This window comes from Mytilus trossulus, chromosome 4, assembly GCF_036588685.1.
Source record: "Mytilus trossulus isolate FHL-02 chromosome 4, PNRI_Mtr1.1.1.hap1, whole genome shotgun sequence".
Classification (NCBI taxonomy): domain Eukaryota; kingdom Metazoa; phylum Mollusca; class Bivalvia; order Mytilida; family Mytilidae; genus Mytilus; species Mytilus trossulus.
In genome coordinates, this window is record NC_086376.1 from 72,733,987 (window position 1) to 72,857,836 (window position 123,850).

At 31.1% G+C, this 123,850-nt stretch overlaps 6 protein-coding genes across 9 annotated transcripts in view; 4 read left to right on the forward strand and 2 right to left on the reverse strand.

Moving 5' to 3' along the window:
- Positions 1–4,200, forward strand: part of LOC134714160 (ventral anterior homeobox 2-like) — a 9,228-nt gene extending 5,028 nt beyond the window's left edge. Inside the window, exon 3 of the mRNA XM_063575398.1 lies at positions 2,194–4,200. Within this exon, the coding sequence (XP_063431468.1) occupies positions 2,194–2,397 (204 nt within the window). The 3' untranslated portion in view covers positions 2,398–4,200. The remainder of the gene's footprint in view (positions 1–2,193) is intronic.
- Positions 4,201–12,786: 8,586 nt separating this feature from the next.
- On the forward strand, positions 12,787–16,960 carry LOC134714161 (uncharacterized). Its single transcript, XM_063575400.1, has 2 exons — positions 12,787–12,863; positions 14,984–16,960. The coding sequence occupies exon 2, from the start codon at positions 14,990–14,992 to the stop codon at positions 16,682–16,684; it is 1,695 nt and encodes a 564-aa protein (XP_063431470.1). The 5' UTR covers positions 12,787–12,863; positions 14,984–14,989; the 3' UTR covers positions 16,685–16,960.
- A 7,763-nt stretch (positions 16,961–24,723) lies between these two features.
- On the reverse strand, positions 24,724–34,457 carry LOC134715916 (uncharacterized). The gene is made up of 5 exons (XM_063578471.1): positions 34,349–34,457; positions 30,910–31,132; positions 29,859–29,991; positions 28,769–28,923; positions 24,724–28,344 (listed from the first exon to the last, which is right to left on the reverse strand). Exons 1-5 carry the CDS (start codon positions 34,405–34,407, stop codon positions 27,970–27,972), a joined length of 945 nt encoding a protein of 314 aa, XP_063434541.1. The 5' UTR covers positions 34,408–34,457; the 3' UTR covers positions 24,724–27,969.
- A 170-nt stretch (positions 34,458–34,627) lies between these two features.
- On the forward strand, positions 34,628–40,826 carry LOC134715917 (3'-5' exoribonuclease 1-like). Of its 2 annotated transcripts, none has more exons than XM_063578473.1 (6): positions 34,628–34,685; positions 36,463–36,700; positions 37,624–37,834; positions 38,499–38,582; positions 39,543–39,652; positions 39,900–40,826. In XM_063578473.1, the coding sequence occupies exons 2-6, from the start codon at positions 36,483–36,485 to the stop codon at positions 40,351–40,353; spliced, it is 1,077 nt and encodes a 358-aa protein (XP_063434543.1). In that variant the 5' UTR covers positions 34,628–34,685; positions 36,463–36,482; the 3' UTR covers positions 40,354–40,826. The 2 variants fall into 2 exon arrangements, with proteins under 2 accessions (XP_063434543.1, XP_063434544.1); XM_063578474.1 differs by having other exon boundaries at positions 34,657–34,779.
- Positions 40,827–46,260: 5,434 nt separating this feature from the next.
- Positions 46,261–72,633, forward strand: LOC134715918 (small ribosomal subunit protein mS39-like). Of its 2 annotated transcripts, none has more exons than XM_063578476.1 (25): positions 46,261–46,374; positions 47,595–47,644; positions 49,076–49,130; positions 50,054–50,099; positions 50,702–50,770; positions 51,367–51,486; positions 52,116–52,239; positions 53,076–53,214; positions 53,587–53,674; positions 56,778–56,844; positions 57,782–57,864; positions 58,298–58,445; positions 59,116–59,175; positions 59,796–59,873; positions 61,616–61,644; positions 62,232–62,341; positions 63,204–63,282; positions 65,253–65,343; positions 65,784–65,878; positions 66,592–66,671; positions 67,986–68,057; positions 69,026–69,079; positions 70,720–70,783; positions 71,377–71,467; positions 72,481–72,633. In XM_063578476.1, exons 1-25 carry the CDS (start codon positions 46,304–46,306, stop codon positions 72,495–72,497), a joined length of 1,980 nt encoding a protein of 659 aa, XP_063434546.1. In that variant the 5' UTR covers positions 46,261–46,303; the 3' UTR covers positions 72,498–72,633. The 2 variants fall into 2 exon arrangements, with proteins under 2 accessions (XP_063434546.1, XP_063434545.1); XM_063578475.1 differs by having other exon boundaries at positions 46,266–46,407.
- A 4,793-nt stretch (positions 72,634–77,426) lies between these two features.
- On the reverse strand, positions 77,427–111,931 carry LOC134715919 (ankyrin repeat domain-containing protein 55-like). 2 transcript variants are annotated; one of them, XM_063578477.1, is made up of 12 exons: positions 111,836–111,931; positions 105,655–105,786; positions 103,076–103,206; positions 102,101–102,210; positions 99,390–99,450; positions 96,817–96,945; positions 95,393–95,577; positions 94,169–94,305; positions 91,192–91,496; positions 90,510–90,684; positions 80,867–80,969; positions 77,427–79,373 (listed from the first exon to the last, which is right to left on the reverse strand). In XM_063578477.1, exons 1-12 carry the CDS (start codon positions 111,870–111,872, stop codon positions 79,139–79,141), a joined length of 1,740 nt encoding a protein of 579 aa, XP_063434547.1. In that variant the 5' UTR covers positions 111,873–111,931; the 3' UTR covers positions 77,427–79,138. The 2 variants fall into 2 exon arrangements, with proteins under 2 accessions (XP_063434547.1, XP_063434548.1); XM_063578478.1 differs by lacking the exon at positions 111,836–111,931 and adding an exon at positions 105,974–106,049.
- Positions 111,932–123,850: the final 11,919 nt, after the last annotated feature.

Consider the following 123,850-nt stretch of genomic DNA (forward strand, 5'->3'; position numbering starts at 1 on the left):
AAGGGAATTGCTAGAAATACATTTATTTCAGGTTAATAGTATTATGCCATACTCAAGTTATAAAATAGACTCTTGTAGTCAACTTTTGCAATCAGCTTCTATGTTTCAATAATGCACCGTTCATCTTTTTTGGGCTTCGACATTTTCCACTGGACAAACAATTTTGTTTTCGACTATTTTAAACTTTGAAGATGCATTTTTTTTTTCAAAATCATAAAGTACGCATTTTTTGCTCCTGTCCCTAGTAGAGAGACTCTGGCCTTTGATAGTCTTGTATGTTTACTAATTTTTGTTCATGTAAATATTTGCAATGTTAAGGAGTTTTAAAAGTGTGAAGTACATTTTCACTGAACTAGTACACTTTTTATAACAGTGTTTCGATATCGCTCGGGCAAAAATAATCACGAATAAAATGCATACCCATGTTAAAACTACAATAAAGTATAGTTTGCATCAATTATTTCTTGAACCATATTTTTGTCTGTGTTGGGTTTGTGTGGCATTAAAAAATACAAGAGTATAAACTACACAGTGCAACTTCCAACAAGGATTCAAGATTTATTGATTTTAAAAATGCGACCAAATGTAAAAATTTGCTCGCAGCGGAAAATTTCAACAGTTTGATTTTCAATTGAAATAATGATTTACACACCGTTACTTTTTCCAATATAAATATTCGAACTATATTTTGTTTGTTGTTTCCTTTATAAATTTACATCATTATTATAAAGACCACTTTGTGACTTCGATATTTAGTAGACTATGAAAGCGATGTTCATTATCTTTCTTCTGATTTAAGTTTAATTTAGTTATTTTGTGTCATGAATGCCATCTCGTATGTTTTAAATTTGAATAAAGGGGAGTCAGTTTGTCTTATACGTCAATGATACACATAAAAAAATGACAAAGAATAAAACAATGTGCAACATTCATTCTCAATCAAAGGAATACATCACATGAATGTAATTTTTGTAAGAAAAAATACCAATTTCGTGAGAAGTTGTGTGTTAGACGTGAAGAGCCAAGGCAAACTGACAAATATCTGGATGAACGAATCGATTTATGGTATAAAACAAACAAAAAAATGTTGGGTTTTTTTAAATGATTTTTTTTGTTATCCGGAACTCTACAGAAGCAAAGCCCACATGGTTAGCATTGACTAAATAGTAGGCCACTCTTAAATGGTCACAACGTAGAAGTTTTTGTTCTCTTAATCAATAAGATATTTTGTGAAATAACGCGGGTCTTCATTAACTTAAAATTTTGGTTGTTTTTTGGTTTTTTTTTACAATGAATCAACTTATTTTTTTTTATCATTTATTGATATCAGCTCTGAACATTATTATTTTAAAAAGTGAAACTGTTGTAAAAGAGGGACGAAAGATACCAAAGGGACAGTCAAACTATAAAATTATTTAAAAGAAATTCCTTAAATGATTTGTGAAAAAGAAAGTTTCATTTTGTGTATCAAATTTGAAACAAGTGATTATTTAAATTCCCACTTGAAGGCCTCCGATAGACTGAGTGAGCATAAAATCATCGCCAACGACAAACAAGATACAGGTAAATTTTTCAGTACAATTACTAACAAACGTTTTACCATCGACCACACTGTTATGCATTTGATTCTATGTACGTGGAAATAGTTAAAATCCGATTTTGTATTAATATTTTCGCGGCTATTTATATGATTTTGGATACCTCATACACAAGGCTTAGTTTTTAGATATATTTATATTTGCATATGACATATCAACCAAAAATTATAGATACAAATGTTCGGGATATCTGATCGTAATTCTCTTAGTCACTGCATATTACAGCATTCAGACAATCAAGTTATGTGTTGTAATGTTATTTGTCATAAATACTTTGCTATCTAGTTATATTCTTGTCACTTATGAATAAATGTAACATTGCAGTATTTGTTTGGGTAATCATTTATTTGTTGGTTATCATCATTTTTTGTACTTTAATGTTAAGCTCAAGGTCGACACATGTTTTTATAGAATGAAACCAAATGAAAATGTTTTAAAATATGATTAAAATTTCAAGTACATTTTTTTTGAAAATTTAAGAAATAAATGATGAAAATAAATAAAATTTAGTAGTTTTTGAACGGCTTGCAAAAAAAGACGTAAGGAATCTTTAACAATTAAACTGGTTGTGAATTAGTGTTTTATTCTATTTCAGGTAAAAGTATGGTTCCAAAATAGACGAACGAAATATAAACGAGATGTATCACGAGAAGCGGAAGTTAAAGATGCGCGCTCAGAGAGTATGGCAGCATGTAATATAATGAAACTTTTACAACCTCCACTAAACCAAGTTCAGTTGACACTACCGCCTTATATGCTACCTTATCCGACATTTGCTCATGGCCATGCGGGCACGTAGAACAACTTAGTTAATTGAGTAAAAACGAGTTTGTAAGACGGAGCATATTCATTATTGTTACAAAGGTATTGGGAAATTGGAATACCAATTCACATTACTTGCTTATCATTTATAAGCTCGTGCTGTTAGAGATTCCATGTACAAAAGACTTTGAAAAAATTTTGCGGATCTTTATCTGTACTGAGCATGAAAACCATATATTGCAGAATACTATATATGGACTTGTGTTCTTGAGTAACTTGTGACGTCTACGCACTGCAGAAGAAATTATTTAATTTATTGGTTTCTATCATTCTGATATGAATAAATACATGTATATATATATTGTAAATACCAAATATCTTATACTGCATAAATAATGTTTCTGTCAATTCATAGAGAGAAGCTATCGTTCATATCAACATAGTATTCAAAGCATGATGCGAAGAAAACAGTACTGCAGATACTATTTTATCTGTGAAGTTAGATATATACATGTTTATTCATTTTAAGCAAATGTTAATTTTACAGCAATTGATTAGTTTTTTAAGTCATGAAAAGCCTAGGTGTATGTCCTTGTCTCATTTCTACATAAAGAGGGGACAACTGCTTAGTAAAATAACGTTTTGAAATATGATTTAGAATGGTTTAAATTTAAATTTATAATGAGTCTTCGGAATGATGTATGAATCGTTCATTTGGAAATTATTTCCTTTATCTGGTATCGATCGCTTATGTTTCTTATATTATATTTTTGTTCTGGCATAACTTGCGTCGGAATTAAACATCCATCAAAAGCATAGCAAATGCTGTATAACTCCAATAAGCCAGATTTGTTTTTTTCATAAAAACTTGCAACAATAAATGTTTGGGACTTTAATTTTTGTGATTAAAGCGTATACAATTAACTCCTATAACTTTGAAAATCCAAGATAGATGGAAATATATTTGAGTTAAGGGTTAATTTGGCACAAACCCTATGAGTATTATAATTATTTATCAAAAATAACATTCTTCCCAAAAACCAATAAAATTCTATTAGAAGTAATTTTATGTATTGTTAGCAAGAAGCAAAATAATTCACACTCGTCTGGTAACAATGTTAATAATAAGCTTGTGCTGTTATAGATCCCAAGTACACTTTAGTAGACTTTGAGGGATCTCTATCTATAGCATGAAAACTATTATCAGCAGAATACTATATATGGACTTGTGTTCTTGAGTTGATTGTCTACGCACTACCAAGGAATTGTATATTTAAATATACAATTCCTTGGCACTACAGAGGAACACGATTCGTACAACATTCCAAAGACTCATTTTAGATTTAAACCTTTCTAAATCATATTTCAAAATGTTATTTCACTAAGCAGTTTTCCCCTCTTTAATGTTATAATGTTTGTCTAGAGATGAAGTAATCAAACTCTATGAAAAGGGTCAGTTTGTCAAAATTTTGATAAAAAAGAAAATGTGAAATTTTACATATGTCAGCAAAATTGGAAAGTTCTATATAAGTATAACCGAAAAAGACCTAGACAAATCTTTGCATGAGGGAGTTGTACCCTTAGTAAATGAGTGTCTTTATAATTTAAAAAATAAGCAGACATTTTATGATTGGTTTGTTTTAAATTATGTCATTACCAAAGTTCTGAATATTGAGCCGATGGCACCCTTGGGGTTGATAGTCCACTATATATAGTAGAGGTATAAACCCCGTGCTCTAAGAAAATGCATATAACACGTTAGAAGTATTGAGAGTCCTAGCACTTTTCGGAATTGATTGTATTGACCTTCACCTTAAACTCTCACAACCGAATATTTCAATGCCAGGGTATAAGAACTGAAAAACTTGAAAAGTAATATGACCAAAAAGGACATAAACATGTTTTTTAAACTGCTAGTAGTTTGTTATTATTTATGTATTATTGTCATTTTGTTTGTTTTCTTTGGTAACATCTTCTGACATCAGACTCAGACTTCTCTTGAATTGAATTTTAAATGTACGTATTGTTATGCATTTACTTTTCTACATTGGCTAGAGGTATAGGGGGAGGGTTGAGATCTCATAAACATGTTTAACCCCGCCGCATTTTTGCGCCTGTCCCAAGTCAGGAGCCTCTGGCCTTTGTTAGTCTTGTATTTTTCAAATTTTAGTTTCTTGTGTACAATTTGGAAATTAGTATGGCGTTCATTATCACTGAACTAATATATATTTGTTATGGGGCCAGCTGAAGGACGCCTCCGGGTGCGGGAATTTCTCGCTACATTGAAGACCTGTTGGTGACCTTCTGCTGTTGTTTTTTCTATGGTCGGGTTGGTGTCTCTTTGACACATTCCCCATTTCCATTCTCAATTTTATTTTCCAGAACTTGACCCCTTTTTGAAAAAAATGGGTGAAGTTTGCCCTTCTCCTTTACTGATAACTTTTGAGCATGATACGTGAAGGAGCTTGTTTCATTATTTGTATTGAGTAGTGTTATACCTGTATAACACTGAACTATTTTTTGACTAGAAGACAATACAATCCTATGAATCTAAGACATTGTATACTTTTATACACTATTGCATGTAATGGATACGCAATAATTAAAGTACAATATGATTATCAAATGATAATTTTGTACATATCAGTTTGATAAAAATTGCTACTTAATTTATGTTTACAAATATATAGACGATCAACTTAACGAAGATTGTGACAAAGTGGGTTCATGGAAACAAATAAATCTGGTATACTGATTTTTTTTTATACCACATAGAAACCAGAATTTATCTATTTCATTCTACGTTCTATAGTATAAATTAGTTAAGCAATAAAACTTAACTATCAACACTGCATGAATCAAAGTATTGTTTTGACTTCAGTTCCAGGCTATCATCCACAGCAAGATAGTATAGAACGCCTGCTGGGAAAATCTAACACTTGATACACGTTTACCACTTATTCATATATTAAATTTAAGATAGAAATGTCAGTCGTATCAAAAACAAAGTGACTGTTTTATCTTGATTTTTGAAGGAATTTAATCAGACTTTTCTTATGAAGATCAATACAGCTTTAAAAGTGGTTAATTTTCTCTTTGTATGACACGTAGGTTTTTGCCGTGGCATTGTAAGTTAGTTTTCGGCTAACGAAGTTGTTTATCGCTTTAGTATCTTTTGCCTGTCTTGTTTTGTGTTACATTAAGGAATAAACGGTAAATCCAAAGACTCGCGTTGGAAAAATTCCCTTGGAAGAGTCCGTAACTGCCATTTCTCATGGAAATGTTTTTCGACCTATCCAGGTACTAACTTTTCCTGTAGAGAATCTACTTTCCGTCGATTATTCAGAGCGATCTATTCTATGGTAGTTGTATATACAAGGCTTTTCAATAACAATAAATATTTCATATAAACAGCAATGCATAGCACTGAAAGTCCTTTTGTGATAAGCAATATTTAAACTTTTCTTAAAATGTAGCATGGAATAAAGTAAGAATCAATTATTGAAGTGTGAGAGAAACATGGGGAGATAGTTCTTTTGGTATTTTGAATGGATAGACAATTGTTGGAAATCCCTTATTTTCAAAATATTTCAATGTCATCCCGTGAGTTAAATCAAATTTCTGAACTTCGTCACATTATTGAACAAATCGAGGAGAGGTTGACACAATCGTTGGCTTTTAAAGATAACCTGACAAGTTGTGATCATAGTGCGTTAAGGAGAGCGTTTCTTTATTTGTGTCCGTAAAGAGCAGTTTTATTAACCTTTTCTTACATCAAAATATTTCTGCGACATCATATGAACATTTTATTATTGTAAACGCTATTTTTTCAAGTTATACTTAAAATTACAAGAAGTAAACTAAGATTATGAAATGACAATTTTGTACATATTATTTAAATAAATATCTCTACTTGTATGATTACAAATAGCTTGGATTTCCAATTATGAAAGGTGTAACAAATTGGGTTCATTGAAATCAATAAATCTAAAGAAACTTTCATACCACAGAGAAAGATAGGCAAAACCATAATCTAAAAAATCATCGTAAAGACTAGAAAACAGTTGAAAAAAAAATCCAATTACAGATCGAGCTTCAAGAACCGCACAAAGATGCAGAAGAATTCATGGTATATGGAAGGGTTAAATGCTCCCCATAAAGTATTTTGTTAAATAATCAAACTAAACTCCGAACACAGCATGCAATTTTATATTGGTGTTCATCGTCCAAATCAATATAGTATTGAGGGCCTATTGTGAAAATCTAACTCTTGATATCATTTTGCATCTATTGATATGTAACGATAGATATGTCAGTTGTATAGCAAACAAAATGTTTGTGTTTCGACAATCTCATCTTAATTTTCAAGTCATTTAACAGACTTTTCTCGTATAGATCATAATAATTTTAATACAAATGGTTACTTTGCCATAGCATTTCAAACTAATGAGTTTAATTTTCCCTTTGGTATTTGTCGTCTCTCTTGTATTGTTTCAAATTTTAACCCTTTTGCATGGCAAATTGTTGGCACCTGTCCAGATACTTGCTTTTCCTTTCATAGTCAACATTTCATCCTTTTATTCCGAACGACCAACATAGTCTACCTATAAGTCTGCAGCTATCAATATGACGGCAACATCGCAGTTATAGCAGTTACATTATTAAAGTAAGGGTTAAGATTGGAAAACAACAGGAGCATGTGGCAACGGTACTCTCTGGGCAATTATATAAGTCAGAAAATACAAGAAGAATAACACCAATCATCTGGGACATTCAATTTCATGGCAGTTTTCAGTAAACATGTATATAAGTGAGAAAGATATAAAAGAAAGGGAATTTCAGCAAGTCTATTATTTGTCGCAAAATGTATTCATGAAACCAATTTCAAAATGTGTGGTTGGAGACCTTTCTATCTTCTAAAGATGTGGTGATTCATTCGACTATTTTAGTGTAATCTCTAACATATCTCTTATCTCTTTTCTTTTTGCTATGATATGGACAACTCCAACACATAGATCGGAACTATAGCTTCAAAATAAATATGGATCTCATTGAGGACTATGCCAGAGCATGCATGGGCTAAACGAGAAAAGTGAAACTGGACATACTGGGCCAAAACAACTATGTCTCTGATAGAACGTCGAATTTAGAAGTTGAAAATTGTGTGAATGATCGACCAAAGTCCGTTACGATTTTCAGAGAAAAAGAATCTGTGAAATGTCTATCTTCTCAAACTCTTCGCGATATGTATGGTGTAGGTCCAAAAGCTTTAAAAAATATTGTTTTATTGTGAAAATCGTACTGGTCAATATGAGTGTCTTGTAATGCATTAGAATAAATGACATTAAGGTACATACAAATACTCATCATTTGACAATTATTAGATTTTAGTAAAACATAAGTCATTTATGGCTTCAATGAACATTACACTGAACAGCAAATCGGAGGACTTAACTTGTTAGTGTTGGCTACCTTACCTTCACAAATATCCGTACAAACAACGGTAAATTGCCGGCTCATCTGAATTTTCTACAAATGCAATGTTGATTAAATTGTCAATAGTTCTGGCTGCCGTGAAAAAGGGTCTTCAGAAATACTATGAAACTAGTTAGCTACGTAGCATTATTAGCCACATGTGAATCTGAAAAACTCAAAAAAAAATATTGGTTATTTTTTTAATCTCGATCTTTTTCTGGTATAAAGTCAAGCAAAGCTTTAGATTTTTTAACCCTGTTTACCACCATTCCCCATGTGAAATTGAAAAATCGTCTGAAAGAAATAATCCACAATGCTTTTCCATATAAAATGACAGTATATGCTATACAAAATTGAAAACAACACGTTTAATAATGCAATGCGTCCAAAGCGCTTACCTGGATTTATCTTCACCAGGAACGCTCAAAGCCAAATATTTGAAATCCGACGATGTATAAGTACCGAAACAGTTGAAGAGCTATATGGCAAAAAAAACACCTAAAAATAGCCAAATCAATCTAAGATCAACTTTTCCTGAGGGAGTTGAAACCTTAGTTTTCCAAAAAAACAATATAAACGGAAAAAGTTAGAGAGGTTTGTTAAAAATCATGTCAGTACCAAATTTCTGAATAATACATTGCTTAAGTATAGCATATGGCGTATTTTGTTTATAATGAACAAAAGGATAAAACATGCTACACAGAGGAACAAGGGGTCAGAATCCCGGAGTGTCATATTTAATAGCAAAATATTTGTTGAATTCTGAAATAGAGTTTTAAACATGTTGTCGACATTCCTATTTGAAAGTGCTATGCGTGTTTTCTTGCCGACTTCTTCTTATTTATAAATGAGTTGACACTGCCAAAAGCATTAAAAATCAAAGAAGCCCTACCATTTAATTTCATATTCAGATATAATAGTTATCAAAGGTACCAGGATTATAATTTAGTACGCCAGACGCGCGTTTCGTCTACATAAGACTCATCAGTGACGCTCATATCAAAATATTATAAAGTCAAACAAGTACAAAGTTGAAGAGCATTGAGGATCCAAAATTCCAAAAAGTTGTGCCAAATACGGCTAAGGTTATCTATGCCTGGGATAAGAAAATCCTTAGTTTTTCGAAAAATTCAAAGTTTTGTAAACAGGAAATTTATAAAAATGACCACATTATTGATATTCATGTCAACACCGAAGTGTTGACTACTGGGCTGGTGATACCCTCGGGGACGAAACGTCCACCAGCAGTGGCATCGACCCAGTGGTGTAAATAGTTATCAAAGGTACCAGGATTATAATTTAGTACGCCAGACGCGCGTTTCGTCTACATAAGACTCATCAGTGACGCTCATATCAAAATATTATAAAGTCAAACAAGTACAAAGTTGAAGAGCATTGAGGATCCAAAATTCCAAAAAGTTGTGCCAAATACGGCTAAGGTTATCTATGCCTGGGATAAGAAAATCCTTAGTTTTTCGAAAAATTCAAAGTTTTGTAAACAGGAAATTTATAAAAATGACCACATTATTGATATTCATGTCAACACCGAAGTGTTGACTACTGGGCTGGTGATACCCTCGGGGACGAAACGTCCACCAGCAGTGTATACTGATGTTCTTTCTATTACCAATTTTTCTGATTCGTATCCATTAATATATCATCCAGAGCTAGATAATATAGAAACAATAGACACGGCTTCCTCTGCCTAAATTTTAGACTTCATTTACCTGTAATTTGACATATGCAATAATTTTAAATTGACTTGACTGTAAGTGCTCTCCAACTATTGCAACTCATTCAAAATTTTGACCAAATTGCAATTTGCTTTATTAAACCAAATTGAACATTTGAACAAATTGTTGAATCCAAATGTGAAAGTGCAAGGTGATAAATTAAAACATACTTACAATCCTAACTGATTTTTGTCCACTTTAATGTTGTTGTGACAAAATCTGTCTATCAGTTTGTCTAGGAATATTATAGTCATTACCATACTGAAGTTGAACTGTTATTATTTTGAATTGCTATAAATTTGATACCAACTTAAGAAAAATGGTTTAAACTAGTAAAGTAATTAAACTTACATTTTTACACCGCACGAAGTAAAATATTGTAACGACTTCAGTTGAAGGCTATTATACATAACAACATAACAAGATAGTATAGAAAGCCTACAAGCAAAGCTAACACTTGATAATTATTCATATATATAAAGATGGATATATCAGTCAAATAGAAAACGGACTGATTGTGGGTTTTTTTACAATTTTATCTGATTTATTTCAAGGAATTTATTAAATTTTTCTGAAAGAGTTCATGACAGCTTTCATATAGTGGTTCATATTTGTCATGTGTAACAACCAATAAAATCCAATTTGTTAAAATACTTCAGCACTAGAAACACAAACAATATTACTGTTCTATCATATAAGATTAATCAAACAATCAGTAGAATCTTTTACACAACTGAATTCCAAAAAAATATTTTAAGAAACATACAGAGAGCAGGAGGGAAACAAAACCAAATCAAACGACTGTTTGTCAATTGAAAAAGATCAACATCGTGTAGCACTTAACATATCACAAAAAAATAATTAATGACAAAAAATACCGAACTCCGAGGAAAATTCAAAACGAGAAGTTGAATGGTATCAAATGGTAATATCATATTAAGCTCAAACACATCAAACGAATGGATAGCAACTGTATTATTCCTGACTTAAGGGCATACGATACAGTTTTGATCCTGTATTTACAAGTTCATGAAAATTTGCAGATAGGCTATTTTTTACCTGATTAAATCAAATAATTAATAAAAAATATACCTTCATGTGCTACTTTTTGAGTAAAATGAGGTCGAAATTTTGTATATTTGCTCAAAATTCAGATTTGTGGCCGTAATTTCTTTTTCGAAAGAAAGACATAACTTTTTTGTTATAAAAGATAAACACAAATTGTCTTTTGTTAAATAATCGGTAATTTCTGTATTTTATAAATATCCTAAAAAATATGCATTTTTTTATTCAGAAATAACTCATATTTATCAAATGTTCATGAATTGAGGAAAAAACGTAAATTTTTACTGTATGTTTATCAAAATTAAAAAAAATCCTCTATTTACAGGTTTATAAAATTTGGGTCAGATAATCTCCCTGCAAAATGAAACAAAATGCCGTTTTGAAAAATAGGGGTCCATGAACACGTTTTCAAATTAAATCAGTTTGAATGATAAAAATCAGTCGAAAAATGCATCTTTTCCCGATATGTCACAGTTTGACGTCGCGAAAATAACAAATTACGTTAGCAACGTCATTACCTTCTCTGTAACTGTATCGTATGCCCTTAACTTAAATGTACGTACATTTTCTAGTTTCAACTAACTAAACTTCTCAATTGTATGACAATCGAATGAAGTTCCATTATATTGACAACGATGTGTGAACACAACTAACAGAGATAATAGGTACAAGTGTCAAAATAGGGGTACAACAGTCAACATTGTGTTATAATCTTAATCACTAGAAGACAAATAAAAGAATAATATAACACGTTATTTAGATGAAAAATTATAACTACAACTCAAAAAGTGAAATGAATTTATTAATTAAATGAAAACATTCCGCCAACAATATATTTCTACGTGTTTAAGGAAACGGCTTCGTCAATTTTTCTGTTACATTGCGTTGTCAGTTTATTTTTGATTTATGAGTTTGACTGTCCCTCTGGTATCTTTCGTCCCTCTTTTATGTTATATTCTATATTAAATTAGGTGTAAACAAAATATTCTAGTTTCAAAATGTCACATTTTAAAGACGGGTGCCTCATGATCAATAGCTTTCTTTTCGTTTCATTTTCATTTCTTCGGTTCTAACTGATATAATTGTATGCCATTTCCTTTAGACTATATATTTATGAACCTTAATATATGAAACAGTGTTATTATCTATTTTGTATTCGAAAAGTATTTCGGTCTGTCTACAAACTGACCTCATCAGGAACGCTCAAAGCCAAACATTTGAAATCCGAAGATGCATATCTTACCAGTGTGAAAGAGACGAAACAATCAGGGTCAAACAAAGGCAAAATATTTTTATTGCTTTGATATTCTTGATTTCATAACAAAAATGTTTCTCTGATATCCGCAAGTATTAAAGTATTACCATGTAATTTCATTAATTCAAATGTCTGCGTGTATCAAAAGATTCAATAAGCTTTTATTTTTACTTAAATACTGTATAATTAAATTAACTCAAATAATTGAAGCACATCCTACTAAGCATTTCCCATTGCAAATGATCACAATTAAAATAGTGTTTCACATATTTTCAGAAATATTGAATATATATTGCATTAAATTCATATTACAAAAGATTCAAACATTTTTTTTTTTTAAATCCTTAAACTTTTCGTTCAATATTGGAGGTTTATGAATGCAAAAATTCAAATATGTAACATATTTGCAGAACTACATCAATGATGAAAATTTTAACTTTATTGTTAATCTTTTTGAGACTACCAGAAATACCTGAAGTACTACTTTAATATAAAATAGTGACCACGTGTGCCCACAAGACAACATACGATATTGTTAGATTTTCGAGTGAAATATACCCACAGGTCAGTATCAAAATGCGCCCATCAGACAACAAAAGTCTATGTCCACATTTTTTTGTACAAAAAACACCCATGTGTTGCAATGCGTTGCAGGTGTATTTAATTTGAAATTAGATTAGATAGACCAATCAAAATTAGATAAGGTACATTAATAATAAATGGGAGCCATGGATATGTATAAATATCCAGTTCTTTAAAACAGATTTTTTTATTATCTTTGATTATAGGTTATCGTTCTTACTGTGATTGACAACGACCCATATATATAGAATCTATAATAATATATGGAGCGTCTGCATGATCAAGACTACCTGTAATTGGACTTTGAACGTTTCACTTCCCTGTTTCAACTACTTGCAGTATTGTGAAAGTCAAACAGAAATCTGTAGAATTTTAACAGACTTGCTGATTGAGGTAAGAACGATAACCTGGTATAACGACACACATAATATAAACGACTATTCTATATTATTCCATGATTCATGAAACATTATAAATCACGAACACATTTGTTTTTATAATGTTTATAATATGATGATGTGCAGATAGGCAATTATTTATAACGGATGTCGATCTGTTTCATGAAGTACAAAGTTGAAGAGCATTGAGGACCCAAAATTTAGAAAAACACAGGCTCTAGTGAGCTTTTCAAATCGATTAAATAACAAAATATATATACACATTCAAGAGTTGTTGTTATTGTTGTTGTTCTTTTTCTTCTTCTACCTAGCAACAAAATGCTATACAAAAAATAATAAAGACATACCGCTGTTCAAAAAGACAGATAAATCATAAATAAATAATATCATAGTAAATTACAGTATAACAATGGACACCTTCCATTTATTTACATACACCATAAAACCACAATAGAATGAAGGACTAGCTGTGCGTTCAACAAATCAGTCTAAAACATGAAATAAAATCACAAGTTGTATATGTTACAGACCACATGAATATTAAGACCGTACGCGTATGCCCATGACCATATGACCAAACTCGTTTGTTTGTTAACAGACCGAACATTATGAGTATTCAAACCATGTATAGACATTTAAGAAATGCAAACTTCCTTGTTTGAACCAAAATAGACACATTTGTAAACTTGAATCCTTTATATTTGTAAAATATTGATTGTCTAAATCTTTGTATATTTGTTTTTTTGCCTTCGCTATCTAGAGTAACTCTTAAGCACATCGATCTTATTGATAGTTTTTTTGTACGTTTTCCCTGGCGTTGCGATTCGATTTTTTAATCCTTCTAAATTTCAATTAATTTCACATAACTTGTGTGTTCAATTTAACATATAAGCACGATGATTGGCTAGCCACAAAACCAGGTTCAACACACAATTTTTCATCAAATGTCATGTACCAAGTGGCAATTGTTATCTAATAGATATAGGAAGAATGTGGTGTGAGTGCCAATGAGACAACTCTCCATCCAAATAACAATTTAAAAAGTAAACCATTATAGGTTAAAGTACGGCCTTCAACACGGAGCCTTGGCTCACACCAAACAACAAGCTATAAAGGGCCCAAAAATTACTTGTGTAAAACCATTCAAACGGGAAAACCAACGGTATAATCTATATAAACAAAACGAGAAACGAGAAACACGTATATATTACATAAACAAACGACAAGTTCATCTCTATGTGTGTTGCATTGTCGCTAGTTTTTGTTGCATTTCAGTGTTTTTGTTGTTTCGTTGTTATTCTGGTATAGCGAATGTTTTGCCCTCGGTTTCATTTCATTGCCCGGATTTCTTTTCTCTCAATCGATTTATGACTTTCGAACAGCGTTAATCGACTGTTGCCTTTATTCATACTCATATGCATACATTCTTACAATAACAGGGATTTCTAATAAGGAATGGGGATATCAAGTATACACTATTGTAATGATTAATTGTATAGAGAGGAGTATGAAATGATTCAATAATTTGAAATAATAATGAAATGAAACTGAAATTGAAATTGAAATGATAATGAAATGGTAATAAAATGATAATGAAATGATAATGAAATGATTTCTTGCTTTACAATGCATTTAGTTAATATTAGGGTCGACATATTGTGTTTCGTAGAGATGCATTTTTAACGATCATGCAGAAATGCTTCTACTACAATTAGATCTTTAGTAAAATTGATTGGTAATTTCATTAATCAAGTGATAATGAAAACATTATTAATATATCCAAGTCATAATTAAATTTGCTTTTTTGGAAACTTCACTTTTTTTACTCCTTTAAGGATCGTACTTTACGCAATTACTATTCAACGTTCGTCGTCTTAATTGACCGGACCATACGGTCAAACCATTGAAGTATATACTCATAGGGTTATGACCATACGCTTATATGGTCAAAGTATTCATATAGTACGGAACCTATACAAAACTTGTCTAACTAATGTTCGTTTTGTACAATATTGGTAGATATATAAATATTGTTATAAACATTTTATATTTGTATGATACAATTTTAGTATCAAAATATTTTTATAATATTATTCTATTTTTTGAATATTTTAGATAACAATGGCGACTAATAGTGATGTGCTTTGCGGAATTTGTGACTCTCAACATATCACAAAATCTGCCAACAAGTGGTGTCCCGAATGTGATGAGGGTTTGTGTTCTGGATGTCAAACATATCATAGTTTCTCAAAAGCAACTCGCAACCATGAGGCTATCTCTATTGAAAATTATTTAAAATTGCCGTCAGCTATCTTAAAAATAGCCACATACTGTAATGATCACAATTTGAAATATCAAAACTTTTGTCCCCAACATGACAAAATATGTTGCTCAGTATGTATTTCCGAATACCATAATAATTGTTGTGGACTAAAGTCTTTGCAAGAGATCGTTAAAACTTCCAAAGAATCAGCTTGGATTGAAAGCATCGAAGAAAATCTTAAGGATATGAGAAATAACTATGAAAATATAAAGAAAGACATAGAAAATAATCTGACAACCGTTGAAAATCAAAGAAAACATTTTCACGAAGAAATAAAACAAATACGTGCTAAAATCAATTCTCATTTAGATTTACTTGAGCAACAGATTATCGAAGAACTGAATGCGGTCGAGCAGAAAGTACAGTCCTCATTTGAAACTTTAATATCGCAAATTATAGAAAAAACAAAGACAATAGAAACTTTGCAAAGTAATATTTCTACCGTCAAAGAATATGCATCCGACCTCCAAATCTTTCTCGGAAGTAAATCCCTTGAGGCAGAAGTAGGGAGAGAAAAAACTTACTTAGAATCGTTATTCAAAGACGGCAGTCTTAGTAAAAACAAAATTAAATGTGACATAAGTGAAAAGATATCTGATATACTGAGTACCATTACAACTTTCGGATCGGTGTCTATAGACATATCTCAACCATTAATTGTTTTCAAAAAGGACAAAGAAAATCAAGCTCAGATTTTATCTGCTGTACCATGTGTTTCTCCTAAGTCATTAGATGGTATTCGTATATCTCTCAAAAAACAGTTACCTTTTGTTTCGAATCAATCGATGAATGGCCTACGTGGATTTTCCGTTTCTCAGAACGAAACAATACAAGTGTTGTCTAACAGACATGGTCAACTCGGTATCATGAACACCAACGGCACATTTGATCTGATTAAGAAATATTCGAGTCCGTGCTTTGGTGTCGCCTTTATTGATGACAGTACAATTGCTGCATATGTCGACAAAACGATAGAAATTGTCAACACTGTATCTAAAGTGACCGAGAGAGTGATTCCAATGCAAGGAGAATGCACAGGAATATGTTATTACAACGGCAAATTATTTTGTAATGTTTTATCGAAAGGGATTCAGGAGGTATCATTATCTAACGGAAATATAACTGATCTAGTTATACAAAATGATCTTAATAGTTGGCCCTTTATAACAGTACACAACGATAAAATTTATCAAACATCGTCTGGTGGTTTCGTCAAGTGCTATACAACGAAAGGAGAAATGTTATGGAAATTCAAAGCAACCGCACAAACACGTGGCATAGCTGTTGATAACAGTAATAACGTGTATGTTGCTTTACATGACATAAACTACATTGCATTAATTTCTGCAGATGGACAGAAAAGCAGGCAGTTAGAAATCAACAATATAACTGAGAATGCATGGGGACTTCATTTCAATTCGCTGACGAATTCACTGGCCGTTGTCTGTGTGGACGGAACAATTCTGCTTTATGATATTTTGTGTAATGATTAGATGACATGAATGTTGACATATCATACATTATGTACAGAAAAAGTACAAAAGTAAATATTTTTTTTTTGTAGATTGTAACACAGTATTAACTGCTATTCTCCTATTTTGATATTTTGACCCATTATGTCTGTTTGTTTTGTTCACATACTGTTAAAGTAAAATCAAAATAATACTGAAGTCCTAGGAAAATCTAACTAGAGGCTCTTAATACGGGGCGCCGAATGGGACTCTTGTGCTTTTGTACTCAAAATTCAATTTTGTACGGACAAAAGTGACTTTTGTTCAACAAAAATGAGTTCAGTTTAACAAAATTTGTATCATACTACAAATTTAAAATTTTGTCATACAAAATTATCTATCAGCGGACAAAAGTCACTTTTGTCATGACAAAATTCATTTTTGTTATACAGACTTGACTTTTGTTACCTAATTTGAAAATTGGGTGACAAAAGTCAATTTTGTATTCAAATTAGTTTAGTTTGGTTTCTGTGAACTAATTTGCATACAAAATCGACTTTTGTTACACAAAATTGACTTTTGTGAGACAAAATTGACAAAATTGACTTTTATCTCAACAAAATTGACAAAATTGACTTTTGTGAGACAAAATAGACTTTTGTCTCAATAAAATTGACAAAATTGAATTTTGTCTCAACAAAATTGACAAAATTGACTTTTGTCTCAACAAAATTGACAAAATTGACTTTTGTCTCAACAAAATTGAATTTTGTCTCAACAAAATTGATTTTTGTCTCACGAAAGTCAATTTTGTCTCACGAAAGTCAATTTTGTCTCAATTAGGTCAATTTTGTTGTTACAAAATTGAATTTTGTCGTCACAAAAATAAATTTTGTCGTCACAAAATTGACTTTTGTCTCAAAAAATTTGACAAAATTGACTTTTGTCTCAACAAAATTGACAAAATTGACTTTTGTCTCAACAAAATTAACAAAATTGACTTTTGTCTCAACAAAATTGACAAAATTGATTTTTGTCTCAACAAAATTGACAAAATTGACTTTTGTCTCAACAAAATTAACAAAATTGACTTTTGTCTCAACAAAATTGACAAAATTGAATTTTGTCTCACAAAATTGAATTTTGTCTCACAAAAGTCAATTTTGTCTCACAAAAGTCAATTTTGTCTCACAAAAGTCAATTTTGTCTCACAAAAGTTAATTTTGTCCACATAAGTCAATTTTGCCTCACACAATTGACTTTTATGATTTAATTTCCATATCAGGTAACAAAAGTCAATTTTGTATGCAAATATGTTTATATTTGCATACCTTTTAGACAAAATTGACTTTTGTCATGACAAATATGAATTTTGTCTACACAAATGAATTTTGTCATCACAAAATTGAAGTTCTCACAAAACAAGTCTGTATCACATAGTTTTGTAAGACAAAAATGATTTTGTTATGACAGAATTGAATTTTGTACAAAACCACAAGAGTCCCATTCGGCGCCCCGTACTTAATAGCCTGTGTCGCTCACCTTGGTCTATGTGCATATTAAACAAAGGAAACAGATGGATTATATATATAACTTTTGGACTAGTTTAAATCTCGGTCTATTTCTGAAATTTATTCTTACATACTTTTAATTTTTTAACCCTGCATGCTAGCATTGCCTATTTAAAATTTTTAAATTTTTTCTGTGCACATTGCACGACAAAGTTATGTGACGTATAAAAATTCTGACGTCAGACACTCAAATCAATTAATGTATTCGTAGATAGAAGATGTGTTTGTGCTTTGTTAAATTGTTCCTTTTGCAATTATTATACGATGATGACTAATGTACCCATGTTTTGACTATTTTGTTCATTGTGTCTGTTTGTTTAACGTATCAATGTAAATAAACGGAATTTGATGAGACTGTCATTAAAGTGAGAGAGTTAGCGCTATAGAACCAGGTTTAATCCACCATTTTCTACATTTGAAAATGCCCGTACCAAGTCAGGCATATGACAGTTCTTGTCCATTCATTTTTTATGCGTTTTGTTATTGTTATTTGATTATGCCATGTGATTATGAACTTTCCGAATTGATTTTCCTCTAAGTTCAGTATTTTTATGATTTTACTTTTTTCATGACAAAATTGTGTTTTGGTGATGCTGATGTGTTTGTAGATCATACTTTACATTCTTGCTACTTAAAATTTTCTCTATCTGTAATGAACTTGGTCCTTTAGTTATAGAGGAAAACATTTTGTAAAAACTTAACAAAATTTACCAAATTAATGAAAATTGTTAAAAAAAATATAAAGGGCAATAACTCCTTAAGGGGTCATGTTTGACTTATATGAACATTATTACTGTTTACAGTTTATCTCTATCTACAATAGTATTCAAGATAATAACCAAAAACGGCTAAATTTCTTTAAAAATTACAAATTGGGGGAAGCAACCCAACAACCAGTTGTCCAATTCATCTGAAAATTTCCGGGCAGAAAGATATTTACTGGATAAACATGTAAACCCTTGGTAAGATTTGCTTTAAATGCTTTGGTTTCAGAGTTAAATGCCAAAATCTACATTTTACCCCGGTCTTCTTTTTTTAGCCATGACGGCCATCTTTGTTGGTTGGCCAGGTCACCGCACACATTTTTTTAAACTGGATACGCTAATAATGATTGTGGCTAAGTGTGGGTAAATTTGGCACAGTAGTTTTACAGGATGTAAAAGTTAACGACGACAGACGACGACGGCGACGGACGATGAACGCCAAGAGATGGGGAAATGTTCACTTGCCTCTTAGAATTAATAACAACTGTCACATTCCTGACATGGTACAGGCATTTTGCGACTGTCAAACAAGTCAGAGGTTTAGATAGCTATAAACCCAGTTTTAATTCATCATTGTCTGCATAAGAAAACAAACAAATGGAAGTTTTTAACGACCTTGACTGGCTATACAGCCCTTGCACGGTCGGTTAATAAGAAAATGCATGTACCCGACAGGAATAAAGCAGATGTTATCCATTCTCTAGCTGTGTTTGAGCTTTAGATTTTGTCATTCGATTAGGGACTTTCCGTTTTGAATTTTCTCCGAGTTCAGTATTTTTTAAATTTTATTTCATTGGTAATACTTCATCCCGTCATTGTGTTATTATGCTATGGTAATTTTTTATATTCTTGTCTTTCGTTTTTGCTAATGCTTCGTCTTTATGCCTTTTTGTTTTTCTGTATTAATATATTTGTTTGTTTTAATAGTACTTTAGATTATGAAACAATGACGACTGCTGTTCCCCTATATTTTACATTTTTACCTATCAAGTTAGTAAGAAAAAACGAAGAGCAGCAAGACTTTGTTTCTCCTTCAATATCAAGCTCTACTGTAAAGATTAAGTTGTTTCACTGAAGAATCCAATGTTTGGTTTTGATAGTATATTATGCACATCTATCAACTAAACTTGAAATAAAGATACAGCAAATTCAGTTAAGTATGATTCATATTTTGACATGAATCTAGACATTGACTATGAGACCGGCAAGCACTGTCCATTATATGCAACTAAATTAAGTGACTGCATAGTGGATATATTCCTCCCAGTTTTCATGAAATTCCTTGATTTCAGATTCGGAGATTTGAACATTTGAAAAGTACTGTTTTCGTACCCTACTCAGATATGAAATTCATCGACAGAGGGTTGCTGTCTATAAGAAGCTATTTAATCAAGGGTTGTCAACTGTTAATCTGACGTCGTGCCTTTGAAAATTTTACAGATAAATGCATGACTTGGTTCTCCATTGAGAAATATGGAACATATGTCAGAGATGACTGTGGATATCTTGCACTTGTCATAGTCACAAGCAAATCCTCGTTTCCTTCATAATGAAGTAATATATACAAAAAGGATAATAGGAATCACCAAAAAATGCTGGACTGTAAAACTGGCTACATCAACCACCATCACCAGATTTTAGTTTTAAAATAAGATGCAAATGGAAAGCTCTTTACCAGGGGGTCATTTCTACTTATAAGGGCTCAATTTTCATATATTTGCTTCATTTCAAAATAAATGTAAAGTATTGTAAATTTCATTGAAGCACATGCTTGTCACAAATGGTGGTTAGCGGTTTGTACAAACATCTTGATTTGTCCTGACACACAAAACCAGATGCTCCGCAGGGCGCAGCTTTATACGACAGCAGAGGTTGAACCCTGAACGGTTGGGGCAAGTATGGACACAACATTCAAGCTGGATACAGCTCTAAATTTGGATTGTGATTAAATAGTTGACACAGCATAGGTTTCTGACACAGAATGAATGTGGTCTAATGATTTAAAAATTTTGTTTTGCCTTTGAGCAATTCACTATGCTGTTGAATATTAATCCTCTCAAAAAAATGGTTGAAGAAATTTCTTTTTATTTATGAAATTTCAAATGAGAAAAATTGAATTCCCCCACCCCCCCAATTATTTTTTTTCACATCCCCCTATCATTTATTCCAAAACTAATCACAATTCAAATTTCTAATGGAGTTTGCAACAATAATTACTCATTTAAATACATCATAAAATATTAAAATGTAAAAATGTGCTTGTTATCACTGAATGGTAAAGATTGTCTTAATTTATCAGTTGGTAGTAAAAGTGAATATACATTTTATATTGTATAAAACAATGATTTTAGTTGATTCAACTACCTATTCTTGACAAAGAAAGATAACTCCAATTGAAATTCTTGCTATTGCACAATATTGTGCAATTAGATATTTCTTGCTATTGCGCAATACTGTGCAATTGAAAATACTTGCTGTTGCACAATACTGTGCAATTGAAGATTTCTTGCTATTGTGCAATACTGTGCAATTGGAAATTTCTTGTTATTGCTGAGTACTGAGCAATTGAAAATGTCTTGCTATTGCACAAATTGAATACTTGATATAATAATTTTAGATCCTGATTTTTACCAACTTGAAAACTGGGCCCATAATCAAAAATCTAAGTACATGTTTGGATTCAGCATATCAAAGAACCCCAAGAATTCAATTTTTGTTAAAATCAAACTAAGTATAATTTTTGACCCTTTGAACTTTAATGTAGACCAATTTGAAAACAGGACCAAAAATCAAGAATCTACATACACAGTTAGATTTGGCATATCAAAGAACCCCATTTATTCAATTTTTGATAAAATCAAACAAAGTTTGATTTTGGACCCCTATTTAGACCAACTTGAAAACTGGGCCAATTATCAAAAATCTAAGTTCATTTTTAGATTCAGCATATCAAAGAACCCCAAGGATTCAATTTTCGTCAAAATCAAACTAAGTTTAATTTTGGACCCTTTGGACCTTAATGTAGACCAATTTGAAAACGAGACCAAAAATTAAGAATCTACATAGACAGTTAGATTCGGCATATCAAAGAACCCCAATTATTCAATTTTTGCTGAAATCAAACAAAGTTTAATTTTGGACCCTTTGGGCCCCTTATTCCTAAACTGTAAGGACCAAAACTCCCAAAATCAATACCAACCTTCCTTTTATGGTCATAAACCTTTTGTTTAAATTTCATAGATTTCTATTTACTTATACTAAAGTAATGGTACGAAAACCAAAAAAAATGCTTATTTGGGCCCTTTTTGGCCCCTTATTCCTAAACTGTAAAGACCAAAACTCCCAAAATCAATACCAATCTTCCTTTTGTGGTCATACACCTTCTGATTAAATTTCATAGATTTCCATACACTAATACTAAAGTTGTGGTGCATAAAGTTGATTCAACTACTATTCTATACAAAGAAAGATAACTCCAATTGATTTCTATTTACTTAAAAACCAAGAAAAATGCTTATTTGGACCCCTTTTTGGCCCCTTATTTCTAGACTGTTAGAACAAAAAGTCCCAAAATCAATCCCAACCTTCCTTTTGTGGTTATAAACCTTGTGTCAAAATTTCATAGATTTCTATTTACTTAAACTAAAGTTACTGTGTGAAAAAAAAAAAATATGCTTATTTGGGCCCTTTTTGGCCCCTTATTCCTAAAATAATGGGATCAAAACTCCCAAAATCAATCCCAACCTTCCTTTTGTAGTCATAAACCTTGTGTTAAAATTTCATAGATTTCTATTCCCTTTTACTAAAGGTTAGAGTGCGAAAACTAAAAGTATTCGGACGACGAGGACGCAGACGATGACGCCAACGTGATAGCAATATATGACAAAAATTTTCAAATTTTGCGGTCGTATAAAAATCATATTAAGGCTATTTCCTTCCATAATCTTTTTTCCTTTGTCTTCGACCACACAAAGAAGGATTGAAAATTATATTATACAGTCATTGGACAAAAGTGAGTTCCCAGTAAAAAAAAGTCCTACCATTTTAACTAAAATCAATATTTTTCAAAAAATTATTACGAAGTAACCATATGAGTGATTTTAAAATATATAGATACCAAAAGAAGTAGAAATGTCTGAAGTTTTATTGTTTATTTGATTATAATATTATTGATGCTCATTTTAATAATCTGACGAGATGAACACAAAGAAAAATATTTCTTGAAAAGTTTGCTATTATTCTAACCAAATTAAATTCGTAAAAATTTACATTTGTGTTTAACTGATCAGATGATGAAAACGAAACTCAAGAAAATTATGACTAAATAAACAATAAAACTTCAGACATTTTTACATCTTTTGGTATCTATATTATGAAAATCGCTCATACTGTTACTTGGTAATATTTTTTTGAAAAATATTGATTTTAGTTGAAATGATAGGACTTTTTTTGAGTGAGAACTCACTTTTGTCCCACTACTGTACACTTACTAAAAACATGGGTAAGGACATTGGAGGCTGCAGATGATAGAAAAAGATAAGGGATGTGATAAAATTGAGAATGAAACTGAAGAATGTGTCAAAGAGACAACAACCCGACCATAGAAAAAAAGATATATACATGTGGATAAACATAAAGTCCAGGAAAAGTGTTTTATTGATGTCAATAATCTTTCATAATGATCTAATGACATCATTATAAATATTTAATAACAATGTATAGTAAACTGTTGTATTTCAAATGTGGAAATAACTGTTAAGGCCATCTCACTAGTATACACAACACGTTCGTAATAGACCAAAAAAAACCAAAAAAACTTGATTTATTTTTTACTCTGAATGCATGTTCCAGAGTTGTAATGATTTTATTTAGATCAATGATGAACAGTACAATAAAACTATGATAAATATAAATCAACAGTTTGACAATTGTCTACAAAATTATCTTGATAATGGACATTTGCATACAGTCATTGTGTTGTCAGAAACTTCTCACAATAGCAATCACTTTTGTATTTTTCTTGATGGAATTTTTTTTAAATTATAAATTATGTGATGAATATAATATGTGATCTCATCTCAATGGAAATTTTATATTTCAGTTTCCAAAAGACAATACAGTCTTTATTTTTACTACTTAATAAGGAAAAAATTGAAACAAATAAGGTGCTCATCCTTACACTACAGTTTTCTTTTTACTACTTACAAAGGGAAAAACTGAAACAAATTAAATGTTCATTCTGAACTGAAAACAAATAGAATAGATCAAAGGTATACATATCTGAAAATATTTTCCGTATTTTTTTTTTATTTAATGCTGAATTGAACAGTTTTTGGAATGTAATTTTACAAAATATGGAATTAATATAAACTGAATTTCCAGGACACTGTATTCTATGATATGTACATGTATGTAAAATTATCAATACGCTATTAGCATGATTTAAGTTCATATCTTTAACAGCTACATTTGTTGTTTTTTTTCACAACACAAAAGCAGATATCCTACTATAGTGCTACTGGTCACACAGATAATCAAAAACAAAATAAAAAACAAGCTAACTAATATCAATTAAAGTCATAAATCAAAACTTAATTATTATGCAAATTTTTTTGCATGCAAAACATGGTAAAGTGGGACACCTCCCACCTGTCTGGCATATTAAATTATAATCCTGGTACCTTAACTAATAACTAATCTCACATTACAAAATAACAACACAAAAATATACAAAAAATGTATCTCATGTATACCTTACTACATATATAATAAAAAATACACTCAAAAAGAAGCGTCAGTTACCAAAGGGACCATCATAACTAATAAGACAAAGAGATAACTAGAAAACAAAGGCAACATAAGAAAACATTGATAGCCTGCCAAAAAATAACTAAGCAACATAACCATTCTAAAAACCTTGGTGATCTCAGGTGGTCCATGAGGGTGAGCAGACCCTTCTTTACTTGACATCAGTTGTGCCGATCACTTTGAAGACCTCATAACGGTTTTGTTTACACTCAATTTATAGAGCCATTACTGCGTTTTAATGTTTCTTAATAAGAATAGAGGAATGTAACAGCTGATTAAGGGGTTTATATTTTGAAAGATTACACAACAGGTTTCCATATGATTATTTTAAACTCTGTGGATAAAATTTAAATAAATTGTTTTGTTGTAACCAGATCATTGTTATTTTGGTGGGAACCAATTTATTTGGTTAAGGAAACATGCTATATTTCCCAGATATCTAATTGCATGGGTTTCCAAAGGTTTATATACAAGCCAATAGACAATTTTTACTTCCATGACTTTATTCAACATTCAAATTAAATAAAAATAAAAATAAAATTGGTTCCCCACAAATAATTATGAATCTACAGTAGGTGGCAACTAGAATAAAAACATCAACAAGGCATCTACCAATGGACGATGACAACAGTGGTGACATATTTACATATGAACACATCATAGATACCAGGCATAAAATTATGAACCAGATGAACATTTCATCTACAAAAGACTTATCATTGACATATATTTTATCATTAGACCAAAGATAACAACAACAACAAATAAGTCAGTTTTCAAAATCTACAAGACAAACTAATTTGTTCATTTCACATTGTCTTTAGATTTTTATCTTTAAACATGAAATGTAATAATACAATTAAAACATGGCACAACGAGTGTAAATGATAAATAATAAATCATAAAACAAAAAATAAACCAATATTAAATCAAGAAAATCTCTACATTGAAGCAATAAAAAATAAAACTCAAAATGAAGTGGAATAAAAAATAAATCAAAATTAATAAAATGTATACATCTTTCTATGAATGTCAACCTTACAATTGTTATAGAATAATCAACTCATTCAAAACATCACTCTGAAAATTATACAAGAATATGTAATTGATTTGTCAAAAAATAGAAGAAGTTCCAAGTGGAAGAAATATTCTGTAGTATTATTTTCACTGGAACAAATTTTATAGCATTTGTTCAAAATGGAATAAGGAGTATAGAATACTAATTCCAATAGGAACAGATATTATGACATTGTTTTAACATCACAAAGGTTCCCACCTGTACAAGGTGCCCTTTAATTATTTAGACACTATGGTTATACATGAATAGGGATGAAGCTATCAAATATCATCAATATCTGTCAAAAAAAAGAATACTATACATTCAGACACAAGTCTAAACATTTATCTTCAGCACCTTATTGTAATGTTTAGTACTTTGCAACTCTCAAATGAATACTTAGTGGAATATTGCAGAGCATACATGCAAAGTATTCAATATCTGTGAGTGGGATTAGCTAAGCATAAAATCTAAGATCTGTTATAATGAGTGTTTGTGGCAGTGACCTTGGATGTTTTTTTCAAAACATCTTCATTACACAACCTCTTATGATAATGAATCACAGAATTTTATTGCTAATGTGATAACAGTATTTTTTTTATGACAGACTTATGTACTAATTATTGGATATCCTCTGAAATTAAGGAGGACTCTGAAACTCTAACTTGCTAAAGCAAGCCCATAAACAATCCATAATACAGCAAAATTTTAAAAGTTCTGTGGATATATTAAAGTATTGATTATCAATTTTTATGAATTGAAAAAAAATCTTATTTTCATGGATATATGATTTTGTGTTTTGTCAAAGTTTGAAAACATGCTTTTAGAAAATGTGTAGTGTTCTGCACTTTGGTAAGGTTGTGTTCTCTTTGGCATATCTCCTGTTTCTTGTTTCCATTTTCAATTTAACTTCTTTAAAATTAAAGGAGTCGCTCCAGTAAGGGCCAATTTGGGCATCTAATTTCAGGTTCATCTAAAGAAATATTTTGGACACTTTTTAAACACCTAAGTGTCTATTTCAATTGATTCAATTAGTTTATGGGAAAGATTTTAACTGATTTAGTCATTAAAATGCTCTGATTCAAGCTTAAATATGAAAACTCTATCAAATATGCAAAATATTGTCACATTTAAGGTGGTTTTTGTCAAAAATGAAAGTGGCCGATCCTTGTTCATCCTCAACCTTCATATATGTTATGTATTATCATCAAATACAACTTACATTTCAATATTATGAATGAACACGAATGCAGCCACTTTCATTTAAGACGGAAACTATCTAAAATTTAACTAAAATGCTAAAATTGTCAAGATTTCAGAAATTTAGCATGACTTTATGACAGTAGTACCCGATATATATGTGCATTATATTGTCAAAAACAGCCCATATTTGTGTAGCAGAAGAATTCTGCTTTTCAATAAATAGCTAAAAGATTACATTTTCACAATTTTGTAAAACTGCTATATTTTGGGGCCAAAAAGGGTTCTTACTGAACCGACTCCTTTGCTTTTTCACTGTACCTATGAATTCCACAAAAAAGTGGCTTCCAACCAATAATAATAAAATAACAGTTATTCACATAATCAACTGAACATTGTCAACATTTGAGTTTTCTGGATATGAATCAGATATTTGGGACTGTTAATGCATGACTTGAAGGTACCACATTACAACTATACCATTCTACTGGAACCAAATTTGTCTCTTAAATATATAAATAGCATATGTAAAATAAAATGTTGTTAAGGTTTTGATAGGTTCATAATCATAGTTAAATCTAGCTACTAATTATTAGATCATTATTTGATGTTATAAGATACAAGTCAATGAAACAAACAATTGTACAATAGAATGGTTTAAAACTTCACAACATTAAAGTTTTACATGTATTCCTAATTTCCATTCATATCCTTACTCCGTTTTGAGTATATGAGATTCCCATCTTTTATATAATAATGTAGCTAGCCAATTAAATTAAAAACATTAACTGTTTCTTGATGACTGATTTTAAATTATTCAATGTATAGTTTGCTAATGAAGCATGGATTTCATAAATTTAATCTTTGAGTATCATACCATCCATAGCATTGTCAAAGCACCTTCTCACATCTGTTTTATTTATAACCTCATCCAAGAAGCATTCTTACATCTGCATCATCATCAGGTGTTTCGTCTGCAGCAATTCGAGTATAAGCAAGCATTAGTCTATTAGTTTCTTTTTTCTTCCTACACTTTACTCCAACAATAATGGCAGCAACTACTATTAGTACAATTAACAATGCAGCTGCAATTAGTCCTCCATAAAACAGCCAATCAGTGTACTTCTTGTTCTTTGGTGTTGGATGTTCAATTTTGTTGTCTGCAATCCATATTGTACCATTAGAGGTCAAATTCAGGGCTAACTTATTATTAGTATAATTGAATGGTGGAGTCATACACAAATCACCATAACAACAACACAATTCTACCTTCGTTTCAACACCTCCTACAGGTACACTTACCTTGAAAGATAAAAAATAAAGATTAAGTATTGAGAAACATACTCTATTTATGAGTTTGTCCATTTCTAGAAATGACAATTTAAATGAAATTTAATCATAAATTTTAATATATAATAGAAACATTATGATTTATTAAACTTCCCTCGTTTGTTCAAAAGAGATAATGAAAATTAGTAGAAAGTCTAAGATAATGAAGCAAGGAGATTTCGATGGCTTATATATATAGCATTATTCAATCTGGTTGGGAAACATTGAAAAAATATCAGTAAAAAGAGAATACTTACATTTTTACAATGACTGTCTTGACTACAATACTTACAATATTGCAATAACTATTTTGACTAAAGTACTTTCATTATTACAATGACTCTTTTGACTACAATACATATATTATTACAATGACTATTTTGACTACAGTACTTACATTTTTACAATGACTTTCTTGACTACTTCCACATGATACATTAAATAGTCCAAGGTTGTGTTCACAGGAATAGTATTGAAGTTTCTCTCCATTTTCCATGTGTCTTGTAAAGCTTGTGCATTGAGAATCAGAATACAAACACTCTTTAATTGAACCTGTAATAATTGACAAGCACAATTGATACATTGTACCACATGTTTACATGATCTGCCCATGTTTACATAGCATGCCATAGTAGCTGATCTATATATCAAATTTACAAGTCTGGGTTGAAACCACAGTTCAGAAATTATATCTATAAATTTACATCATAATGAACAAGTTTTTATTAAAGTTTCGAATTGATGTAACCACAATATATATATTGGAAAACTACATTTGACCAAGACTCAAAGCTGAGGGGTAACCCACAAATTTTGGGTGAAAATCCTTACTTGGCATATATTTTGAAACCTTCACATCATTATGAACATATTTTTTACTATCTGGTTAAATAGTTGTTCAATGGTAATCATACCACATCCAGAGGCGGATTTAGGGGACCCCCCTTTTTAGGGAAAAATTTGATTGCTTATATAGGGAATCACTGAAGCGTGACTGGTGCAGGCCCCCTCTTATGCAGTGACATCTCCTTATTCTATAGGTGTGTACTTAGTTTCAAGTTGATATGACCACAACTTCATCAGTTCATGGTTAATTACCTGTAATTAAAATCAATTGTGCAAGATCACTTTAAAATAGTCTTCTGATTCAATATATTTAAGATAACTTAATCATATAGAAATATTTTCTATTTGTGGTAAAATCATAATACAGCAGTCACAGTTTTCACATCAATAAAATTATATCATACTTATATTTGAATTTAATTTCACCACAGATTAATACACAACATATAATATCATTTTGTAAGGTTTTGGATTTAATCTATCCATAATTAATTCCATTCACCAATTTTTACTGGCACCAATAAATGTTAAAATCATACGGACCAAAAAATCATTTTTGCTAGCGAGGCCTTGTTTTTCTTTTTTCTTTAAACATTTTTGCATATGTATGACACAAAACTAAGAATTAATATAACTAGTACCTTCTGATATATTATCATGTTTATAAACATTATAACACTTCTTTTTAATATTATCAGTGTTGACTGGTTTGTTGCAGTTGTTTTTGTTACAGCAAAACTGATGTGTCGTACCATTTCTAGTGAAGTTTGAAATCTGAAAAATAAAATAAAAATTTTCATATTTGGAGTTGATATATATTTTTTTTAACAATGTTACAACAAAAGTAACTGTGAACTATAGCAAACTAAGATACCCTGGTTGTTAGTATTTGTTAAGCATGAAAGGAAAGGAAATTATTCTGAAAACACATTAAACTGTAATCCATGATCACATAAATGTCTGATAACATTTCAGGAAACTCTTATTTGTTGTTCCCTAGAAATATGAGACATGGATTTTATGAAATTATGTTTGAAACATATCTTTTAATTATTATTCTGTCACAGGAAGTTGCTGGATGATGACTCTGTTATAGTGGCACTCAGCTGTATAGCTTGATGAGGCAAAGTTTGATAACAAATTTCAGAAATCAATTGATTGTAATTCCCTAGGGCCTCACAAAATGGGACAAAAATTACAAACATTTTTCGTTTCATCTCAGCCTCTAGTATGTGTTCTACAACTAATATTGTAGTGCTTCAAACATTTGTTCCTTAACTTCTATCAGTTCTAATAAAGTGTATGATAATAGTCTGATAGTGCAATAATCTAATTTTGGAGCATCAAAAAATCTGTAGATGTTTGCTAATAAGCCATCTCTCAGCAACAGGTCAAAAGACCTAGGAATTAAACTTCATAACTTTTTGTGATTCAAGCACACTGATGTACGATTTAAAAGTGTTGTTTAGGCCATTTGAACAATATTTTGAAACTGTTAAAAAAAGATGCAAAATTGTGGTACGATGGAAATAAAGGATTGGCAAGGCAAACTTTAAAAATGGTCCTAGAATTAATAATCTGATTGAAAAGGAAAGGAATGTATGAATCCTAAAATCTGACTTCTATCATTTGAAATATATGTACATTATACATTGTAAATTAACTTACAAGTTTTCATTTTAATAAATTTACCTCAACAAACTGATTTTCAAGTGTGTTGTTACAAATACTTAAAAAGTCACATGACATATTGTAGACTAAATCATGTTTACTGTGTTCCTTGTTGTATGTTAGACTCTTTTCTGGTATGGTCACTGTATAGTAACAGTTAGTTATATTTTCACCACAGGACTCATTCTTCAAGTTAGTCAAATCATTACCAGAAAAACATGATGTCACAAATTCTGTTGATTTTCTGAAAAAATAATTAATCTTTATGAGTAAAAACAAACACCTCTCTTTAGTGCTACACACCCTCACCACATTGCTAAAAAGAAACAAGTCTCCCCAAAACCCCAAATTGCATTCCTCGATGGTTAATTAGATGGTGTCTATAATACTAAACTACACACAATATGCTGATACATAAATTTGAGTTCTTGCATTTTTTAAGACTTTTTTCATTTGGATATACATTTTATCATTTTTAGTATGTTCTAAGTTTAGTATGAGAATTTGAATGAAATCAGTTAACATGAATTGACAGCTAGTGCCCTATAATGTGTCTGTCAAAGTTTGACCAATCCGCAATTATCCATCAAATCCAAAAGAACATGTTATGGTCTTTTTGTTACTTTTGGTAGAGACTCCTGTCGAAGTTTCCTTGATAGTGAGGCTAAAGAACCTTCTTTTTAGGATGTTAGGATAATCTGATTGGGTCTTTATTTTAGTTAAAGTATGTCAGTATATATATGTTGGAATAAAAGATTAAGCCTTTATTTTCATTGAATTTTGGAATGCCACCGCTAGGACACAGTAGTTAATGATAGTGTGAAAGGATGCTATATTTTCATGAATTCCAGTTGACATGTCCTCACTGAGGCCCTTGTTGAACCTGAATACGAATACACAGCATTGTCACGTCATCATCAAAACATTTGCAAATGAAAAACTTAAGAAATTTTTAGTATTAGAGGTTGGTCATTTACAAACGCATCAACCGTAATGGATACGTTGCAGTATCTGCATCTGCAGATATATATCAAAAAATATTATGTGATCCCAAGCTTATTAATAATTCCATGCTTCATTTAAAAAAAACCTCATGAATTGGAATCTCTTCAAACCAACCAAACATACACTTTCAATATTTGTGATAGTGCTGTTTTGTTAAAAAAAATAAGGGGTTCTATCAACTACTTTTACATGCCCTTAAAAGGGAATCAATGTAGGGTAGGTGCACGAATTTCGTACAAAACCCTTAAATAATCTAGTTAAAAAATATTTAAGATCTTATATGAATAAACACCCCAAAAAATCAAATTTACTACTGATAAAGTACATGAAAGGAACTTTGAATAATGATTTTATCATCAAAGGTAATAGAAAAGTACCGAGTATCACTCTATTTGTCAATTAACAATTTGGTCATACGTGAGAACAAGTTTATACACAAACAAACGATTTTACGTTGCCTAGAAGTGGGAGAAAGTATAACTCTGAAATCTGGCACAGTAATCAAACCGAATAAAAGCATGAACTGCAAATCAGAAAATGTCATTTATTGTGCAACCTGTCCCACTTGTAATAAAAACTACATTGGTCAAACAAATAGACTAATTGATAGAGTGAGAGTTCATAAACAGCAGATAAAAGACCCGTCAATTCGAAATTCTCCCTGTTCTGAACACTTTGACCGATGTGGAATGGGAAAAATTAAAAATATATCCCTTTTTTAAGATGTGGACCGAAGATAAAATTCCGCGTGAAGCCAAGGAACAATATTTTATTGAACTTTACAAGCCCACACTAAATAGGAAGTGAAATTCAGTCCGTTAATAAAATTTCGTAAGATATAAACAATTACCGCATGACGTTACTATAACGTAACGTCACAAGTCGTTACTATAACGTAACGTCACAAGTCGTTACTATAACGTAACGTCACAAGTCGTTACTATTAACGATAACAATTCTGTCTGATGAACCGCTGGAGATGCGGTGAAAGCGCTAACAGAAACAATGTTCGATTTATGATGTGATTTTTTGTGTTTTTTACTTTTAAATTATATTTTCTGTACCACTATTCAAGGTGCCATTAACATTCATGAATATTCATGAATATTCATGAACTGTTACCTTGAATATTCATGAATATTCGTGAATATTATTCATAAATATTCATGAATATTCATGAATAATTCATGGTCAGGAAACACTTAACTGGATCTCTGCCTTCTTATAAAACCGCACACAAACAGTTGTCCTGCATGGAGAGTCATCAGACATTGCTCCAGTTACTTCTGGTGTCCCACAGGGAACAGTTCAGGGTCCAGTTCTATTCCTGGTATATATTAACGACCTACCAGAATATTTGAAATCCAGTAAACTCAGACTGTTCGCAGACGACAGCATCATATACAAAAGCATCAAATCTAAAAAAGATTGTGATAGCCTTCAGGAAGATCTTGATGCTGCTGCAAAGTGGGAAGAAGACTGGCTGATGGCTTTCCATCCAGATAAATGTACAGTTCTCACTGCCTCAAACAAGAAAAATACCATCAAACACGACTACATCCTTCACGGCCACACTTTAGAATCTGTCTCCTCCGCAAAATATCGTGGAGTAACACTGCAATCAGATTTAAAATGGACACAGCATACAAACAACATCATTGGTAATGCTAATAAAAGCCTAGGCTTTCTAAAAAGAAATCTGAAAACATCCATTACAAACATTAAGTCTCAGGCATATCTAGCACTCGTACGTCCTAAACTAGAATATGCTTGTTCGGTTTGGAACCCTCATACTGCTGAACAATGCAATAAACTTGAGATGGTTCAACGTCGGGCTGCTAGATATGCATGTAATCGTTATCACAACACCAGTAGCGTTACAGACATGCTCCATACTTTAAATTGGCCTTCCCTACAACAAAGAAGACTTAAAACAAGACTTATACTGTTTTATAAAATTGTACACCATATTGTCGCTGTACCATCAACATTACTCATACCAACAGACAATAGAACCCGACAACTTCATCCACAAACTTACAGACACTTACTTACAGTTAAAGATTGTAACAAATATTCATTTTTTCCGTATACTATTACACAATGGAATGTACTACCTCCAAAGGTGGTACTTTCTCCCACTTTAAATATTTTTAGAGAACAGTTAACACCTACTGTTCTCTACAATATAGAACAGTAAACCTAGACTGGCCTAGTAGTTATGTAAATAGTTTTAACCACATGTCATGTTAGTATTTGTTTATTTTTTGGCACTTTATTTTGTAAATATTTATTTATTATTATCCTACGCATGCGCAGCAGTTAGTAATCATCAAAAATCTGAACCATAAGAAGAAGAAGAAGGATACAAATCCTTGTCTTACCAAGGACTTTTTATTTATCAAAATATATATATATATATATATATATATAAAACATGTAGTGCATAGCATACCCTACAGCAAGTGTTTCTACAACCAACAGAAACGCTGTCAATGTGAAATACATAAGCATGTTGATTCAATTCTACCAAGTGTTTTATCACATCCTGTTGAAAGTGAAAGTAGAAAATGGTGTAAGCGATTTAAAAGAGGGATTTTTTTATGTTAATTTATCAGCATATTTTTTTGTTATTTACATTTCATGGTATTCTGTTTTATTTCATTTATACCATTGATCTTTTTAATTTCGAAGGAATAGCTTCAGTTGGTCCCTAAAGGTAAGCATGAAGCGGTTTTCAACGAGCTAAGCGGTTAGAGAAGCAGCAGACAGAAGAACACAAAAAATAAGAAGTAGAAAATACATTATAACTCTGTCTTGTGCATATATTAAAGACTGACACAAAAAAATATGTGCTCACGTTGTATCAAACAGCTTTTAACAATGGTAATCAACTCGTTGAAAACAAATCAAACCGTGTGAAACAAATAAAAAGAATGGATGGTGCATGGTTTACTATAAATATCATGAATTCATGAATAAAATTACAATAAATTGCCATAATTTGAAACGACTCCATGTCAACTCTTACAAAAAGTGATAACCATTTCCTTTTACCAAATAACAAGATGCAAATTGTAATGTCAATTGCCATTTTCAAAACAAATCATACCCCCCCCCCCTTTTTTTTTTCTCAAGCATGCATTATTGTAGCTCAGGACAGGATACATTATTTTTAGAGAAAAAAAGTCATTGGAAATAACAGGAATTACAATATTCAGAATTAAGAAAGCAAGAAAATTTAAAATTCTGTATTTTGGTAGTATATATCACAAAATTTAATCAAATAGCCAGGTTTTCATTATATATATCTAGTTATCTTCCACTCAGGTTCTCTTGGAAAAAAATGACTGGTTTAGTCATTGGGAATTCAAAGTTTTGAACTGTCTGTCAGTCTGGAAATCTGTTTTCAACACTTTTTATTATGCCCCTTTTATTGGTCTATGTGTCCATTTGCATTTGTTCTTCTGTCTGTCCTGCTTCCCGTAAAGGTTAAATGCAACACATATTTGAACATCCTTGGATTTTACATTCAAAACTATTTAACCTTTGTATTAAACAGGAAACCTAGCAACAGTTCTAGATATCTTCATAAGATAACTTACACTTTGAGGATGTTGCATATACATATTTTTTAGGGGCCAGCTGAAGGACACCTACAGGTGCAGGAATTCTGGCTACATTGAAGACCCATTGGTGGCCTTCGGCTGTTGTCTGCGCTCTATGGTCGGGTTGTTGTCGCTTTGACACATTCACCATTTCCTTTCTCAACTTTATTTTTACTTCTCAGTCTTCTGATTTGTATATTAAATTTATATTTATTACCAGCTGACTAGTGTCTGGTATGTCAGAAGCGTGTTTTGTTTCCAAAACCAACGCATTAGTAAGAGAGATATCATTTACCAAAATAATAAAAATTAGCTCTTTATTGTTTTATTATTTATATCTTCATTTTTAGGCCTACAGTCATTTAAATGAATGTCAAATTACAACTTACATGATGACCCGGACAGCCATTATGTTTTTACAAAATTATTACAATGTTGTCACAGTTGATTTAAATACATGTATTGGCAATTTGAGCAGTTTAAAACAACCTTAGTCCTAAGCTATAAGAATCAAATTGAGAATAGTTTTTTAACTGATTTTTGGTAGATAAGCATGAGACAAATGCATGATATACTACAAACACATTTTATTTAAACTTGAATTCAAATTGTCAGTACAAATGATGTGTCTCAATCAATTTTCTCAATGTATATATTTCATAGATAAGCATTAAAACACCACAAAAACCAACACATTCTTAACAGAATTTCACTTTTTCCAGATGATGACCTCTTCTCCTTCTCAAAAATCCTAGGTTAGACCCTTAAATCTATAATTGTTCTTAATTTTGTGTTAACTTATCAAACAAATTTGAAATGAATCATTCAAGACTGAAGAGAAGAAAAAAGATAACAGAATCTGATATGTCTTTATCATGTTTACTAGGATCATGTTTTTTTACTGACATATATTGGATGCTGTTAATGATTCCTCAATGTATGAATATACCTTTTATTTTAGAAAAACTAATTTATGTAAGAATGTCATCAGGATCTAAAGTGTCAGTAGATGAGGGTGTTGATCCAGAGGGATCAAGCTCCTCTTTGACATCAGTCAAAGTTCATCGGTTAAAAGGGATCAAAGACGGCCAGTACAGTAACCCTGTATTCAAAAAATTATCTGTCATCAATGGAGAAATCAACAGAATGCCTAGAGAAGAACTTATTTCAAAATTAGGAGAATTAAAGCTTGATTCAAGGTAAAATATTTGGAAATTTGGAAAATTTATATTATTGGTAGAATTTATGAAACTCTTTGCATTGAAATAATGTTAATTGATATATGGTCTTCATACATTTGGATGATTGAAAAGAAGAGACATTGAGTATTTTTCATGCTTTCTGATCTTTTGGTTTGGTTGTTGTCTCATTGACGCATAACATCCCCCATTTCCATTCTCAATTTTAATCACTAAATCAGTTACATAATATTTAGGAAAAGTAGTCAAAGATAAGTTGTATACTACTTTACTACAATATGCATTGCTCTTATAGACATGATAGAGAGTTTGATTGCATTGTTTTAAAAAAATACTTAATATTTATTGAATTACAATTTCATTTACAAAGAAAATCTCATTGGTTTGTTATTTTGAAGAAAAAAAATATGTCTATTTAAACATCAGGGGGACTAGAGAATTTAAGCCCTGTTCTAAAGAGTTTTAAATTTTAGCTTATAAATGTACAATCTAATATCATTTTTAAATTGATAGATTTTTGCTGATTTACAGTTTGGTTTATAACTTTTAACAAGATCGTGAATGAAATCTGACATCATAATTAAATATTATGGTTAAACTACAAAATACATTCTTAGTGTTTCAAATTAAGTGTTTTGAAAGTCAACCCCCACTTACTCTTCACCTATACGTTGACATGCCACAACTCTATGGGTGACAAACAGATATATCATTAAGGAAGCAAGCATGGGTGATACTTTAATTTGTGATGAACTATACAATAATATACTTACCCTTCTGCCCAAAGAACAGCATTATTATGAAACTTATTTTTCTCTGAAATGTAAGCTTCCTGAAAACGGTTTTGAAATATAATGCAAACTTAAGTTCCAGTTATTGAGTTTGAAGCAACTAACTTTGTAATTTATTTTTATTGTTTTCAGAGGTGTAACTGATGTTTTAAAGAAAAGATTGAAGACTTATTATCGAGAGAAGAAGCTGACAAAAGCCCATGTTCCAACACCTAAAAAGAGTTTACCAGAGTTTTTAATGGTCATAGATTTTGAAGCAACCTGTGAAGAGAATAATGATAACTATGACCATGAAATTATAGAATTTCCTGTTATCCTAGTCTGCGTAGAAAGCAAACAAGTGGTGAGTCTTAACCCAAAAAATTAAAAAGATAGTCATAATAAAAGATTTTTCAGCTTTTGATTTCAATAGATTTCATTTTCACCTTTATTCCTCCAACTTCAATGCTTGTGAAATAAAACTTCATGCCCACCTGTTATGTCCCACTAATATATGTTTGTAGCTCTTTAACAGCTTCGGTACATATACATCTAGGGATTTCAAATGTTTGACTTGATATAGTTAGAAATTACATGTAATGGCTCAACATGTATTCTAATTTATGCAACAAAAAAAATGTTTCTGAAAAGCAATATAAAAATTTACATAAGAACCCAAAATTAAATCCACATAATTGGAAGGTTATTGTGGATTCATTTCTCTTCGTTGATATCAATTTTAGTGGACTCAAGAAAAATTGCATTTTCGTGGATATTTGATATCAAGGTTTTGCCAACCTCTGCATAAAACATGTACAAGACTTCTACAAAATTAGTCATTTGTTGAATATTTGAATTTGTGGTTCACCTGTTCCAACAAAACCCACAAAAATTGATACCGAAAAAATAATAATAAATCTACAGTACTAGCAAAATGTAAATATTGCATGCTTTGTCCTTGTGTTAAATTTATTGTATGAAAAAGGAATATTACATAATGATACATTTTTTTCCCCAATATATATTAGGTTGACGAGTTCCATTCATACTGCAAACCAAGGATAAATCCACAGTTATCAGAATTCTGTGTTCAGCTGACTGGTATAACACAGGTAACTACTATTTTCTCACTATTTTAGTAATATATTTTTGTGTTTGGATGTGAAGTCAGGTGCAGATCCAGAGGAGGGGTTCTGGAGGTTGGAACCCCCCTTTTTTTTGGACGATCAATGCATTTGAATGAGGACATGTAATTGGACCCCCCCCCCCCCCCCTTTTGTCCTGGGTTAGGACCTCCCCCCCTTTTTTTTTAAATTGCTGGATCCGCCCCTGGAAGTAATTCAGGTTATTTTTTTTTTTTGCAGTTCGGAGGGTGTAAATGCTTTTTAATGCATGACCACAAGTTAAAAGACAAATAAATTGGATTTTTGCTTATTGGACATTAACTTATCAGGATTTATTCTCCTTAAATATACATACAATTTAAACTTATGTGCAAATTTTTGTATACCATATCTTTCCCATAAAACCCATTGGCAATAAACAGTAAGTCACTGTCAATATAAAATATGGACATTTTGGTATAATTTTCATGTGATTTCAAAGTACAATTTTATATATTACATTGACTGATGAAAGAATTGCTATTTCATTAAAATTGGATTTGGAGCTGCATGGTTTAAATCTTATTAATTATGATTGTGGAAGACAGTTGTTTCTGTAATCACTATATAGAACACTGAATTCTAGCTATTTCCATTTGTATCAATGTTATTTTCATAAATTTGTATTGAAAGAGAGGGATGGGGTTATCATTAGTTATATTCAATATAAAAAAGAAGATGTGGTATGATTGCCAATGAGACAACTTTTCACAAGAAATCAAATGACACAGAAATTAACAACAATAGGTCTCTGTATGGCCTTCAACAATGAGCAAATCCCATACCACATAGTCAGCTTTAAAAGGTTCTGAAACGACAAATATAAAACAATTCAAAGGAGGAAACTAACAGTCTAATTTAACACATCAACAAACAACAACCACTGAAGTCTATACTTTTTTTCTTCAGGATAAAGTTGATAGTGCTGAGGAATTTCCAAAAGTTTTGAGACGGATGGAGGATTGGATGAAATCACATGAACTAGGAGCTAAAAATAAATTTGCAGTTCTCACTGATGGGTAAATAACCTTAGATATAAAAAAAAAATACATTTAGTCATCACATTTATTTATAAGTCTGTAAGATTAAATTGTAGAGATTTGATTTTTTTACTTCAGACTTTTTGTCACTTTAAATGGTATTTTCTACCTTATTTTATTAGATTTACAATTTACAACCTTTTGAAGTATTTTAAGACTTTTTGAAACACTCTTTTTAAAGTTGTCGTATTATTTTCTGTAATGTCAGAATTACTGTTTATTACAGGCCATGGGACATGAGTAGATTTATGTACCATCAGTGTCGTCAAAACAAGATAACTTATCCACGATGGGGAGGAAAATGGATAAATCTACGTAAAGCCTATTCTAACTTTTACCAGTGTAGGAGAACGAAACTGAATGATATGCTTGAGAATTTAGGAATGACATTTGAAGGTCATTTACATTCAGGACTTGATGACTCTAGAAATATTGCAAGAATAGCCATTAGGCTTGCTGAAGACGGTTGTGAACTGAAAGTCAATGAATACCTTCACTATGATAGAAATGAAAATGCATTCAAGTCTAAGCATATTACTCCTGATTCTCCAAAGGGAAGTACAAGTGAGGAAGAATTGAACCAATCAATGGACGGTTTACATCTGACCAATGACGGAGCAGCTAATGAAACAGAAGAAGTTGATGATTTATTGGAATATTATAGGATTCAAAAATCTTAACTTAATTTATAAAAACATTTTATTGATGTAAATTTATTATGTTCCAAGGACACAGTTAAATTTTTATGATATTTACCAGTTATGGCTTCTCAAAAACACATGAAAGTATCTAAAATTATATATTATCAAAACTAGATGTATATGTTTGTCCAAATACAGATCTATAAAAAGACAAGAACAATCCTTTGTTGATTGTGATATTTAATATATGATTTCTATGAAGGCATTATATTGACAAATTGCAGTTCCTGAGAGTTCATACTGGTACTGTTTAGCTTATTATATAAGTATTGGTAAAGGCAGGTTCCTTGAAAAAGCATCATGATAATATGATACAGTTGTACTCAGGAAAATGTTTTGAACAGTACATGTATTTGAATATCTACTCTTAGAAAGTTAAGAAATGATCAAAATAAATAAATGAATAATGTACAATATATTTGGTATTCTCATAAAATTATAATTTTTTCTGACTTCAGATGTATTATTGCTTTGTACAGGATCAGCAAATTAGCTATCAGTTTTTAAATTGGTAACACCTATGTATGAACATGTACAATAAAACATCAGACCTTTTGAAAGAGACATGATATGCACTCATTTCTATGGTTGTAACCAAACTTTTGGCTGCGAACTGTCTGGATACATTTATTCTACAATAAGTTGATGTGACATGTATGTGATAAGAAACTTTAGTTCTTCTTATATTAACATATTTGCATTTTAAAAAGCTTGACCAATTTACATTATATAATATTATAATATATGCATGGTCTATTAGGGTATACCATTGTCTGTCTAATATTTCCATAAACATTTCCCTTTACATATTCTCATGTTAATTCACACAACTTTATACAAATAGAAAAATTGCAGAATTTTATGTTTTCATTCTCTTACTTAAGAATGCCTCTACCAAATGTATCGAAACTTATACACAACCCTTATAACCACCAAACACTGATCAATTTGGTGTTTTAGAAGTGTCTCTTTCACCATTCCACAACTTTATGTCTGTTCACAAATGGATGAATTACTGAATTTATTTTTTCCATTCAACAACTTAAGTTTACCCAGACCAAATGTTATGAAACTAATACACAATGATTATTACCATAAATTACAGATCGTTTGAATTTTGGAAGTCTCACTTTTACTTTTCTAGAGTTATGCCACTTTACAAATGGAAAAATGTGCTGCATTTTTCCATTTCTGTTCTCTACCTTAAGTTTGCCTCTGTCAACCAAATGTTATGAAATTTATACACACTACTTATTACCACAAAATTCAGATCAAGTACACATTTTGGTAGCATCACTTTTACAGTTATGTCCCTTCATAAATTATATATGCAAGCAGGAGCATCATCTGTGTCTCATGGGCACATTCCCTATTTATTCATTTCTGGTTAGTCTTTCAAGGTTTATTTGACTTATTTTACATTATGTAAATTTTTCATCAGTTGTACCACAGTTTGAGTTTGCTGGGATTGATTTACTGAAAACTTATCATAATTGTTTGATTGATGAACATATCACACAAACCCATCAATTGAAACAAATATGATATTTCATTCCTAAGTTATGAGGCTTAAACCATCAGATGGCTAAAGTAAAATAACAAAAAAAAAGCTCAAACACATCAAACGATTTTGAAAAAAACTGCTTAGTGCTATATCCTTGACCTGGTGCAGGCCTTTCCTGATGAGTAAAATGGTGGATATAACCTGGTAATATAGATAACTAAACCTGGTAATATAGATAACTAAACCTCTGTAATGTATTGCAGTCTCATAAAATTCCAAAAAAATGACAACAATATGTGAAACTAGAGGCTCCAAAGAGCCTGTGTCGCTCACCTTGGTCTATGTGAATATTAAACAAAGGAGGCATTTGAATTCATGACAAAATTGTGTTTTGGTGATGGTGATGTGTTTGTACATCTTACTTTACTGAACATTCTTGCTGCTTACAAACATTCTATCTATATTGAACTTGGCCTAAGAGTTTCAGTCGAAAATGTTAATTAAAATTTACAAATTTTATGAAAATGGTTAAAAATTGACTTTAAAGGGCAATAACTCATTATGGGGTCAATTGACCATTTAGGTCATGTTGACTTATTTTTAAGTCTTACTTTGCTGTACATTGTTGCTCTGTACAGTTTATCTCTATCTATAATAATATTCAAGATAATAACAAAAAACGGCGAAATTTCCTTAAAATGACTAATTCAGGGGCATCAACCAAACAGCGGTTTGTCCGATTCATCTGAAAATTTCATGACAGATAGATCTTGACCTGATAAACAATTTTACTCCATGTTAGATTTGCTCTAAATGCTTTGGTTATTGAGTTATAAGCCAAAAACTGCATTTTACCCCTATGTTCTATTTTTAGCCATGGCGGCCATCTTTGTTGGTTGGCCAGGTCACGCCACACATTTTTTAAACTAGATACCCCAATGATGATTGTGGCCAAGTTTGTTTAAATTTGGCCTGGCAGTTTCAGAGAAGAAGATTTTTGTAAAAGATTACTAAGATTTAGGAAAAATGGTTAAAAATTGACTATAAAGGGCAATAACTCCTAAAGGGGTCAACTGACTACTTTGATTATGTTGACTTATTTGTAGATCTTACTTTGCTGAACATTATTGTTGTTAACAGTTTATCTCTATCTATAATAATATTCAAGATAATAACCAAAAACAGCAAAATTTCCCTAAAATTACCAATTCAGGGGCAGCAACCCAACAACAGGTTGTCTGATTCATCTCAAAATTTCAGGGCAGATAGATCTTGACCTGATGAACATTTTTACCCCATGTCAGATTTGCTCTAAATGCTTTGGTTTTTGAGTTACAAGCCAAAAACTGCATTTTACCCCTATGTTCTATTTTTAGCCATGGCGGCCATCTTGGTTGGTTGGCGGGGTCACGCCACACAATTTTTAAACTAGATACCCCAATGATAATTATGGCCAAGTTTGGATTAATTTGGCCCAGCAGTTTCAGAGGAGAAGATTTTTGTAAAAGTTAACGACGACGGACGCAGTTATTGGACTTTATTAGAATCACTTAAAAATTCAGACAAAAAAACAGAAAAATCATCAAATATAACCAGCACGGAGTGGGCTGAATATTTTAAAGATCTTAACAAAAAACCAGTAACTCCTTCTCCTAATATAATAGAATTTTTACATAATTTAGAAAATGCTAAAGTTTTTACTGAGTTAGACATCCTTATCACAGATAAAGAAATTTCTGATGCAATTCATACTTTAAAGAATAAAAAATCATGTGGCCCAGACAGTATTTCAAATGAAATGATAAAAAACAGTCAAAGTTTTATAATTAAAAGTTTAAATCATGTTTTTAATAAAATACTTTCAACTGGAAACTATCCTCAGATATGGGCTAATGGTTTTATAACTGCCTTATTTAAAAATGGTTCAAAGGATGATCCATCAAATTATCGTGGACTAACTGTGACTAGTTGTCTCAGTAAAGTATTTACAAAAATTCTTACTAAAAGATTAGAAAAATTTTGTATTAAAAGAAATATCATTTGTCCTGAGCAAATTGGTTTCTGCAAAGGCAAGCGTACTTCAGATCATATGTTTGTCATGAAATGTCTTATTGATAAATATACTCAGACAGGTTTAAAACATTTATATACCTGCTTTATTGATTTCAAAAAAGCCTTTGATAAAGTTTGGCATGAAGGCTTATTTTATAAATTAAGAAAACTTGGTGTTAGTGATCTATTTTATAATGTTGTTAAAGATATATATAGTAAAACTTTATTGTCAGTGAAAATTGACCCTAATCATGTAACTGACACTTTTTCATCTTTTATAGGAGTAAGACAGGGAGATAATTTAAGTCCCATCTTGTACAACATTTTTGTTAATGATATTCCTGATATATTTGATGAGGATTGCTTTCCAGTTAAACTAAATAATACAAAACTTAATTGTCTGATGTATGCAGATGATCTAATTTTGCTTTCTGAAACTCCTAGGGGTCTACAAGAGTGTCTTGATAAACTACAGATTTATTGCAATAATTGGGGACTGGAAGTTAATATTACTAAATCCAAAGTCATGATTTTTAGCAATTCTGGTAGACTTCTTTCTACTGAATTTCATTTAAATAATACCCCCCTAACGAACACAAAAAATTATACCTACTTGGGTGTTAAATTTAGTATTAATGGCAAATTTACAGATGCCCAGCATGAAATGTATAATAAAGGGTTAAAGGCCTTATTTAAACTTAAAAAATGTTTCTCAGGTCATAAACCAAAAATAAAAACTCTCATTCATGTTTTTGACCATACAGTTAAATCAGTCTTAATGTATGGCAGTGAAATATGGGGTGACTTTAACTTTCACAAACTAAACACTCAAGGGGATAACTATTTTAAAAAACTATGTGGAGACCTGGCAGTAGAGAAGGCTCATTTAAGCTTTTGTAAATTTATACTTGGAGTAAGTAAAAAAGCAACTAATATTGCAGTTATGGGTGAACTTGGCAGATATCCTCTATTTTTGGAGGTTTTGTTAAATATGTTTAAATATTATATACGTTTAAAAAAATCTGATGACTTATTATTAAAAGAGGCTTTCAACCTCTCAAAATCTCTACATGATGAGCACAAAAAGAGCTGGTATACCAGTATTCAAACTTTATTTAAATACTTTAGCATCAATGAAAATTATGCACTTAATTTAAAGACTAAGTTAAAAAACTATTTACGTAAAAAGATGCAATCAAAATATGATTTAATATGGCAAACTGAGCTTAATAATGATTTCAGAGGCAATAAACTATATGGTAACAAGCTCAGAACTTATAGACTTTTTAAAAGCAGATTTTGCTTAGAAAATTACCTTTTGCAGGAAAATTTTAGATATAGACATCATTTAACAAAATTCCGTATCAGTGCTCACGATTTAGAGATTGAGAGGGGAAGGTACAAAAATCTGACAGTGTCAGAACGTATCTGTAAATTGTGTGGTACTGAGGTTGAGGATGAAATTCATTTTCTTCTTCAGTGCCACAAACTTTCAAATATTCGTTTCAATTTTTTAAATGAAATAAAACAACGGTTTAAAAATTTTAGTGGTTTAGATATTAAATCACAATTTATTTGGCTAATGTCCTCTGAAGATACTTTCATACTCAAGAAACTCGGAGAATTATTGCAAAATTTATCCTCATTTAGGAAAGATTCCTTAAATAATATATAGATATAGAAATGCCCAGTGACACCCCATCCCCCCCCCCCCCCCCCCCCCCCCCCTTATATTGTTAAACACTGTGCTTGTTGTATTCTTGTATTTGTGTTGATAAATATTTTTGTTTTGGTTTATTTTTCTTTTATAACATTGTGTCTTAATCATATTGAATCACTTGTAATCATTTGTATGTAATTAATGTTGATTGTTCTGCTCCTTGTGGGCGCTTTGATTAGCAATAAAATATATTTGAATTTGAATTTGAATTTGATAAAATATGTTTTAACAATGTATTCCGCTTATGTGATATCAAGGATTTGTATAGTTACAACTAACTATACAAATCCTTGGTGATATTAATAAATGTGAAGTTAGTCAGTGAAATATGGTTTTGTATAATTTATAAGATTTCTTTTAAAAGAGGGACGAAATATACCAAAGGGACAGTCAAACTGTTTTAACGTATATCACAAGACAGAATTATTCGGGTTAATCAGAAATATTACAAAAATAAGCTCTGTATTAAGTATTGTAATATTATTATTACTATACAAATCCTTGGTCATTTGAATTTTCAGTCAGTGACAAATTTAACTGACGTGATGCATTGAATACGGAAATAAAACCTTCCACTTCCTGAATAGTTTTACCATTTATTATTCATCTATTTAAACGCCAATTTAACTTCGATTGTCAATGAAACGTTTGAAATGGCAGCCTGCATAGGAAAAATTTCCTTTGCACATTTAATTAAAATACAAAGCATTAACATATGTAACAGGTATACAGTACGATTTAATTCCCAACTTAAAAGGTTTGAAACTGTTAGAGTTCAAAGCAAGATTGCTTATAATGTATTTTCATGACATGAGCTGTCACTGTCAGTGTCAGATGTCATGAACTCGCAGTCACAATCACAGGCACTTGTTTCAGATGACAGACAGATTTTATTTGCATCTCCGTAAAAACAAACAGACTGCTTATTTTCTCCATTTATGAGCCCTTTTATCTTTTACTCGAAGCGATTTATGATTTTCATAGGTTCTGTCTGACCATCAGCAAAATGTGGCCTCCAAGGGCAATTTTGATTGCTAGTGGCAGTTCATTTAGCTAGCCTATCAATGAATTAAATTTAATCATTAGATCTTCAATAAACCTGCAGCTAATTATCAGGGCCTCAAGGGTAGATTAGTGAATGGTAATTGAGTCACCCTCTTTAAATATAGCCTTTACTTGCTTATTTATTTAGTGCAGTTTATTTGATAATGTGCATCCGTCATGGGATGTTGTGTTTATCTTAAGGTATGGGTTTTCAGATTTTATTATAAACAAACCAAAACTGCCAGCTACATTTTTTTTTACATGTGGGCCTACTGTACATGTATCGAATTTGTGAAGTAGAGCCTTCCCCAGCAAAAGATTGGCAGTGAAACCATTGGATACAGCAAAAGAAATACAATTAAAGAGGGAGCAATATGACATTGACCCTAAACACATTAATGACGTACACTAAAACTAAAGATAGAGGAATTGCAAGGAACTCAAGAGTTCTTTATTGTACAAAAAATGTTTATGTGCTTAATATCTAACCAAAATTTACTTTCTAACTCACTTACTTACACAGGCATGATAAGGTTACATGTATTTGGCATATTATCAATCTTTACATGCCTTGAACTTCAAGCATACTGAAGTTATGTACAACACCTTCCTTTAATTAGTTTCTCTGAGATTTCTATTTGATTGCTATCCAACTATTTGTACAGGTTAAATTCCCAAGAATAGTCCTGAATTTGTAACTGTAACAATATGCATGCACATTGGCTATGTTTTAATAAACAAATACATGTATAAAGTCGACATCATTTTCTCCATGGTAATCATTTAAATTTAACCAATTCATCTCCAAATATCCAATTTTGGCTATTGATTATTATCTGGTATTGTGCGTTATGCCTCAGCACACAGTGCACATGATAACCTATAATATTTATATTTCAGATCACCATTGTTACACTGTCAGAGATGTGTTCAGACTGCAGGTGTTACAGGTAATATGCATTTTTGTAAATTGGTGATTTTTTACTACATGATGATCAGGAAATATTCATATTGTGACAAGACCTTGCACCAATATTAAATCATATTTTACAAACTTGCTAATGACAATGCTGCCTATATTTAGATACATTGTAAAATTACATGCACATGATTGTCAACGTCTCTTTTGAATCCAATGGGTATGCAAAAAGTTATGGATTTTGAAAATGATCAATGCAATTATACAATGACCAGTCAGTCAGGGGTACTACTTGTACAAGTGTATTTTATTTACTTGAAGAAGTGAAAAAAAATATACACATATAAGTAAATAAATAATGTTTGAATAATCTCCCCTTAATTTTCTGAAAAATTTACTTGTATAAGTAAACTTTTCTTACAATCCAACAAAAATCCTCAAGTTTTGAGATGTAAAATCATGCCTTTAATGATTTTTCCCAGGTTTGCTCAAATTTTTTCCTTAAAGTTCAATGTTTCATCTCATTAATTCATCAAAGAAACTGATTGAGCAAAGATCTTGTATATTTGCGCAAGGCCTTCAAAAATTGCTCCTTTGGGGCTTGTAAATGAGCAGTGTTAAGACAAATGGGACTTTCATTGTCCATGAAATTACACTTAAATGATTAGTAAAGACATCTGCAAAGGGTACACAATTTAAAATTCTATTAGAGCAAAGAAATATTCAGAATTCAAGAAAAGAAGAAAGGTTGATTTTTTTACCTATACAAGTAAAAAAATCTGAGTGCCGAAGGGACATAACTCAGCCATTTTTTTTTTACCTATACAAGTAAATAAAATTCACTTGTATAAGTATCCTACAAATTTACTTATATGTGTATATTTTTTTTTACTTCTTCAAGTAAATAAAATACACTTGTATAAGTAGTACCCCTGACTGCCAGTAGCCTAAAAAATACCACATAACTAAATTTTATTTTCAAACCTTTAATAATTTGATAAGTCATGTATATCCCATGGTTGTACAATTTATGAATTTATATATCAAGACTTCTTTTTTTGAAATCACAATTTGTTATAGAAAATTTAACCTTATGCAAATTTGATTTCTTTGTAACTTTAAATCAAACTTTAATTGTTTTTGATTAAGAAAGCAGTATGTATGTGTAGCATTTTTACAAGTTTTAATTTTTGCATTAAACTTGTGAATAATTAAATCACATTTTAAGTTAACTTTTCAAGGGCAAAAAGGAAAGAATTGATTTTCTTATCAGATAAATACATCAGACTATGATTAAGGTTTCCTTGTGTCCTCTTGGATGAAATTTGTGCAAAGTAATTGTATCTGTTCATGACCAGAAGTTGTTAAGTACAACTACAATATAACTATAACCAAACAGTAAACTTGTATGCATGATTAATGACATGACAAAAAAGTAAGAAAACTATTTTTATCATTACAGATGTGCATCAAATTAAAAACAGAAAACCTATAGTGTTTCCAAAGAAAAAGAAAAGGTATGTGCTTTACAGACATGACAGAACTTCATCTGGAGTTTATGACAACCTTCGAAAAGGATTTGTTGGCAGTCAACTCAAGGTTGTTCAAAAAAATTCATAAGTAGTTTACACCAAATATGTGTTTAAAGCAATCAAAAGCCATAGAAAACTTAATGATAACAAAAGTTTCTCAGAAACAAGTGGAACAAATGTTACAAAACTTTCTCTGAATTCACTTTTGGTAATCTAGTTTAGCTTATTTGATTCATTCTGATTTTCTTATGCACTGTATTGATTATGAATGAAATTGACAATAACCACCTTACATGATTATTTTTTTTGGCCTAAAATTATACCTTATTTCCCAGCTTTTAAAAGCTTTTAATTCCAATGAAGACATTTGTATTAAAAATCAACACAAAAAAGTCATTTACGGCATAGCATCTCTAGTGAAATATTTTCTCAATTATAATAATGAAACGCATTACAGAAGCAATAGGAATTTACATCCTATTTTGGCCTAATGTGGATCAGTCAGTTGGATTTTCAATTTTTTGGCTGATATTGTATTCAGGGAACCCAGTGATCTTATGAACACAATAAAGATGTAGAAAATTTTAACTAAGGTTAAAAGATGATAAGACGTTCTAGATTTACTCACTAGCTTTGTGTCACTTTAATTCCATACACTCTACTTCAAATTTTATGTGTTTTGTATTTTACATGCATTCATTTGATTCAAAATAAAGCAATAGTGTGTACCTACAGAATATCTTGCCTAAAAATATTGAAGGATGAAAAAAGGGTCTGATGAGGAACCAAGTAACCAATAACCCAACAATATATATTGGCCTTCTACTGATTTTTCCAATCCTTCATCTTTTCACTTTCAGCAATTATCAACTACATGTTCACTGAACAAAATGGATTTTATTTTTCAGGGATGAATTAACAGTATTGAAATGTTTAGCAGCAACAGTCCAGCGGGTGAGTATCATTAGTACTTAATCGTAATTTATATACATATACAAAAAAGGAGTATTGTCTTATACAATTGTTAGGTCATCTGCTTGTCTTTATATATTGTAAAATGATTTGACAAAGCTTTGACTTAAATCTTATAAAGTTATTTGCATTATCAAAAGTGAAGTCATTTTCAAGTTTGACAATGTTTCATATCTGTTGCTCAAGATTTATAGAACCTTCTTTTTCAAAGTTCTGTAAAATAGTAAATCTTTTTGTTTTTTATTATTTCAACGATTTGTGTTGCGAAGCTACATAACAATTTAAAATTATTTCATCTTTGTCAAGAAACTGTGATATGAATTATTCAATTACATGAATGTCAAGCTAGATAAAACTACTAAAGCATCAAGTACAAACTAATATTTGTTACAGAGCTTCATATTGATAAGTTGTATCATTTAACTGATATTTAGATTCTACATGTATCTATCTTCAATTTTATGTATGTTTTTCACAATTAGACAATGACACACAGTTTCAGACCCAAGCAATGTTTAATTGTTTTGAATTTAAAATCATGTTAAACAAATTTCACAGCAGAATTTCTTTAATATATATTTCAGGATTCTACTGCTCCAGACTACATGTTTGTAGATGATCCTCATCTTTACCCTGTAATAGCTAATGAAAAAGTAAGTAAATCTAAACCAGAAATAATTTCTTCTTACTGTGGATTCATTATTTTTCGTTGGATACACCTTTTCATGGGGACAGGTGAACCACGAAATTAAATGTTAACGAAAACCAAATTTTCTAAAGACTTGTATGCAGACTTCAGCAAAACCAAGAATTTAAATATCCATGAACATGTTAGTTTTCCTTAATCAACAAAAATTGAAACCAATGAAAATAAATGAATCTACAGTAGTTATAACATAATAAGACAATTTGGGTGTTTGTTAATTGGTAGTATATTTTAGTAATACCACCAGGAAAATTTTATTTATGAAAATGAACAGTTAATTTTAGTTCACCTTATTGAAAGGACATTTTAAAATTTGTTTGGAAAAATGTTTTAAAAGAATCCCCTCTAAACAACAGAATAGTGTCTGTTTATAAACATTTAAATCTTTTAGGTATTGCCTGAAAAAGAGAAAAATATTTTTTGATTACATTGCCTTATTCAATGACATTAGTTTGAAATAAAATTTCAACTCATTTGTTTGAATACAAATACAAATTTATACAAATATTTCTATCTAAAATAATTTCTTATACTTTATTCCAGAAAATATATACTTTAGCCAAGAGTAGTGGGAGGAAAGCAGCCCGATACTTTGTTGATAGATTACCAGGCATATTCTCTACTAATATGTTTAATGAAGAAGCATCAGTTCCAGGCATTCCTGTATGTTAAATTAACAGGCATAGACATTATTGACTTTCATCCATAATTAAACGTTTTTAAAAAAAATAACGAATTAAAAAGATACCAGAGGGACAGGAATCCAAAATAATAAAGCCATAGCTAAAAAGGAAAAAGACAAGCAGACAAATAAAAGTACACAAAACACAATATAGAAAACTGAAAATTAAGAAATACAAACCTTACCAAACTCTGGGGGTGATCTCAGGTGCTCTGGAAGGGTAAGCAGATCCTGCTTCACATGTGGCACCCATAGTGTTGCTCATGTGTTGACAAACCCGTTAAATAGTCTTGCTTGTAGTTTAACCAAGAAACCAGATCTTTAATCCCAACTTAGAAAAATAAGATAAATTTAAGCATCACTGCATGTAGTCATATGTAACAGTCAGATTATATTTATTACATGCTATATATATAGCCTGAAATTTGATCATTATATTTTGTTCATAAAGTTTTATAATTGAGTATTAATAATAATAAATTCTGTATTTAAAGATGGTAAACCCATTTATTGAAATTAACTACGGTAATCTTGAGTTGACATTAGTTGCTTCACATTTGGTCATTGTTCAACTTCCATAAATGAGTTTACAAATTTTGTTTTATTTCAGGATTTAATGCCAAAGAAGATAAAGTATGACCATTTTGAGGCCAGTGAAACAGCTCTGATTGAGAGAATAGAAATGAGAAGTGTCAAGGATGCTATTGATATGTATAATGAGATTCAAGAGAAAGGTATAGGCTTCAAACCCAGAGTATAGAAAAGTTACAAAAAAAAAAGAACAGAGACTATTTCCATCAGTGACTAGAATGTTAAAGTAAAAATTCAAAATAAGGAAGTGGTATGATTGCCAATGAGAAAACTCTCCACAAAAGACCAAATGACACAGAAGTTAACAGCTATAGATTCCAGTATGGCCTACAACAATGAGCACAGCCCATACTGCATAATCAGCTATAAAAGGTTTATTCTAAGATAAACACTAATGAGGTTCCTAAGTTTGGACAAGGCACCATGTTTGAAAAACTAGTAAACATTTATTTCAAAATATTATCATTTAAATTTGCTTTACAAAAATAATTGTTGACAAGAGTCAGGTAGGCAAGACATCAGTACTGTAAATTAAGACTTTTTGTGGTTCATTTACAATGACAACTGTAAAACTGTCTAATGATTAAGATGACAGATGTAAAACATAACATGAAGATTTTCTTACTGTAATTAAAGTCAAGTTATTCACATCAGAGAGGAGTTAATCAAACTGGCTTACTTCAATATTGTAACATGTGGGAAAATAGTCTCTCATAAGTGCAACTCCTTCTAAATACAAATGGCTTGACATATATTAATGAACAGTGGTAAACAACCTGATGTGTTCAAAATAGATTTGCAGTCCAACTTGTAGTTAGGCAGATAGCAGAATTTGCATGACAGTAATAACCCTTTGTGAGTTCACTGGCTGTTCAAGTTTTCATCTTTTCTTATACCTTTATATATTGATGATTGGTATTTAAATAGAAGTTTGTTTATGATTCTATAGATTACTGTTAATTAAACATTTTCTTTTTAGATCTTGAGCTATCTGAAGAAACAAAGATCTCCCTGTTAAATCTTCTGGCCTATTACAACTCAAATGATCCTCCTGAAGAAAAGACTCCAGAAGATCTGAGATATTTATTTGAAAAAAGATCATTCAATAAAACTTGGAAGTAAGTTAAGATTATTTTGAAAATAAATGAAAGTATGTTGTGTGTCTGGATAGATTTATATAGAGAAATATAGAATTTAAAAGTATTAAGTAAAATTGCTGGAAATTATTTACACTAAAAAAAATTGTAAATAGATATAGGAAGATGTGGTGTGAGTGCCAATGAGACAACTCTCCATCATGTAAATCTAGCTAGAAAGGATTTTTCCTATACAAACTATATTTATGGGAGATATGATAATGAAACAAACTGTTTTCAATATTTTTCAGTTTGAACAATACAAAATGAAAGAATGTATGTCAACTAGTCTGTTTTGTATTTTCAAAGATATTTAATTTATTTGTTGCTTTAAACTTATAAAAACTTTTTCAGAGATAACGGACCTGCTGTTAAAGTGTTTAATGATTTACAAGAGAAGACACCAGAAGCTTACTGTGCAATGATCAGAGGCATGACAAAGGTAATTGTACTAGTCTATATAGTCTCTGAGTGTCTCTTCTTGGATCCAGCTTATTGTTTTGTCAGAATCACCTACCTCACTTATGATGGTATTCATATCGCATCCTGCTGACTTCATTACTTTTTTTCCACACAATATAATTAGACATTCATGCGTTTGGCTTACAAAAACAGCCAATTGCTAATCACACTTAGATCTCAGTGCAACCCACTATGTATTAAATTTATGATTTTAGAATAAAACACTATACAATTACCGTCTTTTGATGAGGTAAATTTGTGGTTTTATTGACTTTTGAAAAACTGATATTCACTGATATGATGCACTTTGATACACGAAATTTTGTCATATTTGTACAATTGATCATTTATTTGAGATCTTTGGTTTTTTGTCGAGCCTGCAACTTTTGTTGCAGAAAGCTCGACATAGGGATAGTGATCCTACGGCGGCGGAGGCGTTAGCTCACTTCTTTAAAGCTTAATATTTTAGAAGCTGGAAGACCTGGATGCTTCATACTTTTAATATAGATGCCTCATGTTACGAAGTTTCTGTCAGTCAAATGTCCAATGTCCTTGACCTCATTTTCATGGTTCAGTGACCACTGGAAAAAAAAGTTCAGATTTTTTGTAATGTTGAATTCTCTCTTATTATAAGTATGAAGATTATTATATTTGGTATGTGTGTACCTTGCAAGGTCCTCATACCAGTCAGACAGTTTTCACTTGACCTCGACCTCATTTCATGGATCAGTGAACCAGGTTAAGTTTTGGTGTTTTGGTCTGTTTTTCTTATACTTTATGCAATAGGTCTACTATATTAGTTGTATGGAATGATTGTAAGGTGTATATGTCTAGCGGGCAGATGTCATTTGACCTTGACCTCATTTTCATGGTAACTCAGTGGTTAAAGTTAAGTTTTTGAGTTTTGGTCTTTTTATCTAATATTATATGCCAAAGGTCAACTATATTTGGTGTATGGAAATATTTTATGATCTATATGTCAGTCCTGCACGTTTTATTTGACCATGACCTTTATTTCACGGTTCAATGCACAGTGTTAAGTTTTTGTGTTTTGGTCTATTTTTCTTTAACTATAAGTAATAGGTCAACTATACTTAATGTGTGGAAGCATTGTTAGCTGTTTATGTACATGTCTGCCTGGCATGGTTCATCTGACCTTGACCTCATTTTCATGGTTCATTGGTCTTTGTTTATCTATCTTGGTTAATGTTAAGTTTATGTGACAGTTGTAATAAAGCTTTAAACTTAGGACTATCAACATAATATCAATGATTAGTAAAGAAGGCGAGACATTTCAGTGTGTGCACTCTTGTGTTTACCTTGGAATAATTATTTAAATCACTTGAATTTTCTATTTGTCCACTTCCTTTTTATCAGGAGAAAAAGTATCTGTATTTATAATTAAGAAAGTTAAGGACAGTATTGAAACTCAAGTCAATCAAGTAAGAGTTACCTTTCTTTTTTAAAATTTATTTAAAAATGTCTTTAGGAATTTTATATCGAATATTTGCTTTTTAGCTCACCTGGCCCAAAGTTGTTTTTGGTTATTATGTTGAATATTATTTAGATAGAGATAAACTGTAAAGAACAGTTATGTTCAGCAAAGTAAGATTTACAAATAAGTCAACATGACTGAAATGGTCAATTGACCCTCAAGGAGTTATTGTCCTTTATTGTCAATTTTTAACAATTTTAATAAAAATTGTAAATTTTTAACAACATTTTCCACTGAAACTACTGGGCCAAGTTCATTATAGATAGAGATAATTGTAAGTAGCAATAATGCTCAGTAAAGTAAGATGAACAAACACATCACCATCACAAAACACAATTTTGTCATGAATCCATCTGCTTCCTTTGTTTAGTATTCAGGTAGACCAAGGTGAGCGACACAGGCTCTTTAGAGCCTCTAGTTTGATTTTGTTACAGAAGAGTACAATTGAGTGTCTGTCCAGCTGTCTATCCCATTTATGTTTCAGCTCCCTTACTTAAGTTTGCCTTGTGCAAATTTATAAAACTCATACACAATGCTAATACTGTGGATTCATTTATTTTCGTGGGTATCAATTTTCGTGGATAGAGAACAAAAGACGTTTCGTGGTATACGTAAATTCGTGGATCACTGATTATAAAAAAAAAATATTTTCAGATACGTAATTCGTGAATTTCTTTTTGATGTAGGAGATCATATAACCTCCTTGGTTTGATCAATAATAAATCAAACTAAAAAGAAGGAATCCATTGAAAAAGTTTTGAATTGTCAAAATCCTCGCTTGGTCATTTTAGGTTAAAGTGTTTATTGAAAACTTCTATTGCAATAATGGACAAAGACAATTAATTATTTGTTTGTTTTACAATTTATAAATGCTTGTCGGAATTCTATAGGGCAATCAAAACTTTATGATTGAAAGCTCATTTCCCTAATCACGATATAATAAACAGTCATATAAGTAAAAGGTGTGAAAATAAATGTCCCTGTCATAAACAATATTACCTATGGGCAATATCCCCGTACTTAATTCTATTGATTTTCAATCACTAGTAAACCAAACTATGACACAGTATTGATTTACATTTTGCAGTTATTTTCCATGAACAGTTTTAATCAATTTTAAAAAGTAAATTATCACTGATATTCGATATATTTAGTATTGATTTAATTAAAATACTTGTATCTTCTTTCAATAAAAAACACGTGTTATGTTACAATGTTCATCGCTATTCAACACTATACTAGAACTGCACAACATAACCGGAAAAAACATCCTACTCCATACATATTTATCGGGATTATACTTCGTTGAATTCTTAAATTCGTGGTTCGCTGTGACCCACGAAACCCACGAAAAATTGGTATACCACGAATAAAAATGAATCCACAGTAATAGGTACAAAAACTTATACACAGAGTTTGAACTTGGGCATTGAATCACTTGCAGTTATACCTCTTTTTAACTTGAAAAATTGCAAAGCTTCAGTGGGGGCATTAATAGCGCGAGTCACATGGTTCTTTTATTTTTATCTTGATTGTGTTTCAGATTTACATATGACTCTTTCATAAGAATATATGTTATATTTTACAGTATTTGGAAGTAGAGCAAGCATTTCAACTTTTTGAAGAAATGAGGGAAAAAGGATTACAAGCTGAGGGTAAACTACATAAATGAGGATGTTTCTCAACTTCAAACTCATCAAAGGGCAACATCCCTGATATGTGGCGAGGCATAAGAACATCCTCCAGTTTGAAAGACTGTGGATAATCTGTTTATGGCTTATTTGCCTATGACTGACTTTCTGACTTCTGACTTAAGACATGCACATTATCATGGTGCTGGGTTTAAGATCTCAACCATCCCCCATTTAATTTAAATCAGATGATTTAAAAAATGCACTTAAAAAAACATACAAGAAAAATAAAACTATTTCAAGAAAAGTGCAAAACTTGTAATTGGTAAAATAGAATTTATTGAAAAGATAACAAAAACACAAATACAAACAAAACAGTAATAAACCAATATTTAAAACATGATTAAGAATGGATGTATTTGCTCAAAGCAAGCTAGTACATGTCTTACTCAATTTGCTGTTGTGAAAACAGGCCAAAAAGTAAAATCACAAAAATACTGAACTCCAAGGAAAATTCAAAAAGGAAAGTTCCTAATCAGATGGCAAAATCAAAAGTCCAAACACATCAAACGAATAGATAACCACTGTCATATTCCTGACTTGGTACAGGCATTTTCTTATGTAGAAAATGGTGGATTGAGCCTGGTTTTATAGCTAGCTAAACCTCTCAATTGTCTGACAGTCATATCAAATTCCATTATATTGTCACCGATGCGTGAACAAAACAAACAGACACAATATGTAAAAATGTCAAAAAAAGGGGTACAGCAGTCAAGTTTGTGTTATCATCTTAATCACTATAAAAACAACAAATGTAACGAAGAAGCACAAAAAGGCATACATCAGAATTAACATCCTCATTTTGCTTATAATACCAACCTATACTCTTATATCCAAGACCGAACTTCAGATTAGATATTCTACAGAAAGATCATAAGCATTTATTGTTATTGTTTTGCAGTTGATGTCAGAACCTACAATGGCCTTATAGATGTTATGAGACAGTTACCTGCAGATCAAGAAGAACAATGGTCAATTATTGTGGTGATTATATTAATTAGATTGTCATCACTTTTCTATCTTAACTTTAACTATTTACATCGACTGTCCCCAGTTAATCATGGTAGACAATATTTTGGATGTAAACCAAATGACTGATTCTGTCTTCTGTAAACTTGTATTTTAATTTGTATTAGAAATTTTACTGTGATACAGCTAGGTAGCTTATTTTTTAGGGTACAACATTGCATTTCACAAAATTTAACACATGATCATACAACATTATTACTTTTCACTACTGTAAATTCAAAAAATATTGTTTGCATTTATTAATGCAATTTTTATGGAATGAACAAGAATGTAAGATTAATTTTCGTTATTTCAGATAAATTATCAAACAGGTATATTTATTAGACAAAAGAATTGGGTTATTATTGTGATTCCTGAATTTACAATATCTATTCAATGACTTTTAAAGGATCTCCTGCACTGTATGAAGGAGAGTGGTGTCCAGCCAAATGTCCAAACATTTCAGTCATGTCTTCATTTCCTGAAAGGAGTGATGACAAGATTTAGAGAACAGAAAGTGTATTTTCTACTCAATGAAATGAAAGCTATAAATATAGGTAAGTATAGAAAAAATGCAATATGTTCATAATTCCAAGGCAAGGCTAGCTTCTCAAATTATCAATCCCTTTCTTGTATGTAAAGAGAAAGATATTATTTTGGACCAAAAGGCCTAAAAACTATACTAACTTGCAGAACTAAGAATTGATACAATATTCTTTAAAATACATTGATTTTTCATTTTGATGATAAGATATAATAAATGAAGTCTTATTTTATGTTCCTGTTTCAATAAGTTGTGGGTCACATAGAAATACCAGGCATTGTTTGTTCATTGGTCCTGTAAAAGCAGTATTAATCAAATAATTTAAAAAGAGTTATGTCTCTTGGAAATATTAATTATATTGAACATTGTATTGTATAAGAGTATTCATTCTTAATTTCTTAAAGATATTTTTTTTTAAATTGAAAAGATGAAAAAAACATTATTTTTAGTTATTGCCCTTAGACAGATAAAATTTGTGCAATGCAAGGGACATTGGACATTATTTTATAAAGTTTACAAAATGAATTAAAATTTCAAGGTTTCAACTTTTGGGGATTTGACCTCAACTTAGTTTATCAGAACATTCAATGTCTGTCAGTTGTTTTGTTGAGATAAAAACATGAACTAAGTTTTTATTTAAAGTGAAGTGAAATAATTTTGATAATATTGTTACTTTTTTTTAGAACCTACGTTAGGAATTTATGCCAATCTCATTCAGCTTATATATAACGACCATGCTAGAAGTAAGTACCTGTAGTATATATTATAGAATATAGAGTAAAAGTACATAAGTAAATCTTTCAATTATATATGAACCCTTTCTTGTATATTTTGTGATTGGAAACAAAAGAAATTAAATTATCTAATCAAAATTTGAAATTTGTCAACCATAATCAATGACTTGGTAACATATATAGGGAAGGATTATTTCTGTGAATCTACAAGTCATAGATTAATGATGTGTAGTGGGCATGAACCGGAATAAGGTCACAGCGACACTTACTATATGCATAACAAACTTACATTAAAAATTTAGTCTTTGCTTGAAGGTCCACATGTTAGAACTTAAAGCTGTAAACATTGGCTTTCATCTGTGGACTAATATCTAAGATAGTATTAAAAAATGCATATATACAAGAAATGTATCACTTTGACCTTGATTTAACATAAATCTGATTCCATTTTATATGTAATTGAGTCCAGATCCAATTTGATAGATATCTGATAGGAAACTTTGCAAGAGCATAGGTTATAACTTTTTTTCACATTTTTCATACTTTGAATTATGAGTTTGTGTATGCTTAGCATGACAACTCATGCATTCTTCTGTACAGGATGTATTTCTCATGTTTTATTATTCCAGACCCAGAGCATCCATTTTTACCACAGTTAATGGATTATATCCAAGGAAAGAGCTTTGATATGTCATCAAAAGATGATGGTAAGTATATACACAGTATACAATACTTCCTATCTAGGCTGCATGTGCCTTTAGTTTTTCATAAAAGGAGTAGGTTTAGTAAGGGCTGATTTTGGCCTCAACTTTCAAGTTCATCTAACGAAGATTTTATACACTTTTTAAAAACTTAAGTGCTAGTCTACCTAAGAATCAGGCAGTGGTGAAAACATGACAAACAAAAACCCACTCAGGTTGACATTAACTTATGTTCAAAATATATAATGATGCAAAAATATACCACTCGTTTTCTTGTCCTGTTCTGGTAATTGGAGATAAAATTTGGTTACAATGCACTAGAAATTTAAAATCAAGGGGAGCTAACTCTGTAATTTGCTATCATTCTAACCAAAGTTTAACTAAAAATTTCTCAAATTACCAGACACACAGTCACTTAAGACCTACCATTTCTAACTCAGGAAGAGTGTTACCTCAAAATTGGATGGCTAGGTAGGTGGTTTTTTTCAGCCATGTTTTGATTTTTTTCAAAATTGCCTGATTCTTACAAAGACTGGCACTTCAGTGTCTATTTCAATTGATTCAATTAGTTTATGTAAAAGATTTTAACTGATTTAGTCATTATAAAATGGTCCAATTTAAGCTTAAATATGAAATATCTATAAAATATGCCAAAAAAAGTCACTTTTCAGATAGTTTTTGTCAAAAATGAAAGTGGCTGCACCCTTGTTTATCCTCAACCTTTATATATATTATGTATTGTCATCAAATACAACTTGCATTTCAATATTATGAATGAACACAATGCGGCCACTTTCATTTAAGACGGGAAGATTTCTGTTTTCAGTAACTTCGCATGACTTAATGATGCAAGTACCAGATATATGTGCATTGTATTGTCAAAAACAGCCCATATTTATGTAGCAGAAACATTCTACTTTTAACCCTTTCCTCCATAATGACGGCTTTTGACGCCACCCCTTTACTCCATAATGACGCCTTTTGACGCCTGCATAGTCACTTACTTGAAACGTCTCACCTACGAAAAAACTTCATCAGACTTAATAAAAGTGGTATTTAATAGCAAGAGGATATTCATGAGAATCTATGACTGGAATTTCCTTGATGAAATATTTGTTTTGGCAATGCATTAATAATTTAAACCTGCTGATTTTTTTTTTTTTGAAAAAATCCTATGCAAATCAAGTATTTTAACAAAAAATATCCATGGAGGAAAGGGTTAAATAAATAGCTTAAAGATTACATTTTCACAATTTTGTAAAACTGCTATATTTAGGGGCCAAAAAGGGGTCTTACTGAACCGACTCCTTTCCATACATTATACCCCAGGATAAGTAAAGATAAAGTAATAAAACTGTCTGGTTTAATCAGTCCATCAATAAGAAGAGAGCTTTAACTTTGGGAGGCAAGGTATGCAGGTACATGCTTATAGTCATCATGTCTTATTAATAAATATAAATGAACAAATGTAAGGCGGCAAATGCATGTATTTTCAGAAAATGTAACACTGGCAACTATTTGAAGATTACCGAAGCTTAAATTTTCAGGCAAAATGTTTGGCCTTACTTTGTGTGTATTACTAAAGCAAGATAAAGTGTGACATGTATCTAAGTGTCAAAAGCTGAATTTATCTACATCACACTCACTTCAGCAATTTTTTATTTACTTCTTTTTTAAACTTTTCTGCAATATTCATCTTACTATGCAAATGGTGTGCAGATTTTAATTTTTATGCATTTCCATTTCAGTGCACTTTTTCGTAGCTGCAATGAAAGTTGTAAGTATCAATATTTTATAATTTTGAGATGGAGATAAAATGAAAGCTTAACTTTCTAGTGAAGGATTAGATTTACAAACTGAGGGCTTTTTAGATAAAATGGATGTATACGGGTATGGACTTTCATAGCTGCACACAATGCTCAATCAGTTGAATATATCTGTATACATAATGATAAAATAAGGAGAGTGTATCTTTTCATAGATAACTTTAAGATTAATCTTATACTAAGATAAGCATTTTTTTGGTCATGTCTATCTGTACATTCTTACGTCCCAAATTTGCTTCTGTTTTCTAACCTTATTTTGTCTAAACCAAATGTAATGAAACTTATATACACTAAAAAATCAGATCAAGTATGAATTTGTTTTTGAGTAATGTCCCTTTAAAATGTTATATGCATGATGGAGCATTATCTGTGTCCCATAGACACATTCCCCATTTATTTTATTTTTTTAAAGTTGTAATCATTGTAGATATGGCAAACTATGAGTTTGTGAAAAAAAACAAGCAAAGTTTGCTAAAGTTGAGATAAATTTAGTTTTATAAGTGAGATATTTTGTTGCAATAGAATATTCTAATTTCAGTGTGATCTTTACCTTCATGATAAAGAGTTGGCTTACAAGGTGGATGCATTACTTCATAACCAAGATAACTACAAGTTCATGATAGATTTCTTTGCTGAATCTACGTACTGGTAAGGTTTAAGTGAACTGTTACATGTTTAAAAAGTAGAAAGAAGACAGGCAATGAAACTGTAAAGTGAAATCAGAAGTTCTAACTTATCCCTCTCAAAAAGATTTGCTTAAGGTGTTTGGTTCTTACAATGTATGTTATTGAAGAATATTTACTGTAAATCTTGATAGGATAATGAACATAAATACTCATCTAGATTCCACACAGGTTTAATTATGTACATACATAAATAGCTTTCCACAAACTTAGTTTAGGTTCCAGCTATTTCTCTTTGTGCAACATTTATAAATCAACAAAAGTGGACTCTTTTTACTGACTGTTAGACTTGAAGTTTTTCTATGAACCATTTTTTTTATATAAGTAGTGTATAATTCATTATTAGGATCTTTTATCAGACTTGCTTGCGCTCTATATATTTTTATTTGGTTAATAAAATCAGAAAATTAACCATTTGATCAAGGGAGATGACTCCATCTCAAATAACATCACATTAAAAACTATCATTTGATTATGTATGTGTATATTCTGCTTTAAAATATATTATTTTTTTTTACTAATTATGCTATTTCATAGATACTTTTAATGGCAATGCTACAATCTTACTTTAACCCCCCTAAACAAATCTTAAGAATTGAATTGTCCTGATTTTAATCCACATTTTAATGAATTTACATTTCATTGAATTTCATATTAAAAAAAAAAAATGAAAATTATAAGCCATTGTTAACCATAATAGAACTCAACAGTTACTCTTCTTTCTACAATCAATTGTGATTGTAAATCATTGCCATTTTGACTTGAATTGCTCCCTGATTGCTTTCAAAGTCTATGCAATTAAACATATGTTTTTTTTATATTTTCAGTAACATATTTTTAACGTTAATTTGCCAGTTTGAACATATTGATAAGATAATGGAGTTATATCACAGATTGACACCAAATGTAAGTTATTTAGAGATAAGATGAGAATATCATATATTTAGTAGCCTCAGTGGCTGACTGATCTAAAGTAGATTATGTAATGTATCACTACCCTGTCAATAATGAGGTTGTGTGTTGGAACCTTGCAAGTGTCAGGTGTGTTTGATACCATTTTAATTAATTTAACTAGGAAAGTTCTCCTGCCAAGGTCGGATTTCTCTGTGCACAATAAGGCTTCTTCATCCAAGAAAATTGTCCACCACAATAAAGCAAATAGGACTAGAGTAAGAGGTGTTAAAACACCAACAATCAATAAAAAAATCATATCATTTAGGGTTTCAGTAAATGTAACTAATTTAAATCATTCAGGAAGGAACATAAAATGGAAAGACAGAAGACGGCACAGAATGATTTTCTTATTTTAATTCCAAATTATCAATTCACCCCCACTTTCACGGTCCATTGAACATAGAAAATGATAGTGGGGATGGGGCATTCATGTACTATGGACACATTCTTGTTCCTTATGAAATCATTTGCACCAAAAATTAACACAAAGTTGATAAAAAATTGATACAGTTATTGATAAAAATATATAATCCCAAATATAACAAAGTCTAAATTCAGGAATTAAGGCAGGTAATTGTGATTCCAATACTGCTGGCCAATATGCAAGATCTTTATAAATGTGATTGTGAAATTTTTATGCAGGAAAAACACAATTTATGTTCTGAATGCCCTTTGTTAATACTCACACCATTTATGCCATAATTTCAACAGTGCAATATTTTTGGAAATTACAGTATTTAATTTCTTTTTGAGTTCAATAAGGAGGCTCACAGTAACCAACATGGTACATTTTATTGTTGAGCCTGCAACTTTTGTTGCAGAAAACTCAACATAGGGATAGTGATCCGGCGGCGGCTTCTTAAAAGCTTTATGTTTTAGAAGGTGGAAGACCTGGATGGTTCATACTTTGTATATAGATGCCTCATGTTACGAAGTTTCCGTCACTCACATGTCCTATGTCCTTGACCTCATTTTCATAGTTCAGTGACCACATGAAAAAAAAGTAAAAATTTTTTGTAATGTTGAATTCTCTCTTATGATAGTAATAGGATTACTATATTTGGTATGTGCGTACCTTGCAAGGTCCTCATGCCCGTCAGACAGTTTTCACTTGACCTCAACCTCATTTCATGGCTCAGTGAACAAGGTTAAGTTTTGGTGGTCAAGTCCATATCTCAGATACTATAAGCAATAGGGCTAGTATATTCGGTGTATGGAAGGACTGTAAGGAGTACATGCCCAACTGGCAGGTGTCATCTGACCTTGACCTCATTTCCATGGTTCAGTGGTTATAGTTTTTTGTGTTTTGGTATGTTTTTCTCATACTTTTTGCAATAGGTCTACTATATTTGTTGTATGGAATGATTGTAAGGTAAACATGTCTAGCGGACAGATGTCATCTGACCTTGACCTCATTTTCATGGTTCAGTGGTCAAAGTTAAGTTTATTAGTTTTGGTCTTTTTATCTGATACTATACGCCATAGGTCAACTATGTTAAGTGTATGGAAATGTTTTATGATCTATATATTAGTCGCACAGGTTTTTTTTGACCTTGACCTCATTTTCACAGTTCATTGCTCAGTGTTAAGTTTTTTGTCTTTTGGTGTATTTTTCTTTAACTATAAGTATTAGGTAAACTATATTTGTTTTATGGAAGCATTGTTAGCTGTACATGTCAGCCTGGCATTGTTCATTTGACCTTGACCTCATTTTCATGGTTCATTTGTCTTTGTTTAGTTATCTTGGTTAATGTAACGTTTATGTGGCAGTTGTAATAAAGCTTTATATATACTTAGGACTATCAAAATAATATCAATGATTAGTAAAGAAGGCGAGAAATTTCAGTGTGTGCACTCTTGTTATCATTTTCATTAGTTAATCTAAACAAATGCTTAGATTTTAAATTTTTTTTCTGTTTCAGGTATGGTCACCAACTTTCTCTGTTTATTACGATATACTAGGAGCCATTGATCTATATGATGGCTATCATTATTTACCAGCTCTTTGGTCAGGTAAATGAATATTAATTTCTAATGACCAGCCGTTTGTACTTCTTTCAAGATTAAATTTAAAAGACAGGCTTGCATGCAAATGATTTTGATGTGTATTTCTAGAGTTGTATAAGAGGAAAGCTTGCATGGAAGTGATCTTTATTTGCCTTCCTGGAGGTGTATTCAGTTAAAATTTCATAGTTTATGTTAGTTGCACTGTATCTCTTAACTTTGATTTTTGATTATTTATATTATTCTTTTTCACTGAGAGTTTAAGAAATAAACTATTGGAATAAAAACATTACCAGAGCAAACTCATCTTATTTTTAAATATCAACAGATTCGCAAAATAAATTATCTGGTTTGGATATTAAAACTTCCAAAGAAAATGTTGAAATGTATTGATTATTATATTTTATGAATTACGACATGTTTCCATAAAATCATCTTTTTCATTACAGATTTTATAGTATTCAGAATAATAACAGGACCAAAACATGCACAACTCATGATTCCATTTTTCCAGCTAGTATCAAAGAAGAAACACCCAGAGGAGGTAAGTCTTGATTTTTTTTCTATGGAACAATGGTGAATAGAATATATTTTACTGGTCCAAAATCACATACTGTTAATTCAGAAATTATTCCAAGGTTTGTATTTACTCAAATTATGCAAGTGGATAAAAATCACAATTATAAGAAGTTGCATTTTTTGTCTGACAATTATATCTGTGTGCAGATTTTTTTCTGAAATCGCTATAATTGATCTTACATTTTAGTCTTTTCTTTAAAAATTGCAATAATAAATGCATGCAATAATTTGTGAATTAACAGTACCTGTAAATTAGATATAAAAAAATAAGCATGGGAGACAACTCTAATTTAAATAATAAAGGAAACAATTCTAATTCTAATAGTATGGGAGATAACTATAATTGTGTTACTATGGGAGACAATTTAGATATATGCTTCCATTTTTAAAATGAAAATCATATATGAAATCAACATGTAAGATAGTTATCTGCTAGAACTTTTATATCTAACAGATGGATTCAAACAATTATGCATTGTTTTACAAATACTCTGTAAAAATCCATATTTAGAACCAAGTTTAAATTTAAAAAAAATGTATACAATTTAAGCATTTTTAAAAATTTAATATCAATGTGTCATCTGGTAAATTTTGTTCGAACCATTTTTTACCCTCTGCATTTTCACTTTCGGAGTTTGAAAATAAGGAGTTATATTTCATTAATATTTTATTTTGCAGCTTGAACGAAAGTTTGTTGACACAATTCTGTGGGTAATTAACAGATGGGAAGAAAATATTCAGCTGAATGGAACTTTTGTGTATGTATGAAATAGCTTATTTACATAATGCAGTTCTTGAAACTTGTGTTTTCTATTAATATTTTATGCCCAACTTTTAAAAGGACATTGTCTTTTTTCGGTCTGTGCGTTCGTTTGTTTATATGTAAGTCTGTTCGTCAGTCTGTCCCTCTTCAGGTTACAGTTTTTAATCAAGGTAATTTGTAAGTGCAATCCATCTGAGACTAAGTACACATGTTCCCTGTGATATAATCTTTTTATTTTTAATGGCGAATTAGAGTTTTGACCCCAATTTCACAGTCCACTGAACATAGAAAATGCTAGTGCGTGTTAGGCACCTGTGTACTATGGACAAATATTTGTTTAAAGTACTGTTGATTCATTAATATTCGTTGGATACCAATTTTCGTGGATTTCGTGGGTACAAGAGAACCACAAATTTAAATGTTCAAAGAATTACAAATATTCTAAAGGAATATATGCAGACTTTGTCAAAACCACAAAATTAAATATTCACGAATATACAGATTTTCCTCAAACCACAAAAATTGATACCCACGAAAATAAATGAATCCACAGTAATCAGATTACTTAGAATCAAGTGATTATTTTTAAAATTGCTTGACACTGGACACTATTAAGTCAAAAATCAAATACTCAATCAGTGTTTCTTGAACAAAAAGAGCAAAACTTAAATAATTTAAGTACAGCACCTAGGTAATGCTAAAATATATTTATGTTATCTCTAGGGTATTCACTGGGAACAAACTGCTATAAATATTTTAGCAGTTTGCACTGAGTAAATATTTGTTTATGTTATGTTTATTTTTTTTTAAATTTAAAGACAATCTAATGATTCCATCAAAAAGTTTTGATTTATTTAATATTATCTTAATAAATTATGCATTACTGTCCAATGTATGAAAGATCCTATAGAAAAAATACTATGGTTGAGATATGGTTGTGACTAAGTAGGCATTCGATAGTGTTATTCCTTCAGGTTTAAGGTGGTACCTAACACTACAGGGAGATAGCTCTGTAAACATTTTAATAGCATTGTGTTGTAAAAGGAATAATAAGCTTCTCAATGATCAAAATTGGTGTTTGTCAAATTGCTATATAACCAGTTTCTGACAAAACGGTTAATTCAAATTTTGTTATATTTCAATAATTTTGTTAAGGGGTCAAAGTAAATACTTGACAATTTTTACGAAAATTAAACGAGCCAAATTAATGTTAGCGAAAGTGTTGGGTACCACCTTAACTAGCTGGGATTGGTATATTTTATTACTGCATTAGCAAAGTTATAGGGTTATCTTGTTCCTTTGTTTACAGGTTGACATCAGGAGTGTTAGTAGGTGAACTAATCAAAGTTAGTCTCATTGCCAATCAAGTAGAACTAGCTTGGTAAGTAAATCTTAAGTTCTAAGGAAAATAGAATAAACCTCTATTATTAAAAACAAATTATCAAATCAGATTATACTCTCATCTAAAGTATACCAGCAGAATGAAATTATTTTGTTGAATTTTTACACTTGAAAGTACTTATTTGACATTCTTGTATATGATGTGTATATGTCTTAAAGTATTTTGAGCTTCAACGTAAAGGAAGAATTGTTTAAAAACTGTTTTTGAAATTAAATTCTTATGAGAAAAACTAGATATGGGTTTTATAGGTTACTGGTAATGTCTGAAACTCACAAAAACAAAATTAAAAGACATCTAAGAGTAAATAAAGCCTAGTACCCAAATAGACCAATGTTTATAAAATATTCCAAGCTCTAAATTCTGACTTTGAATAAATTTAGCAGAGACTGTAATAGATCTGCCTTATTTTACAGCCAATATGTACATAACAGTTTGTTTAAAAGTAGCTATTACAAGTATAGAAACAAACACTTAAATCAATAGTATTAATAATATTGAAAGTTGTTTATTCACTAGTAATTATATATAATAAGACATAGACAATATTCATTTCATGATTTATCAAAGGAAACTTAAATTCATTGTTTTATGCACTCACCCAAATAAGCTGCAAGCTTTGCCAAGTAAATCCATTTCACTGCCTCAGCTAATTGTTTACCTAGCTGTTAAGTAGATCTTTAGGTAAACTCGGTGTGTGACACTGAAATTCATAATGTAAATAAAAACTCTGAAATACCATGTAGCAAATGTCTGCCAAAACACACAATATAAAAAAGTCAATGTGAAGGAACTTGAATGAATAGAAGCTGCATATATCATGATCACAAAAAAATCTATTAAAAGAAATTGACCTATTTTTTCAAGGAATGGCTTTTATATTTATGTAAATGTATCTTTTTGAAAGTTAAAAAGATTCTTTAAAATAGCTCTCTATATTATTATTTCAGGAAAATTTTAATGATGTATACAAAGCACAAAAGAAGATTTACAGAGCAGATTAGGTAAGATACAATATGTTTGTGATATTTATTGATTTTACTATTACAAGCTAGGATAACAAAATTACATGTACATATATTATTTATAAAAATATCATAGAACCCAAATTATAAACTTTGAAAGGAGAAAGTCTGGTTACGGCTTATTTTGGATGAAAACTTAAAGAACACCTGATTTTTGCCAGTTGTGTCTTCTTCAGTAGATGCAATCAGTTTATATTAAAGATTTAAGCTGATTTGGTCATTAAAAACACCTACAAGTTCAAATATGAAAATCTATCAAATATACCAGAAAATATTACTTTTCAGATGGTTTTTGTCAAAAAAGGAAGTGACTGCATGGGTGCCTAGTCTCAACTTTTATGTATGTTATGTATCACAATCAAATACAACATATATTTCAATATTAAGACTGGTGCGGCCACTTTCATTTTAGACTAAAAATAAGCACATATGCTAAATTTGTGAAGATTATATTAATTTTGCCTGAATTCATGATGTTTGTACCTGATGCATGTGCCATGTATTGTCAAAAAACAGGCCATATTTATGAAGCAAAAGAAATCATCTTTTAAATAATTGGCTATAAGTTTACAGTTTTATTTTTTATTCCCCACCTACGATAGTAGAGGGGCATTATGTTTTCTGGTCTGTGCCTCTGTTCGTTCGTTCGTCCGTCCGTCTGTGCGTCCGTTCGTCCCGCTTCAGGTTAAAGTTTTGGTCGAGGTAGTTTTTGATGAAGTTGAAGTCCAATCAATTTGAAACTTAGTACACATGTTCCCCATGATATGATCTTTCTAATTTTAATGCCAAATCATAGTTTTGACCCCAATTACATGGTCCACTGAACATAGAAAATGATAGTGCGAAGTTCAGGTTAAAGTTTTTGGTCAAGGTAGTTTTTGATGAAGTTAAAGTTACATCAACTTGAAACTTAGTACACATGTTCCCTATGACATGATATTTCTAATTTTAATTCCAAATTAAAGTTCTGACCCCAATTTTCACGGTTCAATGTACACATAAAATGATAGTTCGAGTGGGGCATCCGTGTACTATGGACACAATCTTGTTTTAAATGCTATACTTAGGGGACCCATTCTATTTCTGTGAGAAGAATAGTAATTTTGGGGTAGTGGGCTTCCCATTTCTAACTTGGACACACAGAACAGAAGTCCTGGAGTTCTGTTAACGACCTAATCTTTCTTGGGAAAAACTTATCAGAATGACATAAGCTTCAGTAGTGACTACAACTAGTTGCAGGCTGTCAGGTTTTAGTTCAGTTTAAAATCAGGAAAATCTTTAATGTCTTAAAGTTTTAAGTTTTTCCTTAAAAATTACCAATTTTAGAGAAAGATCCTCCTAAACTACTGAACACACCCCGCCCTGTGATCACATATACAGTTGTTTGTAGTAGATTTATTGTTATCAGTAAGCATAGGTAGCAAGGTATTGCTTATACATGTATTCATATATTTTTAAAAACTGGAAAATGAGGTATTTTTTAAAAACTATTATGTATGTAAGCATGTAGATTTAGTTGTGGGAAAACAGAATGGCCATTGAATATCATAGAACAATATTGACAAGATAACAAGCAGATTTTTTTTAAACTAATTTCTTCTTTTTTTCGTAACTTTTAGTGAAGAATCAGTAACAATGTTGTTGGATGAGGTTATTAAAGAAAAAGATGTGGATAAAACATCAGTAAGTAGTATGTTATTAGAAAACAAACTGTCTTCTTAGATGTAAAATATTATAATATCTAACCGTTCCATATAATAGAATTCTTGTTTTTAATAGTAGATACAAAAACAGATGTATGACTTCTTAGTACATTCTCTAGACCTTTTTTTTTTTTTTACTAAACTTGATAATCTCTAGCGATAAATATACGATGAATTCATCCAGAAAAGAAATACATGATAAGTTCTCTAGCAATATCCAATCAATATGCATACCTTTTCAGTTATCTATTGGTTATGGATTGGTTCCTACAGAATAAATTGAAAAAAATATGGAGTTGCATTTAAGAGTACAACATTTACGTATGATTGATTAACACTGTCCTATAGCCCTAAATATGGAATACCCAACAAATGCAAAAATTATTGTGAGGCAACTGAATTTTTTCGCAAGCCAAGAGATTATGACATTTGGAATCCCACAGTTGACCGTTTTGTGAACTCTTCTTTTACAGAATATATTATGCTTTTCATTTGACCTATTGTTTTTTATATATGACTTTTAATTATGACTATGTAGATGTTCAATTCAATCAATATACTTTGTGTTTTCAGACCTGTTTGAAGTTGATGTCAAATGAGTCTTTTCCTAGCCTTGCCAAATACAAGAAACAACTGAGAGAATTGGATATGACAGATCTAGAAAGTAGGTTACATTGTTTAATGGTGATATTCGGTGTAAGAAAATCTTTTTCTCTTATACCTTTATATGAATGAATGAATAAATAATTTATTAAAGTGCAACCTGAATTGCCATTATATAATACATATGATATGAACATTGTTATTTTCAGCCAGCCTTATAGGCTTACGAAGCACTTTATACATTTGAGATGACATTGTCTGGTTTAGATTATGTTATTGAATGGAGTTTAAGATAAAGAAGGGAATAGATTCAGAATTATATCTTGCAGAACAGAATCTGAGAATGGCATAGATACTTTTTTTTTTATAGAATAGAAGAATGTTAATAGACTACAAAATTTTCAAAACTTTTCATGTACATTAAAAACAGTTAGTGCTAGAAAATATTTGAAACAAGTTACACCATACCCATCATGTTTGGCTATTTTTATCTTAAAAAAAGGAGACTTGAGCTTTTAAACCATAAATTTATTACTTTGCAAATTTCCTAAACGATGCCAAGCAGAAAAAGAGTAAATAAACTCATCATCGATACCAGGACTAAATTTTGTATATACACCAGACGAACGTATCGTCTACAAAAGACTCATCAGTGATGCTCGAATCCAAAAATGTTTAAAAGGCCAAATAAAGTATGAAGTTGAAGAGCATTGAGGATCAAAATTCCTAAAAGATTTGCCAAATCCAGCTAAAATACACAAGAAATGAATATAATGGCAATGAATTCTAATTTGATAAAAAAAAAATTAAAAAAAATGAGATTATGTCCTTTGTGAGTCTTTACCTAGTAGTTCCCTTAGAATCAATTAGAGTGTGCTTTCTGTATTACCATTTGCTGAAGTTAGAAAAAAATTCTGACATTCATTTATACATTGTAATACTTTAGACATTGAACTTTTATTTTTTTTATACAATTTACTTTAAAAGTAAATCATTTATGTGATATAAACATTACTGTAACATTTCAGTGTCAGAAAAGTTCATGTAAATTAACATGTTTTTTTTATTTTTCAGAAGTGGTAACAAGTTGATAAAAGATCAAATAGAATAACAATTAACCTTGTTTCTAGAACTGTGATGATTTTTAAAGGTCATTTTAATAACAGTAATGTCAAAAACATGTATTAGTTTTCTGTGAGAAGACAATAATAAAGTTTTACAGTGATATTTTGTCTTTTTCTGCATCAGTGATATCCTTTATCAATCTTAATGCAACAGTATTCAATCAGTTTTGGTTTTCCATCAGATAAAAGGAAAACTTCTCTCAAGTTTTGGTAAATTTTACTTCATGTCTTTCAACCTTAAAAACATAAAGGATCTTTCATCTTTGGTTAAATCCTGTATTAAAAATTTAATTCATCACATATATAGCTGGATAATGCCAGCATACAAAGCAGTGTTGCTAATTGGTTTATAGAATTTCAATTTTCAGATTATTTTTCTTATTTTCAAGAGTACCTCTCCACAACCTGAGATCAATGTGCTGATAATTAAACTTCATCTACATTTCATTAAATTGGTGCTTTTAAAGAGATTTTCTGTATAAATCTTTATCAGGAACATTCAAACCAGATGCCAACAATTTCTGTTCCAAGAACCAGCACTGTGTAACATCACCTCCCAATATTTATAACCCCTAATCAAAGAAACAATGACTGCAAATGGTACCTATTCCAATCCTCTTGCAGTAAACAAGTCACTGCTTTTTTAGCCGTACAGCTTATTTGCTTCATTTCCATGATTTTTTAAGGTAAAAAATTGTTTATTTTCAAAACACAGTGTTCTTCCAGCTTAAACAAGATATAACTTGTTCTGAAAAAATGTCCAATAAAAGTTTAAGGATAAATGTATTTTTATCAAATTGAATTCATTACATGCTTCATTAAATAAGTACCACCCTATCTGATTCTGATGATTTGAAGAGAGACACAAACAATTCAGCATAATAATCAGCTCTAAATAAGAAGTATATACATTAGTTGGTATCACTATCACAAAAGTTTTACTTGTCAGCAAAACCAAGAATATAATTGAAAAAAAGAATTAACCTTACCTCACTTCACTTTTGATTTCCACTGCATGGGCTTATCTATATTCAGTGGTGATGCTACACAGGGACCAATGCTTTTTATACGACCGCAAAAATTGAATTTTTTTTCGTCGTATATTGCTATCATGTTTGCGTCGTCATCTGTTGCGTCAGAATACTTTTAGTTTTCACACTCTAACTTTAGTCAAAATGAATAGAAATCTTAGAAATTTTAATACAAGGTTTATGACCACAAAAGGAAGGTTGGGATTGGTTTTGGGAGTTTTGGTCCCAACATTTTAGGAATTAGGGGCCAAAAAGAGGCCCAAATAAGCATTTTTCTTGGATTTTCGCACCAGAACTTTAGTTTAAGTAAATAGAAATCTATGAAATTTTGACATAAGGTTTATGACCACAAAAGAAAGGTAGAAAATTGATTTCGGAAGTTTTGGTTTCAACAGTTTAGGAATTAGGGGCCAAAAAAGGGCCCAAATAAGCATTATTCTTGGCTTTTGCACAATAACTTAAGTATAAGTAAATAGAAATCAATGAAATTTAAACACAAGGTTTATGACCATAAAAGAAAGGTTGGGATTGATTTTTGGAGTTAAGGTCGGAACAGTTTAGGAATTAGGGGCCTAAAAGGGGCCCAAATAAGCATTTTTCTTGGATTTTTCGCACCATAACTGTAGTATAAGTTAATAGAAATCTATGAAATTTAAACACAAGGTTTATGACCATAAAAGGAAGGTTGGGATTGATTTTGGGAGTTTTGGTCCCAACAGTTTAGGATAAAGGGTCCCAAAGGGTCCCAAAAGTTAAACTTTGTTTGATTCCATCGAAAATTGAATAATTTGGGTTCTTTGATATGCTCAATCTAACTGTGTATGTAGATTCTTAATTTTTGGTCTCATTTTCAAATTGGTCTACATTAAGGTCCAAAGAGTCCAAAATTAAATTAAGTTTGATTTTAACAAAAATTGAATCGTTGGGCTTCTTTGATATGCTGAATCTAAGAATGTACTTAGATTTTTGTTTATGGGCCCAGTTTTCAAGTTGGTCCAAATCAGGATCCAAAATTATCATATTAAGTGTTGTGCAATAGCAAGAAATTTTCAACAGCATAGTATTCAGCAATAGCAAGAAATCTTCAATTGCACAGTTTTGTGCAATAGCACCCCGAAATTTTCAATTGCACAGTATTGCGCAATAGCAAGAAATTTTCAATTGCACAGTATTGGGCAATGGCAAGTATTTTCAATTGCACAGTATTGCGCAATGGCAAGAAATATATAATTGCCCAATATTGTGCAATAGCAAGAAATTTTCAATATTCTTTGAAAATTTGAGTTATCTTTCTTTGTCCAGAATAGTAGTTGAATCAACTTAAATTATTGTTTTATACAATGTACAATGAATATTCACTTTTACTTCCAACTGATAAATTAAAATAATCTTCACCATTCAGTGATAACAAGCACTTTTTTACATTTTAATATTTTATGATGTATTTAAATGAGTAGTTATTGTTAGGGGCTGTTAGAAACTTGAATAGAGATCAGTTTCGGAATATGGGAAAGGGGATGTGAATTTTTTTTAATTGATATTCAACAGCATAATGAATTGCTCAAAGACAAAACAAAACATTTAAGTTCATTAGACCACATTCATTCGGTGTCAGAAACCTATGCTGGGTCAACTATTTAATCACAATCCAAATTTAGAGCTGAATCCAGCTTGAATGTTGTGTCCATACTTGCCCCAACCGTTCAGGGTTCAACCTCTGTGGTTGTATAAAGCTGCGCCCTGCGGATATAAAGCTGCGCCCTGCGGAGCATCAGGTTAATTTTGTTGTAGTCCATACTGATGATAAAATGGTGGTCAGTTTCTACATTGATGATTTTCATTACTACCATTCAGCCATATTGGTCTGTGGTGTATTGAAAAATGGCACATAATGTTTTTTCTGTGTAATAACTTATAATCCTTTCCACCAATGATTTTCAAATTATAATATGTTGTTACTGATTACAAAATGGCGGTCAAATTTGATATTGACCTTTTATCACTTGTACCATTCAGGAGTTGTTTTGATTTTGATATATTGAAAGATGGCACTCTTATAATTTCCTTGCAAAAATTTGTGAACCATTTAATCAATGCTTATTCCATTTAAACATGTTGTTACTGATGACAAAGTGGAGGTCAAGTTTGTCATTGATGATTAACATTTACTGTTCAGGAGAAATGATTCTTGGATTGTCAAACGGAGATGTCAAGCAACTTTTATTACAACTTCTCATCCATGGAAGAACTACTGATTTTTAGCTCACCTGGCCCGAAGGGCCAAGTGAGCTTTTCTCATCACTTGGCGTCCGGCGTCGTCCGGCGTCGTCGTCCGTCGTCGTCCTGCGTCCGGCGTTAACTTTTACAAAAATCTTCTCCTCTGAAACTACTAGGCCAAATTTAACCAAACTTGGCCACAATCATCATTGGGGTATCTAGTTTAAAAATTGTGTCCGGTGACCCCGCCAACTAACCAAGATGGCCGCCATGGCTATAAATAGAACATAGGGGTAAAATGCAGTTTTTGGCTTATAACTCAAAAACCAAAGCATTTAGAGCAAATCTGACATTGGGTAAAATTGTTAATCAGGTGAATATCTATCTGCCCTGAAATTTTCAGATGAATTGGACAACCTGTTTTTGGGTTGCAGCCCCTGAATTGGTAATTTTAAGGAAATTTTGCTGTTTTTGGTTATTATATTGAATATTATTATAGATATAGGTAAACTGTAAACAGCAATAATGTTCAGCAAGGTCAGATTTACAAATAAGTCAACATGACCAAAATGGTCAGTTGACCTCTTTAGGAGTTATTGCCCTTTAAAGTCAATTTTTAACCATTTTTCGTAAATTTTATGTATCTTTTACTAAAATCTTCTTCTCTGAAACTGCTGTGCCAAATTGATCCAAACTTGGCCACAATCATCTTTGGGGTTTCTTGTTTAAAAAATGTGTCCGGTGACCTGGCCATCAAACCAAGATGGCCGCCACGGCTAAAAATAGAACATAGGGGTAAAATGCAGTTTTTGGCTTATAACTCAAAAACCAAATAATTTAGAGAAAATCTGACATGAAGTAAAATTGTTAATCAGGTCAAGATCTATCTGCCCTGAAATTTTCAGATGAATTGGACAACCTGTTTTTGGGTTGCGGCCCCTGAATTGGTAATTTTAAGGCCATTTTGCTGTTTTTGATTATTATATTGAATATTATTATAGATATAGGTAAACTATAAACAGCAATAATTTTCAGCAAAGTAAGATCTACAAATAAGTCAACATGAACGAAATGGTCAATTGACCCCTGTAGGAGTTATTGACCTTTGTAGTCAATTTTCAATCTGCTTCCTTTGTTTAATATTCACATAGACCAAGGTGAGCGACACAGGCTCTTTAGAGCCTCTAGTTATATTTTGTTCTTATGTTGTACTGTTACAGCACTGTATCAGGTTTAGGGGAGGGTTTGGATCCTGCTCACATGTTTAACCCTAGCTGGTAATTCAGTGGTTGTCCTTTGTTGCTGTGTTACATATTTGTTTTTCATTCATATTTTAGTACATTAAATAGGAAGATAGTTTTCTTGTTCGAATCGTTAAACATTGTGATTTGGGGCTATTTATGCTTTGCTCATTGTTGAAGGCCCTACAATGATCTATAGCTGTTAATTTCTGCGTAATTTGAAGAGCTGTCTCATTGGCAATCATACCACATCTTCTTTTTATATTAATATAAACTGCAGGAAATAAAAAAAATATTAAAGAAATATTTCATAGCTAGAATATAAATGTTCATAATATGGCAAGAAAATGACCTGTTTAATTCAATGATGCAGCAGTATAAACAGTTCAAATAAACAAAAAACAACATTAAACATAACACAATTTATTAACATACATGAATAATAACAGTATCACAACCAAAGAGAGGGGTTCATAAATATTCATATACACATATAATACTCTTTTCTACATGAGCTTTGAAAATTGTATAAGCATATTGTTACATTATATTGTTTTTATCACACAGTATTGAATATCTTTTATAGGATCGATTGCTCTTTCACTAATGGGGCATTAGATGTAAAATTCATGTTACCAATTTGATGAAAATTCTCTTATTTGATATATAAACAAACTAAAACGTATATCAAAATAATAAAAGATAGAATAAACAATTTACAATACATTGGCTCTATATTATGTATCAGCATTTGGTGTGTATTTTAGTCTATTAGGATTTTCTAGGTCTGTTTGATTTCATATTATTGGATGGAATTGCTCTATCAAATGTTTAATCCTGGTTTCATTTTCAATGTTGACATTATTTTCGTTTCATAACTGAACATGCATTATTCGTGCGTTACCCATCTCTATCTAAGTGTTAAATTGAAAGTAATATGAATACTGATTTAATGAAGTTGAATAATTCACTTGCAAGTGAATAATTCATCAGCGAGATTTCTTAGCTTATTTTGACAAAATTGAACAAAATGGCTACTAAAAAAAGTGAATTATCATTCTACTATTTCACTTTCATGAATGATTGAACAAAAAAAAAGCTTGTTTAAATCTTTTTCTAACATCACATAGCTGATGCTCCTTTCAGATCAAGAATCAAGTATATTACTTATAGTCTTCAAAATATAAAAAAAGAAGAATTCATTTCTAAAAGGTACAAAACATTATTGTTTATGCAAATTGCAAGGCACATATCAATGTTATTCAAATTTAAAATTCAAATGCTTTTTTTTTATTGACTAGCTAAATTTGAGGAATCACCATAACCCTTTCAGGAGTAGAAGCCATCCACCCTTGAATATATTGGCACCTCTTTGATTTTTCTGCTTCAACCTTAAGTTCTAAGCACTATAATAGATGCCTTTCAAGCTGATATTACAGTAAAATTAAACACCTTAGAAAAAAATTATGCATTTGAATTGGGACATGTAGCTGAAACCCCCTACACACCCATTTGTCCTGGGTTAGGAACCCCCCATTTTAAAATGGCTGGATCCGCCCCTGTTCTCATATAACCTCTTCTTTTATTTACTGAAGCATTTTACAGCATCCAGAACACTGATTTTTTTTTCCAGTAAAAGTTGTATTTTTGATTTTAAGCCATATTTTACAAGAGATTTATAATTCATAACCTGCAGTTTGATAACTGAAACAGATCGAAGTTAAATTTGTAATTAAATGATTACTTTTTTATGAATACTAAAATTTAATGTAATGGGTATTCAAAATTGTGACTATTTCATTTCTTTACACAACTCTAAATTCATATTTATTTGAATTTCAAGTTTTAATGTGACAATTTTCTGATACTGATTCTGTTAAGAATGAGACAAGTTTCAATGCAACAATTCCATTTGATAAATTTATATTTGTACAATTTAAAAAAAAAGATTATCAGCTTGAAAACAAAATTCATTTTGGTATTCTTCCTTTCTAAAATAAATGGTTGAAAACGAATGAATGAATGGGAATTTTTTTTAATAAATTTTTGTACCAGGAAAGTTAGGCACAACACAATATTTGAACACAGTTGTTTCTAACACAAGATCATCCAATTAGAATCAATGTAACAAACTATGTATTGTCTTGTCCAAAGTCTTCTTTTCCATGGTCGTCATTTGTCCATATTGATTAGCTAAGGGGGATAATTGAGATTTCCCAGCACCACTTTGTAAACCTTTTGACCTTGATGAAGGTGCAATGTCATTTGGTTGGGACCAAACTGTTGCCTCCAGTCTTTTCTTTGTCTTTTTATAGAGAAAGTCTGTTGGACTTGTGGTTTGATTCCTGCCAGTACTGAAACATAAACAAAATGTTTTTTTTTCATATTTCACTAGAATATAAATTACTAATAAATGGAAAGTAATTAATTTTAGATATTTTTTTCCAACAAATTCAATGATAGGATTAATACAGACAATTATGTCTGTCAACCAATTCTGATCAATTCTGTCTGGTCCAATATAGAACTTTTCAAAACAGGTATTAATGTTTTTCTCCAATACTCCTTGCTTTTTTATGAATTGGAAAATATGGATGTTTGCTTTTTGTCCTAGTTGGCAATGTAATCTACGACCATCCCTTGGTGTACTTGACCTATTCGTTTTCATATTTGAGCAAGCTTTTCTGGTGTTTCAATCAAACTGGACTAGAATAATGACGATAAAAGTTTTAACGACCTTGACTGACCGCTATACAGCCCTTGCACGGTTTTCTATATAACAATTGTGCGTGAAAGATCCTATGAAATTTTCTCATTCTGCTCAAATTAGATAAAAAAAAATAATGCTGTCATAAATAATGTTCATTTATTTCCTATTTTTTTCTATGTAAAATTGATGAAGCCAAATCATCTGAAAGTAAAGAATGATGATACGGATAATCATCAGGGGCGGATCCAGCCATTTAAAAATAAAGGGGGGTCCCAACCCAGGACAAAAAAAGGGGGGGGGGGTTTCCAACATATGTCCCCATTCAAATGCATTGATCATACAAAAAAAGAGGGGTTTCCAACCCCCGGAACCCTCCCCCTGGATCCGCCACTGATCATACAGGAATATTTTAAAATAACAGTCCAAAGGAATGGTATTATAAGCTACATAGTCGGTAAGACACATCTGTTGCTTTTTACCCCTTAGAAACAATAAGTTATAGCATCTTTTCTTTTGTACTTGGCGTCATCTGGTTAAGACAAATAGTGTGACAGTTTTCGATTTCATCTTAGCTTGGTATGTTCAAATTGTTCTGCACATATATGTCGTTTTCTTACATTGTTAAAGGTATAACAAGTGCCTGTCGTTTTAGGTATAAAAAAACCAAAACTGAACATTTGCAACACATTACGTGGATCGGGTAATCAATTTTCAAGAGTAGAGAGGTTTATCTAAACGTACCCTAATGCTGCCTTTAGATGTGGCGAAGGGGCCGGAGTTTACAATCTCCAGGTGAAGTAGAGAGGTTTATCTATACGTTCCCTAATGCTGCCTTTAGATGTGGCGGAGGGGTCGGAGTTTACAATCTCCTGGTGAAGTAGAGAGGTTTATCTATACGTACCCTAATGCTGCCTTTAGATGTGGCGAAGGGGTCGGAGTTTACAATCTCCTGGTGAAGTAGAGAGGTTTATCAATACGTACCCTAATGCTGCCCTTCAATGTGGCGGAGGGATCGGTTTTTGTCTTTACGTACCCTAATGCTGCCTTTAGATGTGGCGGAGGAGTCGGTCTTTGTCTATACTTATCATAATGCTGCCTTTAGATGTGGCAAAGGGGTCGGAGTTTGTCTATACGTACCCTAATGCTGCCTTTAGATGTGGCGGAGGGGTGGGAGTTCTTGCTTCTCCTTCTTTTTCAGACCTTAACGCTGCAACCTTATCGTGTACAGCAACTGGTTTTCCTGAAAATACAAAAATGTTTCGTCATCAAAAGCCTCTTTTTTCCTGCAAATAACCTTGAATATTGTGTCTTTCAGCTATGTTGTGATGTTATAGTATTGTTTTAGAAAAGGGAGAAGGTTTGGTACCATTAAAACGTTTAATCCCGCTGCCAATGTTTACACCTAGATATGGCACAAAATGTGCACCAGGGATTATATGTGTGTAACCAATGTAACCAATGTAACCATTAGGTGAAGGAAAGTTACAAATAGACTGGAGAAGTTGTGAATGATTAATGATAGTTTGTATGGGTGTAACCAATGTAACCAATGTAACCATTAGGTGAAGGAAAGTTACAAATAGACTGGAGAAGTTGTGAATGATTAATGATAGTTTGTATGGGTGTAACCAATGTAACCAATGTAACCATTATGTCAATGGGGGTTACAAAACAAGATCCCTATATTCAGGTGCACATTTTGTGCCTTATATGTTTACACCTGTCCTGGGTCAGGAAATTCTGGCAATGGTTCATAAATGATGTTATTCGTGCTTGCTTCATTTTAATATTTTCGTACGCGTGCTTGCTTCATTTTAATATTTTCGTACGCGATTACAGTTTCGGATTGAGCTCGTTTACGTAAACAGCTTCGGATTTAGCTCAATATATACTTATGCATTTCCCGCAGATTTTATTTTTATTTTTATTCATAGCAAGGCATACGAGAAAACAACACGGTTGTTATTCTAATATTTTCAATAACACGAATTTGAAATAAACTTTATGGATCCTTGTAAAGCACTTATAGGTGCCATTGTTAAGCACTTAAGTATTTACATGTACCTATGTGATGGCAGTATACAATAAAAGAATGCAACTGCACTCTGGTAAACCTATTTTAATGTCTTATATTGCGCGGCAAACAAAAACTTCAATTTATGTCTAATCATAAATATAATTCATTATGAATATCGTGCAGTTTACGTGAACGACGTCGTGTTTCTCTCACGGACAAACATCGACTTATTTTATGATTTTTTTTACCAAACGTCAGTACTTTAAATGATAACTTATAATTTTAAGTAAGTCCCATGAAATTTGCTCATTTCCAAATTATAACTATACATAAAACAGTATATATAGACGAAAAAAAATGTATACTCAACAATGCTGTTCAAAATAACGAAGCATTTTCAAGGGACTGAAGATATTTGCTTTATACTTGATTCCTGTTGACAATATAAGAAATATTGGTTAAGTTTAGTTAACTTCACGTATTCGACTACCTAACAAAAATACGACAGAAGAGATTTTTGTTCGGTTATGGAAGGGAGAGGTATTAACAATACAGTGCGTAATAACTGACGAACCATTTTTAAGAGGAAATGATAACATTATATGACCTGAGATTTTCTATTAAAATTATTGGTATTTGTTATTTATTATTATTATTTATCTTGACGTTTTATTGTTAACATTTTTCAACAAATTGCATCTTTGCAGAGGATGTGCTAATCATTGAAGACTTTGATATAAAAAAAGGCGATAATTTTTGTGTCCACTGTTTATTTGTAATTGTTAACCATGTATACGAGTTTGTGCAAGTGATAAAATGTCATGGCCATAAACTGTTATCAATATTCTCCAACTTGGCATCTAATTATTCAAATGCCTTTTAAGCTACTCTAGAATTAATATCAACAGTTTTCCAGGTCTATCCAGCCAAAATGATAAAAATAATAAAAAAAACAGAATAAGGTTTTAAAATGTTAGATGTCGCATATGAATAAAAACACGGCTTTCAATATTTAGAGAACATATGTATAAACAATAGTGTTCATTCTGTTCTTTTATTTATTTCAACTTCAAATTTATTAAAACAATAATACCCTTAATTTGATTGATATTTGAGGTTTCCTAAGAGATAACAATTTCCCCGCAAAATGCTCTATGCAGATCAAAATTCGATTTGAAGACATTTCAATTTATGAGACTGAAAATTCAGTTCGGAATTTTCATTCTTTTTAGCGCAAATGCAGTATAGCTCAGTGAACCTTTTCCTTTGCATTCCAGACGTAGGAAATAAATAGAACGGTCATTTTCCTCAAATCTGTTGTAAATTATTCATTCATTTAATCGTTTAAATGGCTATATTGTGAAACTCCTATGCCGATAATTATTTCTACATAACACTAAATTTATTACTTTGTATCAACTGTGACCGTTAACTTGAAAGCATTGCAAGGCGAAACAAAATACTCATTAATAGCGCAAGAATTCTAAAAGATGTATTGAAAATAAAACTTTATCTAAACCTTTCACTATTATGTAATAAGACTCAACATGATACAACACAATTCAATAAATTAAACACATTTTCTATTGAAATAATCATATCAAGTCATGTTTCGACTGGGAATTTTAATAAATGTTAATTGAAATTAAATTTAAAAAAAAATCCAAGCTATAACTTTTGTTGTAGTATATAAGAAAAGATTTTAACACTTTTAAACATGAACATTTATGATAATTTTGAAATAAAAAAGGTTAAAGCAATTTTTCCATCAAATTCTTTATTTGATTTTTATGCATAAATAGTACAACTCTTTCAAGACCAGAATGCATACGTGTGGAACGAGAAGATCACCTAGTTGTCAAGAGAATTACAAAATAACTTTCAGGGATAAAGCAGTGTCAAACTTTCATGTAACCCGACAGGACCTTGATAATGTATACTACTACCCAACCCTAACTACACACATCTGATTTCTCCATTGACACCATTTGCGAGTATGGTCTTGAGGAAACGATAATATTCCGTTGGAATGGGACGATAAACGGCTGACCCGTGTTAAGAGAGAGAGCCACATCTCTTGCACGTTAAAGACACCCTTGTAGATTTCGAAAAAGAGCAGGCTAATGCCACTACAAGGCAGCACTTGCAACCACAAAGCGGAAAGGGGTTAATATAAGTTGCAAAACTTATTTCCCAATCCACTATAAATAAATATGTTTAAACTAAACTATAAACACATTTGAATAAATAGACATTATAATTTGTTTGTCCCTTGTCACAATGAATTAATGCTTGTAGAGTGACAACCATCACGAAAATGTGAATATACTGCAACCTGCATATACTGTCCGTGTATTTGCCACTGGACGTTAAGTAACTAACTATCTTTTAACATAATATCCAGGTAATAAACCAGGTTAATCTTTCTTTTATTCATCTTATTTTTGCGTTTCTTTGTACAATATTATCGGTTTATGTTTTACGTCCAATTAATAGCTTAAAAAATAGGAAGAACAAAAAAAAGGTTTGTCATCAGATATTTATTTTGGTATTCACAATTCTAGTTTGAGCATGGTCGGACACATGTTCATGAAAGGAATATGGCGGTATATAAGCATTACACCAAAGATGTTCAGAGAATCTTGTTCCTTGTCATGCACCAATTTGAAATGCATTTTGTGTGAGACCATTATGGCTTTGTTGTAGTGTTTATATTGACATGAATGTTTGGCAAAGGAATATTTACTTGAACTCAAAAACCTTTAAATAATCTCGTCTAATCGTAAATCAAAAATAAATATTTCTTTTGTTATAGCATAAAATGAAAACATTAATATAATAAATATTACAAGATTTGACAATGTTATCAAATAATGTTTAACATTATACCGTTTAATCTTGTCTGATAAGATTTAAGACAATTTATAGAGTAATTTATTTTGACTAGTTTTCATTAAATAAACTGAGATAAATAGAAATAAATATTAATCCGTTTTGTACTGTGTCGACTTCCTTCATCAGAAGAAGTACGGAACATAAATCGCATTTTTCAACTTTATTCTTCAAGTCTTCTCGGTGCAATTTTTGTACGCTTTTATTTCTGTTCTTCTTTTTTTTTAATGGGGCGCGTTTCCTATATTTTTTTTTTATATTACAGATCATATATTGGTGTCCTTTTTATTTTTATTATCGTGATGTTTTTTGTGTATTTTTTCTTTCTTTCTGATTTTTATCGGATTCACGCAAGATAAAATTAACCTAGAATCTGCACCCATACGACACCACGCCCTGATAGCACTTTATCTATATCTTTAGTTCCGTGAACTGTAAAATTGTGACCAAAACCCTTATTTTGACAAATTATATACAGACGGACGCACGGACGGGCCTACGAATGAACGACAGACAAAATAACATTACTCCCAAGAATATCATTAACGAATCATAACAATAAGTAAAATTTTATATGAAGGATCACAAAAAATGTGTCGAAGAAGAACAGATAACATTATGACCAAACATATAAATGAAGAATAGCAATTACAGAACAAAGAGCAGTAATAAAAGCGTCGTATGTGATTTTGTGATTGTGTGTTTTTGCCGAAATCATTTTTTTTCATTATATAAAACTTATATTAACACTTTATTTTTTATCATGGTTCTGAAAAAAAAACAGGAAACTTAATCTTAATTAAAATCGGGGCTAAACTTCGTTGTAAGGAGTTTTAACTAATTCCAATTTCTACTTTATACTGTTGACGACCCTGTGAATTCAAAATCATTGCGAGATTTTCATTATTTTTAATAATGCAACTGGATGCGCATCGTAATAACATGTCGCATTATGATATCTGATGCATGTCTGTAAAAAAACTTTCCCGAAATCGCAATAATTATTCTCTCATTTTCGTGCATTCTTAACAAATCACAATATACAATGCACGCAATAATTTCTGAATTTATGGTACTTATAGAACCAAAGAACTAACAAGGAAAAAAAAACATGAATAAATAGCTTATTTTTTTTTTATCTGTTTCTACTAAGTTTACAAAAAATATCTATTCAGATAGACTAAGATGTTATGATTTTTTATTATTTTATTATTATTATATTTCCACTGCCTTATACAGGTACAGTATGCAATCATAATTGGTATGCTTATATGTATCATCGATATCAGGTATAATAAATCAATTATATTCATCAGTTGTTTCATAATTCAATAAAAACAACGATACAATACTAATCTAATCCCACTTAAAGACTGCATGAATTCTCTTGTAATCTTTTAAACAAATTTAAATATGTTAATTTGTATTTTGATATCAAACCCTTACCTGACTTATCAAGGTAGATATTAGCTCCGCTCTCTGCCATGTTTACTATCACATATAACAGATAATCAATAGAGAAAGAAGTTCCATGTTATTAGACCAAAGTAATATCTTGTAGGTAAATTATCACAATTGATTTTTTTTCTCTGCTTGATAATGTTATCGTTAATATTCATCAGTTTTTATTCCTCTACATTTCATCACGATACCTGAGTGTGATATACACAATGTCACCAACTGATTTTAAACAACTACAATGTATTTCTAAATCACATGCTATAATCATGGATTAAAACATTACACTGCGATCCAGGGGTGTTTAAACTGGTTAATACATTGTGGTTAATAATATTTATCAGTTTGCAGGTACTTAAAGGATAATTAGTCTACGTAAATGTATAGGCAAGCAAAGTCGATAAATTGAGTAACACGGCTAAGTATAAAAAGTTTCGTGTGTCGACCGAGATGTCAAAAGATTTAACTTTTGAACTTTTAAACTGAAAAGCCAATTTAAATCATTTGTAATTTTGATAAAAATGAAAAACAAGTATTTAATAATTGAAACAAGTAGCGACTTTTATATCTGAACTCACGATGACATCTACTTGTATATTCATAAGAACTATTTTTGTCTGGTTGCTGTCATAAGTTATCTAGTTCCTTTATATCTAAGTAATAATTGTTGCTTTTATATATGCCAAAGTTTTAAAAGTCTATATTCAATCAGATGATTTACCTAAAACAACGATATTCATTGAAAATTAAACAGCATCAAAATAAAAATTATATTTTACTATTTGTTTGCATTACACATAAAAACTAATCTTAGTGTGGTCCTGTTATTGTCCAGTTCCTATCTGAATCATATTCTGTCACGGCTTTTAGACTAGTAGAACATATTTTGAATGTACCAAATATTCAATGCAGTTACTGAACTTTTACTGCCGTTTTTATTTAAGAATTGAATGCTTCTTTCTGTAAATTTATTGGGGTGTAAAAGCGTTGACCGAAGTACATTTTGTATGAAGCGCGGAAGCGCTTCATTCAAAAAATGTACGCACGGTCAACGCTTTTACAACCCTATAAAGTTACAAAAAGAAGCATTCAATACTTATAATTACATTATTTTTAGCTAGGATCATGAAAACACGATTTTTATCCAGTTTATTTAATTCACCTGAGCACTTTATTGTGGGACCTCGTGTCATCATGCATGATAAATGTTATTGTCTCATGCAATTGTTTACGGAATAACATGTGATGTGCTGTTAGCCAATCAGAATAACGTATTATAATGAAACATACATCTAATGTAATTATATATTAATAGACGTTTTGAACCAAGAAAATAACATCAAAAACAAGTTTTACTTTTAGTTTCTTACGTTTGACACAAATTAAAAAAATAATAAATAAAAATATGTACTAAAATTATCTTCAGTTATAATTACTAGCGATAATACATAAAATAAAATATAGATTTAATTTATAAATTTACAGTAGTCATTAATCAAATATGACTCAAAAACTCATTTGAAAACAAACTTCTATTCACACGAAAATATTTACATAAATATTAATAATAAAGGTATTGAAAATTAGGGGTTAATAAATTATCCGGTCATAAACATATATTCCTTTATCATTTAGTTTGTATCGTAATAAATTAAATGTACATTTGAATATCAAAATTATAAAACTGTCACATTTAAATGAAAATAACACATTTACTATTAGAAGTCCGAAGCGCTTTTCGTAATTTTTCTCTCTTACATTACCAACCAAATATCTTACACTAGTTCATATCCATATGTTTACTGGATTTATATAATTAACAAATATAAGACATTTATCTAAACTGATAATTTATTCAATTTTAAATTCATTCATAAAATAGTTTAATACGTCAACAAAGAATATATCACTGCCACAATTGATGTAACACCTATTGAGTCATACTGAGATTTTTCTTCAGGTATTTTTATATCAAGGTCAAGAATGTTAGAATGAAACTCAATAAATACATGACCTGACGATATATTCAGCTAGCAATAACTTTACTTTACAGTTAGCTATAGAAAGAGGTTTAATCCACAATTTTCTATATACGAAAAAGCCTGTACCAAGTCATGCTCATGACAGTTGTTTTGCTTTCGTTTGAGCTTTTGATTTTTCCATTTGATAAAGGACTTTCCGATTTGAATTTTCATTGGAGTTCGGTATTTTTGTTGTTTTACTTTTTCCATCACACCCTGATTCCAAGTTGTATGAATTCGTGTGCAATAGTTATCAAAGGTACCAGGATTATAATTTAGTACGCCAGACGCACGTTTCGTCTACATAAGACTCACCAGTTACGCTCATTTCAAAATATTTATAAAGCCAAACAAGAACAAAGTTGAAGAGCACTGAGGATCCAAAATTCCAAAAAATGGTGCCAAATACGGCTAAGGTAATCAATGCCTGGGATAAGGAAATCCTTAGTTTTTCGAAAAATTCGAAGTTTTGTAAACAGGAAATTTATAAAATGACCGCATTATTGATATTCATGTCAACACCGAAGCGTTGACTACTGGGCTGGTGATACCTTCGGGGACGAAACGTCTACCAGCAGTGGCAAAACAAGTATTGTTTGAATCTGAGTACAACCAAGGACACGTCTATATGATTAAACATCAATCTAGCAGATATAACACCACCCTATATGCATAACAAAATATGAGGGTATCAGAGTACAACTCAGGACAGATCTATATCATATGATGGAACATCAATTTAGCAGATTTACCACAACCCTCTAGATCTATGTATAAAAGTGATTCCACCGTAGAACGCTTCATGAAATTGCTATAATAAGGCCATAATTTCTGATATAACTCAGTATGAAAGGAGGGTAGACACATAATGGCTGACATTTACTTGCCGAAACCAGTATAGATTCCCTCGAATTTGTCCTTAGATTCCTTTGTAATGTCGTATACTTCATAACGAATTTCAATAAAATCAGTTGATCGTGAAAATATCTGATACCGACGAGAACACAAAGGAGTAAGTTCGGTAAGGGTCATATTTGGCCTCAATTATAAAGTTCATAGTTATAAGACAATAAATGTTTTAAGTTGTCTGAAAGACATGTAAGAAAGTTAAACAGAACTGTTTTTGTCAAAGTTTAATTCTAACACGTGGATTTTTACATCCAAAAAAGGTCAAAATAAGGGATTTTGGTGAAATTTGACAAAATCAGATAGATTTTAACCAAATGAAGGACCAGGAAACATAGAGCGCAGGCGTCGACAAGCTTAAGATTCAAATTAGACAAGATAAATGTTTTCACAAATATTATTTTAAAAGATCTTTCTTGTCGACGTATGCGCTCTATGTTTCCAGTCCAATAATCTATGGAAATTTACCCATTTTCATTGATTTTTTCGTGAAAAATCAATACGAGTACAACTTGTGACGTCATAATGAAACACAGAAACGTAAATTTTTCAACAAAATTGTTTATATTCTAGCTAGTCAATGTATTAGCTATAATTTATCGTGATATTGGTCGAAAAATCTGAATTTGAAATTTACGCTAATAAGGGGGGCCATTTTAGGACCTTATCGAACATACTCCTTTGAGAGCTAACCGAGAGAAACTAAAATAATGAATTGTGATGATGGAAAAAATACACAGCATTCAAGCAACAATCCATGTCAATACATATACCAAAATACGCAAGTAGTTCGTTACATTATGAGCTTTACATTGTGGCTTCTGTAGATGCCATTGGATATCTTTCCTATATCAAAAACAAAAGGTGCACAGAGAGCGTTCATCTATATTAATACAAGACTTGATAAAGAAGAAGATTACTATCAGTTAAACAAAAGGGAATTGATTGCTTCTCTATGGACTGGTTGCATCAACTAAAATTACTACTTAAACAGCTAGCGGTTAGCATTCCTCGGTGACATCAACCCTGCTACATATATTTTTTGATCCTTGCTAAGATGGATGCAACCGGACACCACTGGTTATTTGCACTTTATCTCGGAGATAAAATTGTGACTGGTAAAGAATGCATAATGCAGGTGTTAAAATTCTCGAGTACCTAGCACCATAGAGTCAAAAAAAGCCATCAGTAATTCAACATTACATTCTAGTTTACAAGAATCGTGTGTTGAAACCCTACCTGTGTCCCCAAATGTCATATCAATTGTCATTGATTTGAAAGAAATCAACATTGGCAAGACTTATCTTTCAAACAATATAATGATCTCTTTTCAATTTTAAAAATCTCAAAAATCATTGTTAAGCTACCTAGTTATACTGCATAAATAAACACTCACAGGGTAAAATGAGATAGCATATTTTACATGATTCTCTTATCATCATTATTCTAAACGTATCTTCGTTATCAATCTAGCTTTTTTTCTTACCTATGGCATGTTTTGGGACTCTGAGTGGTGCGAGCTCATCTTCACGTTTACTTTCTGGTGGTTGCACTGGACGTCTTGGTGACATTGGAAGGAGGGGCGATCCTACTGGAGGAAGAGGAACTGACGGAGATACTGAGGGAATGAAGTACCCAGGTGATTTAAAATCTGTTTGTGCCTGCAATTAAAATATTAAGTTAACAAGGATATAAGTATATCATACACACATAGCTTACATTCAATACACTAAAAGACCACAGGAATATTTTGGACCAGTAATGTTGAACAGAGGGTTGCGTATAAAACAAAAACGGACAAGCATATGCTTGTTATTCTTAAACGTTTTTTCAGAAGACAGTGGCGTCTGTTAAGAATATTACACCATGACGTTGTATAGGTAAAAAGTTATTGTTTGTATGCTTAAAGTAGATTTCAATTTTGATTCAGCAATGACAGATATATATTTTGTCATTGAACATATTTGAGGCAATGATATGACAAAGCTAATTGTTTTTATGTAGTAATACTTTATTTAGAAACAAAAAAGAAATGCAACACTTTGTTTCTTTGAACATGACAGCATTCCTATAATGGACAATTTAGAATTCATATTATAACGTGGGAGGAAACTTTGAAATAAGATACGCAATGTTAATGAAAAACTGTTACACATCACAAAGCTTACCTTATGAGGCTTTTTAGACTTTTTTCGTTTCCCAGTATTTTCCTTTCCGTCAATATCATCATGGTCAAATAATACAATTTTTGGCACTAATGTCATCGAGGTCACTGATTCTCTTTTCTCCACTGTTTTCATCTCTAATAATTTATCGTCATGTTTAACATCATTTGATCGTTTTTTAAATAGTCCTTTTAATTTTTCAAATGGATTTAAAGAATGGGGTTGGTCTTTACTTTTCTTTCGTTTTTCCTTCTTATGCGTAGGAGAACTTTTAATTCCAAGTCTTTCCTCAAGGAGTTTCTGACATGCTACAAAAAAATACTTAAATAAAGTGTTTTCCTCTGCTGTTTAGTCAAGCGACCTGATTATTTGGAATAAACAATACACGTACGATTACATACTTTCAAAGCATCCCCATCTGTATTGTTAAAAGGATTTATTTTCAAAATTGGTCTATTTTACTTTCTTAAGTATGAATAATTTATTTTGTTTTTATAGATTCGATGGTGACCATCCAAATATAATGATTTTGTTATTATAAACTACAATTTTAGTAGTTAGCAAAATTAAATTTACGATCCCATAGGCCTTTCCTGTTCAACTTATTTATAACGTTCTTTCCTGTTGTACCATTCGAAATATTCGAAGCAATTACTTTTTACAGAAACTAAATCATTCATCATTTGTTTATGAACGAGTTAGTATACAGATTGTAGAAGTGATTTCTTTTTTAAAACAAAATGACATCCTGCCCATTGGTGCCTTCTCCAGTTATTGCCATTATCTTTCGGATTACACAGATAGCGATCAATTTTATTTTACACACAAAAGTCATACTATTTTTGTAAATTGCATTCATAGATTATAACTATGAACATTTAATGTTTCACATGATTAAATGTATATATTGCTGATATTTTTCTAATTTTACTCATTGATTCCTTTACTAAAAAAACCAAACAAATCATCTTTATTTTGTCTACACTCCGTAGTGTACTAGTGATCATTTCCTGACAGGTTTAATTAACTGCATTAATAAAAGCTATAACCTGATCTCTACCAGGTATTACATATACGTCATCGATCGAAGTTGATAGACTCTTCCTAATTAGTCAACTGAGATCAATTAGACGATATCTTTCAATTGGAAAATATATACACACACATACACATATATATTTTGATAATACATATTTTGTCATTTAATATTACTTATAAAACTACATATTTGTCTTGGCAAAGAATGGACGTGTTGCATACGGTCTTCAAATTTTATAAGCAAGTTTCTGCGATTAATATGGGAAACCCCAATGATCTATCAAATGAAACACTACCAAAGTATAGTAACTTCATATCTTGTGTAAGAACATGTATAAGTTTGTTAGAATGCTGTTAAGCTGTTTGTTAGGAGATGAAAAATTAACGCAATCATACCAACAACAACAAAGTCCATGGTTTGGTATGGAAAACCCCCCAAAATAACTCGGATGATAAAAACAAAGCAAAGGAGCTGGATCACTACTTTATATCATGTACACAAATATAACACAAACACAAACACTGGACTCCAAGGCAAACTCAAAAATGGGAAGTGCGTAAAATTTGGTTTGAGACATGTATTTCCGAATAAAAAAGGGAAAATCTTATATTATAACTTTAATAACTATCATAAACTCCCATTTGAATGACAGTTGTTTATAGTTTCGTGGTAATGACATAAATTAATTAGTAAGCAGCAAAATCATGCATTATAGTCTAATGTGACGATAATTTGGAGAGAGCTGTCAAGGTAAAATAACAAAAATACTGAACTACTAGAAAAATTCTAAACGGTAAGTCCCTTAGGCAAATGGCAAAATCGACGGTCCAGACATATTGAACGAAGGGATAACAACTGTCATATACCTGACTTCGCACAGGCAGTTTTGTATGTAAAAATGGTGGATTAAACCTGGTTTTATAGCTACCCAAACATCTCACTTCTTTGACAGTTGCACACAATTCCATTATATTGACAACAATTTGTGAACAAAACAAACAGACATAAAAGGTAAAAATGTAAAAAATTGGTGTACGACAGTCAACATTGTGTTATAATCTAAAGATATGTCAACAAAGAAAAAACAAAAAAGCATTTAGACAACAAAGAATAAACGAAAAACAAGAACAAAAATAATACTATAGAAACACAATGACGTGATGTATAAGTACCGAAAAACGTCAAATGGACATTTCAAAAAATGAACTCAACAGTAAAAGAAATAACTTACATAGGCCAAAAAAACCCCAAGAATACTAAAACCGTGTAAACAATCATCACAGATATAGAACAAAACTAACTCAGTTATTCAAACACACATGTACTAATTTAATACAACAAAGACGCTATTACACGAAAGAGTGTAGTAACTTGTAATAACTCTTCATAGATGCCAAGACCAAACTTTTATGGAATTCTGTCAAAATGTTTAGAATTAACAAAGTAGCATGGAAGACATAAATAAGATGACACAAGGTATTCATATACAATATAACAGAATGTTCAATATGTGTTGTTTCATATTAGCTGTCAAAGAATGAATGAGATTTTACTCTCTATTGTTTTATCTGTTTTTTTTTATTAGGGAAACAGTGTTTTCGTGTTTCGAAAAACATTTGTCAATAAATGTACTATTAGTATTATGTTTTATACTAGGCATTGTTAGCATGATCGAAAACATCAAGTCACTCTTAAATTGCATGATTATAAGTTTTGGCATTTGAATGAAAATATGGTAAATTTTCAATTTCACGCTGCTTGATAGAACGCATTTAAATTCTTCCATAGAACAACTAACTTGGAGTTAAAGTGAGTTTCGTCATTAGATAATGAAGTTAGAATTATGTTATCAAATGATATGTAAATTCAATAACGTATTGAAAGGGCAACTTCTTGTAAAATAACAGTTCTAAATAAGTTAACTATTTCTTTAAATCTCACCTTTATGGCCAGTTTGTCTTGTATAATCAATTGGCGTGTTTCCGTCAATGTCTATTGAGTTTGGTTTTACCCCTAACCTCAGTAGTAACGAAACACAGTCCTGATGGCCCATAGCAGCAGCCCAATGTAGAGGAGTTCTGTGATTTTAGAAATAATTATTCATTGGATTAAGTGCAATCGACAGCATCCGTATATTTTAATTAGTCAGGGAGCAAATGTCTTAATCATTTACAAGGTTACCTACATTACAGCGATCTCCTGTTCACGATATTGCTATTTCGGTAAATTTGGGATGTCTATACAAAACGTTTTCAGATGCACAAAAATACTACTAGTATCAAGTAATCGGCGTTACAACAAGGACTGACTGTAACCTCTATTATTGTAAATGAATACCTTTATTTTTTTGTTTATGACTTTAAGGTATGATATTTTAACAATACAGATTTGTCTATGTTTTTCGGATAAGTGATATGATAGATGTTGTAATGACGTTCTGGATATCAAATAACTTAATAGTTTCGTTATTCAAAAATGTTTACAGCAGGGATATAGATTTTATAAACTTGTCAATACTTTTACTAAGAGTTGTCCATCTTTAAGAAATCCGCTGCAGTTGCACCGTTTTCCTTCGTTTGATTTTTTTGGCATTGCACGCTATCGAGTCTTCTTATATTTGTTATATCGTTGCTGCAATAAATCTTCTACAAAGTGCACCACTGGATATTAGAGGCATTTAAAGAAACGATTCATTTCAATAAGTTATATCAATTCAGTCTGCTCTCAATTTTAGAACGTGATTGAACGTTGAATGTTTAGTGCTTTCACTGTGCTTAATTTTAGTTGTTTGTTAGTTGCTGCACTAATCGGGATTGGAAGAGACAGGATTGAGATCCTAATATACACACACTATTTAATTTATCTTTACAATAAATCTATTTTCCTGAAAAACATCGACGGGAACCCGCATTGGTTCCATTTATCTAAACAAACAACTTACACCAACACAATAAGAAACGTCTCTTTAAATTTAAAACCGTGATGACTTTAAAATCAATAATCTTTTAGTTTTGAACATAGTTTTTACTTTATTATAACTTTCCGGATTCTTTTGTGAAAATTAAAAAGAAAATTGATTTTCGTTTCTGTAATTTTTGAAAAGAAAATAACATTGCAATATTCTTTATGTATTATTGATTTTTCTACTTGGGAATGAAATCTAACCTATCATCTGGATCTTCAGGTTCTATGCTTATATTTTCAACATCTGACAGCAGTTTTATGACGTCAACGTTCCCAGCAGCTGCTGCATAATGTAATGCGCATTTTCCTGAAAAGTCCTTATAATTAACAAGAGTAGCACCAGTAATGTCTTGTAGAATAATCCGACAACATTCACTGCTGCCATTCTGGTGAATAGAAAAAATAAAAGATATTTTTTCAAAATTCCAAAACAAATCAAAACAATAAAACAATAAAGAACGTTACTTTAGTAAGTTGTTCACACTATCAAAACAAATACTATCCGGGTCGAGCCCGACATAGTGAACCCAAATTAATCACTCTGCTTCACAGTTATTAAAAAAAATCGCGCTTTAGGATTTTCATCTCAACACAAAAGACACGTATGCGCAATAATGTGATACGAATATGACTACTGGAGTTATTTTGCATAATTTACATCAAAATTGTATTATTTTGAAGTGTGAAATTATTTCTGCATTTCTGAGCAGTTCAAAGTTAACAAGTATTATCTATCCACCATACATATTCACTGCAATGTTGGCGAGTACATTGATACTTCATGCAAGACAACGCCATTTGTCACGTAACCTTACATTAACTTTCTAAATGACCAATTTCAGAAAGCGAAACATTTAACCCTAGCTCGCCCAACCGAAATTCAACCAAACGATGGGTAATTCTAATCCGAGTTTGCCCTTGATTTAGTCGTTTCCAGTACCCACATCTTACCGAGCAAACAATTTTAGGTCGAACAAGGCGGAACATGAATTGAAACGGTATAATGTAAAGAGGGTAAGAATCACCAGTGGCTCCCAGATCAAAATAGTTAGAAAGCCAAACAAGTATGGAGTATGTAGAGCATTAAGGATTCAAAATTCCAAAAAAAATATAAGACTTTCAAACAAATTAATATTTGCAGTTCAACTTCTTTGGTTTTTTTTCTTCGTTTTAATCCGCCATTACCTTTGGAAAATTCCTGTACCATCTCATGAGTTTTAATAGTTGTTGATAATTGATAACTTTTGATTTCGTCAGTTTGTATGAACTTCCCTTTTTTAATTTTGAGTTTGGTATTATTTATTCAAATCTTTTACTTCTACTTTATACGTTTTGAGTAGGTAAGAAATGGGAAATTAAGTGATTTCAGAGAGTAGTTTTTACCCAATACATCGTTAAACAAGAACATGGCTATTTCAGAAACATGATTTTCTTGATCATTGAACTGGACATCGAAGGTAGCTGTACCAATCAAGTCTACAGCTCTCTGGTGGTATTCTTTTTTGTTGGAATATGTCTGCTCTTTATTAGCTTCACAAGTCGGCAGCTGGTGTTTGTGTGTCTAAAAATTATTTGAAACTCCTGTTATCTTTCTGTCCTATAAAACAATATTTTCTGCTATTTACCTGAGCAGCCCAATGAAGCGGTGTTTTACCGTCGACATCTTGGACCGAGATATCAGCACCATGATCAAGAAGTAACTGAACGTGATGTGGTCTATTATGAAAGCACGACCACTGAACTGCAGTCATTCTCTGTCATAAAAAAAGAATGATACTGAAAATCTTACATCAATCCAAAGAAGAATGCAAAGCAATATAGAAAAGTATTACTTCAAAAAAGCATAAATCACAAACACATACCTATTTGAAGATATAAAATGATATAAAACTGTATACATTTCATGCGTGAACAGAGGATTGTATTCAATGATATACTATTAAAAACAATTTTATGAAATGATTTCATAAAACATAAACAAAAATGTTCAAGTACCTCTTATTATTGAACATGAGACTAACACTCACAAATGGAAGTTTTTAACGACCTTGACTGGCTATACAGCCCTTGCACGGTCGGTGACTAACACTGCACAGGGATTTTTAACATATAAAAGAACACCAGTGATAAATATATGATAAAACCTACGTGACTACCACATCATCTTCAGTATTATGAGAGTAATTAAAATATGGATATGATATAAACGTGATAAAACACAGTAAAACATTAAGGAGCGAAAGACATTAAACATCAGTGATATTAACACTGTAAAACGTAACCTATACTATACCAACGTACAGTGAAAACAGTTTGTCATAAACACACCCAAATATATAGAATATTCTACCTGAGCGTTAATAATTGTTTCTCTAGAAAAAATAGTACACACAATAAAACGCTTGACAAACAATAAACATTGTAAACATGGTAAACACAGCAACGAAAAGTTACATTTTTTATTTGCGATGTTTTATAATTATTTACTTATTTATTTACAGTTTCCAAAACCCATTATTGATGTCTGCGTCATATATCATCACAAATGATGTGGAAAGACCAATTCTAATTGTAACAATAGTTATCAAAGGCATATATTGTATTTAATACGCCAGATACTCGTTTCGTCTACTTAAAACTCACCAGTGACGCGTAGATCAAAATAGTTAGAAAACCAAACAAGTACAAAGTCGGATATATATTGTAATTGACGATTTCAGGATTATAATCTAGATTGCATGCCTTGCTTGTGGTTTTTACCAGACTTATCAGTTGCACTTTAATCAAGACATTTAAAATATATGTAGGACTCAAATCTATGGCGGGTTCCAAATCTGTGGCAGATTCCTAATCTATGGCAAATGTGACGTTACAAACGCCAAACAACTCAAATCTATGGCAGATTTTTGTTTACTCCAAATCTATGGCAGATCTTGTGGAAAGGGTACCGTATAACGTCACAATTGAATATACTGCCATATTACATTTTCGCCACAGATAACAATGGCGAAACCCATAGATTTGAACACCATTCAAGATAAAGATATTTCCCTGGCAACAATTTGCGGGTGGTTTAAAGGAAGATGTGACATATTATCCCGAAGATGGACCAAATGCGCTGTACTGGCCGAGTCCGGCGATGAATTATGGCACTGCTATTTTAAGTAACGCATATTTTAGAAAAAAGGATTTTTAGAGCCCTTTAGAGTTTGATGTTCAGTGTGAGCAAAGGCTCCGTGTTGAAGGCCGTACCTTGACCTATACTGGTTTACTTATAAATTGTAACTTTGATGGACAGTTGTCTCATTGGCACTCATACCACATCTTCCTATATCTAGTTTGTAGTAGTTTACTGTATACGGCTGGCAAAGTTACTATGATATATAAAATTACCAGATACAAATTTGATTTAAATCGTCAGCAAATAAAAAAAAGATGTATTAACGATATCGCTGAAATAAATATTATTTGAAAATTCAAACTGTTTAATTTTCTTGGCCCTTACTTTTTTAATTTTATTTTTTATAATTAGCGGCCTCCTGGTTTGTTATTATTCTGTCTTTGTTTTATTAGTTTGTTTAATGAATTCGTTAAACAGCTGGTACCATGCACAGATTAAAGGATGTTTATTTTTTACAGAGCACATCATTTTAATCTTGAAGTCTGTATTAAGGCATATGCTTTTATCATTTATGATGTTATTTTGGTTGACCATTATGGAATGTTTATTTCACAAATATTTATAGACATGCTCCTGTTGTCGTATTTTTTCCACTTGCTTATGACAAGTCATTGGTAAACAATGTACTACATTGTTTTCCTTTTGCACAAAACTTGCCATATATTTGGAAACAACATAAATCCGCCATAGATTAGGAAATTACAAAACTTGCCATATATTTGGGATGGCATGACGTCACATTTACCATAGATTAGGAATCTGCCATAGATTTGGAACCCACCATAGATTTGAGTCCTACATATATACACAACTATATATATTTTACTCAAATTGGACACAACTCTTGATAAAAATATACATTTCAATTTACTAATTACTCTCACACTGAAAATAATCAAATATTTATACGTTTTCGTATTTTAATGTTCGATGTATAAGCATTTCTTTATTTAGCGTTAGTACAAACACCCAATTAGATATCAATTTCACCTGTTAATTACATAATATGTAACTGACCTCATTGTCTGAGTAATTAACAGCATCATGTGACAAATTTTTCAATAGAGCAGCAACAATTCTGCAATGAGAAAACAAAGACAAATGAAATATATAGAGTATAACAATCAACACGTAGCTGGTTTAGGATGTAATTTCCTCTATAAAATAATAAGAACATATCTTATTGTGTGGTGTAATAAAGTTCATATTTGAATGACGTTCAGAAACTATCAAAGTCAATAGAAGCTTTCAAAATGTAAGTTTCATTATAGTACATTATCTTAATAGACCACTTTCGAGTTCATCCGTCACCGGAAAAAACTCGTCAATTACGCGCCTTTGTGACGTCATTTATCAGATAGAGGGGGTCGCCTGTATCCCTGCACTATTAAGTTCATCAAGCCTCTAAGTGATTGTCATTGTGCAGGATAAACTAGAAATAAGTTTTGTTTCGAAGGCACTTAAGCACAATTCCCTAGTGACAGCAGTGCTGATTGTCAATTATGAGAATTTAGTTTGCCGAATAAATCGTGCAATATTGTATAATAATTTTGAAACCACTCGCTCAGCATTGGAATGGAAGTGACGATGCCCCTAAACGCACGAATGATGTTCACTAAAACCAGAGTTTTAGACGGAAATGCACCGAACTCGAAAGTTGTCTATTGGCTAACAGCGATCTCGCGTAATTCTGAAATTAACCTTCATTTCAAAATGAAATGTAACATTCATGGTTACGAGCTTCCACAATAAAGTGCACAGGTAAATAAACGAAAATTATGATAGAAAATTCAAATTGTGTTTTCATAATCCTAGCAAAAAACGTAATCGTAATGAAAGCCACTTACAGTCTATAACAATAGACAACATAACAAACCCATGGTAGTTAAGTGTTTGCTCATCCAGTTCTGTCAAAATAACAGAACTATAAATAACTGTCATACGAGTTGGAGGTTAAGTTAGCTATAAAACCAGGATAAACCCATCATTCTCTTTGACAAAAAAGTATAAATAACAAAAATACCGAGCTCCTTTGACAATTCAAAACTAAAAGTCCTTTGTTCAATAAAAAAAACCCCACCCAAACACACCAAAGAGATGGAAAAAAAGCGCATACTAAGTCAATACAATGCAATTTTATACGACAGTCATACAAGTGAAAGGTTAAGCTAGCTATTAATCAACCATTTTCTACATACGAAAAAATACCTATACCAAGTTAGTGATTACCCATTCGTTTTATGTGTTTGAGCTTTGGATTTTGCAATTTGTGTAGGTTTTTTCCCTTTTGACTTTTTGGTATTTTTGTAATTTGACTTTTCTCCTATGATCAGGCTTCTGTCATTTAAAATGACATAAGAGCACGTCATTTGTCATTCAAACAATAACCGCAAATCTCTTCCTTCATGATCAAATTCAGAAAGCAAAGCAATTAGATCTAGTTCGCCCAACTTAAATCCACAAAAACGATGGGATCTATCATTATTTCATATTTTATTACATGCTAGATGTTATACTTTATCAAATCACTTTGAATATTTGATCGTTTTATTTATAATCTATTATTTCTTTACTTGTCAAAGTATGTTATGTTAAAGAATACTAGATGTGGTTTAAGGAAACCAATAAAAGACAACTAATCATAATGGCGCCCACATAATGACCATTTGACCTACGCAGTTGCTTATTGTTTTAAAAAAGCACAAATGTCCTTGGTACACTGTTGGTGACAAAACATTTTAACACTTCGGTTAATTTGGATTCGCATTTCTGTCTTTTTCATTCATACTGAAGATTAGGAAACCAATTACTTCTTCCACAGCGTGATTCTCTTATTGTTAGGTGTGAATAATTTCTACGACAAATATGTTCATTGTTATACTTAATAAAAAAATTCTTATATCATTCATTCATTTCGTTGTCCATGCGGCATTTGTTATTTTTCCTTACCTTTCATACGCGCGCCAACCTATATCAACATGAGATTATAGCTGCGATACCCCACTAAAATCCGTGATGATCTTATGTAATATTTTACATTTTCACAATCAAATCACAAGTGCTCCAATTGTATTTAGACATATGCAACCCTTACCTTTCCTCTACTTATGTTTTATCATGTGGTTTCTGAAGATCTATTAACGGTTTGTTTTCTTCACCTGTTAATGTTTCGTCATCGTATAGGTACCAAGGAACAGAAGAAAATCCATATATATATTTACTCCATATTTAAGGCAAATACCTTCCTCCCTTGTATTTCCATTCATATACATACCTTGTTACTTCTATCGATATTCATATCTTGCATTTATGATTATACCTCTGCATTGTACCGTTATTTATATTCGTAGTTTTTGTATTTATTTTTATATTCGCAAATTGCATCATTATGTGTAATCCTTTATTGTACCTGCATGTAGTGGTATTCCCATCTTGTATCTTTTTTTGTTTTCCCTTTCTTGTATATATTCATTAACATCCCTACCTAGTATTTTTTAAAATACATGTATATGTATAAAAAAAATCAAAAAACAAAAATACCGACCACAGAGGGAAAATCCAAAACGGAAAGTCCCTAATCAAATGGCAAAATCTAAGGCTCAAATACATTAAACCAAGGGACAAAAACTCGTATATTGCTGACTTAGTACACGCAATGTTATGTACAAAATGATGGATTAAACATTGTTTCAACATGGATACAACCTATTATATACGTATTCTCCTACCTTGTATCTTTATTATACGTAGAGGCATGCAAAGGTAATCGTCCTGATTTGTCTGCAACATTCTGTTTAGCACCTTTACGAAGGAGGTAAACTACTCCCTCATACCAGCCCTTCAAATAAATATATAACACATTGTAAAGTATTGTTTAGTCGATTAAAATCATAATCACGGAAATATAATTTAGAAACAACTCAAGTCATGACATAAGCGCGAGTAGTTATTAGACAAAATGTATGGCTATCATTAATTATCTGAAGCCAACCCTGTAGTAATAATTTCATAAATGTATAATTTTCTTCCGTTAATTCAGACTCTTTATTCTATTTGGTACGAAATAACATGGATACATCATATATCCAATAGTTTTTATTACAATACATGCTCATTCCAGTCAGAAGCAGTTTAGTGAAAAGAATGAACAACAACATGCTGATATCGACTTTCAATGTCCATCTGGACAAAAGCATTTCAGAAAATTATAATTTTTTGCCACATTATTCAGAAAGTTGATGGAAAAAACCTCACGAATTTATTTTATTGTGCAGAAATATAAATACATTTATAGACATGATCATGTTTGATATTTGTCATTTTTTACTAACTTGCTAATGCATGAACCTCCCTCCCATGTTAATGGGGGGGGGGGGGGGGATGGTTAACAGCTCAGCATTTTTTATTTCACTATTTCAAGGATTAGAAATATATTTCAAATATTTATATACTGGAACTGTATACTCTAACTGTATCGAAGTGAAAACAGCGAAACTTCTTCAACGTTTCGAAGCCGCATAAAGTTAAAGGACAAAGAGACACCAGTCGCTTTTTTCTAGCTGTTACACTGATTTTATTTTAAACGATACAAAATCGCATTATAAGAAAGTCCAGGAATTTTCATGATCTTTCCTTTTACTTTCTCATGTTCAAAAGAAACTGACATTTACCAAGTTTTTATAATGTATTAAATTTTTTTTTACCTGATAAGCAGCCACAGCCAAACCAGTTCTCCCTTTACTGTCTTGTGCATTGATGTTAGCTCCCATTTTAACCAGTCGTTTCACTGCTGGGAGTTGCTGCATCATTATAGCATGAGCTAAAGGTTTGTAACCTGTATTACAGAAAAATTTCGTTACATTTTGTTTCATCAGTTCCATAGAACTATGTTGACATATTAAAACTTTGGCGCCTTTTCAGCTATTTTGTATGCAAGGCCATTAAAATTAGAAGGCATGTTATGTTTCATAAACAAAAGTTCTGAAGAACTGAAAATCAGATGACCGCAAGTTCTAGTGAATGGTCTTATGCGCTTATTTCAGAAAAAAATCGTATCTCTACCTCAAAATTAGGATAAGGTACAAAGATTTATTTCTTTTCTGAGACAAGTTCCTGTGTTTCACGAAATTATGATACACATCTTTTTGGGAATTTTTGTTCCTAAACACTCTTCAAATTTGTACTTGTTTGGCTCAATAATTATTTTGATCTGATCGTCACTGATTAATCTCTATGTATTGCTTTGACCATTAGACCGACACGCTGAAATGGATTTTATATGCTAGTTCCTATGAACAATCATAGCAACACTCGTTATCCTAATCAAACAGATTATATTATGCGGTTCTAACTCACGACTTCCAGCACTCGAGGGTTTAGTATAGAACTAGATCGCATTATCACCTAGACGACAATGTAAAGAAACAAATGTTAGCTGTCATTTTCTAATTTGTTAAATCCAGTTTTCTTATATAATCATTTTTGTTAACATTTATTCGCTTTAACACTGAATTATTCTCTTCTCTCCCCTTTTTAAAGTAATATTAATCTTTTGTATGTGAATCCCAATTCAAGACCTCACATATTGTTTACAGAGTGCTGTTGGCAAATTGGCCTTATTATCTAATCTAAGTTACCTACTGAAACGTGATTTACATATATACATTTAATTTAGAATTTTATGCTTTCATAAAGACACATATTCCTATTTTTGTTGTCGCTAGTTATTTGTGTAAAATCTAATTAGGAGTTTTTGTATAGAAAGCTGTAATTTCCGGCTGATTATTTCCGGTTAACTAGCTCTTTAGGCGGCGACAAATCGATTTTTATTTAAATGGATTTTTTTTTATGATTTCATATCTTCATCATCTTCTTAAAAGTTTTTTTTATCTCAATCTCGAGATATATTTTGCCTTGATCCCTAACCAAATCTCATCTGCACTGCCATTGGTTGAACAGAAAAGTTAATTATGGTAAATGAAAATAAAGAAAATGAAAATGAAAATGAGGTCAATAAATGAAGAATAGGAAAAAAATTATGCAAAGAAAAATTGAACAATTGTTTTTAATGAATATGGTCTTGAAAATGAAGACCCCATGACAAATCCCTCTTAAATTGACATTCAATCATTACTATTTCTTTATTTTATATTCCAATTGAACTTTCCTCCAGATAAATGCTTTTGTGATATCCATTAGTAATTAAGACTATGTATATTTCAAACTTTTAACTCTAATGAACACCCTATGCGTCGATAAAATTCATGTTTGAATAGTTTTAATTAATCTTCGAATCATTAAACTTGATTAACAACTTCCATTAAGTTATTAATATTTGTTAGAAGGTCGCTACAATTTGTCGTACTTTTTCAAAACTTGGCCACAGATGTATAAGGGTTATTGTTGTCGCCTGGCGTTTCATCCTCTCACCTGTCTAGTTTTAGTCCTAACATCTTTTATAATATGCATTATGAAAAATTATGATACATCCTTTTTTCTATTATTAAAATCTTCATTAAAAGTTTAAAACTAAGGTTTCATTTCCTCAATAATTGTTGACTTACAGTGGTTCTGTACATTCTGGTTTCTTTGCTTTTGTTGATTCCAAGTTTTTTTAATCGTTTAACTGTGTTTTTGATGATACACCATGAACAGCGCTTCATACTAAGAACATACGAACATAACCAGAGCATTTGCGATGTTTAATTTGCATAATTGAAGCCTCGCAACTACGTCGTGTTATTCTTCGAAGTTTTGGGGTCTTTTAATAACTTTGACTGATGTTTATCACAAAATAAGAAGTAAGAGACGTGTTTGACGTCTTTTGATTATAAGAAAAAATTACAAATTTGACTGATTTTAACACAGAAAAAAGTTAGTGATCCTATGTTGATTTTTTTGCAGTTTTACGAGTGTTCTATTCAAAAGTTAACTTATTTAAGGATATTCATTCACTATATGGCAATTATAAGCGTACGAAATAATGGGGTCAGCTAAACATGTATTTTGTATTCAATCTTTAACAAAAGATTGTGACATATCCCATATTACCGTTCCTTGACTATTAACACCCTAGTGTAGTCATATTATAGAAAATACAGACTATTGTTTTTGTATGATGGTAGTTTCAACAATTCTTTGACCCTTGATAATGTACTTGCATTCATCTATAGTGTACCTGTGGTAGAACTAAAGGCCTTCAATTATCAATTAATTCCATGCTTTTTTAGAATTTCATTTGAAATGTTACCATATGCATTTTTAAAATAGATTTGTAACATACCATCACCGTCATCTTGTTCAAGTACCCCTGGGTCACTCTTGACAACATGAACAAGTAATTCTATATTTCCCTGCGCAGCCGCCCTATGTGCAAGACATCTTTCTGCATCTATATCACATTCAGACGACCCATCTGTAAGAAAATGTTTCGGCGTTAAAGTCATAAGAAACCTCCAATTAAAAAAAAATGCGTATATTTTTATTTATAACTCAATGGATAGTTTTCATTATAAAACTTATGAACATATTCTCTTTTTGAAGAACATTTTTAATTTGTTCATATTAAGAAGAAGTTTACTTTATTTAAATTGCTTCCTTACCTTACAGGAAGCAATTTTCCGACATATTTTCCGTATGCAAAGTGACATCAGTGTGACTCATCTCGTTAAAATCCGGTGATTGCAATACGCTTGGATGTCCTTAAAATACACTATTATCTGATTGTAAATGTTAAACACGTGCTCATAGCCATGCTTTTTTGTTGATTGTTTACAAACAGGTGATAATCGTTAAACTTCGGCTTCAAAACACGAACTTTAATTACCTGCCATATTTTCACAACAACATTGACAGATTGAAAAAATAAAATGACGATAATACGAAATTAATTAAAAAAATAATAAAATCGTGCACAGAAGACTTAGTTTATGGTGTTCGTATGTATTGGTTCAAGGATTGGAATAACATTATTTTTCACTAGTCACTCGTTTCATATGATTCACGCTGAACGTTAGCTAGTATATATGGGTTAACATTTTAAAACGCAGTGAATATAACTTTTCAGACAATAAAAGGAAAAAGAAATGATAGTAGGCTTTCGAAGGAAGAAGAGAGGATAGTTGGCTTTCGTTGAAAGATGACAACAGAATTGAAGATGGGATGTAAAGATATGATATAGATTCGGGTGACGCTTAATTTCTCATCCTAATTGTCGAATTAAAACTAATCGATGTTGACCTGAACTTTGTAAGATAAAATCTAAAATTATTCACACTACCCGTAACAAAAACATTTTTGTATCTGAAAAACAACACAAAGCTTGACCCTTGGTTGAGTTTTGGCGTCTGTTCATAGTTTCCTTCCCTTTCAATGCTCGAATCTTGCCGAAATTAATCAACAGTTTTTCGCCATTAATTTGAATTTCTGATTTGTTTGAATGAGATCGTTTATATATTGTTGTCTAAACCTCAAAGTGCATACAGAAAGATGTGATGTGAATAGTATTTAAGATTGAAAACACGTTTAAAAATGGCTATCTTGATGAAAATGAATAGAACTGAAATCATTTTATTTATAACAAACGAAGGTTATAACATGTGTATCTCTCAGATATTGTACATGCTTGGTGCTTAGAATAAATGAAATATGCAATATATTATCAAGATGGTTTTCAACAGCAAGGTGTAAGACTAAATACCATTTTTAATTGTAGATTTTGAAAAAAAATCTGTCTAGTATTTCAATTTCGACGCGATAATATCTCGTTCAACAGGGTTTCGTCATCCTTCCCAATGTAGAATATCTGACTTTAACAAATTCAGAGTGAAATGGAAATACAATTTCTTTTAGGAAACTAAGTATTACAAAAAATATCATTTTCATTAACAAAAACTATGAAATGTATTAGGATTTATGTACAAATATATAAAGTTACTTTTCACCCCGAAACAATTTACCTGCCATTATAAACTACATCCGTTATTTTGAATAAATAAACGTGTAGCTAGGTTCAGTAATTATAAACGATATAAATTAGACGAGGGTCGGTCAGCTGATCTTTCTTGTATTTATATTTGAATCATTTAACAATTGTTCATTATTCTATAAGTCGTAAAGATGTCCCGATATTGTGTTACTCCACTCAATACACACAAGTATGTTCATATCTATTCAATTAGTCAGGATTTGTATTTACATCTAGGACATGTCAGACTTCAAGGCGTACAAGAGCCTCCTTTATCGTTAAATTTAACCTTTTTTTTTAATTAGATTTTTTTAATTTGAAAACGAAACAAGGACAATGATATCATGACAAGAAATCAAATAAACCTTACCATTGTTTCTAGTTTTGGTGAAGTTTAAAAATCTGTGAGTAGCGCATGACAATATATTTAAATATCAAAATTACATTAATCATTAAGAGAGTTATGATTTTGTGTATGGAGAGAGAAGACAATATATTTAAATATCAAAATTACAATAATCATTATAGAGAGAGTTATGATTTTGAAAATGGAGAGTGAGAAAGTGTCTCATTGTCGGATTTGTCTGCTGACAATGTATATGCCTAAATTAATTGTACTTGCACTTATGGAGTTGGTATAAAAAGAAGATGTGGTATGATTGCCAATGAGACAACTATCCACAAAAAAACCAAAATGACACAAACATTAACAATTATAGGTCACCGTACGGTGGGTTTTGTTTCAAAATAACATTTACCATACCCGCCCGCCAGTCCTCCGTTCATCCAACAAATGTTTCAACAACACTTTTTCTCACAAACTGCTGATTTTCACAATGAATAATGCAAAGCCTAATTACTTTGATGATCGTATCTTTTCAACAGAGCTTTACACAAAAAGGTTACTAAATGTACAGTGCGGTCTGTCTCATATCGTTTCTTACGTATACACTTATATAATAGAGTCGGTTTAGAAGTAGATTTTCTACGTCAAATAAGACGGTTTATTTTTTCATACTGAACCTGCCATTTCTTTGTAGCAACATTCAAGTAGCATATATTTCAAGCTTAACATAATAGGCAATGGCATAATTTTCCTATCATGGTTTTCTTCATTGAGAGTTGACTGGTTCTTCTACAGAGAAAGGTTTGAACCAAGGCTTCATGAAGGTAAAATAAGAATCATACATATTATAAAGAATAAAGAAATCAATAATGATTTGCGGGTACGGTTGTATGATTATACTTCTTGTAGTTCGAACCTCGTCCTCATTCATTCGTCATCATCGAATGTAATTTATTGCCGGATAAATTCTACACTTAACACATGTCCCTTGCTAATGAAGATGAAGAACTCTTCCGGTGCATATTTGATCTAAAGAAGGCCGCGTGATGCTTAACATTAAATATTTTTTTGCGTTCTTTTTTTTAACATTTAACAACGATTTTGTCTGTCAGTTTTCCTTTAACGTTTTAATACTAGACGGAATATAGAAAATAGGGCAATAGACTTTTGCAATAAGTTGATTATTTTGCATAATCAAAATGGACTGACATCAAAGGAGGTTGATAATAATATATTAATTTAACATCATGAAAAAAGAACCAAGGGAAAAATCAAAAGGTATCTGTTATAGAATATTAAAAAAATATATTTAGATTTGAAGAATATATATATGTTTTACCATTGAACTGTATGTATATGTTTTGTAAATTTAGATGTAGTAGCCACCGTCTACAAGTTGAGACCGAGAGAGGGCACAATATGTCAAGAAATCATAGATTGTGTCGTATCTGTGGCTCGGCTGCAATCGGTGACGAGTACCATTATATTTTGTCTTGTAAATCTTTCGTTAATGAAAGACAAAAATATTTACCGGAAATTTGTTGGAATAATCTAAACAACTTAAAATCATGTAATCTGTTTTCCTTTAAATAATATTACAGTTTTAGAAAAAATATGTCGATATCTTAAAGCTGTTAATGCGAAAGTCTCCCCTCCTGGTTTATGTATATTATTTACTGCATACATGCACTGTATATAATATTGTTGTATATACTTATTGTCTCTAGAACTATGTCATTAGTTGATGAGAATAAAATTCATTCATTCATTCATTCATTCATTCAGAGCTCTTCGTGTGCACATCTGATCTAAAGAAGGCCTCGTAATGCTCAACTTTAAGTGTAATTGTTTATGTTTAACACAACGTTTTTGTCTGTCAGTTTTCACTGTTACTTTACTAAGTTCTGCTTTGATATCCTTTCACGTTTTAATACTAGGTGGAATATAGAAAATAGGGCAATAGATTTTTGCAATAAGTTGATTATTTTGCATAATCTAAATGGACTGACATCAAAGGAGGTTGATAATAATATATTAATTTAACATCATGAAAATAGAACCAAGGGAAAAACCGAAAGGTATATGTTATAGAATATTAAAAAAAGAGTTTTAATTTGAAAAATATATAACTATTTTACCATTGAATTGTATGTATATGTTTTGTAAATTTAGATATGGTAGCCACCGTTTACCAGTTGAGACCGAGAGATGGCACAATATGTCGAGAAATCATAGATTCTGTCGTATCTGTGGCTCGGGTGAAGTCAGTGACGCGTACCATTATATTTTGTCTTGTAAATCTTTCGTTTATGAAGGCCAAATAAAGGCAACAGTAGTATACCGCTGTTCAAAACTCATAAATCCATGGACAAAAAACAAAATCGGGGTAACAAACCAAAACCGAGCGAAACGCATTTAATATAAGAGGAGAACAGCGACACAACACCGAAACGCAACACACACAGAAACTGACCAATCATCAGACAAAACACCACGAGAATAACAAATATAACATGAAAACCAAATACATGAATTTGGGATAGACAAGTACCGTGCCACGTCTTATCTCAAAAATATGTCGATATATTAAGTAGTTATCAAAGGTACCAGGATTATAATTTAGTACGCCAGACGCGCGTTTCGTCTTCATAAGCTGTTAATGTGAAAGTCTCTCCTCCTGGTTAATGTATATGATTTGCTTCATACATGCACTGTATATTTTATTTTTGTATATACTTATTGTCTCTATAACTATATCATTAGTTGATGAGAATAAAATTCATTCATTTATTCATTCAGAACTCTTATCTGAAAAAGGCCTCGTGATGCTCAACTTTAAGTGTTTGTTTAGTGTTTGGCGTTCTTTTATTTTCAACATTGAACAACGTTTTTGTCTGTCAGTTTTCACTTTTATTTTACTAAGTTCTGCTTTGATATCCTTTCACGTTTTAATACTTGGTGAAATATAGAAAATAGAACAATAGATATTTCTTTTGCAACAAGTTGATTATTTTCCATAATCTAAATGAACTAATATCAAAGCAGGTTGACAATACTATATTAACATCATGAAAATAGAACCAAGGGAAACATTAACGTATAGATATCACGAACATTTCCAAGAACATGTGCCATGCCAAAGACGTATACAATCAGAAGTATGCCAATGAGAATAATCAATAAACTAACTTCAACTAAGAGATTAAAGTAAACTACAGCAGAAAAATGTTAAAAAAAATATATTGAAATTAGCTATTGATTCAAGAAACTAAGCTAGTAAAGAAGAGCATTAAGGAAGAATGTCATTTAAAACAGGACATGTAGTTTGATTGCCCATGACAGAATTATCCACAGACCAAAGGACAAAGATGTAAACAATTACAGATCTCTAAATATGGCCATCTTCCTGAACATGCACGGAAAAATACACATATTTATGCATTAGTTAATAAAAAGCAAAATACCAAATAGAGTAAATAATATATAAGACTATATGTCTATTGTTGTTTTGTCGTTGCTTTGCTTGTTTGACCTATAGCTGCTTACAGCTACGTTACTAGTTTTTCTGGTACCGCATGCTGTATAATACTAGATATCATACCACATCTCGTTTTAATATAACGGCGTATGGATGATCATCCGTATGTTCTGACTTTTATTATTATCATGTAATAAAGAATATTACAACTTCTTACATGAAAGAAGGACTGAAGATTCCTATAGTAATAAGTATACAAATTCTTACGAAGACAAAGCTGTATTTTACTATTAGGATATCAATTACCCGATTTAATGTTTTAGATCTCATTTCTAGTCTATTATCAAATTATAACTGCAGTTTTTCCATAACAATAGGTTTACGAGGACAACTGTTATTTATTCTTACCAGCAAGCTACGTACTAAAACAACATAAATGCGTGTACAGATTTATATTCCAACACACTGATTTCCATATTAAATCAATTCAAAATCACATTTTACTTGCCATTCACATAAACAAACAGTTCAAAGGATTGAATTTCCACGTTAGAAACGAGAGAGAAACAAGTGACAATTATTATAGCACTATAGAATAAAGAATAACAAGTGCGGCAAATAACAATAATTTCAACAAAAAAAAGAGATTAGCAAATAAATAATCTTAATCTTACCCGTATCATGTTCTACGGAATCCGACGGGAAGTCCATGAGTTTTCATGACATCGTGGTACTGTGACAGGTAAAATTAATCAATATCAGATATAAACAGATTCCAGGTAATTATAACTGTAAACATCATACCTCCATATCGACGATTATTCATAGATTTCTCATCTATTCGTATGTAGAACGATGCTTATGTATGAATAATACTTAATAATTATGACATGTAATTAAAACGGTACTTAATGTAGTATTAACATACTTAAATAAATGCTGAATCTAATAAACACAGTCTTCAAAAGAACCTTATATCAGTTTATCTTACCTAATAAGATCAAGAATATTTAGCATATTGCCTATATGATATTCATGTTATCAGCATTATGATATTATATTAACAGATGTTTGAAGGATAATTGATAATTAGAAATTAGAGAACTTAAAAAATGATATTATATACAACTTAAAAAATTGTTTCGTTTTGTAACTAAACGATAAGAAAAAAAAACTATAAATAGATTGTAAAAAGAAAAAAATATACCCAAAAACCCACTTGTTATGATGTATATACAAACTGACAACAAAGATAATTGGGAAACATTTCTGGCTAGCGGGGCTAAAAGTAAACCTTTTTTTCAATTAATAAAAGTAGAATTATAACTTTCATCGTGAAACGTAAATGATAAAAGAGAAGGTTTAAGAGTCTGTATTTCTCAACTTATCACTATTTGAGTGGTATTACTATTAAGTACAAATCTTATAATTCTACAAACTGAAAGGGTGTAAAGGAAAAAAACGTTTGGGAAGGTGAATCAAGAACTTTAACATGCATGCAAATCAATTAGAGTCCATGTAATCGTAGGATAAAAAAAAATACAATAAAATAGAGAATGTCAATGTGGAATGTGTCAAAGAGACAACAACCTGAGTAAAGAGTAGAAAGAAGGATGCGGGCTTCAGCTGTTGTCTTAAATATATCGACAAACCAGGTGCGCCATTTAAAAAAAACATTCATAATAAAGCGTAGCGAAGAGTAGATTAAATTAAGAAACGACTACATCATTTCAGATTAGAAATACAAACTTTAAAACACTTTCAAACCAGGTATGATTGACTTTTATAGGAGGTCCCAAATACCAAACTGGCTAATTCAGAAAACAAAATATGCAAAATCCGTCCTAGTATATAAGTTAACAGACAATAAATGGAAACATGGGTAAATGCAATACCAAATACTATACACCTATATTTAGTGATTATTGAAGAAGTGATCAGAACCCATACGTTATAATAAATGAGTGCAGTGTCAAAGTTCATTGAAGTTAATAGACAAAAGTGTATAAATAATGTCAACACGACAATGAGTGACTGACAACATTTTGTAGCTATAGTCTTTCACAATTTGTTCTACAACCACTCATCTTGCCTTCTGTTTATTGTGATTGATTTAGTGTTTTTTATTTATATTTCATACATGTTGTGTTAGAAAGTCACACATGACATCCCTAAAATGTTTTTCAAGACTTTCATCAAATTCTCCCACGCGAATGGGAAAATCTTTCACAAATTCATTAGTAAATTATGGCATGTTCTAATAAACATGCGTTTTGTCTTGTCTTGTTTTTTTTAATTCCAAATTGAATATTTGATCGTATCATATCCAAAAAGTACCAACACAATTGATGATTTTATGTGATTACCATTACATAACTGAAGAAAAGTGTCAAAAGGTACCAGAATTTATTGTATAATAAATCACCAATGAAAAAAACAATGCCAAACGGACTGTCCTAGCTGTATAAGACAAGAAAATCAATATCTTACCATTAACATTTAAATAAAGCTACGGTTGATACAAAATATTCACAAATCTGAGACAGAACAGTAATGGTTGATTATCCAGAAAAGTAATATAACTATCTATGATCATAAACTAAAAATGAACTTACAGTGCTGGAGTAAATATTGTTATAACTGATAATTAATATTGAATATTTTTTTTCTCTTTTAAATTTCGACAAAGTAAAATTCTAAATAAAAACCTTTCATATAGATTTTAGATATTCATAGAAGAATAAAAGAATGGAATGAGCATATTTGGAATATAATCTCATACAATCAATGATTTTTACAAATTTCCATTATTGGTTATTTTGTTCATTTAATTTATGATTTTATTACAACCTATTAATTGTTTGGTTACCTTTAAATGACTGCATGTAATATGTATATGTCTTTTATTGAAAAATATTAATATGTATAATCTTTCGTTCGAAAGGAAAATACTTTAGAAATTTAATAATCAGAATATATTAAATGGTTACTGATCAGATATCATATATAAGGAAACGCTTGCAATGATGGAATTCACACAAACAATACAAGTTGAATTGCTAAATTATAAAAATGATTTTTTTCCAAACCGAAAAGTCATCCTCGCACTTTTATTAAAATTTTCTTTTAAACATGGACATTATATTTTAAATCAGGACTACGATGCATAATATATTCTCGATTTAAATAATTTAATCATACATCCTTGAATCTTCAACTTGATCTATAAATCTTCCTCAGGTTAAAAACATAATGGTTTTATCTTGGTATAATGCAAGTGATTTGAATGGATAGATCGTGTAACCTATATTGAAAATATACAAAGTTTTGTCATTTTAAATTACACTAAAAAAGTAAAAGTTATCTTCTAACTAGTGTGAATAATGCTTAAAAAAAGGTCAAAAACATAATATTGAACTCGCGTTTCGTCTGCATATGAGTCATTATGAGATCAAATTGGGCGAAAATCAACCAAGGGCCTGACGCAAAGAAAACAAAATGTTTGAAGTTCTACCACGAAATGTAAATGATAGCTCTTACAACGCTGTTTTGTATAACAATTTTTTTTTTCAAACAAGAATAAGAAACGATGAATTGACGAAGTGCACTGTCTTTTAAACTTAATCTCTGTATTGATTATACATGTACATGTATAAACATTTCAGAATTATGTTTAAATTGAGTTCATCAAGAAAAGGCATGAGAGCACTTTTAATGTAATTTTCACATATTTGTTTTAACTAGGTACATAAATGTAATATTTGCTTTAACTTGATAAATACATGTATGTAACACTCAGACACGTGTCCATCCCCCAAACGTGTCCGATACACACAAAGGTGTCCATATAAAGTCACCGAACTCCAAACATGTCTAGTTATTTAAGGGAACGAAAGCTGGTCATTCTATAAACGTCCAAACGTATCCTTTCTAAAAGAATCGACAAGAATGCTACATGTGGTTATTTCATTAAGCTGATTTAAAATGCAGTTACTCATTTTTTCGATAATTTTGGTAAAATGCAATATTATTTTAACATGAAAATAATATGAGCAATACTCATTCAATTGGTTGACTGATGGTGTTTTACGCAACTTTCAATCCTCTTGGCTATATTGCAGCAGCTAACGTTTATTGTAGAGAAAGCAGGAGTAAACAGAGATAACCAACGACCTGCAGGCCTATTCAATTATAATATGAGTAGAACGCACCTGCAACACGCAAGGTTCAAACTCATCATGTCAATGTGAACAGGATAGAAGTTGCAGTAGATGAACTTCTTATACCACTCTCAGTCACTGTTTTATCACCAAGGGCCTGACGCAAAGAAAAAAACCCAGATTATAACATCCCTCTTTCAATTTCTATAAGCGATTCAATATATATCGATATCGATTCAATATATTTACAGAAATGACATTGTTGGGCTGATGTTTAGATGGGTTAAAATAAAATTCTAACAGCAAGGTAAATTCATGGTTTTGAGGCAACTTAGTCACACAAAAATACTGTTCCTCCAAATGACACTTCACAAACAATTGTGTACCGATATATTTTTAATTGGTTCTCTTCTTTATTTGATAGTTGTAGGGTTAATTAATACTAATCCTTAAATTGAATTATAGGTGTATTATTCTCACTGTTTGAAACGTTATTATATTTTGGTCAAATTTTCTACAGAGACGGTAGCAAAGCGTGATCGCTATTAGAATTATCGATCTAGTCTTTCTATATACATGTTGTTAATTTACATGTTAATTTTCTTCTTATAACGTTTGCTTATTATGACTGACAAAAGTTCAAAGCTAGTTTTCTACAAACAAGTCAAAATATGTAGGTTTTTTTGTCATTTTATTTAGTTTATATGCTACAATTTACAACTAGATGTAGGCTTACTCGGCAAATATTCAGGAATATTCTAGGAATCACATTAATTGGTTTGATTCCAAAAACGGTTGCATGCTCAAACTCATGAACTGCATCAGGTTTCATTTAGAAATCAAGTTTCCTCTAGCCTTGATCTGTTATATTCAACTCAAGTATATAACAGATTACTAAGATATTGAATATTTCATCTATCAAGAATTACTGCATTGGAATATATCACAAATCTAACAATAATGTATATCATCTCAGTTTTTACATTGGTTATGTGTGGAGAGATGATAATGGGATCCTGTGATGTTAAACTTGGTAAATAATTGTATGGCACTAATTTAGATAACATGCAATTTTACATGTTTGTCACGGAACTTATCTATCCCAAACTCATGTATTTGGTTTTGATGTTATATTTGATATTCTCATATGATTTTGTCTAATGCTTAGTCCGTTTCTTTGTGTGCTAAATTTTAATGTTGTGTAGTTGTTTTCCTCTTATATTTAATGCGTTTCCCTCAGTTTTAGTTTATTACCCCGATTTTGTTTTTTGTCCATGGCTTTATGAGTTTTGAACAGCGGTATACTACTGTTGCCTTTATTTACAACAAGTCTTACATTTGATATCAAGATCCAGACAGTTAAAATTAAACAATTGTTTGATACTAATGTTTAATATGTATTTTCTAAGGTTGAAATAGTAAAAAAAAGAGTAAATTTAATTAGTTTTCAACATAACGAATTGTTTAAAATGTCTACGGTACTAATACACATGAAAAGCTAAATCAACAGTTAATTGCAATTTCAATTTTGATTGTGTAGTTGACAGTAACATGTATATTTGTTTGTAATATCAAAATGTAAAAAGGATACTTCATAGTCAAACTAAATACCTTCATTTCTTTATAATAAATATTAAATGATTATCTATTCAACAGGACATTGATTTATTCTTTTAATTATTTCATTTTTGTTCAACTTTTAGTTCATCATTATAAATTTATCATTTTAGATATAGCCAAATCATTTTTCATTATTTTTTTGAAATCCGTGTTATACAAAAGACGTTTAATTATTTTGAAGGTGAATGATAGACCCAATGGTTCGGCGGTATCCTATTGTTTATGTAATACATGTGTATTCTGGTAAACTATTATTACATGTGCAACTATAATAGAAATTTACTTACTTACTTACATATTATTTCAGAGAGTTCCCTTCTCAAGGATCTATTTGAGATGTTTTTAAAGAAAGATTCAGGATTTAGTATTAGTATTTAGAATAGTTTAATAAACAGTAGCAATGTACATTATATTAAAATATGAGGTGAATTGTAAAAGACTAAGGTTCTCACCGGAGTCAAAACGAAATGATTTAAGCACTGAAGAGCTACCCTACATCCTATTTACAGTTAAATTAAGGTAAAAAAAAGTAAAATAATGCTTAAGTTAACACGTGGAAATGAATTTAAGTTTTAAGATAAAGAAGATGAAAAGAAATTGTTATAATCATGAAAATCAAACTCGACATGTATTTTGTGATCCATCCATGCAATTATGTTTGAATTCATAACAAAATGAGTTGTACCTTATTTATCTAAAACTAAACTTTGACGGACGACAAACTCAAAAACTTGCAGATTGTCGGGCACTTACATCTATGCATATCATTATCCTTCCTCGATGTGTTTATTTACTATGACTAACAAAACCCCATATTCTTTTTCAACCCTCAATTATGAATTAAAAATGGAGTTCATTGAAGCCCTCATCACATAAAAAGTTATGTATACTTTTAATCTAAACTTTTTCTGTCAAAGTTTATAGACCCTTATTCGATTTTTGAATATGCAGCTTTTAAAGAGTGTTTCGAAGGAATAGCATTTTATAAATATTTTCGTAAGTCTATTATTATCTAAATATGCATATTTGAATGATTTTACACTTTTGAAGGCCCTTTGCAGCTTGTTGTTCAGTGTGAGCCAAGGTTCTGTTTTGAAGGCCGTACTTTGACCTATAACGGTTTACTTTTATAAATTGTTATTTGGATGGAGAGTTGTCTCATTGTGACTCACACCACATCTTCCTATATCTATAATTACCTTTTATAAACGTCAAAATATTAAACAATATAACTGACGTTTAAAACCTATTTCGTCTTTTTTGTTTAAATGACCAGAATTATGATAATTTATTAACTTAAATCTAGTAGTGGAAGATATTAGCAATCAAAATCGAGGGAATTGTGCAAATGATGATACATGCCTGAAAATTAGTTTAAAGCATCATTATAACGATTTGTAGAATTATTTCCATAATATCTCCAACTATAGAAGGGCAAGTTTGATATAATTTTAATCGGTCGTATTCTAGTAACTTTTGGAACAACCCGAAAACATTCCTCACAATAAATTCAAACGTTTAAACAATGTAAAACAATATCAAATAAAGGCAACAGTAGTATACAGCTGTTAGAAAGTCTTCAATGGATAAAGAGAAGCCAAATCCCGGTTACAAACTAAAACCAAGGGGAACATCTAATATAAGAGAAAATCAACGAAACAGCAGAAACACCGAAGTGCAAATGAAACCTGATGGTAAAGTGAAAGACCGTCCTCACAATAATGCCAACTAGAACTATTAGAAAAAAATCAAATAAGCCTTCACAGATTTTTGTGTTTACTTTTTGATTTTTTGATTTTATGATTTTTGTCCGAGATCTTATTGATATCAAAGTATTATATGCATTATTTTTGTAGATAAAACCTGTGGACTGTTAAACAGGAAGACGATTCCTGCCTTTTCAGCTGTTTTAACAAAGCATATATCACTCTCCACAAATAAGGTTGTCAAGTTCGACAAAGTCTTTACAAACATACAGAATGGCTACAGCCCCAGCACAGATACTTTCACTGCACCTCTTGCTGGAATTTATCAATTTTCATCAGTGATTATGAGTCAAAATGGAAAAACCTTGATTGCGAGTCTTTGGCACAATACTGTTAAAATTGCCAGTATGTACACAACGTCTTCCATTTACCAAACAGGGTCACTCAGCATGGTATTGGATTTAAAGAAAAAAGATCAAGTAGCTGTAAAGTCTTATAGCAATAGCCAATATTCCAGTAACGTATTTTATAGTGACCTCAATCATTACAGCACATTTTCAGGCTATCTGATTGCTAAATAAATAAATTTAAATTCAGTTGATTTATTCTTCTTATTGTCAGAAGAAGACCTTTTGTATTTGGTTTGGTTATTGTTGAAGTCTATATTGCCATATGATAAATCCGGGTTAATACTCGCTCGGATTATTAAAATTAAATATGGCTGGCCAGCTCGTACGAAAAATACAATTTTCTACAGTAGGCCCTCTATGAATGGAGATAAAATCTCACGATCAGGTTTGTGTAAAAGGGTTTTCGTTTCAAGCATTTTACTTTGGAAATCTTCAAGCTGTTAAGATTTTCCTAATTTAAGGGTGTTAAAAAATTGATCCTCTATCATGGTCATTACCGCTGTGAATTTTTCATCAAAGAAAACTTCGATGGCGTTCGAGGATTCTTTTGATCTTTCAAGCAGGATATTAAATCACGTGAAAGCTGAACCGTTTAAATGAAAGTGAAACGCTGCTACTATTCTCCGTCAAAATCACGAAGATCGTGCAAAAGGTCATATGTGGCTTATAAAATTCAGATAAAAATAAATCCGGTCTTGGGAATAAACCAAAAATACTGATCAGTTGGCAAGTTTTCCATTTTGGCAAAACAAGTTTGAGCTTTTAGTAAGCGACGAATCTAGGTTTGTAGAATGCAATTTTAGCGTGGAACTTTTCTTTTGTGTTGTTAGGGAGAGAAAAACTGGAGTTAAAATGGTATTATCAAATTCATCTTCATTTTGATAAAAAAAAACAAAAAACCAACAAACAAACAAAACATACATACATTCAGCGGTGTAGTTAATTTCATCTGAAGAAAAAAATACTCAAGTCTTTTACAGCTAAAATTGAAACATACACATACAGAAATAAATATACATCTCTTGCATTTTGTGGCGCAGATTCCCACACATAAACCTAACTCGGAAGCGGAATATTGTAGCTCGGCAATTTGCACATATAATTTTAAAGTAGAGTAATAAATGAAATTACGAACAAAAAAGTAAATTTCTTTGTAGATCGAAATTAATATGATTCACATTGTCATGTCCACTACTTTTCAAAGAATATTATGGTTACCCTTCCAGAACACCTGAGATCACACCCATATATTATTAGTTATATAGTGTGTTAGTGACCTAATACGATATATATGGGGTCAGTAAATTCCAAATGTGGTGAGAGCTAAACTCGAATACCCATATGGAATTTACTGACCCAATATATACCGTATTACGTCACTAGCACACTATGTAACAAATTTATCTTATCGACTATTTTCATGTGTGAAATTTAGACTAGTGACCTATCAAAATGAACAAGTCTTCGATACTGTTAGCATTACGAAACTACTTTCGTTGATCCTACAAAAACAGATGCCAACAATAACAACTTGTTAGGTTTAAATGTGTTTTATGAATTTATTTCCATCGTAATCATCAAATTTCTTTGTCTATATATGGAAGTGTTTAACGACCTTGACTGGCTTTTCAGCCCTCGCACGGTCGGCTAAATTTGTCTCAGTACCGTTTAGTTTTTATAAAGGGAAGTAACATCACTACTAACCGTGTATGAAATAAGCCCCTCCTCCTTACTAACCTAATATGAAATATACATGGTCTCCAGGAGGACGCTTTTAACCAATCATGTTCCTAGATATGTATAGGAGGTAAGATAATTGTTGATGTTAATGCCGTTTAGTCTTTTATATGTTATTGTCCATTTGTTGAAATGACTATTTTGTTCCCAAAGCATATTGGCGAGATGAGCACATGTGAATTATTTGATTGTTGACAAAAATACAGCAAAGATATAAATCGACCGCTACATCAACACCGTTTAACTTAATAGCTACAATGAATACATAAGTCAATTCAACATCATTATAAACAAAAAAAATATAGTTTCGGTAGCATCGTTTATCTCAGGCACAATGGGACATATAGGACGCAAACACTCATTGAAGTATGGGCTACTTCGTGACAGGACATCTTCAATATAGCAGAAATAAAGAGAAAACGAACTTAGCTAGATGTTTTTTTTATTTGTCTTTGATGTTCTATGATTACTGCTTCATGTGAGTAAACAATAAGTCGGCCACTAGAGGTGCAGAATTAAAACCTATGGAATACCGATTACCTGTTCAAATATCCATCAAATACACTCAACGAATATGATATTGACCAAAAAGTCCAACATTTTAATATCACCTGTGGTGTATTTTATGATAGAATCTTTACGGTTCTTAACAATTTAAGATGTTTGATTCTCTAAAATAAAGAACTTATATGTACCATTTCCATCTCTATAGAAAATCAAGCATGATGGAAAGTTACGCGCAGAGCGTAGAAAAAAAAGTTTCATTATAACATTTGTACGGAGAATTATCTTCCTAGTTTTTTTATAAGAATCACAATGTGAGTGTCGCCACTTGGAAAATATGTATAATTACAATATTTGTGATGACTGTCTTTTCCTGTTAAAAGAATTGTAGTAACAGGTTATGAAATATGTTTTGTCAACATGGTCAAACATCAAGACGACCTCCTATATATCGTTCTTTCGTGAATTTCTAAAATTCTCTCGTGAACAATGCGAGGGTATATGTGTTATTCAAATTTGCAATGAATTACAAATTCTTTAGTTTGACAATATTCTAAATGATAATGTTTGACTATCAAACCAATATTAGATAAGGCTGTGTGCTGGAATCACAATAAACTTGCCACGAAGGAAGTCTTAAACATTAACAACCGCAGGCTTCTTGAATGATTTAGAAACCTGTGTTTGTCGTACATCTTATCTTTTCTCTTATGCTCATCTGAACGAATGAGCACACAGTTTCGATAAATACATGTGAAATATCTTGTCAACGCCCATCCAACTCGCCATTAAGCATTTGGTTTAACAGTCGTCAACTGCATACAACAGTAACTTGAATTTCTTCTTCTAGCAAATTGCCTAGAGATTTCGATATTTTTGGACTTTTGCTTTATCAATTAGTTTTTCAATGTTTAAACTTTGAAGTGTACATGAATAGTTTACAATACTTACATCTCTTAAAATTGGACATTTCATACCCTTCAACCTGTGACAGGTTACACAGCTAGATGAACTTCCTGTTTATGGAAGAATTACGAATTTGCCGGTATTTCAAAGGAATAATACTTATGAAATCAAATCTCAAGGCAAAGAATAACGGGTGAAAACGGGTCAATTTATGAATTTTGGGTGTCCCGGGTGATCCCTCAGAATTGTAAAAATCTCAGGTCTCACCTGCAGAATACGGATCAGTTGACAGGTACAAATCCCTCTGAAATATGTTTCCTTAGAAATGTAGTAATCCAGTCAGTCAGTGGTTTATTCAATTTGCAGTAAAACGTAAAATCACCAGAGTATTGAATTCTGAGGAAATTTTAAAACGGCAAGTCCCTAATCAAATGGCAAAATCGAAAGATAAAACACATCAAACCAATGAACAACAACTGTCATATTCCTGACATGGTATAGGCATTTTCTAAGGTTTTATAGCTAGCTTAACAACTCACTTGTATGACAGCTAAAATTCCATTATATTGACAATGATGTGTGAACAAAACAGACAGCCATAATAGGTAACAAGAGGCTGTCACGACAGCAAACCGGATTTATTAACATTTATTTGTGTCCTGGCAAAATCACAAGAACCATTACTGATGAATGATGAAAGTGAAAATCGTCAATATCAAATTTGACCTCTATTTTGTCATCAGTATCAACATATTGAAATTCGAAAAGCTTAAATTGAATGGTTCATGAGTAAATGCAACAACGTGAAAGGAAACACCATTTAACAATCCATCAAGAACCATAACTCCAGAACGGTAAAAGTCAAAATCGTCATTATTGAACTTGACCTCTATTTTGTCATCAGTAACATATACAAATTTCAAAAGCTTTGGTTGAATGGTTCATGAGAATATGCATGAACACGACTGGAAACACCATTTTTCAATCTTTCAAGAACCATAACTCCTGAACAGTAAAAGTCAAAATGGTCATTATTGAACTTGACCCTCCATTTTGTTATCAGTAACAACATATTAAAATTTGGGAAGCTTTAATCGAACAGTTCATGTGTAAATGCACAGACACGACTGGAAACTCCATTTTTCAATCTTTCAAGAACCATAACTCCTGAACGGTAAAAGTCAAAATCGTCATTATTAAACTTGACCTCCATTTTGTCATCAGTAACAACATATTAAAATTTGGGAAGGTTTGGTAGAACAGTTCATGCGTAAATGCACGGACACAACTGGAAACTCCATTTTTCAATCTTTTAAGAACTCCTAAACAGTAAAAGTCAAAATCGCCATTATTGAACTTGACTTTCATTTAGTTGTCAGTAACAACATATTAAAATTTTAAAAAGTTTGGTTGAACGATTCATGAGTTAATGCACAGACAACATTTGATTGCCGCCCACCCACCTGCCTGCCTGCCGTACATCCCCAAATCAATAACCAACATTTTTGTCACAAAAAATAGGGGTACAGCAGTCAACTTTCCTTCCACGGATTTGGCTATACTTTTTGGAACTTTTGGAATATAGCTATTTGTCTTTTATATAAGCTTTGGATTTTACATATTTTGGCCTCGGGTATCACTGAAGA

Coding starts and splice junctions, on each gene's coding strand:
- LOC134714161 (XM_063575400.1), top strand. CDS start 14,990: ATGGCGACTAATAGTGATGTGCTTTGCGGAATTTGTGACTCTCAACAT.
- LOC134715916 (XM_063578471.1), bottom strand. CDS start 34,407: ATGCTTATGTATTTCACATTGACAGCGTTTCTGTTGGTTGTAGAAACA. Junction 31,133..34,348: donor GTAGAAACACTTGCTGTAGG/GTATGCTATGCA, acceptor TTATTTTTTCAG/AAAATCAACAGAATTTGTGA. Junction 28,924..29,858: donor ACATGATAATATATCAGAAG/GTACTAGTTATA, acceptor CAATTATTACAG/GTTCAATTAAAGAGTGTTTG.
- LOC134715917 (XM_063578473.1), top strand. CDS start 36,483: ATGTCATCAGGATCTAAAGTGTCAGTAGATGAGGGTGTTGATCCAGAG. Junction 36,701..37,623: donor GAATTAAAGCTTGATTCAAG/GTAAAATATTTG, acceptor TATTGTTTTCAG/AGGTGTAACTGATGTTTTAA. Junction 38,583..39,542: donor AGCTGACTGGTATAACACAG/GTAACTACTATT, acceptor TTTTTTCTTCAG/GATAAAGTTGATAGTGCTGA.
- LOC134715918 (XM_063578475.1), top strand. CDS start 46,304: ATGGCAGCCTGCATAGGAAAAATTTCCTTTGCACATTTAATTAAAATA. Junction 50,100..50,701: donor TAGCAGCAACAGTCCAGCGG/GTGAGTATCATT, acceptor TATATATTTCAG/GATTCTACTGCTCCAGACTA. Junction 57,865..58,297: donor AACAATGGTCAATTATTGTG/GTGATTATATTA, acceptor TGACTTTTAAAG/GATCTCCTGCACTGTATGAA.
- LOC134715919 (XM_063578477.1), bottom strand. CDS start 111,872: ATGGACTTCCCGTCGGATTCCGTAGAACATGATACGG. Junction 102,211..103,075: donor TGGCTGTGGCTGCTTATCAG/GTAAAAAAAAAT, acceptor ATTTATTTGAAG/GGCTGGTATGAGGGAGTAGT. Junction 96,946..99,389: donor TTAATTACTCAGACAATGAG/GTCAGTTACATA, acceptor TTTTTATGACAG/AGAATGACTGCAGTTCAGTG.